This window comes from Quercus robur, chromosome 3, assembly GCF_932294415.1.
Source record: "Quercus robur chromosome 3, dhQueRobu3.1, whole genome shotgun sequence".
Lineage (NCBI taxonomy): Eukaryota > Viridiplantae > Streptophyta > Magnoliopsida > Fagales > Fagaceae > Quercus > Quercus robur.
The window spans coordinates 1094093-1238271 of record NC_065536.1 but is presented as its reverse complement, the minus strand read 5'-3'; the positions used below and the strand labels follow the sequence as shown (position 1 = coordinate 1238271).

The window sequence follows — 144179 nt, the reverse complement described above, 5'->3', positions numbered from 1 at the left end:
CGTGGGTGAATCTATAAGTTTTTCATTTTTTTTTTCTCATTTTCAAGCTCCTTTCTAATCTTTGATTTGGATGTGTTTTTTGCTATGTAAATGCTTGGGTTTTGTTGTGGGATGGGTTTAGATGAAAAATTGATGTCTTAGGAGGGGTAGGAACATGTCTAGATTGATTTTGGATGATACTTTCTTGAGAATGTCGAAGAATTGCTTCTATATGTGTTATTGTGTGCGTGGGTTTGGGCCTGTGTACGCAGCTTGTATTCATGCATACGCAGCTTTGTTCTTGCGTACATAGGTGTGTTATTGAGGTTCTGCATACATGGGAATGGACCTGCATATGCGGGGTCTTGTCTACGTGCATGGGCTTTGACCTGCGTACATGAGACGCCTGGTAGAAACCCTACTTTACCCAATTCACACTTTTTTCAACCATTTCACTTCCATATGAAATTCTAACACACATTTTTGTATCTAAATATTACTATGTCATTCCTTTTACCTTCACTCATGCATTAAGACACCATATTCCTTGAATGTCACTTGAATCATGAATCTAACAACATTTTCTTTTTTGGTAGTCATCAACCCCTTATGCTGGTAACGGAAGCACCAATAAGGTAATGGAGTGGTTCAACTTGCTCTCCCCCAAAACCAGAGGCTATGTTCGGGAGGCAGGTTTTGAGCCTATCATCGGTCTCCTTCCAAAGAAGTCTGTGAATGCTACCTTGGTGCAGTTCCTTATCGAGAGGTGGTGGGACACTACCCACACCTTTCACATTGTTGAGCGGAAAATGACTGTGATTCCCTATGACTTTTATTGCATGACTGGTCTTGGCTTCAAGGGGGCCGTCATCAGTTTGGATGGCGTGTCCGGTGTGTAGCTGGGCATCGACATGTTGGGGAGGAAGTACTCCACCAAGATCATTCGCTACTTTGACCTAGTGTCGGATTACATGTGCCTCCCATAGAGGACCACAGAGGAATGTGTCCGCATGGCTAGGGCTTTCCTTCTCCACTTGATAGGGGCCTACCACTTTGCCAATGGTGGGCAAACGGTGTATTTGAGGTGGTTAACCCTCTTCTAGGATTTTGGGGAGGCATGGAGGGCCAATTGTGGACCCATGGGCCGGCTAGCCCCTTCTTACTTCTCGAGACTTGGAGCCTGCCACTCTCATTACTTTAGAGATTACCTGACCCTTTGAAGGAGTGGGCTTGAGGGCGCTATATATGGTGGAGAAGGTGAGGTACTAGTTGGTGGGTATGGATGACCCATAGATTTCGAGGGACCCTCCTGAGTTCATGCTTGCCCCACACTCCATGACCGATGCTGAGTACAACTTATGGGGAAGCGGTATTTACTATGCTGAGTGGTTTCTTGAGGGTTTGGATGATGATGAGTTTAACATCACTCGTTTCATTCCTTCTCTTATTGTTCAGATATATGCTCAAACTCTTGTTCTTCTTCTCTTCTTTTTTTTTTTTTTTTTTTTTGCTTGTCATGACTACTAATGCGAGGAATTGTAATAGGGGGGACCTGCTGCCAGTGAGCCCATTGATCCTCCACACATCCCTTGGATGGTCTATGCCATTTCTTTTCTTGTTTCAGTCATTAATCCTTTTTGTTTCAAATTGTAGCCCACTATTCAAGAGCATGAGGAATTGGTGTGGTTGGCAGGGAATCTCAAGTTGGAGGTGACCAACTACTCGAGGGATCTGCATGGTCCTAGAGGAGCGGCCCACTCAAGTGGTGGTGATGATGATGGTGGCGAGGAGGAGGACTCGGAGGCGACTCCTAGCTACCAACCAAGAAAGAGGCGACACCATTGATTACTTGTAGTCATAACATATATACACACAGCACACAGTTTTTCTTTTTCTTTTACTTTTAATTTTTTTCAATTCCCTTAGCAACATTTGGATTAAGTTTGAGACAAAGGATTGTGTTAAGAACATCTTTTTACGTTTATGCTTTTGATTAGAACTTAGCACTTAATTTACAAGATAATGGTAAATTTTATGTTTCTATACAACTTTGCTTCTTTGATACTTGAAATCTTGTGCTTGGAATATGTCTTGAATGATTCTTTAGGTCACAGGAACCCTAAGAATGCTTAGGAATGGAGGAACTCTACTCAAAACAAGGGAATAGGGGCCTCTACCAAGCGCCTTGTGTACGTGGAAATGGGCTTGCGTACGCATCTTTGACCTTGCATACGCAAGGTTAACTCTGCGCACGTGGGCCGCAAATCAGAAAAACCCTAGCTCACTTAGGTATAAAAGTAGCTGTTTGGGTCCAAAACCTTCACCAACATATTTCCAACCTAGAGAACACCTTTTTGAGGTCTCCCATGGCAAAAAACTCTTCTCTTGATGTCTTCACTTGGATTAGGAAGCTTGGTCTTGATTTCAAGGATCCTGTTGCTCCCTATGGCCTTTCTTGCATCTTCCCTTACCATCAAATTAGAGTGGATAAGCCTCTTCTTCACGCTGCTACCAACTATTGGGTTCCTTCCCAGTGTGTATTCTATTTCAATGGAATAGAACTATGCCCCACTATTGAGGAATTTGCTCCTATCATGGGCGAACCGGAGATTGATGATCTCATCTTTCCTACCATGGTTGGAGATCTTCCTTCCTTGCTGCGAGTGGTGTTGGGTGTCCTTGAAAGTATAGCCAATAGGTGGTGTGTTTTTGGCAAACTCAATCTTAGGCTGGTCTTTGATTACTATTTCGATTCGGGCCTTCCTAAGGGTGAGAGGCCATAATCATACTACCTTCGTGCCTTTTGCTTATGTACCCTTGCGAGGTATTTCTTGGTTCAACAGTAATATTGTGTGGACCTTCAGATGTGTATGGTGGCTTATGAGCTAAATAAGGGCAATTTGGTAGGCTTGATCTTGGTGAAAACCCTCAATGGTTTAGATGCCTTTCAAAGGAAGGAAGCAAGCTTCTTTACGAGAAGTCCTCTTCTTCTTTAGGTATAATCCGTAACTTTTTTCTCGGTTCTCAACCTAGCGAGATTCCATTAATTTTGCATGGATTGCCTTTTAGTTTTCGACCCATCGAGGTACCTTATATCGTCTTTCATTACTTTTATTTTTTCTTACTCATGCTCTCCACTTTTTTTTTTTTTTTCCAGATATGGCTACAAGAGAGGCTTTGGTTGCTTCATCCTCCTACTATGCTCGTCAACATCTTGGGCGTTGAAGCATATATGGAGCTTATGGGTTGCCTTAAGAAGACTGACATTCAATGGGTCGTGGAATGGTGGCATAACTCAAGCATGGCCCATAGTTGCTGCAAGGATAATTGTGTGACTTTAGTTAGGCTTCGTTGCTACTCTTACTACACTTGCTGTATCTCAAGCCAATTTGGAGAGCGTCAAGGAGCTCCTGATGATGAAGGTGCTTTCCACACTGCAATATTTACTAATTGGATCTTGGGCAAGATTACTAAAGCTTGGCCACACCGTAGGGTGATGAAAGGCATTGTTCCACCCAAATACCTCTACCCTACAACAAGCTACAAGTAATGGTTGAAGGATGACATGAAGTGGATTTTGAAGGATGAGAAGGCTCACATAAAGACTAGGAAGAAGATAAGGAGGACCGAGTGACTGCCTTGATATGCCACATGTTCTACTTTTTTGCACTTTTATGATTCTCATGTTTTTGTTTTTGAATTTAATAAAGGATTGAAATGTTCCAAATCCCCTTTGAAAGCAAACTTATTATCTTTTAATTTGAGCAATGAAAGAATTTCCCTTTTTATTATCTTTGCTTATTGTTATCTCATTTATTCATTTTTTTTTTCTTTTCCTTTCTTTTTCCTTTGCCATGTAATTTTTGCCCATGACGTCCTTTAAGGAATTTTCGCCATACTCATGATCTTTTCCCCTAACTTTTTCTTAGACCGCCCTTTCGAGTTTTCAATCTAGTGGAGTTCTTTTGCCTTAATTTTTGCCTAAGCCGGCCTTTCGGGTTTTCAACCTAGCAGGCTTCTCTCTCTCTCTCTCTTTTTAAAATATGGTATTTTCGGAGTCTATCCATGTTAATGGGGTGAAGTATCTCTTCCCCATCTAAATTTGTAATTCTTGTAGCACCTCCAGACATGATCTTCTTGGTGATAAAAGGCCCAGACCACCTAGGCTTAATTTTTCCTCTTGGATCAAAAGTCTCATCTCTAAACACCTTTAGGACCAAGTCCCTTTCTTTAAGGTTACTCGGTTTCACTTTCTTGTTGAATGCTCTAGCAATCCATTTTTGGTACCCTTGTGCATGGTATTATGCCCTAGCCCTCTTCTCATCTATCAAGGCCAATTACTCATACCTCGCCTTAGCCCAATCCTCTTCTAAGACCTTAGTCTCTACTAACACCCTCAAAGATTGAATTTCCACTTTAATAGGAAGCACCGCCTCGCTGCCATCAACCAAGGAGTAAGGTGTTGCCCCAGTTGATGCTCGGATAGAAGTTTTATAACCCTATAGGGCAAATGGAAGCTTCTTGGCTCAATCTTTGTATCTCATTACCATCTTGGCTAGGATATTCTTCACATTCTTATTGGCTGCTTCTATAGCCCCATTAGCTTGTGGTCGATATGGTGAAGACTTGTGATGTATAATGCCATATTCTTCCATGACCTTTCAAACTTCGCCTTCAAAGTGGGAACCATTATTGGAAATGATCTCTTGGGGCAGCTCAAATCGACATATGATGTTGTTTTCAAAGAATTGAGCCACATGCTTAGCCTTTAACACGGAGTAGGAGGCCACTTCCACCCACTTAGGGAAGTAGTTAATTGCCACTATGTTGATACCGTATTTTGTCCGCCCTCGATTTGCGTGTCAGACCTAAAAAAATCCAAAAATATCATTTTCTCTCCATGAGGCCGTGAGAACATCCAAAATGACATGGCGCAACCCGTTCGGACACCGGAGTAACCAAAGTGCCTTTTTCGGCTAAAATGACCAAAATGCCCCTGGTTAACCCTAGGTTAGATTGAAGGTCAAACAAGGTTGAAACTCTCACAAAACAACATTTTTCATAGTTTTACATCAAACCCGAGCTTCTTGGAGAATTTTAAAAACTTTGACCCCAAGTCGATCCTAAATGGGCCCAAAAACCCTAATTTTGATTCGGCTGTCAGAATAGGTTAGAACCAATGCCATTGTGAAGACTGACAAATTCTTATTCCAACGACTGTTCATGGGTTGAAATCGAAGTTAGAATGACCGAGATATCACGAAAACCGAGATGATGTATCGATTGATGCACTGCTAACTTCCGAGAGCCATAACCTTTGATCCAACTGTTGGATTTTCAAGATCCATACCTTTTCAGAAACAGGAAAAGTCTAAATCTTTCCAGGGGTGTCAAGATCATGAGGATGAAGGGCCACCTCCTTAAAATGCATGCCAAGGCTATAAATAGCCCCAGGCACCCTTCAGACCAAAAAAAGAACACATTTTTCTAAATTTATGCTCTCTGCCTAGTTTCCCTGCATGTTTTCCTCTCTTCCAAACACCAAAAAACACACAAAAACACCCAAAAAACACATCAAAGCCTCTTGATTCTTCTCTCTTCACCAAAAACACAAGGCATTGTTCTTATACCAATCTTCCTTTCCTTGGTTCTACACTTTGGATTTGGGGTTTAAGGGTGTGGATGTAGCTTTTCTAGTTATCATCCATACCCCTAACCTTCTAAATCTTTTTCTAGCATTTATCATGCTATTTTTGCTTGAATAACATGATTTGTTGCCTTCTTTAGCATGTTTCTTGTTTTATTTGTGTTTCTAGCTTAAATCTCTTGGTTGTTATGTCTTATGTCTTATGCCATGTTTCATGCTTAGATCTATGTTTCCACATGCTTATATGTTTAGATCTACATGCTTAGGGTTTTATGCCATGTTTTTCTATGTTTTATGCCTCATTGTGTTCTAGGAGGATGATTAAGGTTACATGTTCACATGTTTATTTGATGTCATTGGCTACGCTTTTGCCTAGATCTATGTGTTTATGCGCTTTTTGTCATGTTTCATGCTTAGATCTACATCCGTACATGTCTATGTGCTTGGATTCACGTTCTACCATGTCTATGTGCTAAATTTCTACATGTTTACATGCATGTTTCTATGCCTGCATCTAGATCTATGCTTTTGCATGCTTGTGTGCTTGGATCTATGCTCTCTATATGCTTTATACTATTTTCCATGTGCTTGTGCACTCTATGCCATGTTCGTGTGCTTAGGCCTAGACCTTGTTTGTCATGCCATGTGCTTAGGCCTAGACCTTGTAAGCTGCATCCAGCGTTTTTCTGTGGGTCCCGTGCACTGTTCACGAGACCCGTAAGTACGGATTTCAGCAAAATCAACTTTAAAACAGGGTCCACGACACTATTCACACATTTAAAAATTATTTTGCTTCAATGTTTTTAGTTTTTAGTTTTTAGTTTTCAGCAATAAGCGGTATCCAAATAGACCCCTAATAGTTAGGACCCGTTCTAGACCCTATGGTCTTTGTCATTGTCCATACACTGAGGCCCATATCAAAGGGTTTGGATTGTCCCTATTTTGCATGTCTACACTTGCTTGCTTCTATGCTTAATCTCCATGTTAGCCTCTCTAGATCTAGGCCTTGCCATGTTTGATGCCCTTAGCGGGTTTGAGGTTGTGTGATTACATTTGACGCCCATGTGGCCTTGTTTGGATGTAACCATTTGGGATGCATCGCCATGATGCCGGTTGCTTCGTGCATACCATCCCCCTTTTCACTTTGTGCAATGATATGCATGCCATGCTTGTTTGTGCCACCTGTTGGCTTTCTATGCATCCTTACATGTTTGCTCACATGTCCATGCATGAGTCTTGCTTGCTAGTGTGTCGTCCATGCTTCAACACAATGAAATTATGGTAATCCAATCCAAACCTACATTTGTCCCTCGCAGACACCATCTTTTGTTTCCTTTCTTGCTTGTTTGCCTTTTTACCTGTTTACTTGCTATCTTGCTCGTTTGCCATCTTGCTCGTTTGCTCACTATCTTGCTTGTTTGCCTTGCTCGTTTGCTCGCATCCTTGTTTCTATGCTTGACATGTATATCATGCTTATCCGCTTTATGCCTTTTCACATACTCTTTGCATCCTTTCCACATGGAAGGAGGATGCATGGAGCTAGGGCACGGTTTCCCAGGCACAAGCAAAAAAGGCACGAACGCAAGCATGTCGATATAAGCCAAGCGGCTATATTCAGTGTTGGGAAATTTAGACCCTGGTTAATAGAATTAACAAGTTTTAAATCCAAGTTGTTAATTAAATTTATTATGAATAAAACTTATTAAAACAAACAAACATCAATATCATATCAATAATAAATGTAGCGGAAAAGTAAATAAGACAAGATATGATAACCCGAGAAAACCAATGAAACAAACTAGTTTCACAGTAAAAAACCTAAGGGGAACCCTTCTCGAAAAGCAATCCACTATAGTAAAGAGAAGTTTCAGATCTAGTACAAAACCTTTGTCCTTAGACTCTACAATCCCCGTAGATGAACTTACAGTAGAAATCTTCTACCGCTTCAGAACCTTTGAACTCTTCAATATATGAACGCCACCCTTTTTTTGCACGAATCCCAGTACGTGACTAACCAAAGATGCACGGCTCCCAGTACATGACTAACTCACCAACTTGAGAAGAATGTTGGCTGCAAAGTTCTTCACTTCATTAACAATGAGGATCAAGAAGCACTTGGTTACAAAACCCTAAGGCGTAAAGACGCAGTAGCTTCTTTCAGAGAGAATAAGGCATCGGTCACATTTTGTATGTGTTCTCCTTATGTTCTCTTATATGACAGCCTTTAAAACAAGTCTTATATATATCTAGGGTTGTGAGAAAAGAAAGCCTAAACATGTATATACGGATTGGAGTGAAATCAGATCTGGAAAACTGATTTTCATAAATCTTGATAGATAGGTTATCTGTTGAGAGTTGTTGAGCATCGGGCTTAAACAGCCTTTTAAACCTCGATAGATACTAACTATCGAGTTTTAAAATCTAGCACTTCTTCACTTGATTCTTGGATAGATTTGCATGGGTTTAACACTTGAACTTGAAACCTTGTTCCTTGAAGTATTAAACACATCCTAGATCTACCTAATTACAAGTAAAATGCGTTTTGTCAAAGGACGAGCCAATTCTAAATTGACATATGTTCCTAACATGATTCACATATGTCCTAACAATCTCCCCATTTGGCAATCTGTGACAAAACCACAATGAACAAATGAACATATGAGAAAAGTCATAAATCACTCAACTCATACTCACTTGTTGATTACAATAAAATCTATCCTAACACAAACTCTTGAAAAACTTTGCAAGAAGAGAGTTCATGGCAAGAAAGACTTTGATAACCTGTATTTCTGAAACAGTTTAAACAAAACTCATCACAGCATCTTAGTGTGAAACAGAAACAAAAGATTGCATACAAAAAGAAATATGTGTATAAAGAGAGAAAAGAAACAACACATGTAGAGATAGGTGAAGAAGACATACATCATTATATATATATATATATATATCAAAGATAAGCACAATGTATGTGAACATGGTCACAAGACTGGTGTACAAGAAGAAGAAGCTAAAAAAAGCTCCTAAAACAATGAGGTAAACACTCCCCCTAACAAGATGAAACACAACTCCCCTTTATAAGGTCATGTATTTCTCCCCCTAACATGTAGAATCTTAAAAAGAAACCACATTTTCTCCACAATTTCTCCCTCTTTGGTCATGATTGACAAATGGTACAAGAAGCTAGAAAGCTTCACCTGAGAAACATAAAGATGATCAAGGGCGCACAAAGAATCCATATAAATGCAGGAATGTAATGAAACAAGATGTTATGGATGACAAGATAATAGAAAGATGCAAAACATGTGAAAAACAACTCATGCAAGAGGATCTAGACAGATCGAGAAGCTGTCAAGTAGCTATCGAGCAGTAACCAACCTCGATGGATCGAATAGCTATTGAGAATCTATCAAGCAGACAGAAAATTTCTTGATGGATTGAGAATTTGTTGAGAAGCTATCAAGACAAAGTTCAGAAAGCTCGATGGATCGAGATTGCGTTAACTTTTATCGAGACAAGAAGAAAGAGGGGCTCGATAGATAGCAATCTTTCGAGAGGTATCTAGAAGCTGTCGAAAAGCTCAAAAACAGTTTTTCAAAGAAGAGAAAAACATAGATATGAATGCAATCAAGCATGCTATTGAAACAAAGATCTAAACAACATTTTAAACTCTCAAAAACATCTCTCACAAGAAAAATGTTAAGCATTTAAATCCAAAACACATACACACACACACACACTAAACAAGTCTAACCAATTTTATATTTCAAAAACAAGTCAAGACAATTTAATGAGCATACATTAATACAAGTAATCCTTCTGATGGCCAAATCACATTGTACCTTTACATGTATCAAAAGTAGCAAAGAATATTGCGTGTTGTGTGTGAAAAACATCACAAGTTTGCATAAGAGTCTACATGTTATGACGATTTGAGATATGAGAAAATCACTTCAACTCACACACAATCATAACTGCTTGATGGGGACTATCACCTTCAAAGTACATCCTATAACTCTCATATCTCCTAGAAGACACGCTTGCAATCATATATAAAGCATTTTGATTCTTTTTGCTTTTATATTTTTCTTTGCATATTTCCTTTTAAGCGAACCATGCATGGGCATATAAGAGAGAGAAAAGAAATACCCAATGATGTTAAGCTTTTGACATTGCACTTTTGCTATGCCGAAGCATATAGATGTCATTTCATGATTGGCAGGTAACAGTGGTGAGATGGTTATTTATACCTTTCTCTTAGGATTTTCTAGTCCTTCTTGTCAAAAAGAGTGATACGAGTGTTAAGTACAAGAGACTACTTAATCTTACTCATCACAAACACGAGCCACACAGCTCACTTGATTAGTTGTGCATAGAGATGCTCATCTAAGCTACAAAACATACAAAGTTTAGAAAACTTTGTTTCAATGGCCATCCAAGGTAAACAAGACCAATGTACACAAAACACACTGTTTTTGTATTTTTTTTATTTTTCCTTTTTTTTTTATAATTTTGAAAACAAAACCAAAAAAAAAAAAAAAAAAAAAAAAAAAAAAAAAAAGACAAACAACATGAAATATTGAAAGAAGGATGCAAATGCATGAAAGCATGATTTCAAAAGCAAATAAGATATCAAGCAAAGAGAGTCCTACTATAGATAGAAAGAATCAAAGCAAAGGACAAACAAAAAAGACAATTAAGTCTTAGGTTCATTTCTCACCCACACAGCACAAGTCTTTGGCCATGAAGATGAAAAGGCACGTGTCCTAGTATGTCTACTAAAGGACATAGAAGGATTAGAATTCTCCTGAAATTGAGTTAAAAAGCTCAAAACTTTTAATAACGAATTTTAAAAAATCCAGTATATGCCAAGCATAGATCTACCTGAGGTACATCAAATTGGAGGAGAAGAAAATTGGATGACTCCAATAGTCATCTACCTCAAAGACGGAAGGCTTCCAGAGGAAAAGGATGAGGCCAGAAAGCTAAGGATTAGAGCTGCCAAGTATGCTCTCATAGACGAGGTGTTGTACAAACGGGGTTTCTCTTAGCCCTACTTAAGGTGCTTAACCTCAAATGAGTCGAACTATGTATTGAGGGAGATTCATGAAGGGGCATGTGGGAATCATTCAGGAGCAAGAGCATTGGTTCACAAGGTCGTCTGTGTAGGATATTATTGGCCAACTATTCAAGCAGACGCAAAGGCTTATGTCAAGGTGTATGACCAATGTCAACGCTTTAGCAATATTCCCAGGAGACCATCAGGGTATCTCACCCCATTGATGGCCCTATGGCCATTTGCACAATGGGGATTAGATATCTTGGGTCCTTTTCCACTTGGAACCAGGCAGATGAAATTCTTGGTGGTTAGGATTGATTATTTCACCAAGTGGGTGGAAGCAGAACCCCTAGCAAGTATCACACAACAAAATGTCAAGAACTTCATCTGGAAAAACATTGTGTGCAAGTTTGGGGTACCCAGGGTATTGATATCAGACAACGAACGACAATTTGATAACGCACTTTTCAGGGACTTCTGCGAACACTTTGGAATTCAAAATCATTATTCCTCACCCACTCACCCTCAAGCAAATGGTCAAGCGGAAGTAGCAAACCGATCCTTATTAAAGATAATCAAGACTCGGCTTGAAGGGGCAAAGGGAGTATGGCCAAACGAGCTACCGGGTGTTCTATGGGCCTATAGGACGACGGTCAGAACCCCCACAGGAGAAACTCCTTTCAAGCTAGCCTATGGAAGTGAAGCATTTATACCTGCAGAAGTACATATGGCCAATCACAGGGTAATGAATTATCAAGACAAGGATAACGAAGAACAACTCCACCTAAACCTGGATCTGATAGACGAGGTGAGAATGGACGCAAAACAAAGGACAGCAAGGCATAAGAACCTTATGGCTAGGCAATATGATGCAATGGTGAAACCTAGGCATTTCAACATAGGAGACCTCGTCTTAAAAAGAGTCTCTTTGGCGACTAAAAACCCAGCTCATGGGAAATTGGGACCTAACTGGGAAGGACCGTATAAGGTTATCAATTGCAAAAGGCAAGGATCCTACTACTTGGGGACCCTAGATAGGAGAAAATTGGAGCATCCTTGGAATGTTGAACACTTGAGAAGGTATTATTAGTAAGGTATCAGCCTGGACAAGCATTATCCTAGACGAGCCCAAGTGTGTATCTACGTATTGTTAGCATTATATATGTTGAATTAACTCCTTAAGGTTATGTTAGTTCCTAAACTATGTGGTGTGGACTATGGACGAAGTTATGGATTTGTAGTATTTGTATTTTTCAAATTCCCTTAAGGCATTAGCTTCTAAGCATATGCCTCGTCTATGAACGATATTTATGTTATGTACATAATAATTGTGTGAATTCCCAATTTTCATATTGTTTTCGTTCAAATTGATCCACAAGGAGGCTAAAAGCCCAAGACGAGTAAATTCTCTGAATGCAGGGATGTAACGTCTATAAGCTTTCCTTAAATAAGGATAAAGCAATAAAGCAAAGGAAGATGAACCTAAGGCGTCTTCGTCTAATCAATGGACGAGGTAAAGCCTAAGGTACATTCATCCAACCAATGGACGAGACCAAGCATACATGCAAAAATATTCCGTCTATAAAAGAATTTGTATAACCAATCAATTTTTGGACGAGAAAAAGATGGCAGTTTACCCAAAGACGAGTAAAAATCGTCCAAGTTTATGGATGAGGGGTAATGAAAGCTGTAAACAAATATAACTAACAAAAGAAACACCATTCATGGACGAATTATACTTGCAAAAATTTGAATGGTGAAAAATACTGAACATGAACTCTTATTAGGGACAAGCCAAGGTTGAAAGCAATATCTTGGGTACATAAAGCATTTGTCCATTCAACATGTTTAGTAAGTAAAAGAAAATGAGATAAACAGTCATTCATTAATTAAAGGATGGACAACCTACGTCCAAAAACCCTTATAAAAAGTAAGGCTTAACAAAGTAATTGTTTGAGAACTCATCCTAAAACTGTGGATGAGGTAAATGTACTTGAGTTACATTAAAAGCTCCAAAACAACAACGGATCAAATAAAAGGAAAAAAGGAAGAAAAAATACAAAGGTAAACAAAAATCCAAGTCTCGTCTTCAAGAAGGAGGGGCGTCAGCATTAGGTTCTTTCTAAGTTGGCTAGGTGGTGGCATCGTCCTTAATGTTAATATCTTTTGAGCTCGTCTGGAGGAGGGAGCTTGTAGCTGCGCTAGCAAGGTTGAGTTTGATGGAGCTAAAGTCAACCTCTGGGAAGTTTTCCATAGCATCCATCTTAAAATCTTCAAACCCTGCTGTGTAGTTGGTGTCCTATAAGTCAGTATATTGCTTGGACGCCTTGAACTCTGCAACCGTATCTCCTTTTTCTCTTTTAAGAAGGGCACTCAACTCGTCATTCCTCTTTTGGAGGTGATCAAGACGAGTATCCTTCTCTATGGCATCAGCTTTCAACTCCTCAACATGATTTTGCAGCTTTTTGGCATCGTCCTTGGCCTTAGCCGCCACCCCAGCCCATTTCTTACACTTGTCCTTAACCTCCTGGATCCTCGTCTTGTCCAGCTCTATTGCCTGCCTAGACGTGGCGATGAACTTGGACATTGCCTAGATAAATTAAAATTTGGTTAGACAAAGTACACAAGTATACACTGGTAACAGGACGAGGAATAAAAAAGAGTTCACATACCTTGAAAAGGTCATGAACACCAGAGTGCTCAAAGTCCTTCAAAGACATCTCGTAGCACGCCGTCACATCCTTGTCTGTCACAACCTTCTCAAACCTTTCCCAAGCTAAGTCTTCATTTTCAACGAGATTTTGAGGTGCTCATCGAGAAGGTTGGGACGAGGCAGGCGCATGGATTTTGGATGGGATCTGCACGGACGGAGGATTTCTAGGCTCGGAGTCAACATTGAGAATCTGGACGGGGGGATCTTGAATAGGGAGGATAGGAAGATCGGATTTGACCCCCCAGACTGAGACGACTTGTGCTTGGCCCTTTTCTCCCTGCGTCTACTTGGGAGATTTCCCAAGTCAATTCCTTTTGATAAACTTTTCCTTTTTTCACCTACAGATGGACGAGGCTGGGATTGTACCCCCTACCTGGTTACCTTGTCCATCACTTTTTTGTCTTTGTTCTCTTTCATTGTTGCCATCCTTGAAAAGAAAGATGTTAGTCACCTTAAAAATAAATAAATAAATAAAATAATAATGAAATGAAAAAAGAGAAAGATGAGAGAAAAAAGAACTTACGTCTACGGACAGTAAGCTCGTGGGCGATTGCTTCAACGGACGACTCAGGGCCTAACCCCCAAGTGGCAGGATGTTGAAGACTTACCAAAGAATGGAAAGTCCTATCAGTGTATAGACGAGCCTTCTGGACTCGTTCAAAATAAAACCTGCTCAAATGAGGTTGTCTAACACCTAAAAAAAGAAAAAAGAAAAAGAGCAGAGCTGTTAAGACGACTACAATCGAAAACAAATATAACAAATGATGAAATGACAACCATAAGCGTACCTTCAGGACGAAGGTTCCCTAACTCTCCTATATAGGGAGCAAATGGATCCCTACCAACCTCAACAAGGTGTCCAGCCCAAAGACCAGAGATGAAGAAGAACTCCGTCTTCCAGTTCCTATCTGAGGTGACTAGGGACTTTATTAGCCTATAAGCTTTCCCTCTGGCTGTGAACTGGTAGAAGCCAAGGCATTGGTTAATCTCGGAGGGTTTGTAGTAGTAAAGAAACTCATCCATAGTAAGAGGACGATCCCCCTTAAACACCTCCCTCCACAAAACTTGCATTGAGACAACTAGCCTCCATGCGTTGGGATTGAATTGACATAAACCTAAACCTAATCTAGTAAGTAACTCCCTAGCAAAGGCATTAAGGGGCAACCTCAAACCACCTAAAAGATAAGCCTCATAAATGCCAACACCAAAACGGGGTTGACAACACCACTCCCCACACACAGGTAACCTAGGGTTTAGATCCTCAGGAATTTGGTACCAAGTCTTAAGGGAGTCCAACCTTTTCTCGTCTGTCTTAAAAGCAACCCCTAGAGCACAACTATAAACTATCTCAACCTCGTCTTGAACAGTAGACAAGGGAGCACTTATACCAGCCCTAAACTCGAACTCAGCCCTCGTCCTGAGTTCTTCTTGAAGAACCTCTAAGGGAACCTTAGGGACATCGGACGTGTATTCGTCCGTGGTGTTTCCCCCACTGCTACTATTGCTACCACTGCTACTATTATCACTAGAACCACTAAAACTACTAAGGTCGTGATACTCGTCTATGGCCTTATCAATGCTATTACTAGACGAGGAAAGGACAACCTCAGACATTTTCAAAGAAAACTTGAAACCTGAGGACGAGAGTAAGGAAAATACTTGGATCTAGACGAAGGGAGACTATAGACGCAGGAAACTTCTAGACGAGGCACTAAGGCGAGGGATGTCAAAGAAGGAAATTTAAGGAATGTAAAGGGTAGCAAAGGAATTCCACTATTTATAGGCATCAGACTTTGGTTTCTGAAACAACACGACCAACCAAGAGGTGACACGTGGCATACTCCTCGAAAAAATGAATCGATGGGACCTGTCACCAATGGAATCATGACACGTGGCACACCTAGTCCCTAACATAAGTACATGCGTCCAAAGAATGGCATCAGGCAGTACATCTCCCTAGACAACCCATGGATAAGGGGGCAACTGATAGTGTATTAGAAAATAGACCAACTCCAAGCTCGTCTAAAAAGGTCGTCTAGGACAAGAATATAAAAAACGGGCTTTTAATGTAGTACTCGTCCATGACAAGGTCGTCCATCCATAAAAATGTTTGGATGACCTCTATACATCCCAGCTCTACACAAGTTTTAGAAGACCTCCATATTCTTGTTCCGGAGCACAAGTATAAATTGAGGTTCATTACTACAAACCGTTGCCATTGATAGTTATAGAAAATAAGATCAAACAATGTAACTTCCGAGGTAGTTATGGAAGTTAATTCCAAATCTCCCAACCTTTTCAATGATAGGGGAAGTTATCAGACAAGTAACCGCCCTATGTACTATATAAACACTCCACCACGTAAAAATAAGGTAAGTTTTTCCCTGTTACACAATTCCCAGAAATTTGGAGTTTGAAGAGAGAAACTGACTTCATCATCGGAGGGTTGGTGACCTGTCAATCCCGTTCTCCCTTGATTCTTTATTTTTCTTTTTCAGGCCCTTCAAATCATTCAAGCTCGATGCATCCAGCCTACTGATTTTCAGAGTATTATCAGCCTTTATTGCTTCAACATCCATGTAGTTCACCCAATCGTCCTCTTCTTGCACTTCTTTGATCACCATGGTAGGCTTCTCCTTAAAAGTGAGTTTTTCATTAAAGAATATCTCCCAGCCTCGATATACCCTTCCATCTTTACCTACCAAAGATTCAGGGAAGCCATAATAAGGGAAGTCTCCTCCTTCTTTCACGAAATTCCCATTAAGGGTACCATGATTTTTCTTGATTTCGTCGCAACCTTCAAGGAATCCCAAACCCTCCTTGGTCACTTGAGTCTTGATATTAGGGAACTCAACTACACCTTTTCCTTTCTTTCCAAGTCCCATACCAGGCATGTATCTCATGTTCTTCATCATTACAAACACCTCATGGCTACAATATGGAAATAAATTGGAAGCATACTTTTCATTCTTCAATCCATAGTTGACCATGTTTACGAACTCAAAGCCACTCATTTGAAGCTCACTCCCTCCTTCTTCAAGTCCATAAACCGATGCTAGGATCTCACCATCTCCAAGCACTATGGCAATCCCTCCTTTCCATGGGATCTTCATCTTTTGGTGTAGTGTGGAAGGAATTGCCCCATTAGAGTGAAGCCAAGCCCTTCCCAAGAAAAGGTTGTAATTTGGGGTGATGTCTATGACATGAAATTACACAATGGTCTCCATTGGTCCAATCTTACAAGGAGCCTTGAAAGTACCCATAACCTTCCTCGACGTGTTGTCATATGACCTTATAGTCAAGGGAGAAGGAATGATAGTCTCCATGTCTAGGCCAACAGTGAGGGCGGTCCTAAAAGGACAAATATTGAAGGCGGATCCATTGTTAATAAGAAACATGGGAACCTTGGCAACCATACATTCAATGGTGATTTGCAAGGGTCTAATGGGAGTAGCTCCTTCGAGAGGGAGATCTTCATTGGAAAAGGAAAGGAGAGGGTGTAAGGAACCTTCAACCCCCATGAGAGACAAAACTTCTTATGGTGTAGTTTCTATTAGTACTTCTTTCCTAGTTAAGGCGTCCAAGAGAGCCTTATGGTGTTTTTGAGAGGCCATGAGCAAACCCCATACGGACACATGAGCTTGGGTCTTTTTCAATTGCTCAAGACCCTATCTTCTTCTTCTTCTTTTCCTTTAGGTTTCGTGGGCTTGGATCCTTCCCCTAGATCCCTACCAAGATGATCTTTTTCTAAAAAGAATGGCTTGTAGTGCTTCCCACTCCTAGTGATATTTGCCACATTGTCCTCTAGAACTCTTTTCTTTAATTCCATCACCCCTTTGGGAAGTATTCCCCATATTGCTATTGCTTCCTTTAGGACTTCATCTTCTTCATCCTATATTCCTTGGACTTCCATGGCATTGATATTGACATTTGTAGTTTCTATCAACTTTGAGCAATCCTATTCAACTTCATCTACTTGCACCCAATTTTGAAATGAAGGGGGAGCCTTATGGTAATCGGGCAAATGGTTCTTTCTAATGTTGGGTTTGGTGATGATGTTGGGATTTAGGAGGATTCCATTGTCTATGAGGTCTTGTATCTCGTGTTTGGGGCAAAAGCAATTGTCGGTCTTGTGGCTATATTTTTGGTGGTAGTGGCAATATTCACTAAGATTCTAAGAGGGAGGTATGGGATTAGGCATGGGTGTGGGATCTAAAGGCTTGATGAATCCTTTGTAAGATAGGTTTTCATATGCTTGGGTGAGAGTCATCCCTAGGTCGAAGAATTCTCGGCGGGCTTTCTTTGGGTAGGCTAGAGTTTGTTGGAGTATGATGGCGCTCACATTTACGGGATTGGGTGCTTTAATGGTGGTCCCCCCTCCATACATCTTCTTGGTTGGAGGCTTGCTTTCCCCTTTCTCCAATTGTTCATTGTTGAGAGCATCTTCAATTCTTGTTCCACAATCACATAGTTCTCCAGATGAGCTAGTAAGCAATGACAAAAGCCTACTATTGTAAACTAGAAGCAAGTCTTGACCATTCTAGATGCCTTATTCTTCCATCTAGTCATGTATTCAAAAAATGTCTCCCCCACACCTTGCTTGGTAGTTTCTAAATCCCTTCGAGACACATCAATCATGGTGTTGAAGATGAATTGGTCTACAAACAACTCCATTTGATAGTTCCACACCTTAGTCTTACTTGGATCAAGGCTATAGTACCACCTTGATGCACCTCCTGTGAGTGAGAGAGGAAACGCATGTAAAGTTTGTTTTTCATCTAGCCCTTTCATTTTTGCAATGCTTAGGTATCTTCTTATGTGTTGCTTTGGATCCCTAGTCCCATCAAATTTTTTCGCATTAGAGATTTTGAACTTGGGAGGTAATGCAATAGAAGCCTTTGAGCTTACTCCCCCCATGTTATAAAGGTAGTCATCCATCCCTTATGACTTACGGAAGGTAAGTTGCATTTTCTCCATCTTCTCCCTCATAGCTATGGTTTCCGCAGTAAGCTTCTCAAATTGCTTGTTCCTTTCATATTCCGCTTTGTCCTTTTCGTCCCATTTCTCCACTTCCTCCTCATCATTGTGTATTTCCACATGTGTGGATTTCTTGAGCCTAGATTCTTCCAACCTAGTGAGGCGTCCTCCCATTTTCTTGAGAGCTTCTCCATGTTTATCTAAGGCCTTAAGGATCTTTTGTGCCATTGGGTCTTCTGAGGAGGTAGCCATTGTCTCTTGGGGATTTTCTTCTTCTTGGTAAGTTTCCTCTATCTTGATCAATTGCCTTCCTTTCTCTTGAATCCAAATAGGATTGAGGATGTGTTTTCTTGACTTTAGCGGTGCAATGATGCCTAAAAAGAAGCCCTATTTTTATTAAGTTCAAGTCCCAATTAAAGATTCCTTTTAAACTTTATATGTTCTTAGAAAATTCTTACGTTCATTTTAATGAAGGCCCAATTACAATATCACTCATTTTCCTCTCATGGGTCTTTGCCCCTTGTTTCATTGGGCTTCAATCCATTTACAATAAAGCTCTCATCTTACTCTCGTGAGCTTTCATTAAAATGTATTTAGGAACTGTTAGGACATATGTGATTCACTTGTTAGGAATATATGTCACTATTTTATGTAATTGGTTAATCCTTTGACAAAACGCACTTTACTTGTATTTGGGTAGATCTAGGATGTGTTTAATACTTCAAGAAACTGTGTTTCAAGATCAAGTGTTGAAGCCATGCAAGTCTGTCCAAGATTGAAGTCTGAAAAGTGCCTGTCATTAAAGCTCGACAGCTAGCCATCTATCGAGCTTGAAGAGCTGTTCAGCCTCATGGCTCAACAACAGCTCGACAGATATGGTATCTATTGAGGTTTATGAAAAACAGAAATTTAGTTCTGTTTTGACTCTAATCCAGGATTATGTGTTTAAGCCTTCTTTTCTCACAACCCTAGACATATAAAACGATTATTTTAAGGGCCGTCAAAGTGGACACAAGTTGCACAAGTGTTGAGCAAAGTTTGTTCAAGAAAATTGTGACCAGAGACAGAATCTGCCCTAGTTCATCTCTTTTGTGAAGAAGCTGCTGTGTTTATGCACCTTAGTGTTTTGTAACCAAGGAGCTTCTTGATCTTCATCGTGTGATGAATTGAAGAACTTTGCAGCTAACAACCTTCTCTAGTTGGTGATTGAAGTCGCTTACTGGGATTTGCGCAATTGGTTAGTCACGTACTGGGAGCTGTGCATCAAAAGGAGAAGTTGTCACTACAGAATAAGTCAAATTGGATATTGGGGTAAGGGTTCAACTGTAGGTTGGTATAAGGTACTGGGATTCCTTTACTTGTAACCGCTTATTGTGATAATAGTGGAATTTCGGGAGTGGTGACCTAAAAATCACCTAGTGGGGTTTTTGCCGTGTAGGTTTTCCCCATTCGTAAACAAATCACATTGTCAATTTATTTTCCGCTGCATACGTAGTTTAATTGGTGATTTGTTTATACTACCACGCGTTTACATGTTAACTAGTATTTAACCCGCGCAATGCGCGGGATCATTTTATGTAATAGAAAACAATCAACATAACAATACATTAAAATTCGTCAAGTGCATGTTGTATAGACCCTCATTTGTCCTATACTTGTAGAAATTCTATCTATAAAATACAATACAAAATATCACTCCCTTCATATGTTACAATAGTTTTCATCTAGAAACAGAATATCAAGCACATGATATATATATATATATATATATATATATATATCAAGCAAACTAACCACAAACTAAAGGTCTTTTATGTTTTTTTTTTTCTTTCTTTTAATAAGCCTTGGGTTTATAGAGACAAAACATAACCTTAATTCATAGCACATACTTTGAAAACACTCTGTTTTTTTACTCCCCATTCTCCAATGAGAATTGCTCTTTTGGTTTCCATGTTAATGTGTCAAGCATATCACACCAATACTTGTGTGATCCAAACTCATTTAAGTAAAACAACTTCAAATTGTTAATTACAATGGACAGAATTAGAATCAATCAATCAATAAATAAACAAAACCATTAATAAGATTTTAGATGAAAAATATGAAACAATTCTCACAAAATCTAAAGTTATATATTACAATGTCCTTAAAATAAAATTAAAAAAAAAAAATTCCGGCAAACATACACAAAATAAAATAATAGATGCAAGAAACCATTGTTTGCAAGGGACTAAACTTAATTTTGTGGTGGGTATATATTACAAAGCAATTTGTTGGGAATTTTCTTGCATTCAACTCCATATACTTGTAAATAAAAATACAACCTAAATAAAATCACATATTTTCATGCAACAATAACTGCACAGTTCCAACGCTACTCCATTTTTTTTTTTTTTTTTAATTTTTTATAAACACACACAAACACACCAAATAGAAAGGAGGAAACCAAAAAATTAAAACAATAATAAATAAAAAAGAAATAGACATTCCCTCACTTCCCCACTCTGCCTATACTGAATCTAATTTAAGGAGATGACAGACATCATCAAATAATTTGCCACCAACAACAACTGTTTCAAAGGGGAACCCAATCTGGAATTCTTGGAAATTATCTTTAGCATTGCCACTAATCAGCTAATATCAGTCAGTTACATTCAAACTAACTAAATTCATACATGCAGTAAAGAAATAAACCTAGTATGTAAACATTATGAACTGAAAAATCAATGTGTAGATAAATAATATCAAGGAAAATACTTGTGAACTAAAGTATCTCTTAATTAGCACACAGACGCAATTCAAAGAACTCAAAATCCCATTTATACACTTCTCTGATTATGGGATTAAACTTAGGGCATGAATGAGGGGGGGAAAAAAGTAAAAAAAGACACTTGTTCTGAAAATGACCAACCTGGCATCAACATATGATTTAAGAAAAAATGATAATTGAAATCTTATAAGTTTGGTTCAAAGTTTTTCCGAAGGTTGTGGGTTTGAGAGAATTAGTTATTGGTCCTCAAGAAGCTTACATGATAGTAATGATTACATTGTCCTTTTTAGCTTTAATATGAATATCACGATCAACATACTCTTTTAAAAGCTCAAGTTCATCAACATTGAGAAACGACAGCTTGTCTAAGGGCATTGTTTGCATTGCTGTGACATAATAAACCACATTTTGGAACAATCAAAATCATCTAACTCAAAATGAACTTCAAAATTCTGGATTATTGATTTTTTACACTCAATTTATGACAAAGTTCAAGGGATAAACATAAGCACCAGCCCCTTTTAAACCCAAGCAATTTTTACATAATCACAATCATACTTCACTACACAAAATATTTCACACCTGAAAACCAAAGCCAAAAAAATCAATTTTGGAGTTGAAAATAAACTTCCAACCTAGGCTCCATGTGGCCACCAATGTTTATTATGTGTGAGACACTGAGTCTGAGAGATGATATTTACAATTTTTTAACAATGCCTGGCCTTTGCTCTACCAGTTGCACTATTTGGACTTAAACCACAATAGCCAAGTATCAAAATAATCTGGAAAAATACATCTAGGTAAATATCATTCATCCACCAATCTTAGAAAAAACTGACAGATATACACATGCCTAATAAGCTCCAGAAGAAACAGCTTGTCCTTTGTATCTGCACAAATAAATAACCAAATTTCTATTATATGAAGCAATAAATTCCATTTTGCAATCAACCATTGTGTACCTTGGTCTATCCTACGTAAAAATTAGAAAAAGACAACTATAATATAAGCAGCATGTTTCAACAAATAGTAATATATTATAAGAGCTTGTACCTTTGAGTAAAACATTTGAATTTTAACCTTTGAACTATTCATAGTTGTTCTGATTTTCACTAATCATAATCTTGTGTTAGTGATATGGCTCACTGCTTCATTAAATTTTTCTCAAAAAAAAAAAAAAAAAAAAATTCAACCAAATAAACCTAAATCATAACCAATTGAACCAAATACCCAAATGTAAAACATAATTAACACCTAAATTTCAAAAATAAAAAATAGAACATAACTCTATCTCTACCTTTCAACAGCAACCATCATATAAGGATTGAAGAAAAAAGAAAGAACGAAGAGAAGAAAAAAAAAACAAAATAGAATTCAGAGAATGAAATTGAAAGGCTTGATGTTTTAAAGTCACAAATTTTCGCGTTCTTTTTTGGAAAATGGCAAATTTTTAGGTGGGGTTTTTTCCTACATGTAGCAACATCCTTAATTGTAGCAACATCTGCTTTTATATATAGTATTAGGTATTTGATTTCAAATCACGTCAATAAGACATTTGAAATGTAAGACCATGTTAACAGTAAAACTGGCATTGTACACTATAAATAACCTATAAAAATTAGCAAGGGGGAGAATCTTTCCAAACTTAAAATTTAAAAGTTTAGGGGACTGGAGATAGAAAGCTCTAGTACGGATTTAGGAACTAATTTATGTGGAAAAATAGATCATGCCATACGGACACATTTAGGAATTCTATCAAACTTTGCCTGATTTGCCATTATCTAAAACAACCTTTCTAACAAAGAATGCCTAAAATCACTAAAATGAGTAGCACCACAAAATAGGCTATATATTTACTATCTTAGGCATTGCAAAGCTGATCAGTGCTTTCAATATAAAAAACTTAGCAGTCTCAGTTTTCAAAAGAAAAACAAATACTAATCCCAATGAATTTCATAAACGGTCAGTCAAAACCAAATCTAACTCAAATAACTAAATCTGAATCTAAACCAATCCAACCAAGAAATTCAAACCCAAATCATATTCAATCCCCAAATTTGAAAACGAAAAAGAAAAAAAAGACAATAACAAAAACAATAACTTCACCAATTATGGGGTAATGGGTATGCAACCTATCTCTCTATGCTTTCCAGACTATATCTCTGTGTATGAAGATTTAAACAATTCTTTGTTTCTTTCTCTTTAATTGTACATTAGGATTTCAATCTTAGGAATTCCTATCCTTCATAGGAAACATTACATTAGTAAATGTAAAATATCAATCAAATTAAATTTAAATTAAAATAGGATTCCAATCCTTAACATCTCAAACATCTAATAAATGTTAAAATATCAATTTCTAATAAATGAAATACATCTGCCTTCAAGTTCTCCATATCAATATCTGAGAGTTCTGCGAAGAAGAATCCAACCTGATAAAACATCAGATCCTAACTTCAGTGACCATTCCAATAAAGAGAAGAAAGAAATTAATAAAATTAAGGACAGAAAAAATCATTAGAATGATAAGAAATGAAGTGGAGCATCATCTTAGTTCATCAACCACCTAAAAGAACAATAGATACACCGAAGCCACTCCATATAACTACATTTTCGAAAGACATAAGAAAGACGTGGAGAATAACATCCTTTAACTGAAATAATTACTTTCTCAACCTCCGAATATTTGGAAAATGGGTTAATCTGCCAGGCTCACTATTTTGTAAAATAGAACCTAAGACAATCTTTTCTTTCATTGAGCTTTAGGTCCAGTTCAGGTTATGTCTAAGCAGAATTCCACCAAAGTACTTGAGTCATAGCATCAAATTTTGCAGAACAGAGACATTATCAGCTGCAATAAGTTTTGCTACCTGACATGGACCATTAATTATAGGGGACCCACATGATGTAAGGTCCACTTACATGGAAGATCCAGGTTCATGCAATCTCCATAGTAATTGTAGAAAAATATGCACTCTGCAGAGCTAATGTTAAACTGAACTGGCGAACAAAATTGACCTATTTTTTACTTCAAACATTTTGAGTACAGATTTAGTCCTGCCAATTTTAAAGCAACTATACCTTTTGTAGGCACAGTCACGGTTGCACATATATATGCATCTTTATGCAGGAATAATAGTAAGATATTCACGAACTCATACATAATATGGTCAAAGAAATATCAAAACTAATTTCAAACAACCATTAATCCATAGTGCTTCTTATTTACACAAAATCTTGTACAAAGAGACATTCATTTTCTGAAATCAGTACACATCCCATATTCACCTTAAGGTATTAGATTCACTTAACAACAACAACAAAGCCTGAGTCCTAAAACTTAAATAATGTAGCCATACATAATAGAAGCTTGACACTCGGTTTTTTTTTTTGTGTTGCAGTTATGATGTGTAGTTATATATGATTGTGTAGTATTAGTTCTTACTCTATTGCCATTCATAGTGATTATAGAGTTTTGCAACTCTGTGAATTGCTCGTTCTTGGTTTGGAGATTACTGACTATGTATATTAGGTCCATAAAGGTATTCTATCCAGGAAAGACACATTCAGAAGCTCTGAAGTATGATAACTCATTCATTTGATTTGTGGGATTTGGCTGAACCTCCAGTTATAAATTTACCCTTATTAACTGCCATCTGCAATTAGAGAGAAGTATAGGGGTAATGTTTGGTGGTTGATCTATTTGTATTAGCAAATGGGTATATCATTATAAGCACTAATTTCAAGACATGGACTGGAATATATCCATCATGTATAACAAAGTTAATTTTGGACTTTCCAAATGTTAAGCCCTGGATGGGAAAGCTACTTGTATCTACACAAAAAATCGTGTAGCTTCTTTTAACATCTAGCAAAAGTAATGAACACATATGCCTCTGCACATGTTGTATTAAACACACTACCTTATACTTCTAGTTATGTCCCTACATATTTTACCTGACTAATGTCAAGGACTCAAGATCACTGCCAATTACCTAGAGCCTTGGACAACTCTACCTGCACCAAAAAAATCAACTTGAGCCTTTACTTTCTTCATGACACTTAAGCATTTGTTCCTCAAATTTTATATGACACTAGTCGCAGACCCGCGCGTTGCGCGTAATAAATTTGTTTTTGATAGTGTTATTATTATATATTATTAATTATTAATATTTTTCTATGCATTACTACTTAAGCTGCATTATATATGTATGATCAATATATTGTAGGATTCATGGTGATTGGAGGTTTTGGTGATTAATTGTGTATTATTAGAGATTAGTATTTGGAATAGAATGTGGAAATTTTATTCGTTGGACATACTTAGCATAGCCTTTTTCATTTTATTTATAATTGAGAGTTAGACATTCTTGAATAAGCAATCCAAGTTTAAAACATGCAAATTAATAGGTAACCTATGAGCAACGGGTGGGTAAAATAGTAATTAAAACGGTGACAGGTATCCACATCATTGAACACCAAGAACTTTTTTTTTAATGAATGAACACAAACACTCGCGTGCAAATACACACAATCAAAAAGATCTAATATTTTATGTTTTGGGGTGCATTGATTTTGCTATCATCTATTTATAGTGTCTTCTTGGTTGTTAAGTAAGTTCATACAAGAAACATGAAGAGCATTTTTCTAAGACTATTTGAAGATTCCTGCCTTATGTAGTTCCATTATAAATGAAACTATCACAAGATAAGACCCAAACCAAATACTTAAACCAACCTCATTTTTTAGACCAACATCGTTTTTTTTTTTTTTTTTTTTTTTTTTTTTTAATCTCTCTTTGTTTTTGGTTTTAATCTCCCTTTATTTTTACTCTTTCACTTTGTGTTAAAAGCTTCCACTGCCTATTTTAGCACTGCCTCGAATTCTCACCTACATGCTCTATATGCCATCCTTTTCCTTTTGTTTTTTTTCGCCTTTCTACAGTTCGAAATTTATGAACCCAAGAAAGACAACTTGAGGACCCCTATCTTTTGCACTATTTTATCACCCTTAACTTTTATACTCTCCTAAGCTGCCCATTTCACTGATCAATGACATATATTCAATCTCATAGAGATTTAAGCTCTGATTTGTGTCTTTGAAACAATTCTAGAAGTAGCGGTATCTCTTCATTAAATGTTTTGTCTTAATTATAGAAAGCCATTTGATTACACCCACCTAAAAATCATTCCAAATAAGTGGTGGATAATATGAACAGCTTACACCACCAAAAATAATATGAGAACTATTTTAGTAAAACATTTCATTTTATTTACAACCGACATTTAATGATACCTAAAGAAATATCCAGCTTTTGAACTTGCAATTTAATAGATAATCTGTGATAAAATGGTAGAAAAACTGAACATCCTACACAACCCAAAGATAACATAAAAATTATTTTAGCACACCGTAAAATAATATAAAAATATGTTAGCATAACCTTTTCATTTTATTTATAATTGAGAGTTGGACATACTTGAAGAAACAACTTCAACTTTATTTACAATAGAATTTCCCAGCAAAGCAACTCATTCAATAATGTTCTATTTCTTTTGGATAATTCCTTTGGTTACATAAACTGTTTGGTTGACAATGGAATTTCCTAGCAAAGCAACTCATTAAACAATACACTGCAAAAAAGGAGAAGTAATATGCTTTAAGTATGTGCAACTGTATCAAGCCCAAATTTCTCATATATATGTTTTTTTATCCAAAATACTGCTACTTCTATCTCCATAGTGGTAATAGCTCTAAATCTATCTATGACACTTGTGAATCACCAATAAATAAATAAGAAAAAAAAAAGTAATGCAAGAATGAATAAAAATGATATAAGAATTTAAATCATTTAACATATTTTTAGTGGACTTCTAAATACATGTGACCAAATCTAATAGTGGAGAAGTTCTTGAGTAAATGCAGCTTATCTTATCAGAGTTTTCCATAGATGCCTTTATGATATGAGTACATAAAGAGTAATCATTCAATTATCACTGGCTTGGGCATGAACATTTTTACAAATGCCTCTGATTGAACAGCATGCAATAGTACTCTAAAAACTGTCAAAATCAAAATTTACATATTCCCTATTGAGATACTGCCAATAAAAAATTGCCTACAATTTAGGTCTTCCCTCCAATTTCATTAAAAAATTGCCATTAAAAATATGTCATTCTCACATGAAAAAGATCTATAAAATTAATTAAAAATATTTTTTCATTAGCTAATTACATACTTTCAACTTCAGATATTAAATGGGAAAGATGCATTGAAAATATGTGAAAGATGTATTGCTCAAAAAAGAACTAAAGACGTAATTTATAAAATGTTTGAACTAAAGAACTAGTTTGCTCTACTTTTCTATTTTTTTATTTATTTTTTTTATAACTAATTTGAACTAAAGAACTAATTTTTTGAAGTATGTAATTAACTAATTAACTAAAGGAGCAAAACATTTTACAATATGTCTTTCAAGTTAATTACATATTTAATGGGAAGTTGAAACTTGCAAGTAAGAACCACCTAGATTAATAGGATGCATAAAATGTTTACTATAATGTTTTGCTCTTCTTGAAAGACATATTTTAATAGGATGCATCAACTTCACAGACATATTTTAAGTTAATTACATATTTAATGGGAAGTTGAAACTTGCAACGACATATTTTATAGACCCACCCATATTTTTTACTATAATAACAGTTAGTAAATCAAACCTACCCATATTTCTAGGATGAATAAAAGATGGCATGTCATTATAATCCCATCTTGATACATCTTAGGTGGGGAGAGAGATTTAAGCCTTTTAAATCTTGATTAAAAAAATAATCTTAGCACAAAATAAAAACACTTGCACAATGACTTAAAATTGAAACCATGAATGTCAAACCATGTCTAAACCAAAGACCATAATAAACACAATTATGCAGAAAAATTACTGCAGAAAATTGAAACACCAAGAAAACAATTTGCTTTGATTCTAAAACCCAATCAACATGTTATACAATCATGATATTGAAGTAGGCTATGATACCAATTGTTGGAAAAGAGTGGAAGCAAAACCACAACACTATACTAAGAAATCAAAGTCACACTAAGTAGTTGGAATCACATAGAATTAAAAACCTAGCAATTTTCGAAAAACTCAAAATGAACAGACCCAAAAGAGGCAGAGCTCCAATTAAAAAACCCAGCAATCAAAAATTCAACACCCTAACAAAGAGGTGGTAAACAATCAGCCACACCATAGCAGCCTTACAAATCTCGATTAAAAAACACAATCTTAGCACAAAATAAAAACGCTTGCACAATGACTTAAAATCAAAACCATGAATATCAAACCATGTCTAAACCAAAGACCATGATAAACACAATTATGCAGAAAAATTACTGGAAAAAATTGAAACACCAGGAAAACAATTTGCTTTGATTCTAAAACCCAATCAACATATTATACAATCATGATATTGAAGTAGGCGCTAATACCAACTGTTGGAAAACAGTGTAAGCAAACACCACAGCACTACGCTAAGAAATCAAAGTCATACTAAGTCATTGGAATCACATTGAATTAAAAAAACCAAGCAATAAAAAAACTCAAAATGAACAAACCCAAAGAGGCAAAACTCCAATTAAAAAACCCAGCAATCAAAAATTCAACACCCTATGAAAGAGGCAGTAAACAATCATCCACACCACAACACAAAAAAGGCAATAAAAAGAGAAAAAAAAAAATCAAGCAAAAGAATGGACCACAAAAGAAACTGGGATTTAGAGATACCTCAACCGAATAATCCTGCCTCTGTCAGTATTTATATAGTAGTGTGAGGAGAGAAAGACAAGAAGGAAGGAAGATAGAGAGGCCACCGTTAGAAGGGAGAGAGGCTGGCGTGAATTAAATGTGAAACCGTAGAACAAAGTGGGGAAGGGGAAAGAACTAAAACGTGGGGAGAGGAAATTGAAGTCGTGCAAGAAAACAAAAAGTTGAAACCATGAAAACAGAGGGTTTTAAAAGGTATCAATTGAAAAGGCTTTGGGTTTGGGCTTTATGGTGTAATTAAATGTATAAGAAGTGGGTTTTATGGTGGAGATAGGGCTGTAAAATATTTTATATTTATCAGTATTTTAAAATTGATAAAAACTATTTTAAAGTTGTAAGAAAATATTAGAAAAGATGATAGAAATGACATGGCTGCTGATGTGGCTCAATGTAAGCGTAGCAATATTAAACGCTACGCTTTAGCTTTTAGTAATAATATAGATGAGCAAATTATGCGTTTGGCTTCAATCCTAGATCTGTGGGATCCATTTGTATTTACATAAATCTGGATATGGATTAACAAATTAATAGAAATTGTGTTTCTTTGTTTCAAAAAAAATTATTACTAATTTTTTTTATAAAGAATTTAAACACCATAATAAATTTATAAAATAAAAAACCCAAACGGTATTTTTTAAGAATTTAACTACACCATAAAAAATTTATAAATTTAAAAAACCCAAACGTAGGTGCTCTTATTACCTTGACAGGTCGACCATTTGGCTTGAGGCTGATCTTCTGTGTTGGTCCTATATTCCTGGAATCATTCCAAACTTTAAAAGACCACATAGAAACCCAAAATTCAAATTCATTTAATTTTGAAAATTTGCAGCAAAAATCTCTGAGATGCTACTTTCTATGGAAAAAAAAAAAGAGAATTCAACAAAACCTCGTGCTCTAAAAAAGCATCCCATGCCTAGTCCCTAAGATTCTCAAAAAAGCTAATAATCTTTTTTTCTTTTTTCTTTTTTTTAAAAAAAAGGAGATTGAGAAAGAGAAAGAGCATAACAATTTAGTTTTAGAGAAACAAAGAGAAAGAGAGAGATTTAGTGACCTGGTGAAATCGATGCCAAGCATGGAAAACCCAAATACCTGAATCAAAACCAAATCTAACCCAAATTCCTAATCCACCAAATACCCAAACATAAATCATACTTAATGCTCAATTTTCAATGGTTGGAGACCAACTGGTCTGAGATCTATATCTATGTCATTCCCTTTGTGCCTTACTACCATTTCTCTCTCTCTCATTACTTTTTCTATGGGTTTGTATTTATAAACTCTAAACTACATAAAGAGTATTTCATAAACTACATAGAGAGTACTTCAAGAAGAAAAACAATTGAAGTATAAGCATAAGATTTTAAGTTAAAACATAGATATATTGAAGATTGAAGATGCTAATTCGAATAGGAGAAGAAACAGTAAGATGATGTGGACCTTCCGTATATGTTGCAGAGAGGAGATGGGGGAAGAGCACAAATACAAACAGCATATGCCAAAGAGAGGAGATGGGTGCAGAGCATGAACCCATCTATTAAAACAGGTTTTAACTCTTCTTTTGGCTTAAAATTGTGCCACAATACACTACCATCTTTCATTTAAACAGCCAAGTTTGAGAAATTCATCTAATTCTTCTCAAATTTATGTGGGAAAATAACTGCTATAAAGTCCTCGATAAGTGGATTATCAAAAAAAATAAAAAAAGCCCTCTAGAAGTGCATAATTGCGGCAATAAAGATGAAGCAAACATCAAACACATTAATTCCAATGCTTTCAAGATTTCAAAACCTTGATTATCCAAAACCAATTATAAATTCCCTAAAACTAAACCAAAATCAAACACAAATTTAATTGAATCCAAATACTCCCAAAAGTTTTTAGTACACGGAGAAACTAAATCAAATCAAAACCTAATGTAACCCAAATATCTAAATAAAAATCAATCCAACCAAATTACTCAAAACTAATTCATATTTCATACCTAGATCTAAGGGAAAAAAAAAAAAAAAAAAAAAAAAAAAAAAAACCTTAACCTGTGGTGGCTCAAATTCACACTCCCTCTCACTTTGTCATCACACCACAAACCAACACTCACACCGAAATGAAAACAGCACAGCAGTGTCAAATTCCAATATATAAAATGAAAGGTTTTCATAGAAACATACACTGATACACAACTCTAGGAACTATATTAAATCTTTCGCTCTATGACTAATTATGTATCTTTCATAAGAAAAAGAAAGACGAGTAGAATTGATTTGTTTAATTTTTTGAATACTCATTTGATTTGTCTTCTTTTGTTCCCATACAGATAAATCTCCTGTTGTGGAGCTTTTAATGCTATAAACTAATGAAAGAGAATCGCAAGCAGCTTATGCAATTAGAACAAATCAAAAAACCCAATATGGTTGGTGACAATTATTTTTAAAAGAGAACATAACAGTTTGATAGGTTAGTTGAATACAGTATAAGAATTAATTGAATGCAAATATTTGTTTCTTTGAAGATAAATCTGGCTAAAATATGCAAATCAAAGCCAATTCAAACACAAATGCACTAATGGACAAAATCTAATACAAAGTATGAGATAGACAAAGAGAAAATCAGGCTGTCCTTAGCTATCAGTTTGTTCCAGCAACTTCTTCTTGTAAATTACCCTAGTTTTGTGCTTGGCAAATAACTAAGCAAACCTATATTTTAACAATATGATAGGGTCAGAAGGTTTTCCAAATTACAGGAGAGAAAGATGAAAGAGAGACTACAAAAGAAAGGTTTGATCCATCAAAAATTACCATAAATTATGTAAACTTGTGAAACTAAAGAGACATTGGAATTTCAAGAGCAGTCTCAAAGAAAAATGTTGCCAGGATCTTAGTTAAAAACTAAGCATTCCTTCTAAACCAAGCTTGCTAAAGCCATCTATTAGAACCTTTGTCACAATACAGGAGAGAAAGAGGAAAGAGAGACAACAGAAGAAGCTAAAGAAAAAATTGTAAATGGTATGGATATTGTAAATATGTGAAAGTGTTTCCATATAAAAGGTAGTTCAACAATTTAGCAAAATATGAATCTACGAATTCAAGTGTAAACCATACAACCATATTTCGGAAATAATCCCTTAATATTCAATAACACAGTATTCTTGGTTATTTATTTGTTTATTTCTATTTAAAAAACACAGCAAATAATCCAGGAAACCATAATTTCACTATAAAAAAATTACAAATTATCCTTACACTTTAAACTGTGAAATTTAAAAGCAGCAAAGGTGAAAGATGACTATTAAAATCAGGAATTAAAATCCCTAATGTTAACCCAAACCAAAATACAGAGACCGTAAACTGTCAGATTTAAAAGTAGCAAAAGTGAAAGTTAACCATTTAAATCAAGAGCGAAAATCCCTAATTAAAAAACATAGCAAATAATCCAGGAAACCATAATTTCACTTAGAAAAAATTATAAATTATCCTACACTGTAAAGTGTTAAATTTAAAAGCAGCAAAGGTGAAAATCCCTAACATTACCCAAGAGCAAAAATCCCTAATGTTACCCAAACCAAAATACATAGATGATAATTTGAGACAAAGCATCCAAAGAAAGAGAATAAATCCATCTATCCTTAAATAGGTATCAAAGGAAAACCCTAGACAATTCAGTAGGAGGGGAAAATTTTAAATATAGAAATTCAAATAGGAAAAGCACCGGTGAGAAGTTACAGGAATTGAAAATAGTGGTTGAAGTGGGAAAGAGTGTGCTTACCTTCCAGATATACTACTACAGAGAAACAATCAGAGTAGCAAGGATGGGGCAAAGTACGTATAGAGCATATGGCAATTAGAAGGGAAGCAATAGGGTAGAGAATGAACAATGACAAATAGTTATTCTAGAAGAATTAATATTAAACAAATATGCAAATTTCAAGCACAGAGAAATTGATTTTGAAACGTAAAAGGAACAGAGCAGTAGATATAAATGGAAGGAACCAAATTGATTGAAATAAAGAGAGCATGCGTAATTAATTGGGAAAAAAAATGAACTCAACTGACTCATACCTATTCTTGGAATTCATCATCTTATTCTTTATAGGACCTAAATTAAGGAAAAAGGTCCAATTTACTTTTTTATTCCCACTTGACTTGTAAAGCTTACATCTTTGTCTAGAAAGTATCTAAAAGAAACTACATTTTAACCCAGAAACCGTAGATAAATAAACATGAACAAATTTAACCCAAATAATCAAAACAGAACCACTTATAACTCAAATACCATAATGAGAACCAAATATAACCTAAAGACCCAACCAAACAAATATCAAAGCCTGATCAAAATGTCAAATTGAAAGGTGAAGAGAAAAACTTAATTTGAATACCAAAATCGAAACCAATCCAAAAAAAATATCAAACCCTAATCATAATTAATAAACAAACTTAAATCGAAGATAAAAACTCACCGGTATATGACGACGGTGGGATGCTGAAGGAGTGAGAGAGCAGCGATGGGCTAAGGTTTAGGGGTTTTGAGAATTGAGAGAGGCAGAGAAAACAGCTTCAACACGGAGGAAGAGGCAAAGAAGAAGAAACGGTTTATCGGGAGTGGGTACTTTTGGGTTTTATGTGTAAATCGAGCTTTCAAACGTTGTAATGATCTTTCCCTATGTGCTCGTTGCCTCCCTCTCTTTCATCACCTCTTTATTTTTGTTTTCGTGTACCCTTTAATTTTAAACGGTTATTATTATTATTATTATTATTTTGGTTATTTATAAGAGAGGCTCTTAAACAGTGTGGAGCAATACCAAACAACACAATGTATCGCTTTTTAACTTAAACATGGCAGAATTTTAGATAGGCAGTTATCCTATTTGTCAGTACCTCCTTAATTGAAGGAATCCACTTTCTCTCAGCTTCTGCTATTATATATAGTATATGATTTGATTAATTAATAAATTTGGCTAATTAATCAATTAATTCATCACAAGGGGTCAATCCGTTTTTGGCCTATCAAGTGGTATTAGAGCAAGCACACTTTGATTAGATTTTAATCTTTGTTGTGTTTGATCCATTGACCTCTATTTTCATGGCTGCAACTAGCTTGAAGAGATCTTGTTTAAGTGTATCAGAAAATACAAGTCTAAAAGTTATTTGAATTCACTTGTGATGACCATTGTGAAAGATCTCAGTTTGCTTAAAAAGAAACTAGACTGTCTCAGAATGAAAATGTACAAAGGAGTTCGTCTGAGAAGAGTGAAAGTTAAAGGTTTAGCTCGTAAAAGGCACATGAGAGAAAGCATCATTCCTACTGATCTGTCATCTAAGCACGAAGTGTGTTTTATGATGAAGTCCGCATTTAAAGTTATGGACGTGTTTTTGGTACCTTGACAGCAGTTGCTTAAGACACATGACTGGAGACCGATCTCTCTTCAAGGTTTTCAACTAAGAAAGATGGCAATGTCACTTTTGGTGATGGGAGCAAGTCATAGATTAAAGGAAAGGGAATCATCTCTCTACCTGGACTACCAGACATTGTAAATGTTCTATATGTGGAAGGTCTGAGGGTGAACCTATTGAGCATAAGTTCGATATGTGATCAAGACTTTATGGTGTTATTCTCAAAAGGAAAGTGTCTTGTCATGGATGAATCTGGAAAGAAACTCATAAGTGGCATTCACACTCTAGACAACTGTTATGGATTGGTTCTTGATGTTGATATTGTGTGCTATAGCATTCGTTTGCCAAATGAAGATCTATGGCATCAACAGATGGGACATGCTAATTACAAACATCTTTCTATTGTATCTAAGCATGAATCAGTCTTGGGAATACCAAAGCTTAGTAGAATGAGCAATGTAGTGTGTGGACCATGTCAGCTTAGGAAACAGACAAAAGCTAAGCATCTAGACACTCAGACATCAGCTACATCTAGACCATTGGAGCTTCTACATCTGGATCTTATGGGTCCAACTAGAATCGAGTCTCTTGGTGGTAAGAGATACATCATGGTTGTGGTAGACGACTTCACTAGGTATACTTGGGCTATTCTCCTACGATCCAAGTCTGATGCTCCTGAGCACATTGAAGCTTTGTGCACAAGACTGCAAAATGAAAAGAGCCTGAAGATTGATCGAATTTGAAGTGACCATGGTAAAGAATTCGAGAACTCGTATATGGAGTCCTTTTGCACAAGATCAGGTATATCTCAAGAATTCTCTGCCCCTATTACTCCTTAGCAAAATGGTGTAGTAGAAAGGAAAAGCAGGGTTATTCAAGAGATGGCCAGAGTCATGTTACACAACAAGGATGTGGCTAGAAACTTGTGGGGAGAAGCCGTTAATACTATATGTCATACGGTTAATAGGGTGTGCTTCAGACCAGGAACCAAGAAGACTCCATATGAGTTATGGAAAGGAAGGAAGCCAAATGTGAAGTATTTCAGAATCTTTGGAAGTACTTTACATCCTCAAGGATAGAGAGAATGTGGGAAAGTTTGATTCCCGGAGCAATGAAGGTATATTTTTGGGCTACTCCTCCACAAGCAAAGCTTATCGGGAATACAACAAAAGAACTGTGAAGGTAATGGAGATAGTGAATGTTGTTATTAATGAGTCTTCAGATTCCGGTTCTGAGAAAGGTATTGAGGAATTCCCTAGAGAAATTCTTCCTCCTGAGCCTAAGGAAGTTCAAGAAATTGTTGAACAAGAACCTACATCTCCAAGTACTCCCAGTACTCCTAGTGTCGTGGAAGATTCTGCAGATATACCCACTTCACCATATTCTGAATCTCATGAAGAGAAAGGACCTTCCTCTAGGATTAAATTAAATCATCCTCCAGAAGTTATTGTGGGAAACATGAATGAATTCACATTAAGGAAACGTACAGTTGATAAATGTGTTGCTAACTTTGTGTCTTATTCTTGTTATTTGTCACAGGTTGAACCGTCAAAAGTTGAGGAAGCTTTTTAGGATGAAAGTTAGGTCGAAGCAATGCATGATGAATTGCTTTAGTTTTAGAGGAATGATGTCTGGACTTTAGTACCTAGACTGAAGGGTGAGCACATCATCGGCACAAAGTGGATATTACGCAATAAGACTGATGAGGAGGGCAATGTGATCCGCAACAAGGCTCGGCTTGTAGCTCAAGGATACTCACAAATGGAAGGAGTAAACTATGATAAAACATTTGCCCCAATTGCCCGTATGGAGTCCATCAGAATTCTCCTTGCCCTAGCATGTCATTTGAAGTTCAAATTTTATCCAATGGATGTAAAGACTGCTTTCTTGAATGGGCTTCTTAAAGAAGATGTCTATGTAGCTCAACCAAAAGGATTCATTGATCCACACTTTCCAGATCATGTGTTGTATCTCAAGAAGGCATTTTATGGCTTAAAGCAAGCCCTTAGAGCTTGGTATGATCAGCTTACACAATACTTGGTGTCACATGGGTTCACAAGAGGAAAAGCTAATCAGACTCTCTTCATCAAAAAGGAAGATGGCGAGCTGATAGTTGCTCAAGTTTATGTTGATGATATTATCTTTGGGTTGACTAAGGATGAATTTGCTCATGGCTTCTCAAAACTCATGCAAGTCAAGTTCGAGATGAGCATGATAGGAGAGCTGACTCACTTCCTTGGATTGCAGATTCGTCAACAAGATTTAAGTGTATTCCTATCTCAATCTAAATATGCTAAGAATCTTGTGAAAAAGATTGGTTAGGAATCTGCTAGTTCTGTTAGAATCCCTATGAGCCCAAATGTTAAACTCACTATGGATTTGTTAGGCAAAAGTGTAGATTCTTCTCTATATAGAAGCATGATAGGTAGTCTTCTTTACCTTATTGCTAGTAGACCTGACATTAGTTCATTGTTGGAGTGTGTGCTAGATATCAAGCTAATCCCAAAGAATCTCATATGACTGCTTTAAAAAGAATTATAAAGTATGTTAAAACCATTGTTGAGTTCGGTGTGTGGTATAGCAAGGACACAAATGATATCTTAGCTAGGTATTCTAATGTTGATTAGGCTGGGAATGCTGATGATAGAAAGAGTACATCGGGGGGTTGCTTTTATATGGGTAACAATCTTGTCTCTTGGATGAGCAAAAAGCAGAACTCCATCTCTTTATCCACTATAGAAGCTGAGTACATTGCTGCCGGTAGCTGTTGCACCCAACTCCAATGGATGCAAAAACTCCTCCATGATTATGGTATTTGTCAAGAGCATCTAACCATCTATTGTGACAATACCAGTGCCATCAACATCTCTAAGAATCTGGTTCAACATTCTCGAACCAAACACATAGAGATTCGACATCACTTCATTAGGGAGCTTGTCGAAAATGGTATTCTCACACTTGAGTTTATTCACACCGATGATCAGAAGGCTGACTTGTTCACCAAACCTCTTGACAGCAAACGTTTTGAATTCCTTCGTCAAAACATTGGTGTTATCTCCATAGATTGATCTCTTTCTCTCCTCTTTCTTCCTCATGCATTTGCATCTAGTTTTATGCTTGCTTTGTTTAACATGTTTTTGTTTATTTTCAGTTTTGTTTATTTTTTTCAAATAAAAATAAAATAAAAAAATTGAAAAATAAAAAAAATACAAAAACAGTGTGTGTTATGTGTACATTGGTACTTGCGTACCTTGGATGGCCATTGAAACAAAGTTTTCTAAACTTTGTATCTCTTGTAGCTTAGATGAGCATTTCTATGCACAACTAAGCAAGTGAGCTTTGTGGCTCATGTTTATGATGAGTAAGATTAAGTCATCTCTTGTACTTAACACTCGTATCACTCTTTTTTGACGGGAAGGACTAGAAAATCCTAAGAGAAATGCATAAATAACCATCTCACCACTGTTGCCCACCAATCATGAAATGACATTTGTATGCTTTGGCATAGCAAAAGTGCAATGTCAAAGACATTTGTGTGCTTAGGCATAGCAAAATTGGAATGTCAAAAGCTTAACATCATTGGATATTTCTTTTCTCTCTCTTATATGCCCATGCATGATTTGCTTAAAAAGAAAAATATGCAAAGAAAAATAAAAAGCAAAAAAATAAAAAATGCTTTTAAATATGATTGCAAGCGTGTCTTCTAGGAGATGTGGGAGTTATAGGATGTACCTCGAAGGTAATAGTCTCCATCAAATAGTTATGATTGTGTGTGAGTTAAAGTGTTTACTCATATCTCAAATCGTCATAGCTAGTTGACACTTATGCAATCTTGCGATATTTTTCATACACAACATGCAATATTCTTTGCTACTCTTGATACATGCACAGGTACAATGTGATTTGGCCATCACAAGGTTTTACATGTGTTAATGTATGCTTAGTAAACTGTCTTGACTTGTTTTTGAAATATAAAATTGGTTAAACTTGTTTAGTGTGTGTGTGTGTATTTTTGGTATCTATGTGCTTAAAATTGTTGTTGAGAGATGATTTTGAGAGTTTAAAATGTTGATTGGATCAATGGTTGAGTTGCATGCTCAATTGCATTCATATCTGTGTTTTTCCCTTCTTGAAAAACTGCTTTTAAGCAACCTCGACGCCTCCTCGATACCTCCTCGACACCTGGCCTATCTGACGAGATCTTAAACTATTTCTTATCACAATCTCGATAGCTGTCTCGACAGCTAGTGGATCGAATGAGAAAGTTCCTGGACTCTCGATAGCTTCTCGACAGCTAGTGGATTGATCGAGCTTCCTTTAGCCTTTTGTTGATGTGTCCCTCGACAGCTGCCTCTGTCGACGTTTTGTTTTCTCGACACCTGTCTCGACAGATGTCTCGACACCTCTTGACACCTCTATTTGTCGAGATTTACTAAACCTCTATATATAGGTTCTGTGCAATCCGATTTTCATTTCTCTCAATCTCTCTATCGATAGCTTTGTCTTTTCTCCTCCTAAGCCTCTCTCACTCACTCCAAACTTCTTCCCCAAGGTTTCTTCAAGCTTTTACAAGTTTTGCTTCACTTGGTAAGCTTCGAATCTCTCATTTACATGCATTTCATGTTTTGAAACCTAGGTTTTGGGGGTTTTGTAAAAATTTTGGGTTTTTCAAAATTGATGAGTTTTTGTTGAAATTTTGGGATGGGTTTCTGCTTAAATGGGTTTAAGATCTTATACATTGCATCACATAAGCATTATAACAATATTATCATGCATTTAAATGTGTGCTGGTAGGATTGGATTGGGTGAGCCCATGATGCCTTTTATATTGCATGTCACATGTTCATGCATTTCCCATTCATACATACTCTCTTTTCAATATACTTGTTATATTTGAACTGCTTAGGACTTTTCTGATTGTCTCTCTCTCTCCCTCTTTTTTTGTTTACGTTAGTTGTGTCTATGGCACCTAAATGTAAGTTTACTCCATCCTAGAACTCTTTTTGTTTTGGGGCATCTTCGTCTTTTGATCCTACTCCTTCACACACTTGGTTCCATGATGAGGATGCCGGTAAGGCCTTCTCGGAGAACTTTTCTTGACGAGGTGTTCATTCGGAATGCTGAGTCATTTTGGTAGACTTTGCCGACACTGACCTACCCAATGTCATTCACAGAGCCTCGTGCTCGATTTTTGCTTTCCTTGTTAGAGCACCTCACTATTGATTTTCCTTCACATTTTATTCTTTATATCTTAGAAGTGTATAAGGATACGGCTACCCGTGATAAGCTCATTTTCCCTTCAACTATCACGTGGATTTTATGCCATTTTTCTGTTCCTTTTCCCTCTTCCGACCACTTCCCCGTTATGTGTGCCATAGACTACGCTACCATTAAACATAGCGAGGCACAGTTTAGGTCGAGGCAGTTTGAGTCAACAGCTCCTCCCTCTTGTTCGGCTCCATCTCGATCTGCTCCATCCACATCCGCTCCCTCCTCTTCTACGAGTGATATGTCACTCAGAGACATCATGGCGCAGCTTCAATGCATGGATGCTCGTCTTGATACACTCTCTACAGAGCTGTATCAAGTGAATGTTCATGTTGGCCGTATTGCACGGTGGTAGGCGATCATGGGTGGTTTTGCTCCTGAGGCTTCTCCTCCACCTCCTCTAGTGGCTTCTGATTCTGAGGCTGAGGATGATGATGATGGTGATGACAATGATGCTTCCGATGATGATGATGCTGGAGATGCTAGCTCTACCGATGAGATGTCTACTTGACACTCTTACCCTTTGTCACTCGTGACAAAAAGTGGGAGTAGTTTTGGATATGAGAGTAGTCTTTCTTAGGGGGAGAGTTAGTATACGACCATTTTGTTAGGAGGAGTGTTGATACTTGAGGGATGTAGTGAGGATTATTTGTATCTTTTTCTTTTCTTTCTATTTGAGATACACTCTTCTTGTACATGAGTCTTGTGACCATTATTGACATACATTGTACTTATTTTCTTTATATATGTTGATGTATGTTCCTTTCACCTACCCTTACATGTGTTGTTTATTTTCTTTCTTTATGCACATGCTTCTTATTACTTGTATGCAATCTATTATTTCTGTTTCACACAAAAATGCCTTGATATGTTTTGTTTAAAGTGTTTCAGAAATACAGGTTGTCAAAGTCTACTTGTCATAAACTCTCTTCTTGCAAAATTTTTCAAGAGTTTGTGTTAGGATAAATTTTATTGTATTCAACAAGTGAATATAAGTTGAGTGATTTATGACTTCTCTCATATATTCATTTGTTTGTTGTGGTTTTGTCATGGATTGCGAAAGGGGGAGATTGTTAGGACATATGTGATTCACTTGTTAGGAACATATGCCACTATTTTATGTAATTGGCTAATCCTTTGATAAAATGCACTTTACTTGTATTTGGGTAGATCTAGGATGTGTTTAATACTTCAAGAAATTGTGTTTCAAGATCAAGTGTTGAAGCCATGTAAGTCTGTCCAAGATTCAAGTCTAAAAAGTGTCTGTCATTAAAGCTTGATAGCTAGCTCGACAGCTAGCCATCTATCGAGCTTGAAGAGCTATTCAGCCTTGTGGCTCGACAGCAGCTCAACAGATACTGTATCTGTTGAGGTTTATGAAAAACAGAAATTTAGTTATGTTTTGACTCTAATCCGAGATTATGTGTTTGAGCCTTCTTTTCTCACAACCCTAGACATATAAAAGGATTATTTTAAGGGCTGTCAATGTGGACACAAATTGCACAAGTGTTGAGCAAAGTTTGTTCAAGCAAATTGTGACCGGAGACAGAATTTGCCCTAGTTCATCTCTTTTGTGAAGAAGCTATTGTGTTTGTGCACTGTAGGGTTTTGTAACTAAAAAGCTTCTTGATCTTCATCGTGTGATGAACTGAAGAACTTTGCAGCCAACAACCTTTTCTAGTTGGTGATTGAAGTCACGTACTGTGATCCGTGCAATTCGTTAGTCACGTACTTGGACCGTGCATCAAAAGGAGAAATTGTCATTACAGAACAAGTCCAATTGGGTATTGGGGTAAAGGTTCAACTGTAGGTTAGAATAAGGTACTGGGTTTCCTTTGCTTGTAACCGCTTGTTGTGATAATAGTGAAATTTCGGGAGTGGTGACCTGAAAATCACCTGGTGGGGTTTTTGCCGTGTAGGTTTTCCCCATTCATAAACAAATCACCTTGTCAATTTATTTTCCATTGAATACGTAGTTTAATTGGTGATTTGTTTGTGCTACCATGCGTTTGCATGTTAATTTGATTAATTAATAAACTTGGCTAATTAATCAATTAATTTATCACAAGGGGTCAATTAGTTTTTGGCCTATCAGGAACTTTCAACCCTTTGTCTCAAACTTGGGCTTACAATGTATTTTTCACTTTTGGGCTTTTCATTCTTCATTCATTACTTCATCACCTTTTCTTTTGAAATAGCCCTCTAGCTAGAATATTTTGTAGCCTTCCTTTCAAAGTTTATGAATTTCTCATCATTTTGGGCCTAGGCATGCAACAAAGAGGCCCAAGATTAGGGAAGTTCATTTTGGCTTTGAAGAATGTTGGATGCTAAGTCTATAGCATATTTGTTACCTTAGGTCCAAAGTTCACTTTTTCAAAAGGACTTTTTCCATTTGGGCCTACAATAGCAATTAGGCTTTGGTCTAATGAACCTTTCAAGTTAAGATATACCCTTGGATTTAGAGACAAGCCTCTTATATGTGAGAACTTATTTTCTTTTGTCCCACAAAATCTTAGGGTATACCATAATTTTAGGGTCATTCCTTCTATTTTATATCTTTTATTTGTCTTTAGGATTAGGAGAACACGTGATATATGGTTAAGAAAACAAGAGATATATAAAGGGTACCTTTCACAATAGGATCTAGGATCTCTCTAATGTGGGTAGTCTCCCTAAGGCTAAAGGGATAGATAAGTAGGTCACTCACAACTAGGTGGGCTTTGATTCCAACCGAGGGCCTAAGTGGACCCCATAATGGATTGGTAACAAACCTTTAATGCACTCAAAGCCCATTATAGGTGATGGCACCGATTGTGAGTTGGTGGGATGAACTTCGGAAAATTTGGGCTTGAATGGAGCCTTCCATCTTCCCACTCATCACCAACCAAGGATAGGAGACAAAAGAACAAGTGATGTGTGTGCAATGATAATAGCTTAATTTTGCATATTTATATCATTATTAGAAAGCATTATCATACTTATTTTGAGTTAATTCATGCATTTTATAGTTGGTTTTGGAATAATGCTAAATAATCAATTTTGTGTTTAATTGAATTTTAATGCGTGAATTTGTTTTTTGTAGGATGAGGAAATTAAATAAGTGAATTTGTGCAAAGAAGAAATCTAATGGACTTTAATTTTACAAGGGCCATGATGAAGTAAAAGAAAGCCAACCCAATTAAATTCAAGTCCAATTGGAGCAAGGAATCAAAAGAAATTTGCACCTAATCCAAGTCCAATTCGGATTAGGATTACAGCTTGCGCATCAGTTAGTATTTGGAGCATAACTTTCGGCTCAGATGTCTAATCGAGATGATTCAAGCTAGAAACCTAACTTAAAGGGCTACAACTTTGTAGTTTAACAAAAGTCATAATTCTGAAGTTAAATGGGCCAAAAACGTTGGTTAAGTGAAGCATAAAAGCTTGGGATTTTCTCCAAACGGGAATTCAACTTGTAATAGGATTCCTTGACCTATTTAAAGGCTATTTAGGGAAAAATTCAGGAGAGAGCTGCTGTAGAACATAATTTAGGTTTTCTTAAAGTTTCTTTACAGTGTTTAGAGTTTTATTTGTGTTATGGCTTGCTAGAAGCCTTGCTACGGCAAGGGGTGAAACCCAACCGCTTATCAGTATGTTCTTAACAATTATTTATTAATTTTAATGCTTATGTTTTTATGTTTTTGATTGTTTTACTCATCTAGAAAAGTGTTTAGTACTGTATAATTCTTTGATTTATCGTAGACTCCGGGCACGTTAAATGCTTAGTAATCCCTGCGAACTAATTCACTAGTTTTGTTTTGCCTAAAATCAATCAATTTTATGAAACTACCTTAGAAAATTAGTTCTTGAGTTCTTCTTGTTAAATCATCCAACTAAGATCATCCTTTGTATTAATTTTAGTTGAGTTATAAAATAAATATTGTTAAAACTACCAATAGATGTGTTGTGTGTGGATCTCTAAACCTTAGTGCCTTAATATATTGTTATTTTCTCTCAATTTAGATTACCTTTACTAAACCATCAAAAATCTCTTCAATTAAACTTTATTATTTTAGTTTTATTCTTTTGTGGTTTGATAATCAATTCCCTTTTCCCTATGGATTCGACCTCGGACTTTTCAATTTATTACTTCGCGACAATCCTACACTTGGGAGCATTATTTAGGTCGCAACATGCAAAACAAATATTGAAACAATTTTTATTAAAGTTAAGATATAGAACACATAGGAATTAAACTCACCATCCCTAGCGAAGTCCCACTGTGGGCATAAGAGGAAATGTTGCAAATGAAATTGGAGTTACCACCTAATTATATGGTCTAGGAACCATGAATATAGCATCCTTTCGAGGAAGGACCTTTGATCTTACTACTAGAATTTGAGTTTGGAGTTTAGGTACGCTCTTGGGAAGGTGTTAGGCACCCAAGATCGCCCAATCCTAAGGTTGGCCTCTCATCCTTGTGTCATATATCTTAACCTCATTAAAATCATACTCAACACTTGTATCTATACTCACACACTCATTAATATACATCTAACAAACAACATGGCATCTTTGACCCTAAATAAATACTTATCCATCTATCTAAACAAAAGAGAGCCAAACATATTGAAGAAACCCTGACCATACATCTTAAAACAAAATAGCAACTTAAACATGGCAGCAAGCATATCATCAAACAAAATATATTAAACATAAAATGTTAACATATTAGAAACCTCAATCATACATCTAAGAAACCCTAATACAAATGCATGAATATTGCTAATGCATGACTTGCCCTTTACTTACCTCTCAGCAACATAACACTTATGGCATCAATGAATGAACATGTGAATGAATGGCAATAAAATGAAGAAACCCTAGATTAAACCCTAATCTAGACATACGATAACAAACAAGCATGTTAAACAGGTGAGCAAACATTTTATGAGGCTTAAAGACATATGAAAAGAGGCCATGCAGACAAACATGTGAAGATAGAAACAAAACAAACAAAAATTAGGATCTTTTGGGTAACGACATCACAAATGCTAGAACAGGCCTGCGTACACATGAGTTCATGCTTGCGTGCGCAGGCTAGATCATGCGTACACATATCCTTACCTAGAAACCCTAATTAACGCAAAAACAGAGCAGAAACTTAAAACGTAAAATCTAGCAACCTGTCATGCTTAAAGACACGAAGAAAACCTAAAACTATCCTAAAAAAACTTAAGTGAACATAAACTAAGCAAAGGAAATAGATTAAAACAAGGATTAAAGTTAGAAAAGAAAAAAGAAAATTTTAAAAGAATACCTTAAAGCAAAAGCTCTTAGGCTTGATTTTTGGCCGTTCCCTTCAGTCAAATCTATCACAATTTAATAAAAATGTGATTAGTAATCTTAAACTCAAAGGATTGGGGCCAAAAAAGGTCCCAATCAATTTAAAAAAAAAAAAAAAAAACTTGAGGGTGTTTTGTGAAAAACTCCTTTTGATTCACTATTTTCTAGTGAATCTTAGGTTTTTCCCGTGGAATTTCTATGTGTTTTGAAAATGTACCATGTAAGGCTTTTTATAGTTTAAAAAAATAGGGTTTGGAACTGCCCCAAACAATGTGGGATTCGTTCCAAACCTCAATCCTTATTGCAGAAAACTTGTCTTTCTTATGCTTCTAAAACCCTAGTTGCATATGCAAGAATGTGCCTGTATACACATGCTGTAGCTCGCGTACGCAAGCCACAACCCATGTACGCAGGCCGAGGGGTACTTTGGTCATTTTATTTCCAAAAATATTTTTTTGCTCATTTAAAAGGTTATATTTTCCATTTTAACACTCCTTAAGTCAACTTAATATCTGATTGGGCTCTAAACTGGACTTGTGTCTTAGAGTTCAAGCATCATTGGGGAACAGGAGCCCAAGTCATAAGGGATACAAAATGTGGTGTCTACATTACCTTTGCCTCTCAAATAGTTTGGGCATTCTCTCATCAAATGTCCATTGCCATTGCATTCATAGCAAAAAATTCCTTGAGATGATGATGAATCTTTGTTATCCTTCTTCTTGAAATCTTTCTTGTCATTCCTGAAGGATGATTACTTCCTCTTGCCAAATGACTTCCCATTATTCTTCATATTCAAAAATTTCCAGAAATTCTTCGCAAGGTAAGCCACTTCTTTCTCTACATCATCCTTATCCAAGGACTCATCGGCTCTCTCATTTATGGTCTTTAGAGCTAGGGACTTGCTAATTTTGTGAGAAGGTACCCCAAGCTAATGAGTTTAAGGTGACCCAACAAGCTCCTGAATGTTGATGGCATCCAAGTCTTTGCTCTCTTCAATGGTAGTGACTTTTGCCTAGAAGCTTTCGGGTAGAGATCTAAGGACCTTCCTCACCACTTTGGTGTCCTATATCTTCTCTCCGAGATTAAGCTTTGCATTGACAAACTCATTGAGTCTTCCATAAAATGAATCAAACGAATTGTCCTCACTCATCTTTACTTCCTCGAATCGAATAGTGAGAATCTACAGCTCTGTGTCCATGACCTTTTTGGTTCCTTTATAGGTATTCTTAAGGATCTTCCATGCTTCTTGGGCGGTCTTCACATGTGATATCCTGCGAAATTTGTCAATAGACACACCACAGAAAATAGCATTAATGGCTTTGCTATTAGTATTGGCCAAAGCTACAGTGGCCTTATCCCATTTGGCCTTAGGTTTTTCTAGTCTAACCCATCCCATCTTGATAGAGTCCCACACATTCTCATTGATAGCACACAAGAAAGCACGCATACGCACTTTCCAAAACACATAATTGTTACCATCAAAGAAGGAAGGTGCGTTAAGGGATTGAGATCGGTCCATCTCAAAAAGAGTCTAGGATCACATAAGATAATCAAATCCAAATATGTGTACCCACTTTGATACTAATTGAAAGCTCAATAGTGTAAAACACTATAGCTTGTTTAGACCCCCAATTTTAAACTTACAACTAAATTGCTTTTACATTACTTAACTAAGTTCAAAATAAGAGTAAATGAAACAAAATAAACTAGAACTACTCTCTAGTGCATAGGCATATACAATAAACAATAAATGTAAAGCACAAAGAGTAAGAGAAGAGAGATACAAACACAAGATAACACATCTATAGCTTGTTTAGACCCCCAATTTTAAACTTATGGCTAAATTGCTTTTACACTACTTAACTAAGTGCAGAATAAGAGTAAATGAAACGTAATAGACCAGAACTACTCTCTAGTGCATAGGCATATACAATAAACAATAAATGTAAAGCACAAAGAGTAAGGGAAGAGAGATGCAAACACGAAATAACACCAAGATTTGTTATCGATGAGGAAAACCAAAGTACTCGGCATAAAAACTTCTCTGCAGCCCTTCAAGCCGAAATGATCCACTAGTAAATAAAGTTGGAGTACAAGGATATCAAAAAGACCTTCCAAGCCTAATCTACACAGTGTACTTAAACCTTCCAAGTTCCAGCTCCCAACGGACTTCACCAAGTCTTTTTCTTCACTAGTTATCCAGATCCTGCAATTAGCTCTATATCGCATCTGCCAAACGATGGCTTCATCCAATGCTTCCCATATGCACCAAAACAACTCTCAACACTCAGATTGGGTGAAGTAAGTGTTTGGACTAAGAACCTCTCAAGGATATGCAATTGGAGAGGTAAGAGTAGAGGAAATCTAAGAGAAATGTGTAGATGATTGTGGGCTTATAATCTCTAACTCTCAAGTGTATTTCTAGGGTTTTCTCTCTAAGATTCTCCTTACAATTTTGTGCCTAATGTACAATTTTATAGTGTGAGGAAAGCACACTTTAACAGACTGGCAGTGCATCTCACGGGTCATCTCGAGAGTTGGCCTTGTCGTGAGGTGAGTCGTGAGATGCCTCCTGGCACTTGACTGTTCAACATCCAACTTGTGCTCCTCACATGACCTTTCACGAGTTTTCCACTAACGAGCTAGTCACGAGCAAGTTGTGAGTTACCTTGTTCCTCACAGTTCTTCACTAATCTCTCACACTCAACTTTTACATTGAATATCTCAAACATACAAGGAAATGATTGACTAAACATAATCAAATTTGACATGGAATTGAAGCCAATAAAACATGATTGAAAATTACAACTTTACAAGTTTGTAAAATAGTTTGTATCTATATCATTACTCTTTTTCCAAATAATTATTGGCAAGTAAAAATGTGATATTAGTGGTAAATCCAGATTAGAACTAGTAAGAATTGTCACATCAATAGTTTGTAAAAATGTTGTAAAATAATTTGTAATCTGCAAGTGTACTTAATTTGGACCTTAAGAGTTAAGAGTAGCAATTACACGAATTAATTTAAACTTTCTAAATGTGTTACAAATGATCAAATAACTGAAATAAGTAAGGTATGGAAAATTTAAAAAATAAAAAGGACATGATTGATGTAATCAATTACGTCAATCTTGTATTTTATAGGAAGATTAACATGAGCAAATTACGTCAATCCATTGTAGCTTGCATTGAGTGATTTTTTCAAATCAAAAATGATTTGATTTGAAAATTTCATCTCAAATATGGATAGAGATGAGGTGATAACTAAGGTGCAATAACTAAGGTTATTATAGTATTCCATCATGCAATTGCACATTAAAAATTGAGATTGAAAGTTTCAAAAATTACTTTTAATCGCAACTATTAGGTTCTAAATATTTAGGATTAAATGTTTAGATTTCTAAATTTATGTATATTGGCAAACCAAGATCAAAACATGTCTAGATTAGGTGTTAGATATTGCTCATGATGGTTCAAGTCAAGATTCAAGAACATGTAATCTGCAGAAAGAAGAGTTTAGTTTCTGTGAAGCTCGACCAATCAAAAAATAGATTCAACTGATCAAAAATCGTGTTCTGCAAATTTTAAATCAGGCCCAAGCCTGCAAAAATGTTTAGGGTTTCAGTCCAACACTATAAGGTATAAAAGAAAAACCCTAATTACGTTTCAGAAACTCTTGGAAGTCTTGTGAGTGGGATCTCAAAGTCACAAACAGGGAGTTTATGTTCAGCAAATCCAAGATAGAAGGGTCTGTGGAGTTAGAGCTGTACGTGGTTGAGTTAGTAAGTTTTACATAAGGTAGCTTTAGATTTAGGATTTAAATCTATTGTAATCTTCCATTCTATCATAGTGGATTTGTTTATCTTAAGGATAGCTAGATTAAAATCTCCCCAGGTTTTTACCTTGAAACGATTGGTTTCTTTGGTTTTCTTAAGTCATCATATTACTGTCTTCTTTACTTTTCCGCACTAAGTAATATGTTTGCATGCGTTTAACCAAAATTTAATAATTAACTTAAGAAAATACTTGGCTAATTCATTAGGTTAAACTAATCTGTTTTTAAAGGGTCTAAACAAACAAACAACAGCCATTAAATAAAAAATATTTTTAACCTTTAACTTTTTACCATTTTTACTTTTATTCTTATTCTTTTAAGGGATAATTGTAGTAAACCCACCTGTGGTTTGGCCCAAATTCACATTGCCTACCCATAGTTTAAAAATGGTCACTTTGCCCACTTGAAATTTGCTCCGTTTGTCTCCTGTTACCTACCTCCATTAAAAATGAGAATAAATATGTAATTTTTACCACCATTTTATGTCTCTCTCCTCCAAAATGAAAAACACATACAAAAATAAGAGAAAACATGATCAAAAACTTAGGGTTCTATAAATTAATAAAATCTTATTCTCTCTCACCTTTTCACCATGTCTCTCTTTCTTAATTATTTGCTGACATTTGATTATTTGCTGCTTACCTCGCTGATTAGCCTAATTCCTAGAGTTTGAAGTTAAGCTATATGTGTTCAATCTAGCTTAAGTTGATTCAGAGTAGGTTTATCATTTCGAACCCAGAGCTGTCTACATGAAATCTAAATAACCTTAGTCACTAGTCAGTATAATTGCAAAAACTAATCATTGACTAAAAGCAAAAATTAATTAAGTTTTTTGCTACTATTCTTAAGCTATATATGATTGGTATTTGGTGGTTAGAGATATAATATTGGTTTTGGAAGGACCAGGCTCTAGAGAGAGCTCCTCCTTTTCGGCCCTCAGATCTGCGGGGTATTGTAGTATTGTGGGTTTGCCACACCAGGGGTATGTTAAAAACGTGTGTTAGATTGGGGGCTTCCCACTTTGCACAGTGAGAGGCATCAATCTTGTTGGCTTATTAGTGCAACGAAGGTCCTTTGTTGTCTCACAAGTCCTCCTTTGTTGTCTCACAAGCCCTGCTGGTCCATCGTAGGTGAAGCTTCCATTTGAATCGTTGATAGATGGTGGATGATTATGATTTGCATTAACAATAATTCTTTGTTGTTACCATTGTGCTAGAAGAGAGAGAGATGAAGAGGAGAGAGAAAGACACAGTGGAAGAGGAGAGGGAGAGCCAAATGTTTGTTATTAATTTTTACTAAACCCTAACTTTTTGATCTTTTTTTCTCTTCTTTTTGTTTGTGTTTTTTGTTTTAGGAGGAGAGAAACATAAAATAAGAGCAAAAATACATATTTACCATCATTTTTAATAAAGGTGAGTTACAGAAAACAAACGGAGTGAACCCTAAGTGGGTAAAATGATACTTTTCAAACCATGAGTAGGCAATATGAATTCGGATCACTTTTACAAGCCATGCGTGTAGATTTTATCCAAATATAGTCGCTTAAAAAGTTGATCAAACAGCAAAATCAGTGGTGGAAATACCAAACCACAAGATTTTCCTGAAACCGAACTACCAAACCATGATAGCAATTAAAACTCAGGCAGTCAGGCTGAACTTAACGGGAAGTGATAACAAAAAAGTTGAAAAGATGATGATGATGATGTCCTTTACAATTTATCGGGAAATGACTTCAGAATACCATACAAGTTTGAGGGCAAGTGCCGGCATTATACATAGATATTGAAATGTTTGATCAATATATAAATCCATAGAATCTCTAGGCAGTCAGTAGAATACTTTTGGTAACTGCGATCCTTCATTAAGTCAGTGAAATATGAAGTATAACAAGTTCCCATAATTTTTTTTCTTATGACTCTCTCATACTCTTTCCACCACAGCATGTAGCTGCTCCACAGCAAGAAAGTCTCAAGTGATACTGCATCATTTTTCATCAAACACAATATATAGTTGCGAGTTGCCCTGTTCTTCACAGTTCTTTACTAATCTCTCACACTCAACCCTTACATTGAATCCCACAAACATACAAGGAAATGATTGACTAAATATAATCAAATTTGACACGAAATTAAAGCCAATAAAAAATAATTGAAAATTACAACTTTAAGTTTGTAAAATTGTTTGTATCTATATCATTACTCTTTTTCTAAATAATTATTGGCAAGTAAAAATGTGATATTAGTAGTAAACCCAGATTAGAACTAGTAAGAATTTGTTACATCAATAGTTTGTAAAAATGTTGTTAAATAATTTGTGACCGCATTGTTACTCATTTTCTATTGCAAGCTTATTTAATTTGGACCTTAAGAGTTAAGAGTAGCAATTACACGAATTAATTTAAACTTTCTAAATGTGTTACAAATGATCAAATAACTGAAATAAGTAAGGTATGGAAAATTTAAAAAATAAAAAGGACATGATTGATGTAATCAATTACGTCAATCTTGTATTTTATAGGAAGATTAACATGAGCAAATTACGTCAATCAATTGTAGCTTGCATTGTGTGTTTTTTTCAAATAAAACATGATTTGATTTGAAAATTTCATCTCAAATATGGATAGAGATGAGGTGATAACTAAGGTGCAATAACTAAGGTTATCATAGTATTGCACCATGCAATTGCACATTAAAAATTGAGATTGAAAGTTTCAAAAATTACTTTTAATCGCAACTGTTAGGTTCTAAATATTTAGGATTAAATGTTTAGATTTCTAAATTTATGTATGTTGGCAAACCAAGATCAAAACATGTCTAGATTAGGTGTTAGATATTGCTCATGATGGTTCAAGTCAAGATTCAAGAACATGCAAGCTGCAGAAAGAAGAGTTCAATTTCTATGAAGCTCGACCAATTGAAAAATAGGTTCAACCGATCAAAAATCGTGTTCTGTAGATATTAAATCAGGCCCAAGTATGGAAAATGTTTAGGGTTTCAGTCCAACACTATAAGGTACAAAAGAAAAACCCTAATTACATTTCAGAAGCTCTTGGAAGTCTTGTGAGTTACTCCTATGAGATCTGTGAGGTTTTTGTAACCTTCTAACTCTATAAGCGTCTATTGGAACAAGATCTAAATCCAGAACTGGTGGAAACAAATTGCTACATAAAGATCTAATACTTATGGTAATCTGAAACCTTTGAGTGGGATCTCAAAGTCACAAACGGGGAGTTTGTGTTCAGCAAATCCAAGATAGAAGGGTCCGTGGAGTCAAAGCTGTACGTGGTTGTGTTACATAAGGTAGCTTTATAGTTAGGGTTTAAATATATTGTAATCTTCCATTCTATCATAGTGGATTCCTTTATCTTGAGGATAGCTAGGTTAAAACCTTCCCGGGTTTTTACCTTGAAACGGTTGGTTTCTTTGGTTTTCTTGGGTCATCATATTACTGTCTTCTTTACTTTTCCGCACTAAGTAATAAGTTTGCATGCGTTTAACCAAAATTTAATAATTAACCTAAGAAAATACTTGTCTAATTCATTAGGTTAAACTAATCTATTTTTAAAGGGTCTAAACAAACAAACAGCAGCCATTAAATAAAAAATCTTTTTAACTTTTAACTTTTTACCATTTTTACTTTTATTCTTATTTTTTTAAGGGATAATTGCAGTAAACCCACCTGTGGTTTGGCCCAAATTCACATTGCCTACCCATGGTTTAAAAAGTGTCACTTTGCCCACTTGAAATTTGCTCCGTTTGTCTCCAGTTACCCACCTCCGTTAAAAATGAGGATATATATGTAATTTTTACCACCATTTTTTGTCTCTCTTCCAAAACGAAAAACACATACAAAAATAAGAGAAAACAAGATCAAAAAGTTAGGGTTCTGTAAAAATTAATAAAATCTGACTCTCTCTCACCTTTTCACCATGTCTCTCTCTCTCAATTATTTGCTGACATTTGACTATTTGCTGCTTACCTCACTGATTAGCCTAACACCCGGAGTTTGAAGTTAAGCTCTATGTGTTCAATCTAGCTTAAGTTGATTCAGAGTAGGTTTATCATTTCGAACCCAGAGCTGTCTACATGAAATCTAAATAACCTCAGTCACTAGTCAGTATAATTGCAAAAACTAATCATTGACTAAAAGCAAAAATTAATTAAGTTTTTTGCCACTATTCTTAAGCTATATATGATTGGAATTTGGTGGTTAGAGATATAATATTGGTTTTGGAAGGACTAGGCTCTAGAGAGAGCTCCTCCTTTTCAGCCCTCAGATCTGCGGGGTGTTTTTAGCATTATGGGTTTGACACACCAGAGGTGCAATGTTAAAAGCATGTATTAGATTGGGGGCTTCCCACTTACTTTGCATAGTGAGAAGAGTCAATCTTTGTTGGCTTATCAATGCAACGAAGGTCCTTTGTTGTCTCACGAGCCCTGCTGTTCCATCGTAGGTGAAGCTTCCATTTGAATCATTGATAGATGGTGGATGATTATGATTTGCATCTATATCTATATATATATATATATATATATATATAATAGCAGAAGCTGAGAGAAAGTAGATTCCTACAATTAAGGAGGTGTTGACAAATAGGAAAAGTGCCTATCTAAAATTCAGACAAGCTTCACTTTAAAAAGCGATACATTATATTGTTTGGGAATCCTACACACCGTTTAAAGGCTCTCATTATGAATAATAATAAAAATTTAACCGGTTAAAATTAAAGGTTACACAGAAATAGAATTAGAGAGGCGATGAAAGAGAGGGAGGTGACAAGCACACGGGGAAAGAAGCAAAGAGAGAGGGGCAATAAAATAGAGAGAGGATGAGGCAGAATGGCGAACTCTGCATCAATTCTGCCAATTTTACGGTAAAATCCAACCAAAATCCCAATCATTACAATGTTTGAAAGCCCGATTTACACAAAAAACCCAAAACGACCCATTCCAGATAAACCTTTTCTTCTTCTTTGCCTCTTCCTCCGCGTTGAAGTCGTTTTCTCTGCCTCTCTCAATTCTTAAAACCCCTAAACCATAGCCCATCGCCGCTCTCTCACTCCTTCAACATCCCACCGCTGTCATATATTGTTTAGAACAACTATAAAAAAACAATAAAAAAACAGTCTTTCTACCATTTTTTCTACTGTTTGGAGGACAATTTTTTAAAAAAAAAAAAGTCTCACGCAAGGGAAGATAGAGAGAGGCTGGAACCACTACCGGTGAGTTTTTATCTTCAATTCAAGTTTGTTTTTTTAATTATGATTAGGGTTTGATATTTTGTTTGGATTGGTTTTGATTTTGGTATTCAAATTAAGTTTTTCTCTTCACTTTTCAGTTTGACATTTTGATCAGGCTTTTGATATTTGTTTGGGTCTTTTGATTATATTTGGTTCTCATTATGTTATTTGAGTTATAAGTGATTCTGTTTTGATTATTTGGGAAATTTGAGAAATTTGGTTGGATTGATTTTAATTTAGGTATTTGGGTTACATTAGGTTTTGATTTTGATTTTTTGAAATTTGGGGTTAGTAACCAGAGAAATCAGACATCTTCCTATCAAAACGCCAAAAACCATTATCGGTAATTTTTTTTTTTAATATTGCTTTAAACGTTTGAGTTAATTTAGTCTTAGGTTTGGGTATTTAATTGAATTGATTTTGATTCAAGATCTATCTTCCTTTTTTACTTTTTTTTTTCCTCTAAACCACACTCTTAAATACAATTTAGAGGACAGAAAAACAGACATCTTCGAGAGCGTGAGGGAGATTGAAGAAGTTTGATTTTTTTTTTTAAATTTGATTTTGATTGTCAATTTTTCATATACTTACTGCTACAATTATAGGAAAAAATAATTGTGTTAAGTTCTTAAAATTTTCTACTGCATATGACTAATTGTTGACAATTTTCTATTCAATTTTTATCTATTTTAAATTAGTTCTATGACAGATTTTGTTTGATGTTTCTGAAATGATTTCAAATTGCAGAGTGAATATTTGTGGATTTGTTTAATTAGTTTAAATAGATGGGTTAGATTTAGTTTTGATTAAGGGGTTTTGGTTAGAAATTTTGTTTAGATTAGCTGGCTTGGCATAAATTGGTTTTAGGTATCTAGAATCGATTTTGCATATTTGGGCCCCTTTGATTTTGAATTTGTCTCTGTTGTTTCTGAATGGTCCCTTTTTAAAATCCATTGAAAATATGCGGAGAAACATGGTACAAATTATATGATTGATTGCACCAGTTTCATTACTCCACTATAGTTGTTAGGAAATATTGTCCTGGACATTTGGTGCCCTATTTCTTAAATGCTTCTCACTTGGATATGAAAGAATCATCCTTCAATTGTGTTCTTTGTGAACATCTTTATCAAAAACATGTATCATTCATGTATGGTATGTTAGTGTTCTCAATTAGTCCATGAAAGAACTACCATATTGCCAAGTAGTTTTTTTGCTGCATTATGTTTTTATTTTTTTTTTAAAGTTGTTTTAAAAGATTATCAGAGTTATCCTAATATTGTTTAAGTGAAACTATTTTCGATATTGTATTCTTTTTCTATCTTTCACAATTCAAAACCTAATTATGTGATAAAGATTTTGGATTTTGTGCACATGTCAAGTCTTAATAATATTGATAATTGTTATATATTGTCTTAGTTCATACTCTGTTAAGAGCATACCCAACTGCTTATGAAAAAAAAATGCATTGTCTCACCAAAAGGCCATTTGATTTATTTTACATTACTACTCTTACAAGAGTCCTTACATCACATTCTTTATTTTACAATACACCATATTAAAATAATATTTTTTTAACACCTAACACAGGTCATGCGTGTTTGAGTGACAGAAAAAGAATAAAAAAGGATTGTGTGTTTGAGATGAGAGATTGAGTAAGAGAGAATGCATAGGCTATACAATATCATCTAAAAATACATGATACTATAAGAATGTTTATAAAATTTGCTACAGGAATGTGAGACCGGTTATGTAAGGCTCCTTTTTTCTGTTTATTTATTTATTAATTTTTTTTTTTATGAAAATCTTTACATACTTTGCATTTCATCTGGTTTTAAAGGACCAGATGAGCATAGAAGTAATACAATGCTTGAATGGATTATCTAAAAGCTCTCAAATTTAGTAAGAGATCTCAGATTTAGTAGTAAGAAGAAGAGTACTAATTTTGAAAAAATCTTAGCGTAAAAGAGAAAAATGATGAAGTGTTTGGCTCATTTGTTGTGGCTGTGATTTACTTCTTACCAATTATTGTGTTACTGTTTGAACCTAACAGAATTTGTATTGCTTTTTTTTATTTCTTTGGATTCGTTGGTCAAAATATTTTGGTACCGTTTGATTTTGTAATTATGATATTGAAATATGCTACCATGATCTATATGTTTGATTGATTTTCTTCTTAAAAAGTATCTACCAATGGGTTATATAATGAGTTAATGGAGTTTCATGATTTCATCCCTTAGTATTTTAAGAAGTTATTTACAAAATATTGTGTATATAAGTGCAAGAGCTCTTAACTCTCCCTTACCATTCATCTAATAATGAATAGGCCATTATGATTTTATTGTGTCTTTAAGCTTTTGGAATTTTGTGTACATAAAATTATTTTATCAGTAGAATAAGTACATTGATGCTACTATGCCAGGATTGAGATTTCCATGATCTATTGATACATGGGTGAAGAGGGATGTTTGATTGTAAAAGGGGAGAGTTTTTGTTTTGTTTTTGATATGATTTGTAGTGTAGTTTCTAATCTGGGTTCAGTTCAGAAACTAAGGCCCCACTTGGTTGATGCCAAAAAATAAAATACGTGGATAAAACATATAAATTAATATATGTAAATATAAATGAAGTTCAGAGGCCAAAAATGCTACTCTGAGATAACAGGGGACTTTTTATCGCTTTTCAGAACTATACTATAATCTCTGACATGTAACTTTCTGAATTCTGAACTAAATTTTTTGGGGTGTGTATGGTTATGGTGCAGTGGGTAATTTTTGCATAGGGATCTCCAGTACAACAAAGGACTTACCAATGCTTTGGTCATTCAGTTGACTCCTTGCCGCCAGTCTGTACTTGTTGTCATGCTAGCAAAAACAGGGGTTTTAACCGGTTTTACATATTATTGGATTTGATTGTTTTCTAATTCATAAAATGATCCCGCGCACTGCGCGGGTTAAACACTAGTATTACTAAAAGTTGAAGTGTAACATTTATTACTACTGAACTCTTGTTGCGCCACCTCATCGCCACATCATTTGCTAAATAATTATTATTTATTATTTATTCCTATTTTTTTACCAAAAAAAATATAAATAAATTATTGACTTTACATATTCATTTTTGTCGATTTTAACATCTATATATATTTCTTTTTTATTTCCAATTTTCCTACAATTTTTTTTACATTCACTTATTTTTTAAATATTTACACTTTCTTCAACCTTTCTTCTTCCCTTACCTTTTCATCTCCTCACTGTCACGCCCCAAACCCGATACCCGGATTTGTGGCCATGACCGGCATGCTAATATCAAGCTTAAACCTGATATTAACAAGAATCAACTTAACTTTTACAAAAGCTTTCCTTTTTCTTTTCATTCTTGTTTCTTTACTTCTTGTTATAATTTTTCACTTGATAGTCAGAGCATCTACACTGTTCTCAAAAGAAAATATAATCCACTAGTCATTTAATTTCCACACTTTCACATAATACATCTCTTAATACTTTAAGGTACACAACTTTCATTAGATCCTAAAATACACAATACTACAAAGCTAAACATCAAATTGCTAATTTAGGATCTATACATTAAAACTAAAACTAGCTCCTTCCAAAACTCGACTAAAACTCCCTCTGCTCCAAAATAAAACCTGCTAACTGAAAGAGTGGAAGGGGTGACCTACACAGCTCAGTAAAGATAATATATATGAGAATTTAATAAGGATGCATGTAAATCAGATCATTTCATTCTATGAATATTCGAATAGGAGAACAACTTTTCATTCATAGTATTTTATACTATTCATAATAATAACTTATATGCTTTTCATAGGAAAATAATTGTTCTACCTTTTCTTATCAGAATAATATTACCAAAATCTTTCGGATTTAATTTCTTTCATTTCTTACAAAGTCACCAAATGTAATATTGATTGTTTAAAATCAACATATATGCATTCTCATTACAAAATAATTATTTTAAATTAAATCAAATAATCAGTAATTTTATCTTAAACTAGAAACATCTTGACGAATAAGAAAACTTTTCATTATAATCTTCTTCTCGTAAAATATTATAACTTTCATAGTCATAAAACTTAACGTTTCATAAAGAACAGGTATCTAATAACTTTTAAACATAAACTTGTACTTTCATCAGAAGCTTTATCTTTAAAGCACAACAGAACTTCAGAAACTTTTATATTTAATGAACAACTTTTCTTTTCATCAAAAACTTCTTCTTGCCATGAGAGCTTTTACTTTTCACAATGCGTTTAAACAAAATAATTCTCTCATGATTAATAACATAACATAGTTGTTCATAACATATTGGTTAGTCCATATCTGATAAGTCTGTACAGAGAAGGTCTCATCACATTTGGGTGACCTCGTGTGCATGATATTGTCCTCTTTGAGAGGCCCGATGGAACATCTCCTCAAGGTCTTATTCCTCCTTGCCGTCCGTAAACACTGGGGAGAAGGCCTTAATCAGATTAGAGTTACGGGTAACCCCATTTCCTCAACTTTAAATGGCCAAACATATAACATTTTTCCATGGAAAGCTAATAATTAACCCTTACTGGCCGAATTCAGATCACCAGAGGACATAACTCGAAAACCTTTCATACGTATACATCATACTGAAATTTCTTATTTTGCATAACATTTCACAATAATAGCATTTCCATTCTTTTCTTTAAACATCATGTTCGTGGAAATTAGTAATGGCATCAATATGCTTAAATCATATACATAAGGTTTCGAAAGCTCACAAACATATCTTTTTCTGAAACATGCTTATATGTCATATCTCTAATAAAAAACTTTTAATGCATAATTTACTTTAAAATAACCTCAGGACTTACCAAATGCTCATATAACTTATCCCTTACCTGAAAGCAGAGGAACCAAGAGCCTACAGTCGAAGGAGCTTAGACCTGGGGAACTGCTAACACCTAAACCAAATATCAAAACTTATTACTTTCTATCAATTATTCCTTATCATAAACTTACACATTCATCTTAAAGCCTATCTCTTAAAATCAAGGAAATCCTAATCCCACCTCAAAGAGGTTCCCACAAACAACATGATGTACTAAACCATAGAGAAACCAATGCATAAAATTTATATATGATCCTAACATACCAAAGGATGAGCAAATCAAATTATAACTCAAAACATACACCCTAACTTGAGAATTAAATCCACAAAGTCAGGTGTAGCATATGTTGTTTACTGCTCATTTCAGCAGCATATGCTCCATTTTTAAAATACAAATGGGCTGTCCACACACATCTAATTGTCATGAAATTTTACATAACTACTCCCCTGTATGTCCAGTATATACCATAAAGATTTCGATGTCAAAAAATAAACCCATGATTTACTAAAAATCACGCAAGACAGTATACTCAAATCTGTCCTGACAGAATTTCTTGCAACTTACAAATTAAATCATTATTTTTATGTTCATCCAAATGTTGTGAGACCACTTTTATAACAACCATGTGTGTTTTAGAATTCATAAAAACTACTCCTAGCATCCTAATTCACAAAATATGATTTAATACATATTTTTCTTGTTGTAAACATCAAATCTGTCACAAATACAGCTTCAGTACATATTATTACAAAATCATCAACAAATAGCAATAGGCCTTAATTTCATTTGGGTATTTTTATACCCATACTATACATATTAAAATATGTTAATAAGCATTCAATTGATCACAATATCGTCAAACTTTCAAATCACTAAAACAGAATCATAGTTCAGCCTCTAAAATCAGGATAGAGGATAAAGAAGTAGAAATAAACAAATGAAGTTTTGATTACTTACCCATAAACTTTGAAACTGAAATTTTAGTGTTAACCTTTTAAATTTTCTTTAGAGAGGGATAAATTGTTTTAGTGAGGGAGGGAGGGCTGCCATGTAAGAGCAAAGGAAGAAGAGAGAAAGAAGAACACAGAAAGAGGAATAGAGAAAGAAGAAAAGGAGCTGGACTTTCTGATCTGATGCAGCCAAGAAAATAGGATAAGGGAGAAAACTTTTGGGCAGTAAAAGGAGATAAGAGATGTGGACTTTGGGTGGAATACATGTGATGCTTAGGAAAAAAATCTCACCACCCACTTTTCAACTTTTTTGCATTCACACTCACACTTTTCTACAAAGAATAACATCACTTTGCATATATATATATATATATATATATATCCTTACCTTTATAAAGTTATATCCATAATATTAAAAAAGCATATAGGTTTTATAATATCACAAAATCAAAGTTCCATGCACTTAAAAGTAATTAAGATAATGACATGCATATAAACCCATAAAATTAAGGTTGGGCTGTTACACTCACTACCCTCTACTTTAATATTTCAATTCATCTTCATTTATTTGTCTCTTGTTATCCCTTCCCTCTTACTATAAATTTGTCATTCTTTTTCATTATTTGCATAGTTTTCTCTCACAAAAACGTTCTCTCTCTCTCTCTCTCTCTCTCTCTCTCTCTCTCTCTCTCTCTCTCTCTCTCTCTCTCTCAATGTATTGGTGGATTTTTATTTTTTATTGCATCTCTACTTTAGGTTGATAAATTTTGTGTTTTTAAGAACTTTAATTTAGGTTGATACGATTTAGTTTTGTGTTTTAAGTTATTATTATTATTATTTTGCTCTTTGATTGTTAAATTTTATCCGATTACATTATAAAAAATTAAAGATAGTAGATAAAAATAAAATAGTATTCCATTACATAGCATAATTTGGATAATTCAGTGTTTATTGTTATATCTTTTAATTTTTCTTAGTTTTCTTCTCTTCTATTTTACTCAATATTGAAATTCAACCACATCCTCCTTATCATTAAATTATTTATATTTTCTCTCACTTTTTGTTTTAAAAAAATACAAAATGTAATATTTTACTTAAATTCAAATAAAAGAAAATTGTGCTCATCAAATTGTACTAATTTTTTTTTTTAAAATTTACACTTTCTCCAACTTTTCTCCTTCTCTTTACCTCTTCATCTCCCCAAACATTCTACCTTGATATCACTTTTCCTCTTTCCTTTTATTTTCCTTTATTTTGTTTCTTTTTATTATCATCCTCTTAGTATAAATTTGTCATTCACTCTTCTATTCTTTACATAATTTTCTCTCACAAAAAAGTGGTTATTTCCTACTCTTTCTCCCGTGGATTTTTATTTTTATTTTTCTTGCACCTCTATTTTTGCTTGATAAAGTTTTGTATTCTTTAGAATGCTATTTTGGTTGATGGGATTTAGTTTTGTGTTTTAAGGTTTTTTTTTTTATTTTTTTTTTATGACTTTGATTGTTAAATATTATCATATTGCATTATAAATAATTAAAAATAGTATATCAAAATGTACTATTATTATGTTACATAGAATTATTTGGATAAGTTAGTGTTTATTGTTATGTATTTTATTTTTATTTTTTTCTCATTTCATTTTATTTAATACTTAAATTCAGCCATATCCCCCATGTATATCATTAAATTATTTATATTTCCACTTCTTTTTTATTTTAAAAATTTTTAAATATAATATTTTGGCTAAATTAAATAAATAAAATTGTCCACATTAAGTGGAGTAATGCTAGGGAAACACTCATTCTCACACCCAATACATCAAAGGAAGAATGAAATACAAAATAAATCAAGTTAGAAACACTAAATTAAAAAAAAAAAAAAAAAAAAAAAAAAAACTAACAATGCATATTTAATGTCATAGAATCATCATCAAATTTTGGAAAGCGATAGGTTGCCAATGGAGAGAGAGAGAGAGATGGTATATAAAAAAAAAAAAAAAAAAAAAAACCAATACAAAGTAATAAAGAGTAGGAAAAAAAAAACGTCAATTAGTAATCGTTGATTGGAAAACAAAGAGATTGTAAGGAGAAGTAAAAAATAAAATAGAGATTACCGTGTGGAGAACTTAAAAAACTTTACAGTGTAGTAACATAAACCATTAAATTCACTAAAAAAATTAAATCAACAATTAAATGCAAGCATAGTACTAAATTTAAAACTAATCAAACTCTAATTATGGAAACCATATTAATCATAGCTAAAAAAGAGATGTTCTCTGATAGTAATAGAAATTATATAAGAAATAAAGTTAGAAAATTTAAAAATCTATTTTTTGACATTTCATATATATATATATATATATATAATTTTCATACATTATTACTTTCAAAAATCTAATAAACAATGCTACCTCTTATTAATCATTTTTGTTATACAAATCATCAGTTAGTAAATATATGATATATGATAATGGTAAGAGGCGTTACAAATGATATCACTAAAAAAAATATAAACTTAATTAGACACTATCATTATGGAGTAGTGATCTATAATTTTATGCATCTAAAAAAGTGGAATATATAAAGTTTTCTTAAAAGTATGTGTAAAGATTCACTATAAATATGTGTGTATAAAGGTAAAGAAAGGTATATTTAAGGTTTTTATTAACTTAAGGACTAATAAAAAACCAATGGTTAATAACTAAAATTATAGTATTAATACCATATTTAATGAAACCATTCTAAAAAAATTATCACACACAACATGCAGGCATGCGACTAGTTAACAATGATTCCTTGTTGTCACCATTGTACTAGAGAAGAGAGAGAGAGAGAAAGAGAGAGATGAAGAAGAGAGAGAAAGACACATAGTTGAAGAGAAGAGGGAGGGTCAAATGTTTATTATTAATTTTTACTGAACCCTAACTTTTTGATCTTTTTTTCTCTTCTTTTTGTTTGAGTTTTTTGTTTTGGGAGGAGAGAGACATAAAATGAAAACAAAAATACATATTTACCATTGTTTTTAATAGAGGTGGGTTACGGAAGACAAATATAGTGAACTTCAAGTGGGTAAAATGACACTTTTCAGACCACAAGTAGGCAATATGAATTCGGGTCAAACCACGAGTGAGATTATCTTAATTACCCCTTTTTTTAATTTATCTCACAACTTATGGTGAAAAGCACAGTGCATAGCATTCAATCCCCCAAACTGTCACTTTTACAATCCATGCGTGTAGATTTGATCCAAATATAGTCACTTAAAAAGTCGATCAAACAGCAAAATCAGCGGTGGCAATGCCAAACCACATGATTTTCCTGAAACCGAACTACCAAACCATGATAGCAATTAAAACTCAGGCAGTCAGGCTGAACTTGACGGTAAATGATAACAAAAATGTTGAAAAGATGATGATGATGATGTCCTTTACAATTTATCGGGAAATGACTTCAGAATACCATACAAGTTTGAGGGCAAGTGCCAGCACTACACATAGATATTGAAATGTATGATCAATATATAAATTCAGAGAATCTCTAGGCAGCCAGTAGAATACTTTTGGTAACCGCGATCCTTCATTAAGTCAGTGAAATATGAAGTACAAGTTCCCATAATTTTTTTTCTTATGATTCTCTCATACTCTTTCCACCACAGCATGTAGCTGCTCCACGGCAAGAAAATCTCAGGTGATACTGCATCATTTTTCATCAAACACAATACATACTTTTCAAACTTAATCAGGTTCTGCTTTGATGATTCTTTCTCCTTAATACTTGATTCTCTGCTAGTCAACAATTTGCATGAAATTCGAGCCTCCTCAACATGTGCCCAAAAGCAAGAATCCTTCGACAGAATGGAAGCCACATTTTGCTTCTTCGATTGATTTGAATTGCTTGCAGGTTTGTTTGCTTCATTAAGCCATTGCTCCAATTGTTTGTAATGTTTAGGCCTTCCTTGGTTTATGTAGTCTTTTAGGCCCTTGTTGTAATACTCAGCTATGTCCAATGGTTCAATCATCCTTCGGTAATCTGTTCCTGCAGAGAGCCATTGCGTACGAAAGGAGACACCTTCCTTGTGGGGCTTTTTCTCTACTTCATCAACCAATTTTTCCCAATAACAAGTGAGCATTTTCTTATACCTTACGACAGCATGATCACTTGAATAGCTTAGATTCTTGTAACTATCGTAGTATCCAATTCCCTTATCCTTGAAATTTTTCTTGTACCATTCCATCAAGACCATATTTATTTCCATGTCATTCAACTTCTTGGAGGGATCAAAAGCATGCCTCTTCAAGATCACCAGTTCCTTTTCCTGTCTTTCTGTCTTTGTAATCAGACTGTTGATGCCATTGTTCTGCTGTTGTTGCTGCAATGACCCAAAAAAAATAAGGGCAAGAAGTAGTCTTGGAAGATCTCCTTGATAAAGATTTTACAAAGGTAGTAATTTTCGCCATGTAAGAAATATGATATATTATGTTAATTTGGTTAGTTGTTAATAGTTGAGCTCTTCATTATTTGCATTGTACTGTATCATGTACCATAGAATGACAAATGGGTTACATGCGACACATAAAAAGTAGTAGCAAGTGAACTACGTACCTGTGGTCGCTCCAGTCCAATTGCTTCTAGTTGTGTAATAATGCCTGCCATTAATGATTCTGTATTCCTTTCAACCAACTGTGTAGCATCCTTGCGAATTACCTTATGGTTGAGATGTTGGACAAGTGCATCATAAAACTCCAAAACTTGATTAGGATTTTGATTTTCTGGACCCTCTGAGTAGGTTGCCATCAATAACTCCAAAATGGATTGACAGTCCTCAAAACAAGCACAACCCAATTCCGAACATAAGAGAAATGTACCGAAAGGCTTGTAAACATTAGTTTGCGAAGCCAATCCCATGGGACCGTGGGAAATTAAGACTCTGGGAATTGGATCCTGATCAGAAACTACATGCAAAAAGCAAGAGTTCCACGTTGGATATTTTGATATGGCCTCTTGCAGGCGATCATCACCTACAAGAGGTGAACCAAAAGTGATGCAAAGTGGGCGTATCTTGGTTGATAAATTGAATGAATCTAGTAGCCATAAGGTGAAGAGAGCAGCAACAGATCCTCCCAAACAATTTCCGGTGATAATTACCAGCCTGGAATCAATCTGCATTAAGATATGTCTAATTAAGACTAAAGTTCTTTTTACTTTTCGTTTTAGGAAAATGTTAGAAAGTTACCCAAAACCCAAGTACACCGGGGTGTACTTGGGAAGCAGTACAATCAATTCCTAAAATTATTATATGTCTAATTAAGAAAAACAGGGAACAGAATTACAGGCAACACTCCAATCTAGCAATGTTAGAAAGTTTTATTGATAGAAATAGAATTCAAACAAATAAATCAGCTACTAAGTCAACACCAAAAGCTGAAAGGAAATTCCTCCAACCAAACCAAGATATTATCATAATTCTCAACAGAGAAACCAAACATTATTGTCAGAACCGTCTTTTGCAAAGTTGGCCACTAAAGTTCAAACTAAATAGCCACTAAAGTATAAGATTAAATAGCCACTACTAGTCACATGAGCCAATGGCCAACTACAACATCCTACCAACAAGGTCTTGACTTCTTTAACATCCTATACTGTAAGGGCCATATTTTTTACATAATTGGCTAATCTTTTGACAAAATGCACTTTACTTGTAATTGGGTAGATCTAAATTAGGTTTAATATATCAAAAAGTATGTTGTTCAGAAATATCAAGTGGTATCATTAAAGACATGAAGATTGATCCAAGAAACAAGTGAAGAAAAGCTGTTTCATTAAAACTCGACATTAGCTGCTATCAAAGGGGAAAAGAAAAAAAGCTCAACACAAGCTCGATTTATCAAGAATTACGATTTTAGAAATATCAAATCTGAAATCCGGCTTATGGTGACTTGAATGATTAGGGTTTCTTTCTCTACAACTCTAGTCATATATAAAACTTATTTTAAAAGCCATCAAGTATGGAAACAGAGACCTAAAACTCATATACTCTGTGTGAAACTACTGTGTTTGTGCGCCTTAGGGTTTTGTAACCAAGTGATTCCTGATCTTCATTGTTTATGAAGTGAAGAACTTTGCAACCAACAACAATCAATCAATTTTCTGGAATTAGTCATGTACTGGAATCCGTACAAAGGAGTTAGTCACAGATTGAAAATTTGTGAAAAGTAAAAAAGTTTGTTACAAGATCAAATTCAATTGGGTATTGAAGCGAAGGTTCAACTGTAGAATGGTATTTTGGGATAGGCTAGGGTAGTAGTAAGATTCCCCATACTTGTAACCGCTTGATTATTGAATAATGAATTCTTGGGAGTGGTGATCTTAAACTCACCCGGTGGGATTTTTGCCTTGCTAGAGGTTTTCCCCATTTGTCAACAAATCACTATGTTAATTTTTTTTTTTTTCCGCTGCACTTAGTTTATTTAGTGACTTGTTGGTGTCTTCACGATTTGTATGTAATTTAACCTAATTAATCAACTTAGGTAATTGAATTAATTAAAAAATACCATGTCAGCATCCTTGTTAGCATTTTAATAAATAAAAAAGGAACCTTAGAAAATTAACAAATAATGAAATAATTTTTAAAAAAACACCTTTTTTTTTTTTTGCTTTTCATTAATTTTCGTAAGAACATTGTTCTTCTTCTTCCCATAACATGAAATTCATGCTTCATGTTCTTCCCCAAATCAAGACAAACCCAACTGGCCAACGCACTCATAATCAATGTTAGCACAGAAAATTCTAACACATTCAACATTGAAACCTCTAGTAAATCAAACTCATAAATCCAAGAAATAAACCCATAAACCCAAAAATTTTATTGGGGAACAAACACAGAAGAAGCCTAGAAAAACATTAAAAAAAAAATAAAATAAAAAAACCACAGACACGAAACCAAACTCATTGAGACCCAAACCTGTAAACACGAAATCAAGACCCACAGCCACATCGATCTCCATGGCCACACTAATCTCCACCTTCACTATCGACCACCCACCTCCACGGAAACCCAGCCACCTCCAACCAAACCTGCAAACACGAGTTCAAGAACCACAATCGAAGACCCATGGCCACACCTATTTCCACGGCCACACCGATCTCCACGGCCACAACCCACCCCCATGGAAATCCAGAAAAACCTAACCACCTCCAACCAAACTAGTAAACACGAATCCAAGATTGACAATCCAAGACCCATGGCCACACCAATCTCCATGACCATACCGATCTCCATGGCCACAACCCATCCCAATGGAAACCAAGAAAAACCCACTTAAACCCACTACCACATTGCCGAAAAAACCTAGCCCCTTAGAAACCCAGAAAAACCCATTCAAACCCACTACCACTATCGCCGATCAAAAAAGAAAGAGGGAGAGAGAGTCGAGTTACAGAGAGCAAAAGTCAGAGATTAAGAGAGAGTGAAGGATCGATCTCTAGAGCATGAACAAAGGAAGAAGACAAAGAAAGATACAAACACAAACACGAATTGTGAGAGAGAGAGAGGATCTGGATATGAAAAGAAAGAAGAAAAAGAAAGATACCAAAGAAAATGAAATATATACAAACACAAACACGGACACCAAGTGTTATTTTCTCAATCTTTAAAATTGAAAAAGTGTTTTTTTTTTTTGAATTTTTCAGTTAAATTTTTTTTTAAATATTTTTTTTATTAATTAAAATGCTTACTTGTCAATTTTTAAAGCCAAACAAAATTTTTAATATTATTTTATTTGCCACATCAGCATCTAACATGCCACCTTGCACTTTGTTTGCCACATAAGACTTCTCTATTAGTGGGTTGACGACAGAAACCAAAATGGAAATGATTTTCTATTTTTAGGGATTGAGGTAGGAGCAAAATCGATTTAGAGACCAAAATGAGATCAAGCCCAAAATATAGGGATCAAAAGGGCATTTTCGCCATTCACGAATTATGCCAGTAAGTTAGATCCTGTGGAGCATGTGAGTCACTACAACTAAAGTATGGATATCTATTCTAAGAATGAGGCGTTGATGTGTAAGATTTTTCCTTCCAACCTCGGTCCCATAGCCATAAGGTGGTTTGCTAGTATAAAAACTAGCTGAAATAGTATAGTGGGATTCATAAATAATACCAAAAAGTACAATCTAACTCATAAATAGTAGCAAAAATAAGTTAAATAGTATAATAAGCTGACTTTAAATTTTAATCCCAAACACAACCTAAAAAGACCTTGACAAATGAGTAATATCGACAATATTCTGGTCCAACAGACAAAGTAAATGTGTAAACGTAGCAAAAGTAAAGGGTGGCTATCCGATCGATTCTTAAATTTTTTAAAAAAATGTAAAACGTTTAGGAAATTAAAAGTTGTTTCAGTAGTTTGACAATTGACCCACATTCACAGTTCATGCTTAAGCTTTTGCCAATCTTACTAGTGTTAAGTAAAAAGAAAGAATTTTCAGGCTATAGAGGTACCTCAGATTTCAAGGAGGGAAGCCTATCACGGATGGAGGCAAAAAGTTCTAGTGCTGCTTTGTTAATGCAGAAATCTGGGTTGGTTTTGGTGCGCAGGAATTCAAAGAGGGGAAAAGACTCCTTATGAGTTGATGAAACCAAATCCCCTCCTCCTCCACCCTGAATATAGTCTTTGGAACAAACAGGCCAAGTAACGAAAGCTATGGTGGTACAATTTGGTTGCTGAGAAACTTTGTATCTTACTGACAAAGATGGCTGTTCATTTTGATTGATTTCACTGTACAGGTCTTGAACTGCAGCCCAAGAATGGTTCAGAACACCAGAGCTGACCACAATATTTGCCAATTCTAACCCACAGCTAAATCTGCCACAAGAAACAAAAATTATAATAATAAAAATAATGATACACCAAAACGTTAAATCTCCTCTTATATATTTTTATTAAATGTGAATTTTAAAAATCTAATCGGTGGATTACATGTTCTTATTATGTCATCAATCAAATATTTAAATTTTAAGTTTTTTTGGTATAAAATTACGCATAAAAAATAAGTATATAAATCAAATAGTAAATAAAATCATATTTGAATGAAATTTGAAATACATATTAAGAACATAAAATACATACAATCTAATTATTAAATTTTCAAAAGTTAAATCCCAACAAAAAAATATATGAGGAGTTTGAAGGGTTTCTCTTAAAATCAGAGATAGACCTAAAATTTCAAGTTAAAGGGGGCCGGAGTATAAGGAAAAAAAAAAAACTCTAAATAGGCATCCATATAGTTTTAACTAATTATAAATACACAAAATCATTTTTCTTAATACATTAAAATAGGAATGGCAATGGGGTCGGGGTCGGGTTCGGGCCGAGTTTCTTTATGCCCAAACCCGACCCGCGAGTCTTCCCTATAAACCCGAACCCGCCCCGTTTAATAAACGGATTTTTTTCTGCACCCCAAACCTACCTTGTCGAGCCCCGCCCAGCCCATGCCACTTCAGGGCCCACTCCGTGGCCCAATCAAAAAAAAAAAGTTGCTTGAAGTCCTAAACCTCCACAAACCTAGATCAGAAATCCCAAAAAAAAAAACTCAAGATCATGTTCATCAATCTAGATCAGAAACCCAAAAAAGAAAACCCCAAGACACCAAGATCTTGTTCATTAACCTAGATCAGAAACCCAAAAACAAAAACCCTAGGATCATATTCTTCAATCGGACCAGAGTAGCAACTAAAAACCCAAAAACAAACATAAAAATGTCAGATTTTGTATTTTCCCTTTCAAAATCACAAACACAAACACAAACCCAAACACAGAAATCACATACCCAAACCAAATTCTCAAAAAAAAAAAAAAAAAAAAAGGAACCAAACCCTAACAATCCCAAAGGTCCCAAACCCTAATGAACCCAAACAGGAATGGCAAAAAACAAAAAGAGAGATAAGTGAGGCCGTGAGGAGGGAGAGTGAGAGCAATTGAGGGGGGCGATGGTGAGGCAGTGAGGCCATGAGTGTGGCTGTGTGGGTTGGTAAGAGTGACAACTTGAGGAGTTGAGGGCGGCGACGGTGAGGCTGTGGCCGTGTGGCTGTGGCTATGGCTGTGGCCGTGAGAGTGACTGGAGATTTGAGAGAGGGAGGGTGGCGGTTCAGAGATGAGAATGGGAGAATGAGATGAAAAATGAAATGACTTAGGGTTGTTTATAACTATATATATATATATATATAAGGGTAGTTAGGTCATTTTGTATGTAACTGGGTTGGGTTTGGGCTGGGTTTTAATGAAACCCGGGCCTGACCCGGACTCGCTTCGGGTTTTTTATTTTAAACCCATACCCAACCCTATTTTTAATCGAACCAGGAAAAACCCGACCCATTAGGGTTGGGTCGAGCTTGGTTTGCCATCTCTACATTAAAATGCAATCATTTACCAACAAGGACAAAAAAAAATGTTTCTTTTTTTAATACTAGGCTAGCTAGGATTTTTTATTTTTATCTTTTTTAAATTAGAGTATTCACAATAGTGATGTTAAAAAGTTTAACTTTTAGCACATCAAATATCTACTTTTTCTATTTTACCACCTCACTTTAGAATACACTCAATATCAAATGTTCTATTTTTTTACCATTTCATTTAAAATAATATAAACAACTCATTAAAATAACAAAGGAAGAGAGAAAATTTGAGTTTTTTAATTGAAGGTAGAGAGATAATCTCAATAAAATATTGTATTTTATTTTTAACAACTTACTACAATCAACTGGTATTTATACCAGTTTACTATAGTTGTAAAAAATTTAGCTTTAACTTTTTCCAATTACACATGTATTTTTTTGTTCTTTGGTGGTCAAATAGTTTTGTTGCTAAAATACAATCACTATTGTGAATGTTTTAATCTGTTAAGTTTTTGGGTTTGATAATTACTACTTAGACTAGGCTAGCTAGGCTGATTGGAGAAAATAGAGGCCTAAGATTTTGGAAAAAATGGCCAACTACAAAAATAAAATATATAATAAGTAAAAAAAATTAAAGAAATTGGGCCAAGAAGGCCCTGGCCCCTTTGGCCCCACTTGAGTCTGACCCTGCTTCAAACCCTTGCTGTATGTGTATTTCTTGTATTTTATTTGCGTAGTATTTTTCAAAATATATATTTTTTATGGTAAATGTGTAATAAAAAGCTAAAAACTACTTTAAAAGTAAATAAATAAAAAATAAAAATAAAAAACTAATTTCTAAAGAAGCTAAAAGTTCATGATTAGGAAAAAAAATACTGAGTTCTAGCAAAACTCAAAGGCAGGATTGCTTTCACCCACTCACATCCACCCAAAATTAGAAAAAGAAAAACATAAAAAGTTGAAAATTTTTTCACCCTCAAAAAACTTACAACTTATTGGGGGATAACTTCGAAATGCTAGACATGTTTTGTTAAAGGTAGTAACGAAACGATGTCGTATCAAATTAATCAATTTACAGTCCCAAAAATTTGAAACGGGAACGTATTGGTTCGATAGGATTAAAAGATTCAGTCGGTGGAGCACGTGAGTCGTTTACGTGATCAGAATAAATGTACACGTGACTTAGCCAGTACTTTAAAAATTGTTGTTTTAAGCTTTCCCCCTCTTGCTCTGGTTGCGTATATAAGTAACAGAGCACTGTAAATTTCATTTTAGTGCTCTCTCATTTTTTTCAATAAATAAAAGATCAATAGTTTACTTAGATTGTGAGAGACTTCCACGAGATTTCTGAATGGTATCCGAGCTTGCTTGGAGTTCATCCATTGCATCTCAATCGGATACATCTTCTGAGAATTCTGTCAATGCTTTCAGACAGAGGATGCGAATTCCAGTCCTGGCACATCGCTGTTGTTTCCTTAAAAGCCAAAAACAAGATCGTATTTGTCAATGGAACCATTACAATTCCATATCCAAAATCTCCTCTCTTCAACATTTAGACTCGATGTAATACTATGGTTCTTTCTTTGCTGATCAACTACCTGTCTAAGGAGCTTGGATCTAGTGCGATGTATGCCAATGCATCAAGAGAAGTAAGGTTAGATACTTAGATCTGAAAGAGAGGTTTTCTCAAGGTAACGCAGCAAGGATCTATGACCTCCAGAAGTAAATCGCTTCTCTTATGCAAGGACAGCTTTTTTTTAAGTGTCTATTTTCTTAGATTCAAAGCACTATGGGATGAGTTTTTTAATCTCTCCATTTTCTGAATGTTCTTGTGGTGCTATTTAAATCTTGATGGAAACTCATCAAAGAGGTCATGTTATGCGATTTCTTATAGGTGTTGGGGACTCTTATACACAAGTTAGGAGCCAGGTCTTAATGACTGAGCCTTTACCAACGATTAACAAGGCATATTCTTCAGTAATTCAAGAAAAACCGCAAGAGATTGGAGATTGTTAGGTTCATGTATTTTGGTATTGTCCAACCATGTCAAATTATGTGTCTTTTATTGAGTTTTGATGTGTCTTAAAGTTGTAATTGAATATCAGGTCAAAGATGCAAATTTTGCTCAAGAAAAGTACATTTTTAGCATGTACTTCGCTACCTCTCGATCTATCTAGAATCCTTGTCTTCTCGCAGATCAGCAAAAATCAGCTACTTGATAAAAGCTTATAACTTGTTTGTTTTAAGTCTGAATTGAGATCCATTTGAACCAGTATTCAAAGGACCTTTATAAGCCATATATTAGAAGGCTTTTTAGAGAAGATTTGTACTAGATCTTAAACTTTTCTTTACTGTAGTATGTTAAGGACATATTTGATGTAAATTGGTTAATCCTTTGACAAAACACATTTTACTTATAATTGGGTAGATCTATGATAGGTTTAGTACTTCAAAAAATAAGTGTTCAAGTTAAGTATTGAAGCCATGAAAATCTAATCAAGAAACAAGTGAAGAAATGTTGTTCATTAAAACTCGACAAAAGTCTCAATAGAATCCTTTCTATCGAGATTTAATGTTGAAGCTTGATAGAAGCTTGACACAAGCTGTATCTGTCGAGAATTATGAAATCAGACTTTTCAAATTTGATTACACGCATATTCCTATGTATTTGTGTATGATTTCTTTTCTCACAACTCTAAACATATATAAGGATTATTTTAAAAGGCCGTCGCACATGCATTGTGTAACCAAATGCAAAAAGTGGCCTATTTCATTATTCTTTCTGTAGAAGTTACTGCGTCTTTGAGCCAAGGGTTTTGTGATCAAGGAGCTTCCTGATCTTCATTGTTGATGAACTAAAGAACTTTGCAACCAACATCTTCTTCTAGTTGGTGGAGTTAGTCACGTACTGGGATTCGTGCATTGAACGGAGAGATTGCCGCTACAGTACAAGTCCAATTGGGTATTGGAATAAGGGTTCAATTGTAGGTATTTCAGGACAGTCCAAAGGGTTTGATAAGATTCCTTATACTTGTAATCGCTTGTGATTGATAATAGTGAATTCTCGGGAATGGTGACCTTAAATTCACTCGATGAGGCTTTGCCTCAGTGATTTTCCCCATTCGTAAACAAATCACCCTATCAAATTTATTTTCCGCTGCATTTAGAGAATTGGTGATTTGTTTGTGCTACTACGCTTTACATGTTAAATTGATCTAATTAATTAACTTTGGTAATTAATTAATTTGCAAGGGGTCAATTCATTTTAACCCAACATAGTAGATTTCTTTTATGGAAAGTTCCCTCCCCCCATGTTTTTTACTGTGAAACTAGTTTGTTTCATTAGTTTTCTTCGAACATCATATCGTCTTATTTACTATTCTGTTGTGTGTGATGTTGATGTTTCTTTGTTTAACCAAGGACTATTCACAATAGATCTAATTAACAATTTAGCTCTAAAACTTGTTAATTTTATCAACCAGGATCTAAATTTCCCAATAAGTGGTATCAAAGCAAGTATACTCTGATTGGATTAATTTCCTCAGTGTGATCTTTGACCCTCATTATCACGGATCGTGGACAAAGTCCTTTTATTCCTCATTTGTCTGATGGTACTAACTATGCATACTGGAAAGTTTGCACGAAAGCTTTTTTTTTTTTTTGGTAGTCTTTTGATGAGAAAGTACGGTTGGCTATTGAAGTTGGCTGGAACAAACCAAGTGAACCCCCTGCTACTTGGGATGATGGGAAGATCAAAACTGCAAATTTCAACGGTAAGGCTTTAAATGCTCTCTATAGTGGTGTGAACAATGAAGGGTTCAAGAAAATATCCTCCACTGAAATTGCTATAGAAGCATAGACCATTCTTGAGACCACCTATGAAGGTACTTAACCTACGAACGATACAAAACTTTAAAGACTCACTAATAGTTTTGAAAAAATAAGGATGGACGAGAATAAGACCTTTAATGAGTTCTATGCTATACTTAAGGATATTGTGAACTCTGTTTTTAATCTTGTATTACGACATATGTGATTCACTTGTTAGGAACATATGTCACTATTTTATGTAATTGGTTAATCCTTTGATGAAACGCACTTTACTTGTAATTTGGTAAATCTAGGATGTGTTTGATACTTCAAGAAACCTTATTTCAAGTGTTAAAACCATGTAAATCTGTCCAAGATTCAAGTGCAGAAAATGTTGTTCATTAAAGCGCGACAGCTAGCTATCTATCGAGACCTTTAGAGCTGTTGAAGCCCGTGGCTCAACGGCAGCTCAACAGATAGGGCATATGAAATTCAGAATTTCTAATTTGTTTTTCATTCAATCCGTGATTGTATGTTTGGGCTTTCTTTTCTCACAACCCTTGATATATAAAATGATTATTTTAAGAGCAGTCAAAGAGACACAAGTTGCACAAGTGTTGAGCAAAGTTTGTTCAAGCAAATTGTGACCAGAGACAAAATTTGCCCTAGTTCATCTTTGTTGTGAAGAAGTTACTGTGTTTGTACACCGTAGAGTTTTATGACCAAGCATCTTCTCGATCTTCATCATGTGATGAACTGAAAAACTTTACAGCCAACAACCTTCTCTAGTTGGTGATTGAAGTCGCATACTGGGATCCACGCAATTGGTTAGTCACGTACTGGGAGCCGTGCATTACAAGGAGAGATTGTCACTACATAACAAGTCCAATTGGGTATTGGGTAAGGATTCAACTGTAGGTTGGTATAAGGTACAGGGATTCCTTTACTTGTAACCGCTTCTTGTGATAATAGTGGATTCTCGGGAGTGGTGGCCTTAAAATCACCCGGTGGAGTTTTTGCCGTGTAGGTTTTTCCCATTTGTAAACAAATCATCATGTCTATTTATTTTCCACTACATACTTAGTTTAATTGGTGATTTGTTTATGCTACCACGCATTTGCATGTTAATTTGATTAATTAATAAACTTTGCTAATTAATCAATTAATTCATCACAAATGGTCAATACGTTTTTGGCCTATCATCTTGGAGAATTTATAACAACCCAAAGTTGTTAGGAAAATCCTTAGATCCCTACCTAAAAGATTCCATGTCAAGATCACTATCATTGAAGAAGCAAATGACATTGATACAATTCCTTTAATTGAGCTTGTAGGGAACCTTTCCTATTAGATGAGTTTAGGTAAAAATAGGAAAGGGTGGAAAGAGTAGGAACATGTCTCTTAAGGCTATAGAGGAAGAGACTGATGACACTTAAGATGAAGATGAGGATGAGGATGAAGACATAACTGTCATAGCTAAGAAGATTAGGAAGCTTCTCCAATATAGGAAAAATGATAAGAACAAAGCTCATAGGAATTTTGAATACTTTAGGAAGGCTAAGAGTGAGAAAACTCTAATCTAGTGCTATGAGTGTAAAGGTTTTAGTTATATGAGGATAAAGTGCCCAAATTACCTTATGAAGGAAGAGACCAAGAAATCAAAAGGTAAAGTGTTGGTTGCCACCTTAAGTGATACTCAGAATTATCTTTCTAATGAGTATGATAATGAATGTGGTAAATATATGACTTTCACTACTACAACTAATGAGGTGATAGTGGAAACTGCTAGTAATATTAGGATTCTTCTGATAATGAAGTACTTGAGAAGTTGACCCTTTAGGAAGCCTATGATATGCTGTGGACTAAATACATAAACTCTTAAAAGAATTCTCATCTTTGAAGAAAATAACTTAATAAGATAAAAACTAAAAAAGCTTATCTCTGAGTCAAACTAAAATCACTACTAGGTTAGTTGAAACTCTTGTTATAAAGAACACATCTTTAGATGAGAATGTCAAGAATCTTGAGGTTGAGCTTAGTTAAGCTAAAACTCAATTAGAGAGGATTTCAAGTGCAAAGCTTGATAAGATTTTGAGCGCTCAAAAGCCTAGTTCTGATAAAATTGGCTTAGGATATGTAGGATCCTCTAGCTCCTTTTCTTCCACGACTTCTAAATCAAAGACCATGTCTGTGCCTCAATTTGAGAAGGTTGATAAAGGTAAGAAACCCGTAGGTGATGTGTCTAATTCTCAGACTTTTGTTAGACCTCATTTTAGGAAATTTAGTAGTTCTAAGACTACCTATGTGTGTCACCATTGTGGTGTCTTTGGTCATACTCGTCCTAATTGTTTCAAGTTATATCCTCATAAGCGAGTGTCAAAAAGGTCTCAGATTTGTTCTCAAGGTTCTACGCCTTTGCTTGGAGAATTATTAAAAGTTTTGAGCATTTTAATTTAGTTTAAGGGGAATGCTATTTCCTCTATGTCCTTCGATAGACATGCCAGGACCTATGCCTTTTCATCTTCACAGCCCAAGACTCAAGCTGTGTGGGTGAAAAAGGATTCCAAGATTTAATTGTCTTCTTGTTTGTCCTTTGCTTTAACTTTCTAACTAAAGTAGGACATTCATTTTTTATTTAGGGTCCATTTGGATACAGCTGAAAACTGAAAACTGAAAACACTTTAGCAAAATAACTTTTAAATGTGTGAATAGCGCCGTGAGACCCATTTTTAACGAAAAAGTTGCTGAAAAGTGAAGTTTGTGGGTCCCGTGAACAGTGCACAGGATCCACTTATGTGCACTGTACACAGGAGAAAAGTCAACAACTGCAGCTAAAAAAAAAAAAAAAGGAAACGTGAAACGCAAAATGCAGACGCGCAATAAGCCCAATCCAAATGGGCACTTATTGTGTTTCATGCATATTATATATACTTGGAATCTCTTGTATTCATTTGCATGTTTTCATGCATTGCATTGTTTTTTTTTTTTTTTTTTAATTAGCATTGTGTGTTTTTATTTTTGGTCAAAATACAAAAATCCAAAAACATTGAAAATTTTCAATAAAAAAAATACAAAAATATTTTGTCTTTTTTTTTTTTTTTTTTTGGTTACATGGACATTAATATCTCTCAATTGAATTGAAATATGTTTAACATTGTGGAGAAACTTGGAAAGTAATACGTCCACAATATTTTTACAACACTTTCATTACAAATCATAGGTAGCAAGTTGTTATTGGTTCTAATTTGAACCAACAATTGAAATTACTTTTTTACCCACTAGTAACAGCCAATAACAACATGCCATTAAGATTTGCTACGAAAGTGTTGTTAAAATGTGGTAGACATAACATTTCTCATTTATAAAAGTATTTTATGCACCGTATTTTCTACTTTAGCACATGTACACTTGTTACTCTTAATTACATTTTGTTGTAGGTTAATTTTATGGATTTATTCATTGAGAACCTTGAGTTTTTAAGTCAAGAATTGATATTAGTCTTGAAAATTCTTTTGTATCATTCACACATATTAAAAAGATTATGGAAAGGGCTACTTCTAATTTATTGCGAAGCTACATTATGTGTTATTCATAGAGAGGGCTGCCTATTTCAATAGTGTGAAAGCCACCACTCATGGATGTTTAAATGCTTATTGGAGGGAAAGGGTGGGAAAAGAAAAGAATTTTTCTTAGAGAGATATATAGGGTGGATAAAAATCATATGCAAATGCTAATAAAACATCTTTTTAAAAGAAGGAGAATATATATGCATAAGGAGAAAGGTGAAAACAAAATATTGAAGCTCAAAACTCTTTGAATGACTTGAAAACCTTGGAATTTTGATAATGTTTATTTTCATAACTTTTCTCTACTTTTGAAGTTGATGTGAGTTTACAAGACACTTGATCACATGAAAACCCTTTGCATGCTTGCATTTTTAGTTCATTGATAACTATATTGTATTGTCTTAGGTGATCATGCTTTGAAGTTTTTACATGCATTTGTACATGGGTCACATAGTGTCAAGCTTTGCATAAAATGTAGAGAATATTGGTATTCTATGTGCAATCTCATTTTTATTGTGTGTTTTATTCTTTTTTCTTTTTTATTTCCTCAAATTGTTTTTCTCCAACAATTGTTCTATCATTTTTCTTGAAATGGGAGAAAGTTGTTTTTATAACCCTTGCTCTTTATAGGGGGAGTTTTACCTGTTTGCGTTCTCTGTGTGTGCTATTCATATTTTGCATATGTTGTCCCCATAGAATCCATAGCATCTTTTTTTCTTTACATTCATGCTTATATATGGATTCTTTGTGCCCTTTCGATCATCTTTACGTTTCCTTAGTAAAACTTTATAGCTTTTTGTGCCCTCTGTCAATCATCTCAAAAAGGGGGAGAAAATGTGGTTTTTGGAGATTCTACATATTAGCAGGAGCAATACATGTTTGTGGAAGGGGGAGATGTGTTTTACTTGCTTAGGAGGAGAGTATTATGTACTTTGGGGTTTTGTGCCCATTTTTTATTGGTATACATGTTTTTGAGCTTTACTTGTGCATTATCTGTCATTGTTTTCCACATGGTGCACATAACATGTTTGTTAACTACTTTTAGGAAAGACAAGTATGGAGCCAATCAAGATAGTCAATCCTAGTTCGTGCTATGATTTCTCAAGATTGTTTGTTTTTAGATTAGACTAGTTTGTTTGAATATGAGTTTATTCATTGTAATAGGGTTATTATTGTATTGGGCTTGCTTTTGTATTTGAGATTTTGTAATGGATTGACAATGGGAGACTATTAGGTTCATGTGTCTTGGTATTGTCAAACCATGCCAAATTTTGTGTCTTTTATTGAATTTTGATGTGTCTTAAAGTTGTAAGATCAAGTTGAAGATGCAAAGTTTGCTCAAGAAAAGTGCATTTTCGGTATGTACCTCACTACCTCTCAATAGCTGGCTTGATACCTCCTCAATACCCCTCAATCTATTGAGAAACCTTCTGCCTCCTCGATACATCCTCGATCTATTGAGTTTTGCTGATCAGCAAAAATCAAAAACACAAAAAAGCCCATAACTTGTTCGTTTTAACCCCGAATTGAGATCCATTTGAACCGGCATTTAAAGGACATTAAAAGCCATATATTAGAAGAATTTTTAGTGAGAAAAAACTTTGTTTATACTTCTAGGGTTTTGTAACAAATTTTCTCTATTTCACCATACCGAAGAGTTTCAAAATAAATCTCAAAATTAATTGGTGAAGAAGCTAAAGCCATAGCAACCACCATAGACTTGTTGCTATGAAGAAAATCTTCAAGAGGTTCTTGAAGTTAATTGGAGGTTCCAATTGTGATTGTGGGTGGAGCGTATTGGAGAATTCAAAGGTTCTGAAATTTATCTACTGGTCGAGGGACAGGTTTGGCTTTTTGGGAAGGTTTCCCCCCCAATTTTTTACTGTGAAACTAGTTTGTTTCATTGGTTTTTCTAGATCATCATACCTTATCTTATTTACTATTTTGTTGTGCATGATATTGATATTTGTTTGTTTTACCAAAGACTACTTATAATAGATCTAATTAACAATTTGGCTTTAAAATTTGTTAATTCAATCAACTGGGTTCTAAATTTTCCAACAAAAATGTATCTAATGGCATTTTTGAAGCTACTGCACTATTCTAAAATTCAAAACCAAACAATAGAAGTGGTAAAGGATATAGTTGTAAAGAGAATCCCATATATACCTACTGTGGTCGTGTAGGTCATGTACTATTACTCAGGTTTAGAGTCAACAATTGCTTGCTTACTTGAGTAACACGTGATTTCAAGACTCCACATCAACATCTACTTCTAAACTTCTAGTTTTGGTGCTCAACAAGCTGCTACTACTGTCTTTGGTGCATTCTATTAATTTGCTTTAAATAGGAGGTAGAGTGGAAGAGAAAATAATCAAACTTAGGACCTCTTGCTCTGATACCATATTAATTACCGATTGTCCCAAAATTTTAAGCTATTGATATATAATAAATTTAATCATTTAACCATACAATTCTAATACATTCACCACAAATTGGCGAGCAAAGAAGATTACTGAGTGGTTCGACCATGGTTGTTGACTTGTTGAGATTAGATTGCAGAACTACATTTTTCTTTTCTTTGAGGTAGTTACATTTTGTCACCCTAAACTATACAAAAAATTATATTTTACATTCCAAACTTTCAAAATGCACAATTATCACCCTAAACTATAATTCGTGTTACACTTTGCATTCTACCATTAATTTTGTCGTTATCTTGGACTAAAAACCAAAGTTTAGCATACTAAATGTAATCAGGAGTATAGTTTAGGACGGTAAAATATAATTTCTCATTTATTTTTAAGGGATTGAGAATAGGGGTAGTTGGGTTTTTTCACATGGTACCATGCTTTTCTGTCTAAGTTAACAGCCCAATTAACAGTAGGATACAAAGTGAAACACAAGTTATAGTTTATGATGATAAGAGCATTCACACCAGTTCGCCCAAAAATTTGTCTATTTTAACATAAAAACCAAAATCTTCTATTTTACATACTTTAGAGTACTAACATCAGGTGTACTAAATGTTAAATTTTTAGGATTTAGCATACCAAATACCAAAAACTATGTTTCATCAGATATGTCAAATCTAAAAAAATTTTAGCACTAGCTATAGTATACTTCTACCAAGAGCATTTGCAGTGGTGGTGTTAAAAATTTTAGTTTTTTGCACCTCAAAAACCTACATTATCTATTTTACTATCTCACTTTACAATATACTCTACATCAAATCTTCAATTTTTACATACAACCATTAAAATATATAAAAAATCAATTATATTATTTTGTAAAACTGTGTAAAGTCTTCTAAAAATTTCCATGAGCTATAGTAACTGTTAAATTTACACGGTTACTGTAGCTCTTCTATATATTATTTTGTAAGGTTGAATTTAATTAATCATCTTGTTGACTTTATTCCGTGCCAAATTTGCTTATATTTCAGCATTTAGTAACCCTGTATTTAAGTGAGATTGTTGTAAGGGTAGTGAGTGAGATAGAGTATTGAAATGTTCAAGAGTGTGCAAGAAAACAGAGAGTCGCGACTTGGTCTTGCGGATGACTCGCGGCTTCAAGTCGCCAGAAGCAGCACACGTGCCAAGCATGCTAGAAGTTGAAGCGTCATGCTAGCTGGAGCACTACAGGACAAAATAGGACAACTGGCCATTCTGTTATCGCGCGGCTGGATCTCGCGACTCAGTCAAGCCGCGAGCCACCCCTATTTTGTAAAACCTGACTCTTCACATTCCATTCTCACCCCAGTATAAATACCCCTCATACCCACAAAAGATTGAGAGCTTCCAGAGAGAATTTTGAGAGAAAAACAAGATTGATTCATCTACAATCTTTACATAAGAGTCTCTTCAAATTCCTCAACTCTCTTCCTCTCCATTGTTAAACCCTTGAGAGGCCTTTTACCAAAACCTTTTCTCACTATATCCATTACTGTGAGAAAGCTGTTTGGTGTTTTGGGAAGTAGTTAGGAAGGAACCAATTTACATTGGTTGATGCTATGATCAAGTAGCGGAATCCAAGAAGCTAGAAAAGAAATAGGTTCAGCGCAACCTCATTGGAGCAAGAAGTTTGGAGGGCTTAGATGCACTAGATAGATTAGGCTTGGAGGGTCTATTGCTATCCATGTATCCCAACTACATTTTCTAGTGGATTACTTACCGCTTGGAGGGCGGCGAAGAGGTTTTATGCCGAGGGCTTCGGTTTCCTCTTCAATAACACGTGTGTTGTCCTTGTGTTTGCATCTTCCTTCCCTTTTATCTTTGCCTTTTATTATCTGCTGTGAGTTGTGATTTTAATTAGCTTAGATTGTTTACCAATTCTGTTTTATAGCTGTTGTTCATTTTCCCCACTCTAGTTGTTTGGCATAAAGCTTGAATTGGTTATTTTGTAATTGGGGGTCTAAACGTTCAAGGGTGTTTTACACACTATTTGAACTTTCATATTTTATATTTTTTTCTCTCTCCTCTCTCTTGCCTTATCAGACCCTCTCTCACCCACTCTTCAATGCCAAGAAGAAGCAGTCGACCATCACAACAACCCAGCACCACTAACCACCACCATTGCAACATAGTACCGCCAACCACCACCACTGCAACCCAGTACCACCAACCACCACCACAACAACACGGACACACCACAAAATCATCAAAATTATTCTAAATCTAGATCCAAATTCATCAAACCCATATACAAATTCATATAAATAATCAAACCAAAATTGAAAAAAGGAGAAGAAGAAGAAAGAAAGAAGAAGATGCCAAAATCACCATTTTCTCCACCCAAAATTTTTGCTTTCTCCACCTAAAATCACTGCCCTTAATCAAACCCAACCCAAAATCATCATCTATAATAAAAGTATAAAACCCAAATTGTAAAAGAAGAAGTGGAAAGAAAAAGATTCTCAAAAAAAATATAAAAAAAAAAAAAAAAAAAAGAGCAGAAAGAGAGGCGGAGATAGAGATAAGTACAAGAAGAAGAAGAAGGGAAAGAGGGTGTATTTAGAGAAAAAAGAAGTGTTACTTGGGGTAGGTGGGAAATAATAAAAAAAGTTAGGAAAAATAATATTTTAATAAAAAAGTGTGTATAATAGATAAACTGATATGGGTGTTTTGTAAAAGTGATGATGTAAAATAGAAAAAGTAGGTTTTTTGTGTAAAATAGACGGAATCTTTTAGGCACACTGATGCGGTTGCTCTTACCTCCTCCACTGTAAATGCTCTAATAGAAGTGTATGGTAGTATCTTCTAAAAAAACCCTTTTTTATTCCCCTCTTCCGTAGCCCTCTCTCTCTCTCTCTCTCTCTCTCTTTGCCTCCCCCAACAACAAACCCCTCTCAGCCACCAGTTTGAAGCCACCACCACCAAAAATCCTAGCCACCATCTTTGCCATGGTCATCAGTGGGTGATCCACAGCCATCGATTTGATGCCACCACCGTTGAAAACCTCAACCACCCATCTCCACCAAGCTCATTACGAGACAACTTTGGGTTTCTTGGGTTTTGCTTGTTGGGTTGTGATCAAAGGAGGAGATACCATGTGTTTTGCTTCTTGTTTTTTGGGTTTAATTTGCTTGCGGGTTGTTTGGGTTGGATTGATTTTGATGCTGGTTGGGATGTGGTCTGGTGGTGTTTTTTTTTTTTTTTTTTTTTTTTTTTTTTTTTTTTTTTTTTTGCTTTATTATTTTTTTAATATACTTTCAATTGTGTGGGTTTTTTTGTCCTTCGTGGGAGGGGGGGGGGTTGGTGGGTTTTGGTGAATTTTGGTTGTTTCTTTTGTGTGATTTTGTTTGGTTTTTGAGATCGCCTTTGGTGATTTTGATGCAAATTTGGTTGGAGTTCAGGTAGATTTGGGTTGTGTTCGTGGTGGTTATGGGAGGATTCAAGTTGTGATCACGATCGATTTGTATTGTGAAATAAATTTTTGGGATAATTACAGTAAATCCACCTATGGTATGGCCCGTTTTCACTTTGCCGACCCGTGGTTTAAAACTTTACATTTTGCCCATCTGAGGTTAGTTCCGTTAGCCTTCCGAAACCCACCTCTCCATTTGCCTTTAGAAAAACACAATTTTAGGCAAAAACAAATATAACAAGAATAAAAAAGGTAGGGTTTTTCATTGCTCATGAACTTCAATGAGGAAATTACAGGAGGGGGAGACGAGGCTTGTGGGGGTGGACTGGTGATGGGGGATGGCTATGGTGGTGGTGAATTGGATGGTGAAGTTGTAGTAGTAGTAGTAGTAGATGGTGGTGCGGTTGAGGGACATGAACCTGGTGATGGTGATGTGGTTGCCATCTAGTCATTAATCAAATATATTGATGAAAGTCTCTAGCTAGACATCTCTCATATATCAAAATCAATCATAAAAATTTTCACAAAATCCACATAAGTCTATGTCTAAAAGTCAAACTCAGAGCAAAAGCCAAAACCAGTGACCAATTTCTAGTCTTTCGCCAACCCAGGTTTCAAAACTTGAAATTGAAGAAAATTTTTAAATCAATAAACTTTACCAACCAGACCCCACTCCAAGTTCATAGAGCTCGACCCCAGCAAAAAAAAACCCAGATGACCAACCAGATTCTGGGCATAACCCATATTACCAGTAACTTCTAAATGCAAAACCCAGATGAGATGTAAGTTCCAAAAGCAAAGTCCAGATCACGAAGTGCTTGAGCAAAATCCCAGTTGAGAAAACTCAAAAGTAAACGATAATCTATTAAAATTTTATGGAAACAAAGTGATTCAAGCAACACCTAAGACTTTATCAATGTATACCCAATATAGCAAAAATCTTGTGGGAGAAAATGCACCGACATCCCTATCATATTAAACTGACTAATGACTATGAAGAAACAAAAGCTACCCAAATGCTAAAAAATCCCAAAGAAACCTCACCTACTCTCCTTTTCTTTCTTTCAATCTTTCACAACATTGCAACATTGAAGTTCAAGAGCAATGAAAAACCCTAGCTTTTTTATTCTTGTTATATTTGTTTTTTCCTAAAACCGTGTTTTTCTAACGGCAAACGGAGAGGTAAGTTACGGAAGGCTAACGGTACTAACCTCAGGTAGGCAAAGTGTAAAGTTTTAAACCACAGGTAGACAAAGTGAAAACGGGTCATACCACAAATGGGTTTACTGTAATTATCCCTAAATTTTTATTGGCATTATAGGTTGTGGGTTTTAGACGTAGGGGAAAAAGAGAGACATGGTAGTATAAATTTTATGGAATGGTTATATTTTTTGAATGGGATGTAATCATAAAATAGAAGATGTGATGTAGTGGTATTATAAAATGATGTATTAAAATAGATAAATAAGTTTTGATATGTTTAAATTACAATTGACTTGGCACAATTGATGCCAATGCTCTTATCTATTTTACACTATATTTCATTAAAATATCAATTTTTCTTGACTTTTATAATTGTTTCTCTTTCTTCACACACAACAACCATTATCTCTCTCTTCCTTTATCATCGGGACACGTAAAGAAATAAAAATAAACTAATGCAAAATGAATAGTGCCAGTACACGGGTACTGTAGTAACAATGTATTTTTTCACAATTTTTCATGGCCTGATGTGGTGAATTTTAAGCTTTGATTGGCTAAAATGTGATACTTTTTTTTTTTTTTTATTATACATGTAATTTGTGTGCAAAGTGTAATCATAGTATATTTAGGAAAGTAAAGGATAATTTTCCCTTTTTCTTTTGCAAGGTCTAGGGCTGAGCACAGTCCGCATGGAGTCAAGTTCAAACCCGACCTACAACACAACACGATAAAGTTAACCTAAAAGATCTCTCACCTAAAATCCGCAAATTTAGGTCAGGTCGGTTCTTGGGCAGGTAATTCGGGTTTTGGGCTGGGTCAACACCTTTTTTTTTCCTTTTTTCTCCTCTTTAAGAGTGTACTTTATTATGTTTTCTTTCCTTCCTGAATATAGTTGACATATAATGTTTCTGTCCTTAGACATCAATTTTGGGAATTTGAATCTTAAAAACCAGTATAGAAAATTTAGGGTTTTAGTGAGTTTTTTGAAAATTGATATTTAACTTGCCTTAGGAAAATAATTTTCCAACAAATCAGCAGTCAAATTTCAACTTCAAAGACCCTCAGTAAGAAGCATGCTGAATATATCATTTTGTTAGCATCCTAATCTAGAACATTTCATTTAGACTATGCCTCTTTGAATTTGCAAATCCACGTGAGGTGGAATCAGCCTAAATTGGAAAGGTACACTATGAAAGTTTAAAGCATTTAAGTCTACAGTAAGATTATGGATGCGATTTTAAAACAATTTATCACCGATTCACTTTATTAAAGTTGTCAAAGTTGGTTTTTTTAACGGATATAGACATATACATTTACATCCTTATTAGGAGGAATATAAGAAGGAATCTATATTAAAAATAATTTTTTTAGAATACTTTATTAAGAATATAAGTATATATATCATCAGATACATTTAAAAAACAGAAATTAATACATCATATATATATATATATATATATATCACTGTTTCACATTATTATTTCTCTCTAAAAAAAATAACGATGATAAAATCTGAAATGCACTTGTTCAAGTATTTTAATTCAAATTAATTTTTATCCTAATTTAATGGTCATTTAAGAAGAAAAAATAAGATCAATTTTTAATTGATGGACTTTCAGTTTTCTTACCCATTCTTAAACTGAAATTCAAATTCAATTTTATTTCCGATATCAAATATGATTTGAATGTTGGCAATGGCATTAGTGACTTTATAATCTTTCCTTATCAAAAGTATTCTCTTGTCCAATGTACTGCATATTAGAAATTGGTTTTAAGGTTAAGGGGGTGAATATGAGTAAGCAAAATTAAAAAAAAAAAAAAAAAAAAACCCCCCAAAAAATATATCAACATTAGCATACCTATTTCACTCTCAAAGATGAGTTTTAATTATTTTCGCGTGTGTTCTAATAAGTATTACTGTTTACTAAAAATAAATAGAGATGTTTATCCCACATTAATTGTGTGTGTCTACTGTCCATTGTTTATAACCCCATTATACAACTACAAATATTAGACTCTTTTGTAGTTGTACTCTAGTTATGTAATGTATTATAAATCAAGTTTAAAACATTATTATTACTATTTTCATGTATGTTCTAATAAATATTACTGTTTACTCAAAAAAAAAAAAAAAAAAAAAAAACTATAATTGCTTCCTATCTTTAAGGAACACCATTCATTTCCTAAATATTTTTTTATTATTTTTTGAAAGTTCAAATAAGTGTATAAACACCCTTGAACGTTTAGACCCCCAAATTACAACTTAACCAATTCAAGCATTATGTCAAACAACTAGTGTGCGGAAAATGAACATAAGCTATAATATGGAATTGGTAAAACAATCTAAGCCAAATTAGAAACACAACCCACAACAGTTAATAAAAAGGCAAAGATAAAAGGGAAGGAAGATGCAAACACAAAGACAACACGCGATGTGTTATCGAAGAGGAAACCGAAGCCCTCGGCGTAAAACCTCTCCGCTGCCCTCCAAGCGGTAAACAATCCACTAGAAAATATAGTTGGGATACATAGACAGCAATAGACCCTCCAAGCCTAATCTACCCAGTGCACCTAAGCCCTCCAAGCTTCTTGCTCCAACGAGGTTGCGCCGAACCTTTTTCTTTTCTAGCTTCCCGGATTCCGCCACTAGACCGTAGCATCAACCAATGAAGATTGGTTCCTTCTTAACTGCTTCCCAGAAATCCAAACAACTCTCTCACAGTAATGAATATGGTGAGAACAAGGTTTGGTAAAATGCCTCTTAAGGATTTGACAATGGAGAGGAAGAGAGTTGAGGAATTTGAAGAGACTCTAATGTATAGATTGTGGGTGAATCAATCTTGTTTTTCTTTAGGGTTTCTCTCTCAAAATTCTCTCTGGAAGCTCTCTTACATTTGTGGGTAAAAGGGGTATTTATACTGGAGTGGGAAAGGAATATGAAACGTCAGGTTTTACAAAACAAGGGTGGCTCGCGGCTTGACTAAGTCGCGAGATCCAGTTGCGAGATAACCGTATGACCAGTTGTCCTGTTTTGTCCTGTAGTGCTCTAGCTAGCATGACTGTTCACCTTCCGGCATGCTTGGCACGTGTGCTGCGTTTGGCGGCTTGCAGCCGCGAGTCACCCGCGAGGCCAAGCCGCGAGTCTCTGTTTTCTTGCACACTCTTGAGCAAACTTCACTCTATCTCACTCACTACCCTTACAACAAGTCCACCTAAATACAGGGTTACTAAATGCTGAAATACAAGCAAATTTGGCACGGAATAAAGCCAATTAGATGGTTGAATAAATTCAACCTTACATTTTTTTTTCTTGATAGTTGATATTTGTGACTAAGTAAAGTAGGTATTTTGAAAATTGAAAGGAATAATAATAATTAAAAAATAATGAAAAAATAAAATTTAAATAAAATTGGGGTTAAAATAAAAAATCTGAAGTGGAAAAAAAGAAAAAAAAAATTGTTTAGTTAAAACAAAAAAAAAGTAAATTCTTATCCTAAAATAAGAAGAAATTTTAAGTAACTTGCTACCAACTATTTAAGTACTCAACTCCATGCAAATTTAGGCCTAGCTTAAAAGCTCCATCAAAACCCAAATGATTCTTTGGCCAGTTTCTTAGCATTATTTTATTTATTTGTTAAATTGAATTATAATGTATAAACATTTTATTGTTGTAAATTTTAAAACCTAAAATAAATATATATTGTGTAAAAATATATTTAAAAATAAATATTAATTAATTAATTACCGTATCTCCGACGTTTTGTGCTCTTGTTTGTCAAGAAATGTTGTAGCCTTGTATCCCGTAACGTGTTGTGCCCGTACTTGAGATGGTACCCTAAAATAAATATAAATTGTGTCAAAAATATATATATAAACATATATTAATTAATTAATTGTCATATCTCCAACATATGATACTCCTTGTAGACACCGCATTTAGTGCTCTGATCTACTTTACACTATATTTCATTAAAATATCAGTTTTTCTTGATTTTTTAAAATTATTTTTCTTTCTTCACACACAACAACCACTCTCTACTCTTTTCCTTTATCATCGGGACACGTAAAGAAATAATAAAAAAACTAATACAAAATGAATAATGCCAGTATAAATTTACATCGATACTGTAGCAACAATGTATTTTTTCACAATTTTGCATGGCATGATGTAGTGAATTTTAGGCTTTGATTGGCTAAAATGTGATACTTTTTATTATTATTATTATTATACATGTAATTGGTGTGCAAAGTGTAATCATAGAACATTTAAGGTAATAAAGGGTAATTTTCCCTTTTTCTTTCGCTATGTCTAGGGCTAAGCATAGTCCGGGTCAAGTCAAGTTCAAACCTGACTTGCAACACAACACGATAAAGTTGACCTAAAGGATCTCTCACCCAAAACCCGCAAATTCGGGTCAGGTCAGTTATCGGGCGGGTAATTTGGGTTTTGGGTTGGGTCAACACCTCATTTTTTTCATTTTTCTTTTCTTTAAGGGTGTACTATATTATGTTTTCTTTCCTTCTTGAATATAGTTGACATATCATGTTTCTTTCCTTAGACATCTGTTTTGGGAATTTGAATTTTAAAAACCAGTATGGAAAATATAGGATTTTAATGAGTTTTTTGAAAATTGACATTAGGAAAATTTATTTTCCTCCAAATCAGCAGTCAAATTTCAACTTCAAAGACCACCAATAAGAAGCATGCTTTTTTTTTTTTTTTTTTCATAGGTAAATGCTGATTATATCATTTTGTTAACTTCCAAATCTAGCACATTTCATTTAGACTTTGTCTCTTTGAATTTGCAAATCCACGTGAGGTGGAATCAGCCTTAATTAGAAAGGTACACTAAGAAATTTTAAAAAATTTAAGTGTACAGTAAGATTATGGATGCAAGTTTAAAAAATTTATCACCGATTCATTTTATTAAAGAGTCAAAGTTATTTTTTCTAAAAAAAAAAAAAAAAAAAAACAAAAGAGTCGAAGTTATTCAAAAAAAAAAAAAAAGCATTTGAACTAACTAAAGCTTAAATTTTCGTTTTTTTAAAAGGATATAAACATATACAATTACATCCTTATTAAGAATAAAAGAAGGAAATCAATATTAAAAATAATTTTTTTAGAACACTTTATTAAGAATATAAGTACATATCATCAGATACATTTAAAAAACTGAAATTGATACATCATAAATATACTGTTTCACATTATTATTTCTTTCTAAAAAAATAACGATGATAAAATCTGATATGCACATTGTAAGGTTGAATTTATTCAACCATCTAATTGGCTTTATTCCGTGCCAAATTTGCTTGTAATTCAGCATTTAGTAACCCTGTATTTAGGTGGGTTTGTTGTAAGGGTAGTGAGTGAGATAGAGTGAAGATTGCTCAAAAGTGTGCAAGAAAACAGAGACTCGCGGCTAGGACTCGCGGGTGACTCGCGGCTGCAAGCCGCCAGAAGCAGCACACGTGCCAAGCATGCTGGAAGATGAACAGTCATGCTAGCTGGAGCACTACAGGACAAAACAGGACAACTGGCCATACGGTTAACTCGCGACTGGATCTCGCGACTTAGTCAAGCCGCGAGGTCAAGCCGCGAGCCACCCCTGTTTTGTAAAATCTGACGTTTCACATTCCTCTCCCACTCCAGTATAAATACCCCTTTTACCCACGATTGAAAGAGAGCTTCCAGAGAGAATTTTGAGAGAGAAACCCTAAAGAAAAACCAGATTGCTTCACCCACAATCTCTACCTTAGAATCTCTTCAAATTCCTCAACTCTCTTCCTCTCCATTGTCAAATCCTTGAGAGGCATTATACCAAACCTGGTTCTCACCATCATCATCACTGTGAGACAGTTGTTTGGCTTTCTGGGAAGCAGTTAGGAAGGAACCAATCTTCATTGGTTGATGCTACGGTCTAATAGCGGAATCCGGGAAGCTAGAAAAGAAAAAGGTTCGGCGCAACCTCGTTGGAGCAAGAAGCTTGGAGGGCTTAGGTGCACTGGGTAGATTAGGCTTGGAGGGTCTATTGCTGTCCTTGTATCCCAACTGTATTTTCTAGTGGATTGATTACCGCTTGGAGGGCGGCGGAGAGGTTTTTCGCCGAGGACTTCGGTTTCCTCTTCGATAACACATCGCGTGTTGTCTTTGTGTTTGCATCTTCCTTTCTCTCTATCTTTGCCTTTTAATTATCTGCTGTGGATTTTATTTTGTTATGGCTTAGATAGTTTATAACCAATTTCATATTATAGCATGTGTTAAGTTTCCGCACACTAGTTGTTTGACATATTGCTTGAATTGGTTAAGTTGTATTTTGGGGGTCTAAACGTTCAAAGGTGTTTTGTACACGTTTTTGAACTTTCAATTGGTATCAGAGCAGGTGCACTGCTATTGGTTTCATTACCATTGTGTGATCCTTGACTCCCTTTTGAGATGGATAGGTCTTAATCCCTAAATGCACCTCCATATTTTGATGGTAGTAATTATGCTTTTTGGAAGGTTCGCATGAGAGCTTTTCTGTGTTCTATTGATGAATCCGTTTGGGATGCTGTTGAGATTGGTTGGACCAAACCTGAGGCAGCCAAATCCACATGGGATAAGGCAGCACTTGCTGCATCTAATGCTAACAGTAAAGCACTCAATGCTATTTTCTGTGGTGTGTCTCCAGATGAATTTCACAGGATTTCTCACATTACCATTGCCAAAGAATTCGTTTTGGATGCACATGTCATAGATGATGCATTAGGGCTTGAAGGATTAGATGATGAAGAATTTATCAATTAGAAGGATAAGAGTGTTTCTATTGAAACAGTTCAACAAAGGATAGGTGGGCAGAGAGAAGGGAAATGTTTGAATACCACTGCCTTTCCAGTAGACATGAGGTGCCTAACAATAATCATGATGTTTAACCTCTATCCCATTAAGAAATTGACTACAATCAATTGTGCTAGAGCAGTTTTTCTGATGGATCTCAAAGAAAAGAATTTCATATACATAAGTTCCCACATATATGACACCATTGTGGATGAGACTAGAACAACCTCTAGGCCTAAATTGATCTTTCCCAGTTTGCTAATGAGGATTTTTAGAAGGAAGGGTGTTCCAATCCCTCAAGACATCAGTCCCATGTCCACACCCTCTGCAATTAACAAGCTTACCTGCAAAAGGATAAGTGTTAGGCTTCCGGGAGAAGAAGATGAAGGTGATGAAGGAGAGGGTGTCCCAATAGAGACTGAAGCAGAGGCAGCAGGGCATGCATCAACCTCAACACCTAGGAGGAGTGGCAAAAGGTCTAGAGCTTCAACTTCTTCAGATACACCTCCAGATGCTTTCCAAATCATTCTGGAAAGACTTGATGGGATCAGGGAAGTCCAGACTGAGCACTCTGAGCGGATGAGAGCCATGCAGGACCAGATTGATGTCTTGTCTGCAAAACTTGACAGCTTAACCACTCAGCCTGAACAGTGACCCTTTGGCCATTCCTGTCAAAAAGGGGAAGAAGTTTCATTCTGTTGATAATGTCATTGATGATTGAGAAGCAGAAAAGCAGCTCTTAAGGGGGAGTAATGTGTTGAGGGGGAGTTGTCAAAGTTATCAAATTCAGAAACTTTGTTTATATATGCTTATGTTTTTGGGTATTTTGTGTATAGTTGTTTCTAACTCATTACTTATACTCTTGGTTTAATCTTTAATATATTTTGATGATGTTATTCAGGATGTTTTTGTTTTTGTACCCATGTGCTTTTGTAAGCTTTTAGGGTTAATGTTTTATGCATAGTTTGTAGGCTTTATGGTATGTACCTTGCTTTATGCAGCCTTTATGCTATGTTGAAATCAGTACTTTAATCTAAATGTTCTGCATTGTGGTTTATGTACTGTCACTCTTGTGCCCTTGTAGGATTGTTCCTAGATGCATATGCCTTGTGTGTTACGCATTGGTTGAGTGTTGAGCATACAAGTGTCTTGCCTTGTGCTTGTTAACTTGTATGTCCTTGTGTTCATTCCAAGTGTGAATGAGCACTGTGATCACTACCTTGTGGTGTTCACTTGGTTGATCAAGCCATGGTTTGTTTATTAACTCCATCTTTGCTTGATCACATATTGCCTGTTTCATATGCATTTATAATTTTCTGCTTACAATGATCATGGTGTATTGTTGTGTTTCAAGAGTATTATGTTCATATGATTCAAGTGCTTCACAGCTTCTAGAGTTAGGTGTGAGTGAGTTTTGTTCAACTGTTCCCAACTCACATGTTAAGTCTAGAGTCTATTTTAGGGTTTTGTCACGGAATAGCCAAAGGGGGAGATTGTAAGGTTGAATTTATTCAACCATCTAATTGGTTTTATTCCGTGCCAAATTTGCTTGTAATTCAGCATTTAGTAATCCTGTATTTAGGTGGGTTTGTTGTAAGGGTAGTGAGTGAGATAGAGTGAAGATTGCTCAAGAGTGTGCAAGAAAACAGAGACTCGCGGCTGGGACTCCCGGGTGACTCGCGGCTGCAAGCCGCCAAAAGCAGCACACGTGCCAAGCATGCTGGAAGATGAACAGTCATGCTAGCTGGAGCACTACAGGACAAAACAGGACAACTGGCCATACGGTTAACTCGCGACTGGATCTCGCGACTTAGTCAAGCCGCGAGCCACCCCTGTTTTGTAAAATCTGACGTTTCACATTCCTCTCCCACTCCAGTATAAATACCCCTTTTACCCACGATTGAAAGAGAGCTTCCAGAGAGAATTTTGAGAGAGAAACCCTAAAGAAAAACCAGATTGCTTCACCCACAATCTCTACCTTAGAGTCTCTTCAAATTCCTCAACTCTCTTCCTCTCCATTGTCAAATCCTTGAGAGGCATTATACCAAACCTGGTTCTCACCATCATCATCACTGTGAGACAGTTGTTTGGCTTTCTGGGAAGCAGTTAGGAAGGAACCAATCTTCATTGGTTGATGCTACGGTCTAGTAGCGGAATCCGGGAAGCTAGAAAAGAAAAAGGTTCGGCGCAACCTCGTTGGAGCAAGAAGCTTGGAGGGCTTAGGTGCACTGGGTAGATTAGGCTTGGAGGGTATATTGCTGTCCTTGTATCCCAACTGTATTTTCTAGTGGATTGATTACCGCTTGAAGGGCGACGGAGAGGTTTTTCGCCGAGGACTTCGGTTTCCTCTTCAATAACACATCGCGTGTTGTCTTTGTGTTTGCATCTTCCTTCCTCTCTATCTTTGCCTTTTAATTATCTGCTGTGGATTTTATTTTGTTATGGCTTAGATAGTTTATAACCAATTTCATATTATAGCATGTGTTAAGTTTCCGCACACTAGTTGTTTGACATATTGCTTGAATTGGTTAAGTTGTATTTTGGGGGTCTAAACGTTCAAAGGTGTTTTGTACACGTTTTTGAACTTTCACACTTGTTCGAGTATTTTAATTAAAAGAAATTTTTATCCTAATTAAATGTTCATTTAAGAAGAAAAAAATATCCATTTTTAATTGATGGACTTTCTATTTTCTTACCTATTATTAAACTGAAATTCAAATTCAACTTTATTTCCGATATCACTTATGATTTGAATGTTGGCAATGGCATTAGTTTTTTTTTTTTTTTTTCGAGAGGGGCAATGGCATTAGTGACTTTATAATCTTTCCCTATCAAACATATTCTCTTGTCCAATGTTGTATATTAGAATTTGGTTTTAAGGTTAAGGAGGTGATTGTGAATAAGCAAAATTAAAAAACACCAAAAAATATATCTACATTAGCATACCTATTTAACTCCCAAAGATGAGTTTTAACTATACTTGCTTCCTATCTTTAAGGAACACTATTCATTTCCAAAAAAAAAATTTATTAATTTTGTTTCCTGATAGTTGATACTTGTGACAAAGTAAAGCAGGTGTTTTGAAAAGTGAAATGAATAATAATAATTAAAATAATGAAAAAAAAAATTGGGATTAAAATAAAAAAATCTGAAGTGGAAAAAAAGAAAAAATGTTTACTTAAAACAGAAAAAATAAATTCTTATCCTAAAATAAGAAGAAATTTTAAGTAACTTGCTACCAACGATTTAAGTACTCAACTCCACGCAGATTTAGGCCCAGCTTAAAAGCTCCATCAAAACACAAATGATTCTTCGGCCAGTTTCTTAGCATTATTTTATTTATTTGTTAAATTGAATTATAATGTATAAACATTTTGTTGTTAATTTTAAAACCTAAAATAAATATAAATTGTGTAAAAATTATTTAAAAATAAATATTAATTAATTAATTACCGTATCTCCGACGTTCTGTGCTCTTGTTTGTCAAGAAATGTTGTATCCTCGTATCCCATAACATGTTGTGCCCGTGCTTGGGATGGTACCCTAAAATAAATATAAATTATGTCAACAATATATATAAAAGCAGATATTAATTAATTAATTAATTGTCATATCTCCAACATATCATACTCTTTGTAGACACCACATTTAGTGCTCTTATCTACTTTGCACTATATTTCATTAAAATATCAGTTTTTCTTGATTTTTTTAATTATTATTTTTTTCTTCACACACAACAACCACTATCTACTCTTTTCCTTTATCACCAGGACACGTAAAGAAATAATAAAAAAACTAATACAAAATGAATAATGCCAATATCAATTTACATCGATACTATAGCAACAATGTATTTTTTCTCAATTTTGCATGGCATGATGTTGTGAATTTTAATTTTTGATTGGCTAAAATGTGATACTTTTTTTCTTATTATTATTATACATGTAATTGGTGTGCAAAGTGTAATCATAGTATATTTAAGGTAGTAAAGGGTAATTTTCCCTTTTTCTTTTGCTATGTCTAGGGCTAAGCATAGTCCAGGTCGAGTCAAGTTCAAACCTGACTTGCAACACAACACTATAAAGTTGACCTGAAGGATCTCTCACTCAAGACCCGCAAATTCGAGTCAGGTCAGTTCTCGGGTGGGTAATTTGGGTTTTGGGTTGGGTCAACACCTCATTTTTTTCTTCTTTTTTCTTTTCTTTAAGGGTGTACTATATTACGTTTTCTTTCCTTCTTGAATATAGTTGACATATCGGGTCCGTTTGGATTAAGCTTATTTTTGCTGAAACTGAAAACTGAAACTGAAAACACTGTAGCAAAATAATTTTTAAATGTGTAAATAATATCGTGGGACCCATTTTTAATGAAAAAGTTGATAAAAAGTGGAATTTGTGGGTCCGTAAACCGTGCACGAATGCACTGTTCACAGTGGACTTGGTCAAATAGTGCGGCTGAGAGAGAGAAAAAAAAAAAAAAAAAAAAAACTGGAAAACGCAGCCACAAATTCAGCAACTTTCAGTGCAATCCAAACGCACTCATCATGTTTCTTTCCTTAGACATCCGTTTTGGGAATTTGAATCTTAAAAACCAGTATGGAAAATATAGGGTTTTAATGAGTTTTTTGAAAACTGACATTAGGAAAATTTATTTTCCTCCAAATCAGCAGTTAAATTTCAACTTCAAAGACCCCCAATAAGAAGCATGCTTTTTTTTTTTTTTTTTTGATAGGTAAATGCTGATTATGGGTCTGTTGGGATTGAGCTTATTTTTGCTAAAACTGAAAACACTGTAACGAAATAATTTTTAAATATGTGAATAGTGCCGTGGGACCCATTTTTAATAAAAAAGTGATTGAAAAGTGGAATTTGTGAGACCCGTGAACAGTGCACGACTTGGTCGAATAGTGCAGCTGGAACAAAAAAAAAAAGGAACGAAACACTGATTTTCAAACGCAGACGTGCAAAACGCCAATCCAAACGGGAACTATATCATTTTGTTAACTTCCTAATCTTGCACATTTCATTTAGACTTTGTCTCTTTGAATTTGCAAATCCACGTGAGGTGGAATCAGCCTTAATTGGAAAGGTACACTAAGAAATTTTTAAAAATTTAAGTGTACAGTAAGATTATGGATGCAAGTTTAAAAAATTTATGGCCGATTCATTTTATTAAAGAGTCAAAGTTATTCAAAAAAAAAAAGCATTTGAACTAACTAAAGCTTAAATTTTCGTTTTTTTTTTTTTAAAAGGATATAAACATATACAATTACATCCTTATTAAGAATAAAAGAAGGCAATCTATATTAAAAATAATTTTTTTAGAACACTTTATTAAGAATATAAGTACATATCATCAGATACTTTTAAAAAACTAAAATTGATACATCATATATATACTGTTTCACATTATTATTTCTTTCTAAAAAATTAACGATGATAAAATATGATATGCACTTGTTCGAGTATTTTAATTAAAAGAAATTTTTATCCTAAATAAATGTTCATTTAAGAAGAAAAAAAATATCCATTTTTAATTGATGGACTTTCTGTTTTCTTGCCTATTACTAAACTGAAATTCAAATTCAACTTTATTTAAGGTATCAATTATGATTTGAATGTAGGCAATGGCATTAGTTTTTTTTTTCTTTTTCGAGGGGGGCAATGGCATTAGTGACTTTATAATCTTTCCCTATCAAACATATTCTCTTGTCCAGTGTTGTATATTAGAATTTGGTTTTAAGGTTAAGGGGGTGATTATGAATAAGCAAAATTAAAAAACACCAAAAAATATATCTACATTAGCATACCTATTTCACTCCCAAAGATGAGTTTTAACTATACTTGCTTCCTATCTTTAAGGAACACTATTTGTAGGAGCACAATTATTCAGCGACCCAAGAATGACATTGGGCTCGTATGTAAAAGGCCCAAACAATACAATTCATAGAGAGTGGGCTAGAAAGCCTGGACCTTGGTCGTTTGATGGCGGTTTGGTCGTGATTTTCATGGAAGCTCATACGAAGGTAGGCTTAGCCAGAATAGCTTGGCTTCACATCGGTGTGGCTCGGAGGTTTTGAGTCCTCGGACTTAGTCCGAGGAGCATCACATTCTTCCCCCCCCCCTTCTTTGTGGGATCCTCCTCCCCTTTTATACCAGTGTTTCCTTCCCGTTTTTCATCTACGTGTCAGTTTTTCCTCTTTGGGGTAATGACTCGTCCTATCAATCCATACGTCAGAGTGGTTGGGAAAAGTTAAATAGCATGGTCTGGAGTATGGGCTTGTCAGGTGCAGGGCTCCACATTACGGTGTTGGCAGCTTTCTCCCTTGTACTGCTCCTATACTGAGTTTGTCCTTTTCTTCAGGCGTTTTGTGAGGTGTTGAGCGTGAGATCGTCCTCGGCCGCATCCTTGGGCCTTTAAGGGGCTTTCATCATACGTCCTCGGCAGTAGGGCTCCTCGGCCTGGGCTTTGGGCCCAATATACAAAGTGGACTGGGACCTCAGATTTCGGGCCCCACAATAGCCCCTCAAAATCCTACTGCCCGACCTTGTTGTTGGGGAGGAGGGTTTTGGTAATGTTAGGCCCAAACCACAATTGGCCCAGCTCAACATTTCTTTAATGCTGGGGTTTTTTCGTTTGCATGGGGGGCGCACCAAATTTGTGAGACATCCCTCTAGGTTTTCTCGCGCGGCGTCCTCAACGTTTCAGTGTTCAAGGCGCGCCATTAATACGATTCCTTCACGAGGTTATTCAAACCTTGCGGTTGCAGATGGTGTTGGAAATTGTGCTAGGACCGTCTTGTCTGTAGCACTTATTGGAAACTTGCATGGATTAAATGCCACCGGTTCGCTCTCTATATAAATAGGATAGGGGGTCACTCCCCTTGCATATAAACCCTTCGGCTCCCTCCAAAATCACAATCCTTCAGCCATAATCACAGTTTCCATATCTAGTGTTATCCTCCCTTAGTGCAATATGTTTGAGGTACGGGTAGGGATGATGCGGCTACACCCTCCACAGAGGCACCGGGTCCTTCCGAGACTCAAGGTGATGTGGTCTGGACAGGGGAGGCACAGATTCAAGATAATCCTCCATTTCGACAAGGGGGAAATGGTATTTCTCCCTCTTTCAGTCAAAATCTGAAGCAGGTACTGATCGCATCAGATCCTTGGTGCGTCAGATTTAAGGTTTTCCGCCATCAGCGCCGTCTGCTCTATCGCAGGCGTGGTTATATGGAGGCTCATCAACTTCTGGCTCCCTGCACCTTTTCTTCAACGGTGCTAGCCCGAAGTTGGGCTCTCTGCACCTTTTCTTCTACGGTGCAAGCCCCAAGCTGGGCTCTTTTGTTGCCTGAGTTATAGGCATGTAAAAGTATTGAGGAATGGTTTCCTTAGACAACATCTTGGAACGGCAGCATCCCTCTTCTCTGCACCTCTTCTTCGGCTTTTTTTTCATTTCCTTGTATCTTTTCTTTTCGCTTATGTAGTTAGTTTTAGTGTAAGCTTATTCAAGCTCTTTCATTGTACGTTGTACTATTTCTTTGTCTTAATAAAAGATGAATTTATTTCTTTCTAAATATTTTTCCTTTCTGCAGCAATTATTTTGTGAATGGGTGTGCTACATGTGTATTTTCCTTTAATGATACTTAGAGCAGGAAACCTTGAAACAGAACCCTACTAATTTGAATTTATCAACATTATCAAGTATAATAATGATAATTCCCAGTAGATTAAACTCATGAAACTAACCGAGATAACAGCTGAATGCTCCGTAATGCATGAGAGGCGACCGTCCGAGAACGATAAACTCTAAATATACTATCCAAGAGGGTTGCCGAGCAGTGATGGACTTTGGCCGTGTTTTTGATAACACCTAACCCTATAACAGTTGCACCAATTCCCTTGGCATTGAGGATCCGAGGGTAGGCTGGGGATTTCATTCAGTCTAGGGATTAACCCAACTATCAATGGGTATCTCTTCTCCGAGGTAGATTCTAAGGGCCATATAACGTCCAGGTTGTGTCCAAACCCTGCATTTTTCCTCTTAAGTAGGTGGTTTCCCCAGAGGCTTGAGTCTGAGGACCATACAAGACCTTGGTTCTGTCCAAAACTTGTAGTTTTTCTTCTAAGTAGTTGGTTTCCCCAGAGGTTTGAGTCCGAGGACCATACAAAGCCTTGATTCTATCCAAAACTTGTAGTTTTTTTTTTTTTTTTTTTTTTTTCAAAGTAGTTGGTTTCCCTAGAGGCTTGAGTCCGAGGATCATACAAGGCCTTGGTTCTGTCCAAAACTTGTAGTTTTTCTTCTAAGTAGTTGGTTTCCCCAGAGGCTTGAGTCCGAGAATCATACAAGGCCTTGGTTCTGTCCAAAACTTGTAGTTTTTCTTCTAAGTAGTTGGTTTCCCCAGAGGCTTGAGTCCGAGGACCATACAAGGCATTGGTTCTGTCCAAAACTTGTAGTTTTTCTTCTAAGTAGTTGGTTTCCCCAGAGGCTTGAGTCCGAGGACCATACAAGGCCTTGGTTCTATCCAAAACTTGTAGTTTTTTTTTTTTTTTTTTTTCAAAGTAGTTGGTTTCCCTAGAGGCTTGAGTCCGAGAACCATACAAGGCCTTGGTTCTGTCCAAAACTTGTAGTTTTTTTTTTTTTTTTTTCAAAGTAGTTGGTTTCCCCAAAGGCTTAAGTCCGACAACCATACAAGGCCTTGGTTCTGTCCAAAACTTGTAGTTTTTTTTTTTCAAAGTAGTTGGTTTCCCCAGAGGCTTGAATTCGAGGACCATACAAGGCCTTGGTTCTGTCCAAAACTTGTAGTTTTTTTTTTTTCAAAGTAATTGGTTTCCCCAGAAGCTTGAGTCCGAGAACCATACAAGGCCTTAGTTCTGTCCAAAACTTGTAGTTTTTCTTCTAAGTAGTTGGTTTCCCCAGAGGCTTGAGTCCGAGGACCATACAAGGCCTTGGTTCTGTCCAAAACTTGTAATTTTTTTTTTTCAAAGTAGTTGGTTTCCCCAGAGGCTTGAGTCCAAGGACCATACAAGACCTTGGTTCTGTCCAAAACTTGTAGTTTTTCTTCTAAGTTGTTGGTTTCCTAAATAGTTGGTTTCCCCAGAGGCTTGAGTCCGAGGACCATACAAGGCCTTGGTTCTGTCCAAAACTTGTAGTTTTTCTTCAAAGTAGTTGGTTTCCCCAGAGGCTTGAGTCCGAGGACCACACAAGGCCTTAGTTCTGTCCAAAACTTGTAATTTTTCTTCAAAGTAGTTGGTTTCCCCAGAGGCTTGAGTCTGAGGACCATACAAGGCCTTGATTCTGTCCAAAACTTGTAATTTTTCTTCTAAGTAGTTGGTTTCCCCAGAGGCTTGAGTTCAAGGACCATACAAGGCCTTGGTTCTGTCCAAAACTTGTAGTTTTTTTTTTCAAAGTAGTTGGTTTCCCCAGAGGCTTGAGTCCGAGAACTATACAAGGCCTTGATTCTATCCAAAACTTGTATTCGTTCATTTATTTATTTGTTTTTCGAAAGTTAGCCCCTCGACCAGGGTGGGGGGAGTTAGCTTGATGTTAGAAGCCCCTAGAATTGCCCGTGTCATTGGTACTGCGAGGCGTAGCCCCTAGCGGAAATTCATGTCGGAGCAATAACAGCATGTCGCTGGAAATGGAGGAACCTTCGCAGACCTTTGCTTGACAGAGGCTCAACTCCACTGCCACCTGTGCCAACGCGTAAGCCTTTCCCACAGACGGCGCCAATTGTAGGGACACAATTATTCTGCGACCCAAGAATGATATTAGGCTCGTATGTAAAAGGCCCAAACAATACAATTCATAGAGAGTGGGCTAGAAAGGCTGGACCTTGGTCGTTTGACGGCAGTTTGGTCGTGATTTTCATGGAAGCTCATACGAAGGTAGGCTTAGCCAGAATAGCTTGGCTTCACATCGGTGTGGCTCGGAGGGTTTGAGTCCTCGGACTTAGTCCGAGGAGCATCACATTCTTCCCCCCCCCCTTCTTTGTGGGATCCTCCTCCCCTTTTATACCAGTGTTTCCTTCCCGTTTTTCATCTACATGTCAGTTTTTCCTCTTTGGGGTAATGACTCGTCCTATCAATCCATACGTCAGAGTAGTTGGGAAAAGTTAAATAGCATGGTCTGGAGTATGGGCTTGTCAGGTGCAGGGCTCCACATTACGATGTTGACAGCCTTCTCCCTTGTATTGCTCTTATACTGAGTTTGTCCTTTTCTTCAGGCGTTTTGTGAGGTATTGAGCGTGAGATCGTCCTCGGCCGCATCCTTGGGCCTTTAAGGGGCTTTCATCATACCTCCTCGCCAGTAGGGCTCCTCGACCTAGGCTTTGGGCCTAATATACAAAGTGGGCTGGGACCTCAGATTTCGGGCCCCACACTATTCATTTCCAATTTTTTTTTTTTAAATTTTTGTTTCTTGATAGTTGATACTTGTGACAAAGTAAAGTAGGTGTTTTGAAAAGTGAAAGGAATAATAATAATTAAAATAATGAAAAAATAAAATTTAAATAAAATTGGGATTAAAATAAAAAATCTGAAGTGGAAAAAATAAAAATAAAATGTTTACTTAAAACAGGAAAAATAAATTCTTATTCTAAAATAAGAAGAAATTTCAAGTAACTTGCTACCGACGATTTAAGTACTCAACTCCACGCAGATTTAAGCCCAGCTTAAAAGCTCCATCAAAACCCAAATGATTCTTTGGCCAGTTTCTTAGCATTATTTTATTTATTTGTTAAATTGAATTATAATGTATAAACATTTTGTAGTTGTTAATTTTAAAACCTAAAATAAATACAAATTGTGTAAAGATATATATAAAAATAAATATTAATTAATTAATTAATTAATTACCGTATCTCCGACGTTTTGTGCTCTTGTTTGTCAAGAAATGTTGTATCCTCGTATCCCGTAACGTGTTGTGCCCATGCTTGGGATGGTACCCTAAAATAAATATAAATTGTGTCAAAAATATATATAAAAACAGATATTAATTAATTAATTAATTGTCATATCTCCGACATATCATACTCCTTGTAGACACCGCATTTAGTGCTCTTATCTACTTTGCACTATATTTCATTAAAATATCAGTTTTTCTTTTTTTTTAATTATTATTTTTTTCTTCACACACAACAACCACTATCTACTCTTTTCCTTTATCATCGGGACACGTAAAGAAATAATAAAAAACTTAAAGCAAAATAAATAATGTCAGTATAAATTTACATGAATACTAAAGCAACAATGTATTTTTTTTCACAATTTTGCATGGCCTGATGTAATGAATTTTAAGCTTTGATTTGCTAAAATGTGATTCTTTTTTTTTTATTATTATACATGTAACTGGTGTGCAAAGAGTAATCATAGTATACTTAGGGTAGTAAAGGGTAATTTCCCCTTTTTCTTTTGCTATGTCTAGGTCTGAGCTCAGTCCGGGTCGAGTCAAGTTCAAACCCGACTTGCAACACAACACGATAAGGTCGACCTAAAAGATCTCTCAACCAAAACCCGCAAATTCAGGTCAGGTCAACGACATTGCTGACAGTGTCATTGTGAGTTTTGCCAAAATTTGATAAAATTACAAAAGGTCATTGTTTATTCCCCTAAAATCAAGAAAATGAGCAAGACCCATGTAAATATTAAACAGCAAATGAAATAGAAAGAGGATGAAATAAGTAGAAAAAGTTACCAATCCATATTAGAATCTGAGGACGCTTCAAAATCCGAATCCCTATCCCTAAAGAAAACCATATGAGTTATTTGAGATTAGTGTACCGAAATCAAGAAAATGAGCCAGGCCCATATAAATATTAAACGGCAAATGAAATAGAAAGAGGTAGGCATTTGATTTGCGTTGTGCACTTTTAAAACCATATGAGTTGTTCACTTTTAAATGCAAATGAGGTAGGCATTTGATTTGATTTGAGTTGTTCTCTTTTAAAACCTAAAATAAATATAAATTGGGTAAAAATATATTTAAAAATAAATATTAATTAATTAATTACCGTATCTCCAACATTTTGTGCTCTTGTTTGTCAAGAAATGTTGTATCCTTGTATCCCATAACATGTTGTGCCCGTGCTTGGGATGGTACCCTAACATAAATATAAATTGTGTCAAAAATAAATATAAAAACAGATATTAATTAATTAATTAATTTTCATATCTCCGACATATCATACTCCTTGTAGACACCGCATTTAGTGCTCTTATCTACTTTGCACTATATTTTATTAAAATATCAGTTTTTCTTGATTTTTTTAATTATTATTTCTTTCTTCACACACAACCACTATCTACTTGTTTCCTTTATCATCGGGACACATAAAGAAATAATAGAAAAACTAAAGCAAAATAAATAATGTCAGTATAAATTTACATGAATACTGTAGCAACAATGTATTTTTTCACAATTTTGCATTGCTTGATGTAATGAATTTTAAGCTTTGATTGGTTAAAATGTGATTCTTTTTTTTTTTATTATACATGTAACTGGTGTGCAAAGTGTAATCATAGTATACTTAGGGTAGTAAAGGGTAATTTTCCCTTTTTCTTTTGCTATGTCTAGGGCTGAGCACAGTCCGGATCAAGTCAAGTTCATAAATAATGTCAGTATAAATTTACATGAATACTGTAGCAACAATGTATTTTTTCCCAATTTTTTATGGCTTGATGTAATAAATTTTAAGCTTTGATTGGCTAAAATGTGATTCTTTTTTTTTATTATTATACATGTAACTGGTGTGCAAAGTATAATCATAGTATACTTAAGGTAGTAAAAGGTAATTTTCCCTTTTTCTTTAGCTATGTCTAGGGCTGAGCACAGTCCGGGTTGAGTCAAGTTCAAACCCGACTTGCAACACAACACGATAAGGTCAACCTAAAAGATCTCTCACCCAAAACCCGCAAATTCGGGTCAGGTCAACGACATTGCTGACAGTGTCGTTGTGAGTTTTGCCAAAATTTGATAAAATTACGAAAGGTCATTGTTTATTCCCCCTGAAATCAAGAAAATGAGCAAGACCCATGTAAATATTAAAAAGCAAATGAAATAGAAAGAGGATGAAATAAGTAGAAAAAGTTACCAATCCGAATCGTCTTCATCCTCCTCATCGATTTCTTCCTCCTCTTCCTCATCCTCGGCATGTTCCCTGAAATCAAGAAAATGAGCAAGACCCATGTAAATATTAAAAAGCAAATGAAATAGAAAGAGGATGAAATAAGTAGAAAAAGTTACCAATCCGAATCGTCTTCATCCTCCTCATCGATTTCGTCCTCCTCTTCCTCATCCTCGGCATGTTCCCTGAAATCAAGAAAATGAGCAAGACCCATATAAATATTAAAAGGCAAATTAAAGAGGATGAAATAAGTAGGAAAAAGTTACCTATCCGTATCAGAATCCAAGTTAGTTTCAGAATCCGAGGACATTTCCAAATCCGAATCCGAATCCCTAAAGAAAACCATACGAGTTATTTGAGATTAGTGTACCGAAATCAAGAAAATGAGCCAGACCCATCGAAATATTAAACCGCAAATGACATAGAAAGAGGTAGGCATTTGATTTGAGTTGTTCACTTTTAAATGCAAATGAGTTAAAATTCGGTGACACTGTTCATTTGATTAATCTATCTAAAATTCCAGCCTTTTATTTTTTTAAATTATTTGTGAAATTTTAGTAAACCCATCAAGCAATTTTGGATCCATCACAATATAGCTGAATCTAAGCAACAACAACAAACCGCTTTAATTCAAATTTATGTGAATATGTTAAATTTCATCAATCTGCGTTGTTAGTAATTTATTTTCCGTGGGAATTTTAACCAGAAAATAAAAGAAGAAGAAGCAGAACGAGTTACCTCGTCATATCCTCAGGATAATCAGCTAATTTGATGATTGGGATGTGAGAAATGTTGTGCCAGTCCTCGCCTGTCTCTCTTTGGCAACGTTTCTTGATAATTGGGCAGTCAAAGATCTCCAATTCCTTCAATGGAGTTGTACGCAGGAAATCCGGCAACGACTTTAACTTTATGCAGGAGCTAAGTATCAACTTTTGAAGACGTGGCATTATAGTAATACAGTCTTCGTCTTCTTTTCCTCCAATCCCGCTCCATTCTTCCCACTCATTCAACCACATAAAGGAGAGAGATTTCAAATTTGGGAATATTTTTATGTCTTCTTTCTTGTTTTCAGATTCTATTCCCAAAAATTCAACTCCCACTTTTCCCAAACTATCCGCACGCGTTATAGTTAATGATTCGAGGCACGGAAGAATCTTCCCCAAAGGAGGCAAACTCATTAACTCCACGGCGAATTCGAGATGAAGCTCTTTCAAATTGGTTAAAGACGCCAACCAAATAGGAGACATTGTGGTGCCCCCGTAATAACTAATGCGTAACTTCTCCAAGTCTTGAGGTGGCTCTAACGCATTAAAAATTAATAACTTACTCTCAGTTCTTCTAGGCCGTGGAAAAAGCTGCATACCAAAAGATAGAGACAAATCGCGAAGGTGGTTCAAATTTTTTAATCCTTCAAATTCACCTCTTTCGCTATCCGTATCACTAATGAGGACACTCTCTAATGTTCTAAGAGAAGTCAATCTTCCAATCTCTCTTGGAATCACTAATTGACCTCCACTAAGAAGTCTTAAGTTAATTAATTTACCTATCTTCCGCGGTAATATTAAAATATAACAATCAACCCTCAAAAATTGTAAATTACATAAATTACATATAGTTTCAGGCAATACCCAATTGCTACGAGAACAAGCATTTTTGCACCTAGTCAAACGGAGATACCTTAGGTGTATTAAATTTCCTATTGTATCTGGAATTTCTATACCAGTCGTTAATAACCGTAAACTGCTAAAATTCTGGACTAAATTAGACATGTTATAATCACATTGATTAAAAAAGATGACAGTGCGTAGATTTTTGGATATATCAGCAGATGGAGGAAATTGGGATGCTGTTGAATATCCCAAATGGCGAGCTTTAGTAATTGATTGTGCAAAGTCATGCACTATATCATGCATTTTGTACCTCGTGCTCCACGAGCCATGCCCTTCATATCTCCTGAATTCTTGGAAGAAAGAACGTAAGACTAAATTTTCAAAGTATTCTCGTGCCTTGATTTCCACCTCCATATTTCCCTTTGACACAACAAATCCGTGTGCTATCCACATCTCTACCAACATATCAACATCAAAGACATAATCTTTTGGAAAGACAACACAATATGAGAAACACCGTTTCAGTGGTGATGACAAATCATAATAACTCAATAACAACGGAACAAAAAGACCTCTTTCAACATCTTCAAATTCCCACAAATTGTTATTCAAAACATACCTCCATTCTTCTCTACTTTTCTTAAAGAACATGAGACTCCCTAGAGTCTTTGCAGCAAGGGGCAAACCTTTGCACTTCTTTGATATTTGTCTGCCAAAGTCTTCTAGTTGCTCACGTTCCTGAGGATCTTTACCAAAAAATGCTATTTTACTAAACACCAACCAACAATCTTCCTCAGACAATTCGTTCAACTTGATCGTATTTGCACTTTCCATCATCTTTGCAACTTGGTCTTTACGTGTGGTGACTAGAATTCCACTACCTTGGGAACAACAACTTTTAAGTGCATCTCTAAATGGCTGCCACATCGCATAGTCTTCGGTCCACACATCATCCAAGACTAGGAAAAACTTTTTTCCCCGAACTTTATCACAAATTCCATCCAATAGACTTTGCAATGCAGTCAAGTTGGGGGACTGACGTTCAACAGATTCAAGGATTTCTTTGGCAACCTTGCACTGATCGAAAGGATCCGAAACACAAACCCACGCTTTTTTCTCAAAATGGGCTTGCACCTCCTTATCATTGTAGGCTAATTGGGCAATAGTAGTTTTTCCAATACCGCCCATGCCCACCAAAGAGATGACACGGGGGTGTTTTTCTTTTTCAGTACCCTCGTCCAATAGAATGCTCACTAGATCTTTCTTATACTTATCACGACCAACAATTTCAGACACATCAACATAAGAAGTAGTTTTTGGTCTCTCAAATACTTCTTCCATGGGCCCACTCACTTTAAACCCGAACATCTGCTTCTCTTTGATAATCTCATCTAATTTTTCGTTAAGGTCTTTTATCTTATGAGCAATATCACGATGCTGAAAACAATCAGGAACTGAGGAATTGAAGTTGGGGATGAGGGGCCATACCTTCCTCTTCTTAGCAGTACTAGTTTCAGCTTTTTCTTCTTCTTCGAATTCTTTTTGTTGTTTCTCAATCTCGGATTTGATCATGACAGTGTTCCACTCATCCAACACGTTGTCGATCTCGTACGATACGCCTTCGAGGTTCTCAAACCAAAGCTTCACAGCTTCCTCCTTCAGCTGCCTCTTCTCAGCATCATTGAGCACTGCCCGAATGGTACAGAATTTTCTTGCAAGCTTTTGGACTTCTTTCTTAACAGTTGCAGTCAACTTGAACTCTGAAGAAGCTAAAGAACCAAGCCGCTCCACGATAGCAGAAACTAGAGCAACAGCCATAGTTTGGAAATGGAAATTTGCTGGATAACACAAGACAAAAGAAGAGCCTGTGTAAGAGTACGTAGGTAGATGGTGAATCGGTTGATTATTGAAGAGAAACCAAATAGCAATAGCAAATAGTCTAGCTGCTCAAAGTGCTTGCAATAATGAAGATGAGGGCCCACGTTTTGATATCTCAAAAGCAAGGCCAGCTCTGGTCAATCAATGAATAAGTCCACACTGTATATCACCGGTTCACACTGTAATCCACCCTATAATCTTAAAAGTAGAGCCAGCTGTCATCAACGAATTGTAAATTTGGCGTGTATGGTTTTTTTATATTATTTTATAATTCAGTCTATTTTTTTTAATATTTATAGATTTTATTTCACTTTTTTAGTATTATTTATAGGTATTAATATTATATTATGTCAACTAATTTTATCACGCGACACTAGGTGAAATTATAATCCACGTAAACCTACCATTTTATTCATTTTATTTTAATTACTTATAAGTCCTTCAACAAAATAATTGAAGCCCCACCTAACCAATAAGTGAAAAAAGCAAAAGCCGTGTCTATTGCCCCTTGGAAGTGGAACCCACTATCTCAAAAGCCAGAGGGCTGAGGGCCTACTCTGGTAAATGAAGTCCACGCGCGGGCCGCATTATCACACAATCCAAGCTTTTCTTCAACCCACCGACAAGTAATATGAATTTCCACACTTTTAGGCTCACCAATGCATGGGACCCTAACGAAAAGACATAAGTTTAGAACCTAATAATGGAAATACCATTAATCTCTTGTCGGTAAGAAAAACTTGGGAGACCTTTTTATTTTTCACAGTTGAGATTTTAAAATTTTCCTCCATTTATATTGTGCCGTTTTGTATCGTAGGGGGGTTTAAATAATATTGTTCGGATATTTTTTTTTATATATGTGGGTGAAAAAATATATAAAAATATGTGTAATGTTGTTTAAAATGTAAAAATATATATTAGAAGATACTTACCAAACAGGCCCTATATTATTTTTATTCCTCCAATTATATTATTTCATCATTATTTTGAGTTTAGAGTCAAGAAATGATAACCCAAAAACTAGACCAAACAACCCTAAATTTAATGGGCTTCACGTTTTTTGAGCTTTTGAGTGACGAATTTTGAGTTACATCATTCAAAACAACTCAAACCAAACACTTTCTTGTTATTTTTACAATAAATTTGCCAACTTTTAATTAAAATATTAAAAGCTTGACGAAGAGATTTTTGGTTTCGTCAAAGCTATTGAGATTTTGCAAAGTAAAAGTTTGACCGCAATGACCGTCGATATGGTTCTTAGAAAGTTTTATTTCCATGATATTGTTGCAATGTAAAGAGTGTAACTGGTACCTAGAAGGTTCAAAAAGTAATTGGCCACAGTTCACACAGAAAGCAAGACTACGCTTAAGTCTCCTCTTCCTTGCAAATAATCAGAGGTTTCTTGGAAGAAGGCTGTTGTAGTTTCTTTTCATCGAAATTGTGGATTTTATTATTACTTTTTATAAAGGTTTTTAATTAATTTATGGTAGTGAAAATTAATTTTGAGGATGTTTTATTTTGTTGGGATCTGACAATTGTGATTAAAAGTAATATCCATAGCACTCAAATTTGGTTTGTTTACTTTGTTATCAAAATCAAGCTTAACACAAAGCTCGATTTTTATTTCAAACTCGAAATTTTTTTTTTAAAATTCTTAGTTGAAATTAAACTTGTTCAAGAGCATTATTAAGTCCATTAAAGTTTTTTTAACATAACATAACTTTTACTCATAGTTACTGCATAGGAGCAACATAATAGTCATCGTAATTTTTATTCAAAATTTTCTCTTTAAATTTAAAATTACACATATTAATTAATCACAGAAAATATTACTTTTAAATTAGATTCACAAATAACCAAATTAAAATTATGAATTTGAATATGCCTACCAATTGTTTGAGTAATAAATTATTATAAAATCTATATATTTTATTCCTTTAATTTCATTTTAATTTTTGGTTAAGATAACATTATAATTTTATGATAGGTTTTGATTTTCATTATAATCTCCTTATTCTTTAATAGATGATAAACTTGAATAATAAATTTAAAACTTATAAAATATAGTTGCATAAAATATAACGCACTATAATAGAAGTTAGAAAAATATGATTTACTTAAAAAAATATTAATCAAACACACAAAAAATAATAGAATTATATATTTATAGAGATAAAAAGATAAAAAAAAAAAAAAAAAAAAAAAAACTTTGTAAAATTTTTTTTATAAAAAATAAAAAATACCTAAAGTAAATGTTATTTTTTATATATGACACCACGTTAAATAATATATTTATATATTCAACTAATTGTAGTAAACGTCGTATTATACAAAATAGGGTCCGGTTAATGTGTGCCGGGGCACACATTAACAAATCCAGTTTTGGAAAAGTTTTATTGGAAATTGAAAAAACTGTCAAAACTTTTTTAATTTCCGATAAACTTTTTCCAAAATTGATTTACTATTGTGTGCCCTTAGGGCTTACATTAGTAAAATCCTACAAAATAATACCCTGGAAGAACTCTACTAGTAATTAGGAAATAAAAAATATCACAACAATATTTTAAATTTCAAATTAGGTCTTCCTTAACAGTTACAGTCAACGTGAACCGTGAAGAAATGAATGAACCAGGCCGCTCCACGACAGCAGAAAATAGAGCAGCAGCCATACTTTGGAAATGGAAATTTGCTTTGGAAGAGTAGCTAGGAAGATGGTGAAATGATATAAGGAGAACCCAAATAGCAAATAGTGTAGCTGCACAAAGTGCATGCAATAATGAAGTTGAGGGCCCACGTTCTGATGTCTCAAAAGGAAGGCCAGCTCTAATCAATCAACGAATAAGTCCACATTGTACATCACCAGTGTGACTGGAATCCAGCCTATAATCTAAAAAGCAGAGCTAGCTCAACTCGAATCCACCCTATGATCCAAAAAACTGGAATCCAGTCCATAATCTAAAAGCAGAGCCAGCTCAACTGGAATCCACCCTATAATTCAAAAGGCAGGGCCAGCTGTTATCAACGAAGGATGAATCTGACGTAAGCTTATTTCTTTTTCTTGAGGACTATTTTTTTTTTTTTTTTTTTTGAGAAACCTTGAGGACAAATTTTGTTAATTTATTTTTGTTACAATTTATAAATTTTATTGTATTTTTTAATATTTTTTATGAATTTCACTTTATTATTTCATGAAATGTATTTTTGATAAAAAAAATTTCAATTTTAACAAAATAAACAAATACCAAACTATTTTTAATTGTGTTTGCTGCTAACAGCTTTTTTTTATTTTTCAATTTTTTTCGTTTTAATAACTTTATTTTATTTTTTCAACTTTATAAATACTATTTAATGTTTTTTTTTTTACTTTTTTTATACCAATCATCATTTGTTTTGCTGCTCACGACTCATCACAAGCGATTGTACCACAAATGGTACGACTATACGGCACCAGCATAACCTCAAGGGAAGTGAATTTCTCCACTTATTTACAAGGTAATGAACTTTTTAAAGTTCTAGTACTAGTGGAGTGTTCGCCAAGATGAAAAAGCAAAAGGAAAATGTTTCTTCACAGACTCTTCTAAAAATTTTATTAAATTTTAAAAATTTATTTGTAGTTGTTTATACTCTTAACATCCATAAAATTTTATTTAAATTGAATATTATTTATCATTGAATCAATAAATTTATTTTTTATACAAAATTTTAACCCACAAAAATTTAAATTTTAAATATTTAATTAATAATATAGTTATTAATTTTTTATATTCTTAAAATCTCACAAGCATGTAAGATATAATAATAACATTCAATGCAATCTACTAATTAAAATTTTAAAATTCATATATAATAAAAAAATATAGAGAAAGTTTGAAATGTTTTTCAATAATTATGAAATTTGTTTGATTTTAAACTGTAGTGGTTATACAGTAATCTCAGTTCCTTGTAACTTCTTAATTGCAAAGAAATAAAACTCATACATCTACCATTCATGTCTCTGATACCATTATCTACCAAGGAGAGAGCACAGCAGTAATATGGAAGCAAAAACAATGATAAAACATATGATAAAGAAAAAAATAGCAAAATAGATATATTCAAAATAAGTTAAAACGAGAATGGAAAATGAAAACAGAAACTAGTAAAATCTTACTTGAATAAAACTTCTGTCTCTGATTAAAACTGAAAACTTCTGTCTTTGATACTAGCTTTGAGAATAAGCACTGTCTGAAGAGATACAAGATTACAAAGTAAATATATGTTAAAACGGAGTATTGAAAATGAAAACAGAAACTAGTAAAATCTTACTAGAATAAAACTTCTGTCTTTGATACAAGCTTTGAAAATACGCACTGTCTGAAGAGTTACAAAATTACAAAGTAAAATATGTCTTTGAAACTGAAAGGTTACAAGATAAAGTCTGTAAGGGAAAGGTTGCAAGATTACAAGAGAGGAAGGACAACAAAAGTCATTCTCAGGGAGAGGGGAAAGTTGTCTTCTTTGAACCTCTATTTTGGACCTTAATTCTCTAATTTTTTGGGACCTAAAACTTTGGACCTCTGTTTGGAACCTCTCTATTGTCTTCGGAGTCTGTCCTTTAAAGACGAACTAAACTATGATAAATCTTCAAAAGTAATCCGAGTTGGTAAAGTTAACCCAAGTTAAGCAAAACCTTGTAGAACAATGTGGAGAATACTATTAATGTGCAGTAGCTATCTGGTCTCTTTTCAGTTTTTAGGCATATTAGTGAACAGTAGTATTTTAAAAAGTAACTTTTGGCCAGCTGTTATCAACGAAGGATGAGTCTGACGTGAGCTTTTTTTTTTTTTTTTTTTTTTCTTGCTTATTTAGTTTTTGGTTGTGCTTGTGGTGCCCGTTAATATATATATATATATATATATATATATATTTTTTTTTTTTTCTTTTTATAGTTTTATTTTATTTTTTTAACTTTATGATTGTTGTTTGGTGTTTTTTTTTTTAATACTTTTTTTTTTTTTGTCTTTTTTACACCTTAATAAGTACCGGCCTGGTTAACATTTTCTTTTATTTTTTAGTTTTTTTTTTAAATATTTGTGAGACATATTGTATTTTTTTTGTATTATTTATAGATCCTAATATACTATTCAGTTAACTTTTTTTTTAGTAAAAAATTTTCAATATCAACTAAATAAGTTGTTCAGAAGTTTAAACCCTACGTCATTAGTTCACACTCATCTATTTTCAAAGTAAATTTCTCTGCTTATTTACAATGCACAAGGAGAATTTCTCCGCTTATTTACAAAACAATGAACTTTTTAAAGTTCTAGTACTAGTGGAGTGTTGACCATGGTGAAAAGAAAAATGAAAAGGTTTCTTTTCTGAAGACAAACTCTTCAAATTCTCTATATATCTTTCTATTTAATGTAAATTTTAAAATTTTAACTTTTGAATTGTACATTTTTTTTTATATTTTTAATACACATAAAATTTTTCTCAAATTAAATGTTATTTCATTTAATCAATAAACTTATTTTTTATACAAAATTTTAATTTACAAAAATTTAAACATTTGACTGATGATATAGTTATTGATTTTTTATTTTCTTGAAATTTTGCAAGCAAGGAAGATATAATAAGAACATGTAATTCAATTGTTAGATTTTCAAAATTCACATATAATAAAAAGATATAAATAAAGTTTGAAGGATTTTTCACTAATTGTGAAAATTTGTATGATTTTAAATTAATTATTTACAACTTATTTCTCTCAAAATTATTCGTTAATTATTTTTGAATACACTGCGTTATATATTGCCATACACACTCTATCTCACAACATGATTTCAATTATAAAGCTGAATGGATTTTAATTATAATTGTTGCTAGTGATAATACACTAAAATATAATAAAATCACACAAAATTAAAAATTAGAACAAAACAATAATTGGAGATGTATAATATAGAAAAAAAAAATTTTGGATTGAGGTGCAACCAAGGATGAAGTCAGGACTTAGAGTTAAGGGGCAGCTCTGCAGCCTCTGCTACTAACTGCATGCGGCAGCTCTGGTCTCCAACTTTACTTAAAGAATATCTCTCCTTATTAATATGAGATTCTATATTAGGCTAACTTATTATCTTTACAATAAATTTTCCAACTTTTAATTAAAATATTAAAAGTTTGATGAAGACATTTTTGGTTTCAGCAAAGCTTTTGAGATTTCGCAACGTGAAAAGCTTGACCGCAAAGCAATGACTGTCAGTATGGTTCTTAGAAAGTTCAAAGAGTTATTTTTCCATGATATTGTTGCAATGTAAAAACTAAAGTATGGTACCTAGAAGGTTCAAAAAGTATCTGGACACAATTCACACAGAGAGCAAGATTGCGCTTAAGTCTCATCTTCCTAGATGTTTCTTGGAGGTTTCTTGGAGGAAGGCAGTGGCAGTTTCTTTTCGGTGAAATTATTTTTGAGGATGTTTTTATTTTGTTGGAATTGGAGCTCTAAGAGTTGTCATGAAAAGTAATAACTATAGTACTCAAATTTGGTTTGTTTACTTGAATCAACCTTAACACAAAGCTCAATTTTTATTTTCAAACTTGATTTTTTTTTTTAAATCTTAGTTGAAATTAAACTTATTCAAGAGCTTTGTTACGTCCATTAAAGTTTATTAACATAACATAACATAACATAACTTCTACTTATAGTTAGCATAATAGTCACCATAATTTTTATTCAAAATTTTCTCTTTAAATTTAAAATTGCACATATTAATTAATCGCAGAAAATATTACTTTTAAATAATATTCACAAATAATCAATTAACAAAATGGAAAAACAAAATCAAATCTTATCTATCTATTTATCTATATATATAGCATTTAATATTGTTATGCTTCTGTTGCACTACCTCATTCATCGTATCATATTTTATTTATTCCTTTTATGTTTTCTTTCCATTTTTTTATTTTAAATAAAAAAAATTAAACATAAAATATTTCACTTAATTTCAAATAAATGAAGTTGCCCTCGTAAAGTGCTATAAGAGAAACTTTACAACTGACAATGCATCAAAAGAAAATTGAATACAAAACACATGCCAATTTTTTTTTTTTTTTTTTTTTTTTTTTTTTGAGAATCAGGCCTGCTCGACCAGGCCGAAAAAAATTATTTTAATACTAGAATGTCAGATACAAAAAAACGATAAATATCCGCTGGAACGGAATTCTTCCAAACTATAGTAGGAAAAGACAATCTCGCTCGTCTAGCCAACGCATGTGCTAAAACATTGTCATGCCGACGCGTATGAGAGAAAGAATAGTATTGGAACATACTGACTGAAGACATAATGTCTTGAACTAAATGACTCACAACTGGGTGCTGAAAATTTTTCTTCTTAATAGCTGAAATAGACTCTTCCGAATCCCCTTCAAAAATAGCACCACTGAAACCAAGCTCACGGACAAACAGGGCAGCCCGCCTTGCTGCCATAGTTTCCAGAGCAACGATGGATGAAGGCAGAGGGATAATTTCAGACAGTGCCGCCAAGACCTCACCCAGAGAATTACGCACCACCACACCAATTCCGGCAGCTCCCAGATCGTCGAAAACCGCTCCGTCGAAATTAGTTTTCAGCAGAGCTGCATCAAGAGGCTTCCAGATGACTTTCCGCGCCACCGTTTTTTATTCTGGTTTTGCACACAGTTGCTGGAAATCCATCAGCTGCTTCTGTGCCAACTCCGGGATCTTCTCAAGGGGAGCAACGACCTCATTAACTCTGATTTTGTTGCGCCGATTCCAGATAGACCAACAAATCATGATGAAACCTTCAGCTCCACGTGGATTATGCAGCGCCAACCTGAAAAGATCAACAAAAAATAAATTTTGATTCGTTGCACTCCGCAACTCATCAAAGTTAGTACCCCATGCCCCCTTCACCTTCTCACACCCCCATAGAGCATGAAACACTGTCTCAGGCCCCCTGTTACACCCCGTGCAGCTGCTTGAGAGAACCACCCTTCGCCTAGCCAAATTCACCATCGTGGGAAGGGACTCCGAACAAGCCCGCCAAGCAAAAGTCTTGACTTTGATGGGCACCTTCATTCTCCATAAACCAGACCACAACCTCCGGTTCACCTCATTTGATGATCCTGACGCTGAACCAGAGAACTCCTTGGCACACAACAGTTGGTACCCAAGCTTCACCGAATACTGGCCATCCTTAGTTTTTGGCCAAATCAAAATGTCTTCTTGTGGGATGAGACAAAGAGGGATGGACCCATCACCAGGCAGCCAGCAATCTTTATAAACACATGCCAATTTAGAAATGCTAAATAAAATACAAAAAATAAATAAATAAATAAAATCAAAGGTAACATAAACAAACTAATAGATATGGATGTAACAATTGGACTCATAAAGGAAATGTTACAATGCATCAAAAGAAAAATAGAATATAAAACACATGCTAATGTAGAAACATTTAATTAAAAAAATAATTAATTAGGAGATCAAACCAAACGTAACATAAACAAACTAATAACTGTGGATGTAACATTAAAAGACAATGGTCAATTAATTAAGACAAAAAAAAAATTAAATGCAATATGGGCAGAAAAATTGGAAAAAGAAGAAGGTTAAAATGCATATTTAATGCATTAGAGAGGAATGGATTAAATTAGATGCTTCTTTTAAATTCCATAGGAAGTTAAACGTCAATTGATCATAATCAAATTGGGGAAAACGATAGGAAGGAAAGACAATATAAATAAAAAAGAAAAAAGAAAAAAAAGAAATCAAACATCAATTAGTAACCGTTAATTGGAAAACAATGAGACTATCAAGACTTAGGAGGAGTATAAAACAAAGCAGGGATGACAACATGGCAAACATGCTAAATGTGGAATTGCTACCATAAAAATCCATCTTTAGGACAATAGGTGATGATCAATTGCCGAGTTATCTATTTTTCTTCTAAAGTAGTTGTTTTTGATCGTTTTGGGTGATTATGATTATATTACTAACTAAATTCTCTTACATCATTTCAATTTTCAGTCACTAAAATGATATTTAATTTCATAGAGGTCACAGTTTTAACAAGTGTTTTTGACCATATATACATTCATCTACTTAGATGCATGTATTTGCATTTAATTGTTGAATTTTAATATTTTTTTTATAAGCAGAAAGTAGTCAAATTTTATGGCCTCTCTTTCCCTTCAATTTTATATGTCCTTTCCCTTTTCCTTCTAACAACTATTATCATATTGGATGCCACAACATGAATTGAATCTATAGTTAACCTTTTATGTTCAGGCTTGGTGCATCATAGTGAGATTTACTTTTCTTAATAATGTTCAACCCTTATAGTCATTATAACCATTTTGAAGGAGGAAGGTAAATCTAACCCAAGTTTTTGTCTACCCACTGTTTTCTTAGCTAATTTCTTAAATTTTAAAATTGTGTGTTAGCTCCATCTTGCTAGGGTTTTTTTTTTTTTTTTTTTTTTTTTTCTTCATGATCATTGGTTTATATATTGTACTTTGGGCTAAAGCTGAAGTCCCTGAAGAAATCAAACAAGAGGTGACTCCGAACCTACTACACGAATCTTCAGAGAGCAAAAGCAGTAGAGTTGATTTGGAAGAATTATTACTCTCTTAAAATCAATTAATATCAATGCGATTAATCTAAGGGTCTAGTTAATGATTAGTCTCATTAGGGAATTTGTTAGTTGTTGCTTTGAGCAGAAGGTACTGTTGTTATTTCTCTTTATTTTTATAATCCAGGTTAAAATAAACATGGATATTCATAAACAATTCAATCATGAGTACATTTTTTTTTTAATTTTATTTCCCTTTTTATGCTATATTATTGAATGGCTATGATCTACTACAAATTTAGCTCAACGGTTTTTCAAATAGTTTAAATTGTGTTAAAGGAAAAAAAATGTCTATTGTATTGTTTAGGGAGAATATTTAATAATTGATTATTGTATATAAGTTCAGTGATTATCAAATTATAAATTGTTACTGCTTTTTGTATGTGTGTTTTAAAAATTTGAGAGTTATATCTTTGTGTAATAGTTCTTACGTAATAAAATGGAAGCAAGGTTTTTATATAATGATCATTAATTTCTCTAAAAGTTCAAAATAATGTTGGCTTCCATATGGAAATCAAAGATTCATTGCATGTTCTAATGAAAGATATACATTCTTAAGTTTTTTTATTGGGTTGCATTTTTATACTTGTCTCACTCTATTAAGTTATTGCAAAATATCAAAATGCATGCGTTATGTTTCCTTGCCTTAAAAAAAATTAAAAGAAAAAAAAAAAAAAAAAAAACTCTTACCCAAGTTTAAAACACTTTCAAATAACAAGTATAGACTGCTTAACTTACAAACTATATATTATACTATATTAGTTATACATTGTTAAAAAATAATTATATTATTTTAAGGTAGATTTGGGATTCATACTTATAAGTTTAATATCCCATTTTCTATTCCTTTGGGACTAATATATATATATATATATATATATATATATAAAAGCCTGAGGCCCTGCTCTGGTCAATGAACTCCACGCGCGGGCCGCATTATCACACTCACAGTGATCCAAGCTTTTCTTCAACCCACCGACAAGTAAAATGAATTTCCACATTTTTACACTCACGCTAATGCACGGGACCCTAACGAAAAGACATAAGTTTAGAACCCAATAATGAAAATACCATTAATCTCTTGTCGCCTGTCGGTAAAAAAAAACTTGGGAGATTTTTTTTTTCACCGTTGAGATTTTAAAATTTTCCTCCAATTATATTATTCCATCATTAATGGGAAATTTTCTCTTTTCTTTCCCTAACAAAAGAAAAGAACTCTAAATTATTTTTATTCCTCCAATTATATTATTCCATCATTATTTTGAGTTTGGAGTTATGAAAACATAACCCAAAAATTAGATCGAACAACTCTAAATTCAATAGGATCCACGTTCTGATATCTCAAAAGCAAGACCAGCTCTGCTCTGGTCAATCAACGAATAAGTCCACATTGTACATCACCAGTACACACTGGAATCCAGTCTATAATCTAAAAAGCAGAGCCAGCTCAACTGGAATCCACCCTATAATCCAAAAAGCAGGGCCAGCTGTTATCAACGAAGGATGAGTCTGACGTGAGTTTATTTAAGATACGGTTAGAAATGGTTATCTTTGAAAATTAAAAACCGAAAATTGAAAATATTTTAGTAAAATAATTTTTTAATATATATACTTAGATCTAATTTTAAAATTAATTTTGTCAAATTTCCTATTTGTAATCCTCATAAATAGTTAACTCAAAAAAAAAAAAATCCTCATAAATAGTGTACGGACCCACAAAAATGAAACTCAAACGCACAACTAGCTTCTGAAAACGCTATCCAAAGGCCTATTTAATTTTGGGTTGTGTTTAGGGGCACCCAAACAACTTTTTTTTTTTTTGTGATAAATTTTTTTGTCTTTTTATAACTTTATTTTACTTTTTCCGTTTTATGTACTGTTGTGCTTTTTTTTTTTTTTTGCGCCTTAATAAGCACTTTAATATTTTCCTTTATTTTTTAGCTTTGTTTTACTATTTATGAATAATATTGAATTTTTTTTGATATTATTTATGGGTCTTACTATACTATTTAATTAATTTTTATTATTTTTAATAATTTTTTTTTAATTTTAACTAAATAAACTGTTTTCAAATCAACTGAAAGTCTAAACCATTCATCATCAGTCGACACTAAACTATTTACAAAGTGAATATCTCCGCTTATTTATGAAGTAATGAACTTTTTAAAATTATAGTATTAGTGGAGTTTTGACCATGATGAAGAGAAAAAGATAAATGTTTCTTCCCTGAAGACAAACACTTCTAATTCTCTATATATCTTTCTATTTAATGTAAGTTTAAAAATTTTAATTATTGGATTGTACATTTTTTTTTTTTATGTTTTTAATACACACAAATTGTTTTTCAAATTAAATGTTATTTATCATTCAATCAATAACTTTAGTAGTTTAGTTTACTCCCAGGTGTGGTATGGAAAAAAATATATTACCATAACTTATTTCACAATTTTGGTGTTACAAGATGTAGCCAAGTGTGATTGGTGGAGAAACATGATAAAATTGTAGTAAAAAGTTGTAAAATAATTATGGTCCTAGAACCACTATGGCTTGTCTTCATCTATTCTTTATTTTTTTACTTGATAATATATTACTATATATTACTAGATATTTTGATTCAATTTATTTATATGCATTTCAATGATTGTTGTCTAATTTTATCCATCTTTTAACCTATTAATAATATTATTTTATCTTAATCATTTTAATTAATGTGTTATAATTTAAATTGAAAACCTAGGTCAATAGGCAAATTAAAAACTATATATTGAGTTATAAATTAATCCACTTAACTGTATTATATATATATGTATCACCAAAAAAAAAAAATCACGTATTGTATATTGAATTGTGTTTGTAAGGACACAATTTGTACCGACCCACACATGATAGTGGGCTCATACGTAAAGGGCCCATACAATGCAATTTGTAGAGCGTGGTTTAAAATGTTAGGCCTTGGTCACCAGACAGTGGTCTAATCGTGGCTTTTATGGAAGTTTACGTGAGGGTGGGCCTGGCGTGACTAGCTAAAACTTCCATCGGTGCGGCCTGTAGGGTTTTAGTCCTCGAACCCCGTCCGAGGAGCTTAATGCTCTTCTCGTTCTCCTTCTTTTAGGACTTCCTTTTTCTGGGGGGGGGGGGGATCCTTTCTCCCCTCGTTCTTCTTCCCTTTTATACTGGTATTCACTTTCCTTTCAATATCCACGTGTCAGTTTCACTTTCTGGGGTGGAGACTTGTCCTATCAACCCATACCTAGAGTGATATAGAGCAGTTGTAAAAGTTGAACAGCATGGTGAAGAGCATGGACTTGTCAGGCGCAGAGTCCTTTATTACTGTATTGGCAGCTTTTTCACTTATCCTGCCCATGCACTGAGCTCGTCCTTTCCTTTAGGCATTCTGTGGGGTGTCGAGTATAAGATCGTCTTCGGCCAGATTCTTAGGCCCTTTTTTAGGCTTTCATTATGCGTCCTCGGCAATTGTTCTCCTTGACTTAGGCTTTGGGCCCTAATGCAAAGTGGGTCAGGATCGGAGATTCTCTGGCCCCACAATAGGCCCTCAAAATCCTGCTGTCCGACCTCTTGGTTGGGGATGAGGATTTTGGTGATGTCGGACTTAACCCATGACTCGCCCAGTTTTATTCTTCATTAATATCAGTGTCTCTTCTCTTGTCTGGGAGCTACGCCGGATTACGAGACATTCTTCTACATTTATTCACGATGCGCTCCTGCCGATTCGTGTTTTGAGATGCGTCTTTAATATGTCCCCTTTACGAGGCTACCCGAGTTCTATGGTTGCAGACGGTGTTGGGAGTTGAGCGAAGACTGTCTCGTTCATAGCGTTTCTTGGAAATCTTCGTAGATTCAATGCCATCAACCTGCCCTCTATATAAGAAGCAGGATAGGAGGTTACTCTCTTTACGAACAAACCCTTCACCCCCTTCAAATTCCTAATCCTTCAGTTGTGCTTAAGGTTTTCATTGCTAGTGCAATTAAACCTTAGAGTGATGTTTGAAGCACAAATGAGGATGAAGGAACCACACCCGCTCCAGAAGCACTGGGTCTCTCCAAGTCTTAGGATGGCGCGGTCAGGGCAGGGAAGACAGAGACTTAGGACAGCTCTCCGTTTTCACAAGGTGGGAGCAATTCCTCCGCCTCTTTCAGTTAAAATCCAAAGCAGGTACTGGTCGCGTCAGATTTTTGATGCGAGAGCAGTGAGATTTCCCGTCATCAGCACCATCCGCTCTATCGCGAGCGCTGCTAATATGGAGGCTCATCAACTTCCTGTGTGGCCACCTACGAATACCCAGCTCCCTGCACCTTTTATTCAAAAGTGTTAATCCCACGTTAAGTTCTTTTGCTGCCTGAGTTATAGGCATGTAAAAGTATTGAGAAAGGGCTTCCTTAGACAACATTTTGGAACTGCTGCATCTCTCTTCTCTGCACCTCTTCTTTTGCTTCTTGTTCTCTCCTTTGTATCTTTTCTTTTTGCTTATGTAGTTAGCTTTTAGTATAGGCTTACTTAAGCTCCTTCATTGTACGTTGTTGTACTATTTATTTGTCTTAATAAATGATAATTCTGTTTCATTCTAAATATTTTTCTTTTCTGCAATAATTACTTTGTGAATGGATGTATTTCATGTGTATTTTTCTTTAACGATACTTAGGGCAAGAAACCTTGTAATAAAAAGCTATTAATTTGAACTTATTGAGACTATCAAATATAATAATACCAACCTACAATAGATTAAACTTATGAGACTAACCGAGATAACAGCTGAGTGTTCTGTAATGCGCGTGAGGTAATCGTCCGAGAATGAGAAACCCAAAATAAACCATCCGAGAGGGTTGCCGAGTAGTGAGGGACTTTGACCGTATTTTTAACAATACCTGGCCTCTGATCCGAGGACTGAGGTATGGTTGTATCGGGCCCCAACACATTCGCATTAGTTCCCTTGGTATTGAGGATCCGAGGATAGACCGGGACTTCCATTCGGTCTAGGGATTAATCCAATTATTAATGGGTAACCCCTCCATGGGACAGAGTTCGGGGACCATACAATGTCCGGGTTTTGTCCAAAACTTGTAGTTTTTCTTTTAAGTAGTTGGTTTCCCCATAGGCTTGAGTCCGAGGACCATACAAGGCCTTGGTTTTGTCCAAAACTTGTAGTTTTTCTTTTAAATAGTTGGTTTTCCCATAGGCTTGAGTTCGAGGACCATACAAGGTCTTGGTTCTGTCCAAAACTTGTAGTTTTTCTTTTAAGTAGTTGGTTTCCCCATACAATGGGTAACTCATTGTATGGGGACCATTCGGTCTAGGGATTAATCCAATTATTAATGGGTAACCCCTCCATGGGACAGAGTTCGGGGACCATACAATGTCCGGGTTGTGTCCAAAACTTGTAGTTTTTCTTTTAAATAGTTGGTTTCCCCATAGGCTTGAGTCCGAGGACCATACAAGGCCTTGGTTCTGTCCAAAACTTGTAGTTTTTCTTTTAAATAGTTGGTTTCCTCATAGGCTTGAGTTCAAGGACCATACAAGGTCTTGGTTCTGTTCAAAACTTGTAGTTTTTCTTTTAAGTAGTTGGTTTCCCCATAGGCTTGAGTCCGAGAACCATATAAGGCCTTGGTTCTGTCCCAAACTTGTAGTTTTTCTTCTAAGTAGTTGGTTTCCCCATAGGCTTGAGTCCGAGGACCATACAAGGGCTTGGTTCTGTCCAAAACTTGTAGTTTTTCTTTTAAGTAGTTGGTTTCCCCATAGGCTTGAGTCCGAGGACCAAACAAGGCCTTGGTTCTGTCCAAAAGTTGTAGTTTTTCTTTTAAGTAGTCGGTTTCCCCATAGGCTTGAGTCCGAGGACCATACAAGGCCTTGGTTCTGTCCAAAACTTGTAGTTTTTCTTCTAAGTAGTCGGTTTCCCCATAGGCTTGAGTCCGAGGACCATACAAGGCATTGGTTCTGTCCAAAACTTGTAGTTTTTCTTCTAAGTAGTCGGTTTCCCCATAGGTTTGAGTCCGAGGATCATACAAGACCTTAGTTCTGTCCAAAACTTGTAGTTTTTCTTTTAAGTAGTTGGTTTCCCCATAGGCTTGAGTTTGAGGACCATACAAGGCCTTAGTTCTGTCCAAAACTTGTAGTTTTTCTTTTAAGTAGTTAGTTTCCCCGTAGGCTTGAATCTGAGGACTATACAAGGCCTTGGTTCTGTCCAAAACTTGTAGTTTTTCTTTTAAGTTTGGGGGGTCTTAGCCCCTCAATCAAGGTATGAGACGTTGAGAGCCCCCAGAATTGTCCGTGTTACTAACGTTTCGAAACGCAGCCCCTAGTGGAACATTATGTTTTGACACGGCAGCGGGTTGCTGGAAGTAATAGAAGGACTTCTCGTTCCACCGCCTGGGCCAACGCACAAGCCTTTCCCACAGACGGCGCCAATTGTAAGGACACAATTTGTAACGACCCACACATGATAGTAGACTCATACGTAAAGGGCCCATACAATGCAATTTGTAGAGCGTGGTTTAAAAGACTAGGCCTTGGTCACCAGACAGCTTATGTGAGGGTGGGACTAGCGTGACTAGCTAAAACTTCCATCGGTGCGGCCTGTAGGGTTTTAGTCCTCGGACCCCGTCCGAGGAGCTTAATGCTCTTCTCGTTCTCCCTCTTTTAGGACTTCCTTTTTCTTGGGGGGGGGGGGGGGGGAGATCCTTTCCCCCCTCGTTCTTCTTCCCTTTTATACTGGTATTCACTTTCCTTTTAATATCCACGTGTCAGTTTCACTTTCTGGGGTGGAGACTTATCCTATCAGCCCATATCTAGAGTGATTGGGAGTAGTTGTAAAAGTTGAACAGCATGGTGAAGAGCATGGACCTGTCAGGCGTAGAGTCCTTTATTACTGTATTGGCAGCTTTTTCACTTGACCTGCCTCTGCACTGAGCCCGTCCTTTCCTTCAGGCGTTCTGTGGGGTGCCGAGCATAAGATAGTCATCGATCAGATTCTTAGACCCTTTTTTGGACTTTCATTATACGTCCTCGGCAATTGTTCTCCTTGGTTTAGGCTTTGGGCCCTAATGCAAAGTAGGCCAGGATCGCAGATTCTCTGGCCCAACAGTGTTTATGATACTACTATATATTTTAGATAATTATTCATATTATGGATATATATTAAGAAAAAAAAAATGTAATCCTCTTATTTATTATTCGGCCCCACTACAAATTCCTGCCACTATCCATAAAGCTGATCCAATTTCTACTCCGATAAATTTTAACCCATTAATCACCATACTTATAAATAATTAAGAAGTCTCTTCACCTTATCAACGTGAGATTCTACATTTGGCTAACTTATTATCTTTACAATAAATTTGCTAACTTCTAATTAAAATATTAAAAGTTTGACGAAGACATTTTTGGTTTCAGCAAAGCTTTTGAGATTTTGCAACGTGAAAAGCTTGACTGCAATGCAATGACCGTCGGTATGGTTCTTAGAAAGTTCAAAGAGTTATTTTTCCATGATATTGTTGCAATGTAAAAAGCTAAAGCATGGTGCCTTGAAGTTTCAAAAAGTATCTGGACACAGTTCACACAGAGAGCAAGACTGCGCTTAAGTCTTATCTTCCTTATAGATACTTAGAGGTTTCTTGGAGGTTCCTTGGAGGAAGGAAGTTGCAGTTTCTTTCTGGTGAAAATTATTTTTGAGGATGTTTTTATTTTGTTAGAATTAGACCTCTGATAGTTGTGATGAAAAGTAATAACTATAGTACTCAAATTTGATTTGTTTACTTTGTTATCAAAATCAAGCTTAACACAAAGCTCAATTTTTATTTTCAAACTTGATTTTTTTTTTTAAATTCTTAGTTGACATTAAACTTGTTCAAGAGCTTTGTTGTGTCCATTAAAGTTTATTAACATAACTTTTACTTTATAGTTACTGCATAGAAGCAGCATAATAGTCACCGTAATTTTTTATTTAAAATTTTCTCTTTAAATTTAAAATTGCACATATTAATTAATCATAGAGAATATTACTTTTAGATAATATTCATAAATAATCAATTAACAAAATGGAAAAACAAAATCAAATCTTATCTATCTATCTATCTATACATATAGCATAACATTTAATATTGTTATGCTTCTGTTGCACTATCTCATTTGCTGTGTCATATTTTATTTTTTCCTTTATGTTTTCTTTCCATTTTTTATTTTAAATTAAAAAAATTAAATTTATAATATTTCACTTAAAGTTGCCCTCGTAAAGTGTTATAAAAGAAACTTTACAACTGACAATGCATCAAAAGAAAATGAAATACAAAACACATGCCAATTTAGAAATGCTTAACAAAATACAAAAAAATTAAAAAAATCAAATCAAAGGTAATATAAACAAACTAATAGATAAGGATGTAACAATTGGACTCATAAAAGTGTCCTAATAAAGGAAATGTTACAATGCATCAAAAGAAAAATAGAATATAAAATACACGCTAATGTAGAAACATTTAATTAAAAAAATAATTAATTAGGAGATCAAACCAAACGTAACATATTTTAAATTTTGTTGTCCGGGGGTTGATGAGAAGTTTCCTCTTTTTTTTTTTTTTTTAGAAAATGAAAAAGAAGTCATCAGTGTGAACAGGTCATGAACCGCGTGGACTACATTGACCATATATGAGCAGCTTCTATTTGGTTTCTCCTTTCATCGTCCTTTTAACTCTTTCAGTCTCTTGTTTTATCCATCAAACTTCAATATCCAATTCTTCTCCAAAAAAAAAAAAAAAAAAAAAAAAAAAATCAATTTCCAATTATGGATTGGGCGGATTGGGTTCAACAAGTTTCAGAAATTAAGACACAGCTTTTTTCAATGATTACTTCAGAGTTCAAGTTGATTGCAAATGTCAAGGAAGAGGTCCCAAAGCTTGAAAGCAAATTCCGTACCATTCAGGCAGTGCTCAACGATGCAAAGAAAAGGCAAGTGAAGGAGAAAGCTGTGAAGCTTTGGTTAGATAAGCTCAAAGAGGTATCCAACCAGATGAAGAACGTGTTGGATGAGTGGAACACGGCCACCAAGATCGTAGAAGATAATGAGAAAAAAGATGAGGAAGAAGAAGCTGCAACTGGTACTGCTAAGAGGAGGAAGGTATGGCCCCTGTTCAACTTTGATTTTTCAGTTACTAGTCTTCTTCAGCATCGTGATATTGCTCATAAGATAAAAGAACTGAACGAAAAATTAGATGAGATTAACAAAGAGAGGGAGATGTACGGGTTTGAATTGACAAGGAGCATTGAAGAAGTTGAACGACCAAAATCTACTTCCTTTGTTGATGTGTCTGAAATTCCGGGTCGTGGTGAGGTTAAGGATGAATTAGTGAGCATCCTATTGGGCAGGGGTAGTGAAGAAGAAAGAAACCCCCACATCATCTCTTTAGTGGGCCCGGGTGGTATTGGAAAAACGGCTCTTGCCCAAGTAGCCTACAATGATCGCGAGGTGCAAGCTCATTTTCAAATAAAAATATGGGTTTGTGTTTCTGATCCTTTCGATCAATGCAAGCTTGCCAAAGCAGTCCTTGAATCTATTGATCGGCAAACACCTAACATGACTACATTGCAAGGTCTATTGGATGGAATTTGTGACAAAATTAAGGGAAAAAAGTTTTTTCTTGTTTTAGATGATGTGTGGACAGAAGACTTCACAATGTGGGAGCCGTTCAGAATTACACTCAAATATGGTGTGCAAGGCAGTAGAATTCTAATCACCACACGCAAAGTTAAAGTTGCAGAGATGATGAGAAGTGCACGCAGGATTGATTTGGGTGTATTGCCTGATGATCAAGTTGAAGCACCTTCACATGAGTCTTGAAGTACATTGCTAGGGAAGCTTGGTAAATGAATATGGGGCTGAGACTGCACAACTCAGAACAAAAATGTCACTAAAGACTCTCTTATTGTTAAGTGAGAAAAATGGTTTTGTATCAAGATGCATTCCTATTGAATAATAAAGATACAATTGTGCCTTAATTTGTTTAAAGTATACATTTATATTTGTGGAGAGAAGAAAATGAGGATGAGTAGGCATTCTGAATGGTACGATGGTGCCGAGATTATTAGATTATTCAAGCCCCTTAAAATTTGTAAAACAATGAAGTTTTAGTTCCTAAGAATGGTTCCTAGTAGAGATGAAAGACTTCGACTACAAATAGACGATAATACAAATTACGTCTCTTGTCACACATATATAAGACATTAGAAATGATGGACAATGTTTGAAAGATTGACAATAATTACCCATCTTGTATTTCGGACTAGTGATTAAGATCTGGGAAGTAAATGTTGTGTTAAAATAACGACCAAGGGCAAGAGTGAATTTTTATTTTTATAAACAAACTATTTTTTTTTTTTTTTTATTGGCTATAGATGTTAGAAGTTCTAATCTAATTTATTTTTTCAACGTATTCATATGATGTTAGTGCATTTATCTTGTAATGTTGGGGAGGTTGAGTTATTTAAAAAATTCTTGATGAGATTTAGAGCACTAATGAATGGGGTGTCAAAATTAGAGGAGTACCCTTTACGAATTTTATCCATATAAGTGTGGAAGTGGGCTTACTTTCTATGGAAGTGAGGTGATTTTCTAAATAACCGTCTCACCCCTAGTATTTGTCAATAAAAACAAACCCTAAGTGCTTATAGAAAATGCTGGTGCCGCAAAACTAGGTAATAGGTCATGCATTGCACATCTATTAGGGTAAATAAAAGGAAACTTTAAAGTTGTGCTCTATGCTTAAAGCGTCAAACCTCTAAGTATGCACATGTAAAAATGATTGAAAATGACATTAATGAGATGTGGGAGTTATACAGTGTAAATTTTTAGGTGATAGTCTCCATTAAGCCGTTATGATGTTGGGTAAGAGTGACCTTGTTTAGATTTTCTATGTTATTTCGCAGCTTTTCACACACTTTGCATATATTTTTTGCTACAATTGGTACATTGTCATGCACCAAACCTGAATAAGGTCCAGAGAGCATGAGATATCTATTTGTTCAACCTGTGCAAGGATTTTTCTATAACCTTGATAAAATTGTTTTTACTCAAAAATAATAACCTGCTCATTTTGAGACAATCCATAACGAAATTAAACAAAATGCAACCATTTATAAAGAAAATGCAACATAATCTTTATAAATGGTTGAGAGTACCTATTCTAAATTTGCTTTTAGATATTATATAGATTATCTGCTTTTAAAGAAGCAACGTATTTGATATGACTTTTGAGATTCAATTGTTTGATAGTGTCCAAATAACATATTCAATAATTTGAAAGTGTCCAAATCAAACTCTTACAACATTCAATAGTTTGATAGGCTTCAAATCGAAGACTTGAGGAACTCAAACACAAGATGAAAACTAGAAAGTGTAAACAAACTTTGAATGAACTAAGTCTTTGTTTTTGTTATGGTATTAGGTGATAAATGGGACTCACACGTGTTTTGAGAGAAAATTCTCATGAAACAGTCTCATAAGATACTTTTCCAAAATATAGAGCACTAATGCACACACCCTAAATCAATACATATTCAATAGTCAATACATGAAAATGAAATCTTGAGAACCTGCAATAAATTGATTTGTACTTTGAATCCAATATGTCACTATAGAAGTTGAGTTGCATCCCAAGCTTCTGAATCTGAAAGCATATCCTTTTAGATTGTGCAACTGATATTCGTTAGTGTGTGTCCATTCCCACCAAGGTTTTTGGGTTGCTCCCTATCTCAAGTGAGATTCCACTTGTTTGACTTGTATCACCCTCCGGCTGCTACTAGGAGGAACTAGTAAACCATATTGGACTGTAATATTGGCAAATAATATACTATTATTTCCAAATGAGTTAGGGTTGTCATGAAAAATGAGGAAGAAATGTCACAACAAGAATATATCTTATCATAAAATTTATTTCTCATATACACAAATGTTGGTACGTGAGAAGAGTATTAGAAAATTTATGGTTTAAATCAAAATTAGAGAAAATTTATGTAACTTATGCCAACAAGCTTTTTCATTAATCACCAACTAAGGAAGAAGATCATTCAAGGCGAAAGCGTTAAAGGCTGTTATATATGAGTGGTCAATAATGTTTTTGCTGGAAATAATGTCATCAAACATTGAAGATGCATGCATTAGAGGAATAATAATACAAACACCTCTTATTTTCAACTCTTCTTATGGTTGATGGAAACATCATCCCAAGTTGATAAGATAGTACCATTGTGATCATTATGAGCAACACCCTAGAAATTATAGCTTTGAATCCAAAATTTTCATTAATGGTCTCAACAATTAAAACGTAAAACAAAAAATCCCTCAAGCCTTTAGCATATCAATGGCACATACTTATATATACTGCATTATATCATCATATTGATTTTAAAAAATAAATCAGACAGCATAAAGAGAACATGGCCCCCAATCCCCCACCAAACAAGGCCATAATTGAGTTTAATATACACTCAGTACTTGGACTAGGCTTTGCTTGGGCTGATTTGCCCTCCCAGTGAGGAATTTTCCAATGCCATGCTTGCTTGAATAAATTTACCATTTTTGGGATATAAAACAATGTCTTCAAGCCTGTCTAAATTGAACCAAGCATATAGCGAGTCAACAGATCAATATTAAATGTTTGCTGGAATGTGAATACAATCAGCCATCATAATGAATGGTATGCAGAAACAAGAGCTTGACCATGAATTATAGAATCACCTATACACAATCTTAAATCTTCATTTAGAAGTTGGTCTATATTCATTGTCTTTTCACTTGTTTTTTCATTTATTTTTTTATTATATTTTCTTGGTTATACATCACATAAAAAGTCTTGGTGTGCGAAACTAGTGGGCAGGCAAACAAGTAGAAAGATTATTTAAGAAGTGGGCAGAACATTTCCTTCTTCAATTATATATAATGAAGAATATTTAACAAGTAGAAAGATCTCAATCGTGCAATACCTCTTGCATTTCTTATGGATATCTCAATTTTCTTCATTGATCTATGTCTGCTACAACTCTTCCTCTATCTTCATCTAATACACTAGACACTCTTAGAGGCACATCTCTTCCAGTTGAGAAACCAACTGACAAATTGGTTTCAGCAAATGGTGAATTCTCTGCTGGGGTTTCCCTGTTGGATATAATGCCTTTTGCTTTGCCATATGGTTAAACAAGTACTCAACTCCCACAGTTGTTTGGATGGCAAACCACGATAAACCTGTTGATGAAAGAGGTTCAGTGCATTCTATTTTGAGGTGCATCCTTGCCTAACAATTTTCAACAGTATAGACAACTCTTCTCCAATAGGCTTAGACTGCATAAGTTTTACAAATGAGGTCATTGATTTAGGATGAAGGGGAGAAAACAGAAAATATACTTATGAGTAAAGCCTGAGAAATGAAAAGTTTCAACTATAGGTTTATTTATTGCCGATCAAATGGAAATTTTTTACTTCTGAAAACAAAATGATTTTATCAATGGAAAATAATGGGCAAACTTCTCTTCTATTGCCCTTTTCTAGAAAAGAACAATTATACTCACAATGATTAAGCTTTTCTAACCTCCATCCATCCCAACATCAATCCGGTGTTTGATTCCCCACCCATGAATTCTAGGCTTCTAGCAATTTCTTGATAAAGTGTACAACATATTGAAAATTTAAGAAAGTTCTTTAGTATGCTAGATATAAGACCATTATTTCAATGAAACATTTTATGTAAGACAATTATTTATATGAACATTATGTCAAAGCAGGCTTGGACTAGACCTCTAATCCCCAGTAAGTTGCTATTCGTTCACAATGAATTCAAACTCACATAAACACAGCAGAATGACATTGAGCAATATTTATAGTAATGATACAAAATTCACAATGATAATTACATAATTATATTGTTCTACTTCTCAGATAATATGAAAAGGCTAACAAAAAAGTATATTATGAGAAAAATAAGACTTAATAGGTACCTTTTGAGATGAGATATGCAGTACCAGTCTACCAGAACCCAGAGTTTATTTGGTTCATGTACTTGGAAAATAAGTTGCTGACTGTGCAGGAAGGCTGAAGCCACGAACTCAGAAAATAGTATAGGCATTTGAACTGCAAAAGAAAGACAAGATAACTAAAACAACAAAGGTCTTTAACTCTTTACGCACATAGTCACCATCAATTTTGATGTTTTGAAACAATAGCAAGCAATTTAAATTTTGATTTTTAGACTTCTTTGCAAATACCAAACGTATTTCAAAGCCTAAGCATTAAACTAGGAATGAGCATCATGAGCCATACACGAGCAATCCAAAGAGTACTTAGCAATGCTTTGTCTTTCTTCTTCTTTTTTATAAATTTTTGGGCGACTAGTTGTACAGACTATTTCCAACATTAGAATGTCAATTCCTACAGTGGGCTTCACTACTATGCATTAGATGTTGAAAACCCACTTACAAACATTAAAATGTGCATCCATGAGTGACACTTTGCTTCATCACAAAATGTACTCCCCCAAATCTGATGTTTGGTTGAAATAAGGCCAAAAGAGAATTAGATATTCAGCAGGAGGTTTTTATAGATGGAGAAGATTATAAGTAAAAACAGAAAGATGATTAAGCAGAAATATTGAGATATGCCTTACAGTAGAAGAGTACATAATCCAAGGTATTTTGTCTCCTTCTTGCCCGAATCCTTGATGGTCACTTTGTGCACTTCACACACTTCCATGTAATGAAGTACTTCAAACACTAAGACAAGAAATAACAATACAATATTACTTTATAAATAGATAACTAGCAAGTACCTAACCCTATAACTTTACAACTTGATAACTACCAATAACATTTTTAAGCTTTGAATGCCCCTCTCTCTTCTTTATAGTAGTATTACTCATAGAATTGTTATACCCAATGCCATGCCTTTGCCCTAACTACACATGGTTTGGGTGGAGGGCACTTACCATTGCACCATGGTTTGCCTTCTAGTATTACTCATAGAATGAAGAAATAATAATTTTCTAGCATTGATAAAGAAAGATAAAAGATTATGTACAAATGTTACTAGCATCTTTGAAGTCATAACAGAGCTTTCTACAAAAAGCACTATGATATGATGTTAAGATTGAGAAATATTTTACATAATGTCTAGACTGAAGGAGAGCAAAAAATTCCTAGGGTATTTTATTAGGTTAAAAAAATAATAATTATTGATCATAGAACAAAAAACAAATGCGGAAATAAATTAGAGAAAAGAAAAAAAGTAGAAAGGATAGAGTAACATATTCAAGAAGCAAAATTTAAGTGCCTAAATCAAGCAAGTTAGGACTGGTCCAATCTTCTCCTCTCCACTTTTTACGGTGTCCTTTTCAAAATGGGCAACTATGGATTGCAACAAATAGCAAGTATTTATCAAATTCTCCCCTCAACCCTTGGTGGTAACATCCCACTCTTCCCCATCTTCATTGACAAGAAACACATCACTAAGACAAGAAATCTATATGCATCCAGATTCAAACTTTTAAAGTTGTAACATCAAAGCCTGAAGATTAGCAACTACACACTCAAGCCCTCAAAATTAAGGATAGAATGTTGCATAAGTTGTAGATAGTAAAAATAAGAATATTATATAACAAGGCCAGATGCCAATAATAAAAATCTTTTTTTTTGATAGGTAATAAGACTTTTATTAAAAAAAATTGAACATCATGTTCACGATGGTGAACACTTTGAACAATGAAACAAATACAAGAAGATCAAGAGCTAAAAGAAATAGAAGCTAAAAAATCCGCTACCACAGTACAATTCGTACACCCCCAAATACGAGCCCAAAGAAACAGAGTACGAAAAAGTAAACATTTTAGATGTTCCAAAGTTCTCGCCTCGTCTTCAAAAATGCGGGCATTACGTTCCTGCCATACTAACCACATTAAACATGCCGGGACCATGTTCCAAATGATTGAAAGATGCTTTCCAAACCAGTTTCTCCAAATAAAGAAAAAAGATTTCACTGACCTTGGCATTACCCATTGAATCCCAAACACTGCAAAAACTTCACACCATAAGGCATGAGAGAACTTACAGTGAAGAAGAAGGTGGTTCACTGATTCTCCATCACAACAACACAAGCAACACCTATTAACCAAAAACTGACCTTTCTTAATAAGGTTGTCAATAGTGAGTATCCCATCATTAGCTGCTGTCCATAAGAAGAAAGACACCCGTTTAGGCACCTTAGTACGCCATATACATTCCCAAGGAAAGGCATCAGTGGTAGGACTAGATAGTAGCTTATAAAAAGAGCGCACATCAAAAACACCAGATGTAGTCAACCTCCAGACCAGCTGATCCTCCCCTTCACCCCTTGGCATAGAGGAATAAATAAACTCAAAGAATGAATAGACAGTGTTCGCCTGCCAATCCTGAGGACCATGACGAAACAATAAATTCCAACTCCTACCTCCTTCTGAATTTGATACAACCAAGTCAGAGACCCATGCTTCTTTAGCAATAGAGCAATCATACATGGAAGGGAAGAGGTCCTTTAAAGGAGTAGGCCCACACCATGGGTCATGCCAAAATCTAACACAGCTGCCCTCCCCCACAGTAAACAAAATCTGGCTAAAGAACTTCCCTGTTCCTTTTTGAATACTCCTCCACATCCCACACCCGTGAGCAACTCTGACCCCTCTAGTGCACCAACCTCCTCTCGCCTCTCCATATTTGTCTGCTATAACCTGACGCCATAATCTATAATTTTCTTTCCCAAACCGCCACAACCACTTCCCAAGCAAAGCCTTGTTAAACAGCCCAACTCTCCGGATTCCCAAACCACCACATTCAACTGGCAGGCATACCTTATCCCAAGCAACTAAAGGATATTTAAAAACATCCTCTAAGGCCCCCCAAAGGAAATTCCTCTGAATTCTTTCAATTCTTGCAGCCACAGCCTGAGGGATAGTAAATAACGATAAAAAGTAGGTGGGAAGGCTCGATAGGGTACTTTTTAACAAAATAAGCGTACCTCCTTTCGACAAATACAGCCTTTTCCATCCAGCCAACCATTTCTCCATTTTTTCAATAATAGGATTCCAAATTGATGAATCCTTATAATGTGCCCCAAGGGGCATGCCCAAATATCTCATAGGCAGAGTGCCCACCTTGCAGCAAAGGATACGAGCCAAACCATTCAAATCCCCAACATCACCAACAGGAACAATCTCACTCTTGCCTACATTCACTTTTAGGCCTGTAATAGCTTCAAAGAAGATCAGCACCATCCGCACATATAATAACTGGTCCCTAGCAGCATCACAAAACAGTATAGTGTCATCAGCAAAAAGAAGGTGAGAAATATGAATACCCCCATGTCTATGAGACCCCGCTTTAAATCCACAAAGAAAACCACCATTTTCTGTCCTCTTCAATAGTCTACTCAACACTTCCATAATCATAAGAAATAGAAGTGGAGATAAAGGATCCCCTTGGCGAAGACCACGAGAACTACCAAAAAAGCCTGCAGGAGATCCATTAACCAGAACAGAGAATTTAACTGTAGAGATGCATGCCTTGATCCACCTACTCCACCTTGCCCCAAAACCCATCCTTTCCATAAGGTAAAATAGTGCATTCCAGTTCACATGATCATAAGCCTTCTCAATGTCCAGCTTTATTATAACACCTGGAATACCACACTTCAACCTGCTGTCTAAGCATTCATTAGCAACAAGAACTGAATCAAGGATTTGTCTCCCTCCCACAAAAGAGTTTTGAGAGTCCGATATCAGTTTATCCAAAACTCCTCGAAGCCTATGAGCCAACACCTTAGCCAACAGTTTATAAAGACTGCCCACAAGACTAATAGGGCGAAAGTCTTTGATATTTACTGCATTAGTCTTCTTGGGGATCAAACAAAGAAACGTGGCATTAAGAGATTTCTCAAAAACACACTGACTGTGAAAATCTTTGAAGAAAGCCAATATATCCCCTTCTAAAACACTCCAGCATTTCTGAAAGAATGCCATAGTAAACCCATCTGGCCCAGGGGCCTTATCGCCTTCCGCCTCCTTAAGAGCCTTAAGAATCTCCTCCTTCTCAAACTCTCTCTCCAACATAGACCTCTCAGTTTCGTCTAGACAAGCGAACTCTAACCCATCAATAGTAGGTCTCCAAGTTTCTGGTTCCTGATATAATCTCTTGTAAAAATCCACCACTTGATCCGTAACATCTGATTCCTCCTCAAAGAGAACGCCATTCACCTCCACTCCCCTAATCTGATTTGTTCGCCTATGGGAATTGGCAATTCTATGAAAGAACCGTGTGTTGTTATCCCCTTCCTTGATAAAAAGAGCCTTGGATTTCTGCCTCCAAGAAATCTCTTCCAAGGAAGCTAGAAAATCTATATCAGATTTAACCACCAACCTTCTAGCCCTATCCTCTTGAGTCAACACCTGCATCTCTTCTCTTGAGTCAATGTCTAAGAGCTCTGCCAAAAGACTCTTTTTCCTAAAAGCTACATCACCAAAAACATTCTTGTTCCAATGCTTCAAATCCCTTTTAAGAGCTTTCAATTTACAAGCTAGAACATAACTTGGAGGTCCTATGAAATGATAACCATTCCACCAATGACGAACCATATCCACAAAACCCTCCACTTTTAACCACATATTTTCAAATCTAAAAGGGCTTTTCCCCCTCGACATACCACCAGCCTCTACTAGCAAAGGACAATGATCCGACACCACCCTGGGGAGAGTTCTTTGAGTCACATCTAAGAAATGCTCTTCCCAATCTGCTGTCATCAAAACTCTATCAAGTCTGGACATAGAAGGACTATCAGAGTCTCGAAACCAAGTATATTCACCTCCTACCAAAGGCAGATCAATCAGCGAATGCTTAGCAATGAAATCCGAGAATTTAAACATGGCTGGACTGAACGAGTTACAGCCAAGTCTCTCAGCCGGGTAACGGATAACATTGAAATCCCCCAACAAGCACCAAGCCCCAGCCCACCGTGATCTCACTGAGTCTAATTCTGCCCACATAGCATCCCTAAGACTTCCATCAGTCGGTCCATACACCCCTGAACAAATCCATTCAAAGCCATCTGACACACCCTTCAACACAACAGAAATTGAAAAACTTCCAACCACTGAATCTACTCTCTCAAAAACCCGTCTATCCCACATCAGAATAACACCCCCAGATGTATGTATGGCATCTAAAGCCCCCCAGTCTACAAAGGGACTACCCCAGAGACTTTTAACCAATCTGGAATTTGTGCTGTCAAGTTTAGATTCTTGAACACAAACGATATCACACTTCCATTCCCGTAAAAGATTCTTCACAACATCTCTCTTATGAGGATTATTCAAACCCCTCACATTCCATGACAGCATTTTTAAATTCATTTACCAACAAATAAACCCAAACTAGAGGATTTCAAACTGCCTCTAGTACTTCTACCAGAACACCCATCATAATTAATAGATGAAAACAAATTTCTTAACTCCCTCATCCCCTTTTGGTTTGAATTGCTTACCCGACGAGTGGTAACAGCAGTTGCTTGCTGCTCCCAAACCCTCTCAAGTTTTTGAAAAAAATCAATACACTGTCTCTCGCAACAATCAATTGGGAAACCCACATAGGTACCAAAATCTCTAATCATCCTGCTCACCCATTCTGAAGGCTCCAAAACCTCTTCCACTGAAATCCCATCCGAGCCATCATCCATAGAGACGAGATCAAGAGAACCATTTGGGTCCCACAGAGCCAGAGGTGTAATGACCTCAGGATTAACAGCCTCCTCACCCTTACCCAAAGGCAAAGAAGCATCCCAAATCAGTCTAGAAACCTCAGAGTCAACCGACCCACAACCCACCTCAGAAATAGGAACATTCAAGTCCGAAACCACCCTCACTTGGCTCTGAACCTGAACTGGACACCCAGAATTTTCAATAGTTGTCACACGAGCTCCAAGACCTGTATCGGCAACCAAAAACCCAGTCCCTTGGTCCACGTTTTGATCAGCGACAACAGGGGAGCATGCCGGTGCTCTATCGACACTCAAGTCTGCCTCCACAACAGTGCCGTGAACAACTGACCCCGACTCACGATCGACGAGCTTCGAATCAGTCACAAGTGGGTCGCTCAGTCTCTCGCCGGAGCACTGGAACTCCCCTGACTCTTCCATGTGAGCCGGTTCCTCAACGGACTTCATATCGGCAACATGGAAGCCACCCAGCGACCCATTCGGAGCATTGATCGCCGATAGAGGTTCGTTGGAGGCTTGGTTCACTACCGCCGGTCCTGTCGGCACAAAGGGAGGCTGAGCCAGTCGAGTTGGGCTGAGCCGATCACCCTCAACTGCCACTTCCGTCACTGCTAAAGGAGAAATCATCACTGGTGTCGTAGTCGTAAGCGAGACCAAGGGCTGGTTAAAAGACTCCAGTACAGATGGGCCACTAGAAGAGCTCTCTCCAGTCTCCATGTTACATGGGCTTGACCAGCCCAGGCCCAAATTAGAAGATTTAGTGCCCAACAGACCCACTGTATTACCCAAAAGAGTTTGGGTTTTCTGAATGCACGGGTCCAGGCCTCCTGTTTTAATCTGAGCATTAATACTCTCCCTTGCTACCCATTTGCCAGCTTGTTTACCACCCTTAATACCATCCCAAGAAACCCGCCTCTTTCCAAACTCATTCACCTCCACAATCAATCCTCTCCCTAGCCAACGTGACTTCCTATTATCATGCAACTTTCCAAACTCAACAATATTTGAATTCAAATTGAACTTGAAAGGAATATTGTGATTATTACCTTCCGGGATTTTCTCCTTAATAATAGTCTTACCATTAATACCACCTTCTTCACCCTCACCACCACCCACGGCTGCCTGGGGAAGACTTCCGGCCTGCTTTTCTGAAACTACTACCTGTGTATTGTCACTCGGAAGGTCCAAAATATTCTTCACAACACCATCCTTGACTTTTTCTTTGATAAAGGGCTGCTGAACAGGCTTTGGCCTTGCCTGCACTGGAGCTTTGACAGCTTCCACATAGGATCTGGCAGCACGAGTTATCCCCCAATAATAAAAATCTACTAGTAAAGTTTCAGCACTATTCAGTTTGGGTTCATTTTAAAAAATAAAAACAAAAATTCTTCGTTATATTCACACATGCATTCCGGTAATGTTGCAAATAGTGGTCTTACTAGATAGAATAATTGGTGATGGGGTTGTTGTGAGTTTGGCCTAAATTTGACAAAGTTGCTAGTAATTTCTTTGGTGGGAGTTTTTGAGAGATAATTAAAATAATAAATTGATGTTTCAGCCAAATGGCAGAAGTAGCAGAAGAGCAAGAAGTTACCCTTTATTGATTCAGACTTGCTCACACGCCCTTCAGAAAACCATTGCTGACAGTGTCGTTGTGAGTTTTGCCAGAATTTGATAAAATTACGGAAAGGTCATTGTTTGTTTACCTGAAATCAAGAAAATGAGCAAGACCCATATAAAATATTAAACCGCAAATGAAATAGAAAGAGGTAGGCATTTGAATTTAGTTGTTTACTTTTAAATGCAAATGAGAGTTAAAATTTTGTGACTCTGTTCATTTGATTAGTCTATCTAAAATTCCAAACTTATATTTTTTTAAAATTATTTGTGAAATTTTATTAAACCCATCAATCAATTTTGGATACATCACAATATAGCTCTGAATCTAAGCAACAACAGTAAACCGCACTAATTCAAATTTATGTGAATAGTTAAATTTCATAAATCTACGTTGTTAGTAATTTATTTTCCGTCGGAATTTTAACCAGAAAATGAGAATATTTAATTGATAGTATTTGTTTTCAAAATAAAAGAAGAAGCCGAACTAGTTACCGCAACGTAGGGAATGGAGTATCAGTTAATTTGATGATTGGGATGTGAGAAATGTTGCGCCAGTCCACTCCTGTCTCTCTTCGGCAACGTTTCTTGATAATTGGACAGTCACCGATCTCCAATTCCTTCAATGGAGTTGTTCGCAGGAAATCCGGCAACGACTTTAACTTTCTGCAGTAGTGAATTGTCAACTTTTGAAGACGCGGCATTATAGTAATACAGTCTTCGTCTTCTTTTCCTCCTTCTCTCGTTCCTCCAATCCATTCTTCCCACTCGCCCAAACCAAAGAATTCGAGATATTTCAAATTTGGGAATATTTTCATGTCTTCTTTCTTGTTTTCAGATTCTATTCCCAAAAAATCAACTCCAACTTTTTTCAATCTCTGCGCAAACGATATAGTTAATGATTCGAGGCTCGGAATCATCCCCAAAGAAGGCAAACTCATTAACTCCCTGGCGTAATAGAGACAAAGCTCTTTCAAATTGGTTAAAGACGCCAACCAAATAGGAGACAATGTGGTGCCCCGGTAATAACTAATGCGTAACATCTCACAATTCTTGAGGTGGCTTTAACGCATTTAAACTTAATACATTACTCACAATTCTTCTATCATTCGGAGCCAAGGCAATCGGATCAAACCCTTCATTAAAAGATAGATACAAATCACGAAGATGGTTCAAATTTTTTAATTCTTCAAGTTTACTTCCTTTGCTATCCTCACCACTTATGAGGACACTATTTAATGTTCTAAGAGAAGTCAATCTTCCAATCCCTCTTGGAATCACTAAATTATATACAATAAGAAGTCTTAAGTTAATTAATTTACCTATTTCCTGTGGTAATATTTTGGGTGAACTCATAGACTCACCAAGCCTCAAAAATTGTAAATTGCATGGATTACATATAATTTCAGGCATTTCGCATTTGCGAAAAGAAACATATTCTTTACACTCATACAAATCGAGATACCTTAAATGTATTAGATTTCCTATTGTATCCAGAAGTTCCATCATGAAGTGCAAAGTTAATACCCGTAAACGGCTAAAATTCTGGACTAAATTGGATATGTCATAATCACTATGATTAAAAAAGATGACAGTGCGTAGATTTTTGGATCTATCAATAGATGGAGGAAATTGGGACCCTCTTGAATATCCCAAATGGCGAGCTTCAGTAATTGATTGTGCAAAGTCATGCACTATATCATGCATTTTGTATCTCGTGCCAAACCGTTTATATTCCTTGCATTCTTGGAAGAAAGAGCAAATGACTAAATTTTCAAAGTATTCTCGTGCCATGATTTCCACCTCCATATTTTCCTTTGACTCAACAAATCCGTGTGTTGTCCACATATATACCAACTCATCAACATCAAAGATATGATTTTTTGGAAAGACAACACAACATGAGAAACACCATTTCAGTGGTGATGACAAATCATAGTAACTCAGTAACAATGGTGAAAAAAGACCTCTTTCAACATCTTCTAATTCCCACAAATTGCTATTCAAAACATTCTTCCATTCTTCTTTACTTTTCTTTAAGCGCATGAGACTCCCTAGAGTCCTTGCCGCAAGGGACAAGCCTTTGCACTTCTTTGATATTTGTTTGCCAAAGTCTTCTAGTTGCTCACATTGCTGACGATCCTTATCAAAAAATGCTATTTTACTAAACACCAACCAACAATCTTGCTCAGACAAGTCCTCCAACTTGATCGTATTTGCACTTTCCATCATCTTCGCAACTTGGTCTTTACGTGTGGTGACTAGAATTCTACTACTTTGGGAACCACAATTTTTGAGTGCATCTCTGAATGGCTTCCACATTACATGGTCTTCAGTCCACATATCATCAAAGACAAGAAAAAACTTGTTTCCCCCAACTTTATCACAAATTCTATCCAATAGACTTTGCAATGCAGTCAAGTTGGAGGATCGACGTTCAATAGATTCAAGGATTTCTTTGGCAACCTTGCACTGATCGAAAGGATCCGAAACACAAACCCACACTTTTATCTCAAAATGGGCTTGCACCTCCTGATCATTGTAGGCTAATTGGGCAAGAGTAGTTTTTCCAATACCGCCCATGCCCACCAAAGAGATTACATGGGGGTGTTTATCTTTTTCAGTACCCTTGCCCAATAGGGCCTTCACTAGATCATTCTTAACCTTATCACGACCAAGAATTTCAGACACATCAACATAAGAAGTAGTTTTTGGTCTCTCAACTACTTCTTGAATGGGCCTACTCAATTCAAACCCGTACATCTTCCTCTCTTTGTAAATCTCATCTAATTTTTCGATAAGTTCTTGTATCTTATGAGCAATATCACGATGCGGTAAAAGATTAGGAACTGAGAAATTGAAGTTGGAGATGAGGGGCCATACCTTCCTCTTCTTAGCAGTACTAGTTTCAGCTTTTTCTTTTTCTTCGAATTCTTTTTGTTGTTTCTCAATCTCTGCTTTGATCATGACAGTGTTCCACTCATCCAACACGTAGTCGATCTCGTACGATACGCCTTCGAGCTTATCTAACCAAAGCTTCACATCTTCCTCCTTCAGCTGCCTCTTCTCAGCATCATTGAGCACTGCCTGAATGGTACGGAATTTGGTTTCAAGCTCTTGGACTTCTTCCTTAACAGTTACAGTCAACTTGAACTCTGAAGAAATGAAAGAACCAAGCCGCTCCACGATAGCAGAAAGTAGAGCACCAGCCATACTTTAGAAATGGGAATTCGCTGGATAACACAAGAGATTGAAAGAGTAGATGGACGAAAGGGGTAAATGCCCATTTTGGCCTATGAGGCAAAAATGGGCTTTTGCCCAATTCGCCGAAAAGATGTAGCAAAAATCTATATTGGTTGTTCCCAAATAAACATAAGGATTTGCCTCTTACTTGATAAAGATTAGAGACGTTAGCCCATATCCACGTACATAGGAAAAGGCATATGGATGTAAATTGTAACTTATATACTGGTAGTATAAGGTCAGTTAGGTGTTCCAAACATCTCTTGCGCAAACCATAGTTAACATAATATAAAGAAATTGTTAAATCTCACATGAATTTTCAGATATATTATATATATCGAGAGATTGAAAGAGTCTACGGTAACTGCTTGATGAAAGGAGAAACTAACTTGTGCCCTTTCACGTTCCTATGGCCCTTTGTAATAAAAATTAGTCGCAGACCTATGTGATGCGTGAGAATAAATAATTATTTTGTAATTGTATATATAATTTATAATTTTTCTCCAAAATTTGTTGAAGATAATTTGTTCACCCTAAAAATTAATCAATTTCTATTCAGTCCAATTGGATCTACACCAGTCCCATTCAATCCAATTAGGTCTATTTAGGTCCAATTTGGTCCACTCGGTCAATTTTGGTCCTCTTTGGTCCATTTTGGAATAATTGGGCCTTAAATTGATTCTTTTTGTAGGTTGTCTTTTCAAGTTTAGCTCAAAAATACATTTTTTTTTTTTTTTTTAAATTTGGGTTGAAAAATATGAAATTTTCTTATATTTGGGCTAAAAATTTTAGTTTTGAGTTAAAAAATACAAATAAAATATACATTAGAAATTAGAAATATGAGCCCTAAAAATGCAATAAAAATTAAATATTCAAAAGTTCTATCCAGTTCACTTCTATCCTATTCAGTCCATTATGTTCTCCTCGGTCCACTTTAGATCAATTTGGTCTACATTGGTCTTATTCAGTTCATTTTGTCCACTTTGGTCCTATTCTGTTGACATTGGTCCTATTCGGCCCTATTTGGTCATATATGTTCATATTTGGTCCATTATGTCCACTTTGGCCCTAATCTATCCATTTGTTCTTATTCAGTCCCTTTCAATCCTTTTCGGTCCACATTAGTCCACCATGTTTTATTCTATCCACTTCGGTCTTATACGGTCCACTTCGGTCCTATACAGTCAACTTCAATCCTATTTGGTCCAGTTTGGTTCACCCTGTTCCCATTCGATCCTATTTTGCCCATTCGATTCACTTCATTTCATTTGGTCCAATTCAATCCATTTGTGTCAACTGCACTCCATTCGGACCACTTTGGTCCATTTTTGTGCACATACATATAGGGAAAAAACATGTTTAGGTTGAGAACACCTATTCTAAATCTAAATTTATTAAAAAATATATATAAATCCCAAACTCGTAATATCTAAAATCTTAAGCGTGACATTTATTGTCGCTATAATTTTGTTGACCCAACACTTTGGTCTAGTTAAATTTAAGTGAAAGTCTTTCTAAATATGAAGGCTATGGATATACAAATCTAATCTTTAGGGTAGTAACTCATTTGTTTTAAAGTCATTACTTCTAAATGAATTGCATGTGGTTTATTATACCTGTAAGGGTAAAATTCCCAAGTCAAACAATGGGCCTTAGGCCCTATACAGAGTCCAACTACAACCAAAGGGAGAAATGGGCCGCCAAAACAAATGCTAGCCCAACCCTAATAAGTCCAAACTTATTTAAAGGAGACGTCCGAGGAGGAGTGTCTCCTTGGACG

At 35.3% G+C, this 144179-nt stretch overlaps 2 protein-coding genes and 2 long non-coding RNA genes across 15 annotated transcripts; all 4 read right to left on the bottom strand.

Annotated features, from left to right (window-relative positions):
* Positions 1–22638: 22638 nt before the first annotated feature.
* LOC126716605 (uncharacterized) lies at positions 22639–33664 on the bottom strand. 4 transcript variants are annotated; one of them, XR_007652152.1, is made up of 4 exons: positions 33418–33632; positions 32727–32741; positions 29667–29721; positions 22639–23574 (listed from the first exon to the last, which is right to left on the bottom strand). It is a non-coding gene; the product is annotated as an uncharacterized LOC126716605 (long non-coding RNA). The 4 variants fall into 4 exon arrangements; XR_007652151.1 differs by lacking the exon at positions 32727–32741; XR_007652153.1 differs by lacking the exons at positions 32727–32741; positions 33418–33632 and adding an exon at positions 31001–31580.
* Positions 33665–57479: 23815 nt separating this feature from the next.
* Positions 57480–60161, bottom strand: LOC126716604 (uncharacterized). The gene is made up of 2 exons (XR_007652149.1): positions 59858–60161; positions 57480–58972 (listed from the first exon to the last, which is right to left on the bottom strand). It is a non-coding gene; the product is annotated as an uncharacterized LOC126716604 (long non-coding RNA).
* Positions 60162–63139: 2978 nt separating this feature from the next.
* On the bottom strand, positions 63140–112854 carry LOC126716602 (disease resistance protein RGA2-like). 4 transcript variants are annotated; one of them, XM_050417433.1, is made up of 14 exons: positions 112426–112854; positions 112271–112344; positions 105371–108080; positions 104899–104964; positions 104752–104817; positions 104600–104665; positions 103520–103609; positions 103204–103251; positions 102366–102455; positions 94963–95052; positions 88438–88527; positions 68356–68719; positions 64452–65009; positions 63141–64218 (listed from the first exon to the last, which is right to left on the bottom strand). In XM_050417433.1, exons 3-14 carry the CDS (start codon positions 108058–108060, stop codon positions 63376–63378), a joined length of 5061 nt encoding a protein of 1686 aa, XP_050273390.1. In that variant the 5' UTR covers positions 108061–108080; positions 112271–112344; positions 112426–112854; the 3' UTR covers positions 63141–63375. The 4 variants fall into 4 exon arrangements, with proteins under 4 accessions (XP_050273394.1, XP_050273390.1, XP_050273391.1 ...); XM_050417437.1 differs by lacking the exon at positions 112426–112854 and having other exon boundaries at positions 63140–64218; positions 105371–108107; positions 112271–112343; XM_050417434.1 differs by lacking the exon at positions 94963–95052 and having other exon boundaries at positions 63143–64218.
* Positions 112855–129239: 16385 nt separating this feature from the next.
* LOC126716603 (putative disease resistance protein At3g14460) lies at positions 129240–140216 on the bottom strand. Of its 6 annotated transcripts, none has more exons than XR_007652146.1 (6): positions 139652–140199; positions 139134–139245; positions 132414–132519; positions 131749–131881; positions 130741–130999; positions 129240–129585 (listed from the first exon to the last, which is right to left on the bottom strand). XR_007652146.1 is itself a non-coding variant. In XM_050417438.1 (2 exons), exons 1-2 carry the CDS (start codon positions 140197–140199, stop codon positions 139242–139244), a joined length of 552 nt encoding a protein of 183 aa, XP_050273395.1. In that variant the 5' UTR covers positions 140200–140216; the 3' UTR covers positions 138943–139241. The 6 variants fall into 6 exon arrangements, 1 of the variants encoding a protein (XP_050273395.1); XR_007652144.1 differs by having other exon boundaries at positions 130741–131095; positions 139652–140197; XR_007652148.1 differs by lacking the exon at positions 130741–130999 and having other exon boundaries at positions 139652–140204.
* Positions 140217–144179: the final 3963 nt, after the last annotated feature.

Excerpts from the sequence above, each read along its gene's own strand:
- LOC126716602 (XM_050417433.1), bottom strand. The coding sequence starts at position 108,060 with ATGGCTGTTGCTCTAGTTTCTGCTATCGTGGAGCGGCTTGGTTCTTTA. Across the intron at positions 103,610-104,599 it reads GATGAAGACGATTCGGATTG|GGTACCATCCCAAGCACGGG; the intron begins GTAACTTTTTCT and ends TATTTATGTTAG. Across the intron at positions 103,252-103,519 it reads CACAAAATGTTGGAGATACG|GGATAGGGATTCGGATTTTG; the intron begins GTAATTAATTAA and ends GGTTTTCTTTAG.
- LOC126716603 (XM_050417438.1), bottom strand. The coding sequence starts at position 140,199 with ATGTTACGCATTAGTTATTACCGGGGCACCACATTGTCTCCTATTTGG.